The sequence below is a fragment of the Amblyomma americanum genome, chromosome 11 (assembly GCF_052857255.1).
Source record: "Amblyomma americanum isolate KBUSLIRL-KWMA chromosome 11, ASM5285725v1, whole genome shotgun sequence".
Classification (NCBI taxonomy): Eukaryota; Metazoa; Arthropoda; class Arachnida; order Ixodida; family Ixodidae; genus Amblyomma; species Amblyomma americanum.
In genome coordinates this window covers 71,632,648-71,776,826 of record NC_135507.1, presented here as the reverse complement: position 1 = coordinate 71,776,826, position 144,179 = coordinate 71,632,648, and the positions used below count along the sequence as shown (strand labels likewise).

Sequence of the window (144,179 nt, the reverse complement as noted above, 5' to 3'; positions counted from 1 at the left end):
ATATATAAGCAGATCACCCGACGGCAGTCTTGTATTTTTTCTTCTTCACATAATACAAGGTTTCACTAAAATCAATATATAAGCAGATCACCCGACTGCAGTCTTGTATTTTTTCTTCTTCACATAATACAAGGTTTCACTATAATCAATATATAAGCAGATCACCCGACGGCAGTCTTGTATTTTTTCTTCTTCACATAGCACAAGGTTTCACTATAACAATCAATATATAAGCAGATCACCTGACAGCAGTCTTGTATTTTTTCTTCACATAATACAAGGTTTCACTATAACAATCAATATATAAGCAGATCACCCGACAGCAGTCCTGTATTTTTTCTTCTTCACATAACACAAGGTTTCACTATAACAATCAAAATATAAGCAGATCACCCGACGGCAGTCTTGTATTTTTTCTTCTTCACACAATACAAAGTTTCACTATAGCAATCAATATATAAGCAGATCACCCGACGGCAGTCTTGCATTTTTCTTCTTCACTTAATACAAGGTTTCACGATAACAATCAATATATAAGCAGATCACCCGACGGCAGTCTTGCATTTTTTCTTCTTCACTTAATACAAGGTTTCACTATAACAATCAATATATAAGCAGATCACCCGACTGCAGTCTTGTATTTTTTCTTCTTCACATAACACAAGGTTTCACGATAACAATCAATATATAAGCAGGTCACCCGACGGCAGTCTTGTATTTTTTCTTCTTCACATAACACAAGGTTTCACTATAGCAATCAATATATAAGCAGATCACCCGATGGCAGTCTTGTATTTTTTCTTCTTCACATAGCACAAGGTTTCACTATAACAATCAATATATAAGCAGATCACCCGACAGCAGTCTTGTATTTTTTCTTCACATAATACAAGGTTTCACTATAACAATCAATATATAAGCAGATCACCCGACAGCAGTCCTGTATTTTTTCTTCTTCACATAACACAAGGTTTCACGATAACAATCAATATATAAGCAGGTCACCCGACTGCAGTCTTGTATTTTTTCTTCTTCACTTAATACAAGGTTTCACTATAACAATCAATATATAAGCAGATCACCCGACTGCAGTCCTGTATTTTTTCTTCTTCACATAACACAAGGTTTCACGATAACAATCAATATATAAGCAGGTCACCCGACGGCAGTCTTGTATTTTTTCTTCTTCACATAATACAAGGTTTCACTATAACAATCAATATATAAGCAGGTCACCCGACGGCAGTCTTGTATTTTTTCTTCTTCACTTAATACAAGGTTTCACTATAACAATCAATATATAAGCAGGTCACCCGACGGCAGTCTTGTATTTTTTCTTCTTCACATAACACAAGGTTTCACTATAACAATCAATATATAAGCAGGTCACCCGACGGCAGTCTTGTATTTTTTCTTCTTCACTTAATACAAGGTTTCACTATAACAATCAATATATAAGCAGGTCACCCGACGGCAGTCTTGTATTTTTTCTTCTTCACTTAATACAAGGTTTCACTATAACAATCCATATATAAGCAGATCACCCGACGGCAGTCTTGTATTTTTTCTTCTTCACATAACACAAGGTTTCGCTATAACAATCAATATATAAGCAGATCACCCGACGGCAGTCTTGTATTTTTTCTTCTTCACATAACACAAGGTTTCACTATAACAATCAATATATAAGCAGATCACCCGACTGCAGTCTTGTATTTTTTCTTCTTCACATAACACAAGGTTTCACGATAACAATCAATATATAAGCAGATCACCCGACGGCAGTCTTGTATTTTTTCTTCTTCACTTAATACAAGGTTTCACTATAACAATCAATATATAAGCACATCACCCGACTGCAGTCTTGTATTTTTTCTTCTTCACATAACACAAGGTTTCACGATAACAATCAATATATAAGCAGATCACCCGACGGCAGTCTTGTATTTTTTCTTCTTCACATAGCACAAGGTTTCACTATAACAATCCATATATAAGCAGGTCACCCGACGGCAGTCTTGTATTTTTTCTTCTTCACATAACACAAGGTTTCGCTATAACAATCAATATATAAGCAGATCGCCCGACGGCAGTCTTGTATTTTTTCTTCTTCACATAACACAAGGTTTCACTATAGCAATCAATATATAAGCAGATCACCCGACGGCAGTCTTGTATTTTTTCTTCTTCACATAGCACAAGGTTTCACTATAACAATCAATATATAAGCAGATCACCCGACAGCAGTCTTGTATTTTTTCTTCTTCACTTAATACAAGGTTTCACTATAACAATCAATATATAAGCAGATCACCCGACAGCAGTCCTGTATTTTTTCTTCTTCACATAACACAAGGTTTCACTATAACAATCAAAATATAAGCAGATCACCCGACGGCAGTCTTGTATTTTTTCTTCTATTCACGTTTTTGCTATCGTCCGAACTGTTCCTTATTGGTTTTCTATGCCAGTCTCAGCTGTTCGATGCGATCGCTGGAAACACTTTAAAAGAAAAATTCTGCTACATATCTGAATAATGGGTCATTACCTTGAATATTTCTACAGCAGTGCCTTACGATTTTCCAATTTTCAAAATTTTGGCCGAGAATGCTGAACTTGACTTACACAACTGCCAGCTGACCAATCTTCCTTAGCCGATGTGAGACATTAACAAGCAGGTATCACCGCTGCGATGGCTCAGTAGTTGCAGCTTACATCAGTAGATACACTAGACCACGTGACACACAAGACACACAAGGTTTCCGTTTAGCCATGCCGAGCGAAGTGCGCGCCTCAATGGCCTGTTTTCGATGTTTTGTAGACAGTTCATGTACATAGAACATTGCACCGCTATTATAAATACCGTGCTGAGGAAAACAAATTCCTCAACGGCATAGGGGTATCGGGTCTGACTCGCAAACCTATAGGATCATGGGTTCGATTCCCAACTAATTATCGCAATTTTTGTTCCGGTGTAATTAATTTGCTTGACATCCTTATATGTCATAATGACCGTTCAGTCATAGAGCAACCTAGATTTCACAATTTCATTGAAGTCATATATTTTTGTTCCTCATCTCAATACGTGATGCCACCAGTTTTGCGATTAATACGGATTTTACTCGACATCCCAACGCCAACTACCGCGGTTTCTCCGCTGTCGCGTAAAAACGCGCTTCTTTCGCTATGGGCTGTATCTCACGTTGAATCTATCGGTGTCAATAGCAGGCAGTTACTTATTTATTGCTTGGTTAAATGTGACCTCACCGATGTGTTAGCTTCCGGTGCCTCCGTGATGTTGTGCCCATCATTTCTCAACATCGGCTGACTGAAGCGGCGTCTCTGAATCTTCGCTGCGACAATCGACAGCCAGCGGCGTTTGCGCAATAGGCGTTGGCGGCGTAGATTACTGAATGCCCCAGATCTCTATAGAAGCGATAAAAACTGCCAACTGTTTCCGGCCGATGCGCAAGCACTGACAGAGTATCGCAGCTTCACCCGCTCGGCGTGAGTTTAGTAATTGCAATGTAGTAATAATTCGTAATAAAGAGACAAACTTCGAAATAGCTGTCTCACATATATCTCGGTGGACACCCGAACCGCGCCGTAATGGAAGGGGCAAAAGAGGGAGTGAACGAAGAAAGGAAGGAAGAGGTGCCGCAGTGGAGGTCTCCGCAATGATTTCGGCCACCTGGGCGCCTATTACCGCCTCCATCGAAACGCGGCCGCCGCGGCCGGGTTCGAACCCGGGAACTCCGGCTCAAGAGCCGAACGCGCTAACCACTGAGCCACCAAGGCGGGTTTTGGGGTGGGCCAAATTCCGAATTTTGGTGGTTCTCGAATTTTAAACTTTGGCGGTGCCCTATGATTGGCCCAATGGTGGTGGCGTGGTGTTGATGACCCCACGACCCTCTCAATCGCATTCATAGGTAGCGGGGAGTCCCCATACCCTAGACTGGTGCAGTGGTGCAGCGGTTAAGTGACGTGCCACTGCCCCTGCAGGTGGCTGCTTCCAAGACAGCCTCCGGTGTGGTTTGTGCGACCTATTTTGATCTTGCCGAGCTCCCGCAAGGCTCATGCGCAGCGGCACGTTGCAACTGCATTGAATATGGCAACGACGGGCAGTTTGCTCGCCCTCCGATTGGCAGGTTGATTTGACGTAACAAGCTCACGTGACCTTATAATTTTGGCGGTGCTTTTTAAGTGGTTTGTTGGGGTAGCGTAGCCCTGATGACGTAAAGAGAATGGACCAATCGGGGAATTTCTTTACGGAGAAAGCGTAAAAATTCGTTTAAAAAAAGGGTAGTGGAAAGGTAGTAAGTGCAGCTGTTCCTAATTCTGACTTCGCTTTACTACTTTTTTACGAACCATTCACTACCCTCTTCAAGGTATTGTTAGAAACCGTAGCCCTTGCAAATTTTTACTAACTATGGTGGCTTGTTACTAACTAGTTAGTAACCGTTCCTTTCCCCCTAAAGTAGAGCCATAAAATATAACTAACACATACTGTTGTGTGCATAAATTGGTTTTGCGATTAGACATTTATGCAGGGCGTGCGATTAAGTAGACCGAGCTGTTTCTAGAATCTCTTCTTCTTAATTAACGCTGCTATATTAGCTCAACGGGTAAGAGACAAAGTGACTGAGAGTCAGATTTACGGAGCATACAAGAATGAGAAAGATTTACCTGCGCACGCGCAGTGCACGTGTGACCCTTTATGTTGTGTGCTTTTCTTGCATTCTGGATCTTTGTGTGTGCCCGGTCAGGTTGTTTGATGCCATCACCTCACATAGCTTGTGCATGTAATGCGCAGTAAGCCTAAATCAAAGCGAGTGATCTACGGCCAGCGCGCTCTGACTAGTTTCGGGAATTCGTCAAACTGATTACGAAGCTTTTTTATTTATTCAGCATGCACAAATGTCAACAAGCCACGCCAGCACATCGTGCGAAGAACCTAGAAACATATACGAAAAGTTTCTACCTATTTTCTTAGCATACTACTATCTTTTTGTTTGCGACTTTAGTGCTCTTCACTGGCTTCTTGAGGCAGTACTGGCTAGTAGTTATTTATTAGTGGATTCTCCGACCTTTTTCTTAAGAGAGTAATATATGCTTCCCATTAGTAACTACAGCTAGTGACTAGGTAGCAGCCATTACTAACCTAACCGCTACTAACTACTGGTAGCACTAAAAGGGTAGTAACATATGTAAACCAGTTACTACCCCAAACTTGGTAGTACTACTACCTTTTTTCTGGAAGTGAACTGCATGACGACAGTGTAAGTGCTATCGCATTAAACGGTGAATACTCCGCATGGTTTGAATCAGGCGTGTGCACCGTCATGGTCATCCCATCTACGTACAGCACAGGCATAATGCCTCTATCATTAAGCAACAATTAGCCCAGCCCCGCGCCAGCTCTGACCGCCCTATCGCCGCTTACTTGCTAATATGTTTTGGGAGCATCTTGAATTTTGGAACTAGGTAGAACCCCATTTACACCCCGTTTACGTGAACCGCGTTTACGTCAACCCGACAGTGGCGGATCGAGTCAGGCGTCGGGCTGAGAAAGGTTGCCCCAACTCGACAGCTGCCCGTATACGTAAACTCGATACCAGCGAGTTAGCCCTTGAGTAAAACGGCTCCTTTCAACTGCTGCTCCTGCTCTTTCTTGCAGAACATCATTTCCTTACGCAAGAGAGGGGATCAAGTTGAATCTGCAGAGGAGGTCCGTGAGTCAACCCAACTTTGTCGTCGGGTTGACTGGGCCCGACCCCTCGAATCCTAGAGCCAACTCGATGGCGTTTACATGAATCCGCTAAGCTGTTTTCTGCCCGAAAAGCGAACTCGGCTCAGTCCTATTGCAACCCGACCGGTTGCAACATCACTGTTGCAACCCGTGGCTTCGGTCACGTTCTCGTTTAAAGGCTGAAGTCATTCCGCTCAAAAAATCATCTGAACCAGCTAGCCCGACGGAAAGCAGCTCTTAATCTCATCCACCACTTGACTCTCAGCCGCACCCTACTACGTTTGGCATCCTTTTAAATCGACTGCGTCACCATAAGGTGACTGTTATCTGCTCTCCGCGTTCCGCGCCCTGCCCCGACCTTCTCGCCGCTTCTAGGGTGTGCGTGTGTGTTTTGATTGCGTGCGAGTGTGCGTGGGGTCGGGGGGGGGGGGGTAAATTCAACCCACATGTGCTCGAGACAATGCTGTCACAGCACATTACACGCCTGCTAACAGCTGCCGTCGATTCAGATGTTCTAGGTAGTGTAAATCAAAAGAAGATCAGTTAAGTTTATATAAAGCAGACCACTGTGTACAACTAAACACGTCAGGTTTTCCCCACAGGTACCCGATGTCCCCGGTTCGCAGGCTTTATCCGTACCTAACGGTTAATAAAGATTAACACGCAGCACTTTTAAAATTACAGCTGTGTCCGGGAGTCGTACGTAATGCGCGTGAATAAGAAAAAAATTGATGGCTATTTAGCATTGCTAAGCACGAAATATTGCGCGAAAGCAGGTTTTTGCAAGTAGACACCACCGCCACGTGCAAGTAGACACCACCGCCAATTTTTGTCTATTCATAGTGTGTAGACAAGTCTACTAAATTTGTATGGCCATAAATCTATAGACTGTCTATCGGATTTGTATTGCCTATAGACTATTCTCTTGGATTGGTCTATAGACAGCCTATAAACTTCATATACAGAAGTCTATCGACAATCTATAGACTGTCTAAATCAATTTTTGCAATGGTGGTGTCCTGTAGTCAAAGCCGCGCAAAACAAGCCTCTTTAATCAAACTATATCACAACTGGGGGCTCTAACTAAATGTTCTGCGTATTTTTGATTTAATGAAAAGAGGGTATACAATCACTAGCAATATGAGACGGAACAAATTTTAATCAATCATTTTTTGATTACCCTATCACTGTGTGTGACAAGCATAGCGATTTCTGTTTTCAAAACCAATTTTCCTGTTGGCGCATAACACTCAGAACTGATTACCACATTTTGTCGAGAAATAACGAGAAAAAATGCACAACGTTCAGTTGGGCGAGTTGGTATATATGCATATTTTGTAAAACAGCGCGAACAACGTCGGACAAGAACAAGAAGGACATGGGACGAGCGCTGACTCTCAACTAAGGTTTTATTAGAAACACCTGGTGCTTATAAAGGGAGAAACATACATAGAGTACATCACATGATACGCTAAAAGCGATAAAAATGAGGCAGAGAAGCACGCGACGCTTATGACAAAGAGATAGCTTTTCTTGGTGGCCTTCGAGCGTCGCGTGCTTCTCTGCCTCATGTTTTATCGCTTTTAGCGTATCATGTGATGTACTCTGCGTATGTATCTCCCTTTATAAGCACCAGGTGTTGCTAATAAAACCTTAGTTGAGAGTCAGCGCTCGTCCCGTGTCCTTGTTCTTGTCCGACGTTGTCCGCGCTGTTTTACAAAAGGAGAAAAACTTGCAATTGTGTGCAATAAGTTCGTTCCCTTTTATGCTGCTCACGACTGTACATGATGAGCTCTATTGGTTCGAGCCAATATTGCGCTGCAGAGGCGGAACTCATCCGTGTACAAAATTAGTTCCACGGTTTGCCTTTTTCACGTTCATTTCCGCGGCGGAATCCTGTCTTTTGTTTTCCTGATATCGCCGCCATTGTGACGAGAGCTCGCATATTACACCTGTGTTTCACGCTACCGGCCAGCCGAATGAATAAGGGTTTAAAAAAACGAAAATTTATCACCAGCGCGTGTAAACAGGACTACGCTGGACAAAGGTCGGCAGTGACATTTGGCCCATATTTGTCTCTGTTAGCCTCCAATCACCGATAGAAGCTGCAGACGGCACATTCATTTCCGGCCCGGGCATTGCACACCGAATGAACATCGGACTATACGAATTAAAGAGCAAAATAATGAATTACTAAAAACAAACTTAGCTAACAACGCTTTCTATATTTGTTCGCAGTAAGCGTTTATTTCATGGCCAGATATAGCATATATATTCGAGCTCAGTTATAACGGCCGCAGATATAACGAACGATCGCTTATTACAAACGAGTAGTGCGCTACTGTAAAATATGCATTAGGGCAATGGCGATTCCTCTCATGTTAAGGCGAACAACTGCGGCTGTATCATTCTTTTATAAAGAACGAATAGGCCGCGTAAATTCACCCCCGAAGTCGAAAAATACGCGCTTCCCGCTTAAAGCGGAGACCTAAGAGCACCTCTCAGAGCCCCCGCAACACCACCCTGTAAAGCATGTCGACCCATGGAAGAACGAAAAAGGCGGCATTGAAATTGTAGGCAACCGCCGTCCAAGCGCGCGCCGATTTCCTATAATTTAGTTCAGTCATTGTATGCGTGTACGTCTACTGGGTGGTGCGTCCCAAAAGGAAGCCACGTTGGGCGCGAGACAGTGGCCGCGTCGAAAGCTAAGCTATGCTGTGCATGGTGGTGGATCAATTAACGGCAGTGATTGACCTAGCATTTCTTGTGTTGTACGCGAAAGAATGCCGAATACAGATTGATTAATTGGTTAAATGATTGATTGGAAGATGCTGAATACAGATTGATTGATTGATTGATTGATTCATTTGTTCAATGATTGTTTGATTGATTTATTGATTGATTGATTGGTTGGTTGGTTGGTTGGTTGGTTGACCGATTGATCGATTGATTGGTTGACCAATTGATTGATTCACTGATTAATTTGAAAACCTTGAATGCATTGCTGGCCACATAGGTCATGTGGTATGCGTCGCCTGCCCGTCGACTTCACCTTTTGTGCTGATACCACGTGCAGGCAGAGCAAAGTAGCTGACAATGCAGCTGATACGTTCTTTGCGCACGCGCGCTGCGCTGCTTTCGTCGCTGCTTGGGGCGAGACACGATAGATGACGCTGTCGGAGGATGCACATGACCATTCATATGTTCATTTGTATCATCTAGTTGTTCATGCATAGCTGGATGTGACATCAGATAACCACGTTCGTGCGGAACAACATCGCGGAGCGGATTGCGTACCGAGGAAGCCGTTGTACCAAAAGCACGAGCGCTCCCTTACCTCTAGAATTCTAATTAATACGGCCCAACTTCCACCAGCCCCCGTGCACGATTCAACCACGATCAGTTTTATTGCATCCTTAAAGCATATATATGGCAGCAGGAATCTCAGCGAAGAGAACACGACTGCCTCGGAGAGCGTGGAAAACGCAGCGGTAGTGTCTGCTTCGAAGAAATGGACGCGCATAACGCGGTTTTTAAGGAATAAACGCTACTTTAGGCGAACTTAGCATTTCTGGCTGCAATAATGTGAGTCCACTTAATACGAACATCGAATACAAGGAACGCTTTCCGCGTGATCTGCAGGTTCGTTCTAAGTGGGCTCGACTGTACTGTCTTTGTCGAAAGTGGTCTGCTTCTGAGCCCTGCAGCAGTTCGGCTCGCGTTGCATATTCAGGGACCCTGATCTCACGAGGGCAGGAGGAACTTAAGTCCTCAACTCTCCCAAGACTGCAAAGTGTGCTAAAGAGCCCCGCTACTGGAATTGGAAACAAACTCCTTGGGCTGTAAATTTTTTGCAAAGACTGTGATTAGGCGCATACAGAAAGTACAGACTGTAGGGTGCCAAACTCTCGGGAAGAAATCTAGAAGAGTGCGGTGAGGTGGTAGTTGGTACGACATTATGAGAACAATGAAAAACTGCGCAAAAAAGGACGGGACAGGAGAGAAGAACCACACGGGACAAGCGCAGACTATCAACCGGTTTATTGCACCAACGCCTCCTCCCTTCAACAACAAAGCGCTTGAATCAACTTGAACCAACCACAAAAATGATGGCTTTTGTCTCTGTGGTTGGTGCGCATGCACTTTGTTGTCGAAGGAAGGAGGCGTAGGTGCAATAAACCAGTTGTTAGTCTTCGCTTGTCGCGTGTGGTTCTTCTCTCCTGTCAAGTCCTTTTTGCGCAGTTATTAATTGTTCTCATAATGTCGGGAGGAAACAAACGAAAACAGGACACACGATCACTCACAAGTTGCGCCAGAAAAATATTTCCACTTCACCAAATGCTGCAACAATTCGCCCCATGGTGCACACTCAAAGTTTTGATAGACATGTCGATACGCTGCCTCTGAGAGCAAACTTGGTCGCACTGCACATGTTTATTCAAACAACCCATCCCCCAGACAGCTTGTTCATTGTGAGTCCGTTATTCTCTGTCTATCTGAATGCATACACATGCCCATGCCTAAGTGTATGTATAGCGTATGAACATGCGTATGTAAATAGGCGTCTACGTGTAGCGCGTGTGCTTGTATATGTGCCAGTGTGTGCGCGTGTGTCCGCAGTGTGGCCGTGTATACACACGCGTGCGCTATTAAGACAGAACGAAGGACAGTCTCCAGCTAGAAACGAATAGGGGAGAGTGCGTAGCGTATCCGCATCACCGAAACGTGGAGGAATAGCTGTGGTGCCCAGCCTCACAGTGCGGCTCTTTTTGTAGCGATAACTACACTACGGTAACGTTTCGAGCCTTCAGCGTGGCGGCGCCGCCACCCTGTGGCTGCGCCGCCACGCTGTCACGTGGTGCGGAGCAGCTGCCGGCAGCGTGGCGCCGTGGCCGATCACGTGGTTGGTCACGTGACCAAGTTTTCACTCGGCCAGCTGCAGCTATTCCTTCACTCCAGGTTTAACCAGAGCTAAACCACCACTAATTTTTTTTGTGTTATAGGCAGCGGTGCTCATACGGTACTATAGAGCAACCTCGTTTAAACAGACCCTGTTAGTATCCAAGATTTACGTCCTTTGTGGAACAATTCTGTAGATTACAAATGCTACTGCCATAACAAACTTCGATGTAGTTATGAGAGAGGGTGTTAGCACGGGCATAGGTTACAAACCTATAGTTTCCTAAAGGCCACAACTAGTACACTGAATTTGTAGGTCTCAAGAAGAAGCTACAGAAGCTTTGACTTTTATGATGTGCAGTTATGAGAGAGGGTATGAAAACCAGCATAGCTTACGAACCCTAATTATCTAAAACTTTGACTAAGACGTATGACTAATTGCTTGACACCTCAACCTCACCAGTTGAGGTTGAGGTCCCCTGAGACGCCCTCACCTCACTTTTCCTGAGGCTACTGCCGACCTAATTAAACCTTAAATTGTAAGGTTGAGGTCGGCTGCTCTACTTAAGAAAACAAACAAGAACAAAACAAAAAGCGATTAAGGTTTTCAGCCAAAAACAATTATGAGAATCCTGTAAGACAAAAAAGCCAAAATGATGATCGTATTATTTAAAAAGGTGTGAACAGACACTATCGATGCGCAAACAGTAGGGGAAGCTTATAATCTGGGAGGAACCCTCGGAGAGCTTATGGACTGCGGGCAGGGGTGTCCCATACGCGGTTACCGCCAGTACATCGGTGACTACTTTATATGTGTCAAGACTTGGCAACCTGCTTCGTGTATACTTGTTCATATTGGAAGCCTCTCACTCATTCACAGGCGAGCCGGCAATTGACAAACACAGCCTTTCTACACCATCTACCAGAAATTGGGACGAGGGGGGAGGTATTCACGATACTCTTTTCAGGCTAGAAAATAGTCACCGTATATAAAGAAACTGGCCGTCGATGTACTTTCAAATGCTATGGCTACGCAGACGCATATCAGTATATTTCGATTCTCTAGCTCTATCCAGCGTAGCGAAATGACTCAGCGTAAATAACAAATTTGTCCCAGAGCAAACGCTCTTTTCAGTCTTCTGTATGATGCCTTCGAAAACATTTAACAAGCTGCGACTGTAGTACACCAAGAGAGGCCTGTTGTATTTGTCTGTGTAGCAGCGATCGGCTTCTTTTGTTAAAGCGAAATCATTACATGGCTCAGTTTCAAGGTCAAATCCGCAAAAAGTGTTCGCAAAAAACGGCACCATGTGACGTCACGAACCGACGAGTCAAGCGACGAAGATGATGGCATCACATAATTAATGCTAATTCACGAAATTAGGTGCTGCTAAGAATAATTAGTATAATTAGTGCTGACATCATATGTGTGACGTCATACCATGTCTCGTGACAACGATGTAATGTGACGTCAAACGTATAGTCACGTGACGACGATGTAATATAACGTCACACCCAGTCACGTGACAACGATGTAATTTCACGTCATTCCAGGCCCCCGCCCACTCTCCTCCCACCCCTATTTCAGGATCAATACGAATCCCACATTATTACACATGCGCGCATGACGCATTACAAAGAGTGCCCGCAACCCGGTCCACATTAATGACATTCGGACTGTCCAGCAGGTAAACGCGCCAGACATCATGTATGACATACTGCAAAGATCATGCAGTGACACATGCCGTTGACCCTCTAGATGATGGCGAGGATGATTATGATGCTAATAGTGTATCTTTATGAGCCCTGGGAAGTGTGATATACCGTTACCAAATTAAAAGTTACCAGTATAAGATTAAATGTTGCACATTACCCAACAACCAAAGACGATTATTGCGCGGGAAAACAGGAATACCTGTAGCTTATAATTGAGGATGGTGATTTTGATGTTCCTGGGGGGTGAATACCCTCCCCCGTTTCTGCCACTTCCCTCCAGGTGGCAATGGTAATGGTTTCGAAATCCTGGGAATTCTCCGATGACTCGGTGACCCCGCGGCATTTTGAAAGAAAGGGTAGATTACGTCTTCGAACACTGTGCCGAATATTAAAATCACACGGGTCAGAACAACTGGCCTAGAGTGGGCAGTGTGAACCACCGTCTCTGTCAAGAGCACCACGCCTCGCCGCTTAAATATCGCCACAGCTAAATCTTTTTCCGCCCGCCGCTCGCCCCTGAAAAAAAAAAAACAATGCCTAAATATTCTTACTCCTGGACAAAATTGTGGGCACGATTTCGTCAACCAGTCTGAGACAAGCTGCATTAAGCCAATCACTTGTTTTCCTTCAAAACTGAACTAATAAATGGTACGCCTGCATCCTCGACGTTTTTTACCGAGCATTCTGCGATGCCGTTTAAGGTGAACGATGGGTCTCTGCAAAATAGTTAAAGGAAAGATAACGGGCAGTGCCTGGTCGTCCGCAAGGCAGGCCGCCAGCCTAATTGGTCCCATACGAGAAAAGAAAAAAAAACAGAGATTGATTGCAAACGTACAAAAATCGCACACTAAAAACAGAAGCGAAAAACAGCGCGCCGCATTAAACGTCATATTAGACGTTTTGAAATTGTGACTCAGCAACACAGCGCCAGCACGTAATCAGCTCTGTTCACACATCTTCATTAAAAAAGAAAGGAAAAGGAATCAGCTACCACATCACAATACATTTATTATAGTTTTGCATTTTTTCACCGCTGTAGCACCGCTATGCTGGCACGTTCGCCCCTTGCTGCGGTGTTTCGGCATAAGTGAAGTTCCGAGAAGGAACCAGGAACCAGAGACCAAAGAGAGGTTATTCGGAAGGATATAAAAGTGAAATTATATTTGCATCTGCTTGCATTACGAAACGGAAATATGCAGAAGTAGTGTGAGATTCGAAAGGGGAAGAAACCGGTCAAAAGCTTCGACGGAGTTATACACGTTTTTATGGCTTCGTGTTTTTTTAATCAAATCAGCAGGTGTCCTTGTTAGGAACCGCCTGAATCACATTCTCTCGCCTGTGCCGACTGCAACAGTTTCTGTTAAGTTTGCTTGTAATGTACAGCAGGATCCCCTTTACTCGAGTGCAAGGCAAGAGCCATGACGTCAGCGCCGGCAACGAGAATGAACACGAAGCAGTCTTGCTTGGGGCCATGCGCGCTGAGAATTTATTGCATACTTAGAGGGACACTGAGGAGAAATCGAAGTCGGCTTGTATCGATAGAATACCAGCTCCCGATCACAGAAACACCACTCTTACTGAAAACAAAGGTCTTGTAAGGTAGAAAATAGCAAGAACCAAAATGCAGGTACCGCCGCCACAGGCTAATCTCGCAAGTACAAGCGCGATGACGTCATAAGACAAGAGACGCCACCTTGGAGGAGTTTTCCTTACTCCATGGAGCCACGAATCTCTGAGGCTGACAAAGGAAGGTTGCGCGGTTCAATATTGAAGTAAGTTTCGCTTTGAAACCGATAGTGCACTTTTATCACACAAGGAAGACAGACAAAAGACAACCTGAATGTTGGAAGCAAAGGAACTTGCATTGGGGCTAGTTGGTTCATGATTGAAGTTCTGAAAGGCGCAAAAGACACACACATCCCCCTTTTTTCCTGTGTGTGTGTGTGTGTGTGTGTGTGTGTGTGTGTGTGTGTGTGTGTGTGTGTGTGTGTGTGTGTGTGTGTGTGTGTGTGTGTGTGTGTGTGTGTGTGTGTGTGTGTGTGTGTGTGTGTGTGTGTGTGTGTGTGTGTGTGTGTGTGTGTGTGTGTGTGTGTGTGTGTGTGTCTTTTGCGCCTTTCAGAACTTCGAAGCAAAGGAAACCGATGCTTGGTGGCGCCACAGGCGGCCAGGAGAGTTTCGGTTTGTTATGGCGCTTCGCATCTGAGCTTTGCGTGCCCCGTGGTTTTGTTTTTGACGCGCCTCGATTTACAAGCGCCAAACACCAAAGGAACTCCAAGTGCCGCTTTAAGTGCTGGTTAACCTTTGAAGGAGCCTGTTAAGGCTCGTCAATGATCGCCACGGTCGATGAAAAACTATGATGGCACGGTGGTCGGTGATCGTACAAGGCAGTTAGCAGTATAAAGAGCACTTGTGCTCTTCGAACGCTCGCCCGGCGAAACGTTCCCCGCTGCGCCAGTCAACGTCGAACTACTTAACGGAAATCGTTTATTAAGGACAGGAGACAAGATACAAGGCAGCTAAGACAAAGAGATTTGGAACCTGCCGAGACCATGACTCCGCTCTCCTCCAACTCGTTTGTTCGCGGCTCCATTCAAGAGCTTCGGCAATAGGGCGGAGCTGTTCTCTTCGAGCTCGTTCACAGTACGCATCTGAAGGTACATGCAAGTGGACAAGAGAGCCCCATCCAGTGTACCCGTACCTCCGGAAACACACGGAACCATTTGAAGCATCGTGCGTAGGTTTTAGTTTCAAGCCGCCAACTTTAAACACGAGTGCCCTTGAGCACCCATCTGCTTTTGAGCAAAAAAAAAATTAACCTGGCCCTTGCAACCGTGGGAAACCTCCTCGACGCCACCTGCTGCACTGTGCAACAGCGGCGTTCAAGGGATCACAATCCATTGGCCCCAAAGCCTCGGCCAGCCTCCGATGGGCGCGACGCGGCGACCTTGTCCTCGCTCCTCGCGACTCCGCGCACTGGGGTTAAGTTATTTAATTAGCAACGGTTGCTCACTGAGGAAGGGGGAAACGACTTGCCGGTGCCTAACCTAACCGTACTCCCTCAAAAGCATCGCACGCTCTGTGGGGCTGAGGTCGCTGAAATGCAGGCCGGAGTTTTTGCGAGAACTTCGTTGTCGGGTTCGGGAACGGGTTCTATCGTAACGCCGGCCAGACGTCGGTGCAAACGTAAACGAAGCGACGGTAGCGACCCCCGATAGATGCCTTCAACGTGCAGCGGCGGTAGCTTTCATTTCGGCTGCTGCTAAATCGTACCGCTAGCCGACAGAAATCACGGAGTCTGCGTTTACGTCACTTTTCATGTCACTCTGTCCTATGACGTCATAAGAGGACGCCGTGGCGTCATAAGAGAGCGCCGAGTTTGAATCGGAGGGCAGGAAAAACTTTTTCAACATCGAATCGGTTTGGTTTTGGTTTATGGGGGTTTAACGTCCCAAAACGACTCAGGCTATGAGAGACGCCATAGTAAAGGCCTGGCTCCGGAAATTTCGACCACCTGGGGTTCTTTAACGTGCACTAACATCGCACAGCACACGGGCCTCTAGAATTTTGCCTCAATCGAAATTCGACCGCCACGGCCGGGATCGAACCCGCGTCTTTTGGGCCAGCAGCCGAGCGCCATAACCACTCAGTCACCGCGGCGGCTTTTCAACTTCGAATCCAAATTTCTTTGAAATAAATGCATCTTTCGCTCCTGGACAAGCGGCAATAAAGCCATGAAATGCCGAACTATCAGATTTTGATAAAAAAAATGATAGAGTTCTCCTCACTGTACCTTTAATTGTTGGAATAAACTTATTTATTTGCGGCATCAAACAAAGCTACCTCGGGTCAACGTTAGTTATGTGGTTTGCGCGCTCTCGGGAGTTTGAGCCGACCGGCAAGCAGCTACGGGTGCTACGCCAGCGGAAGAAAGGGGAGGGAGGGTGGCGTGCAGTGACAGAAGCACTCCTTCCGGGAAGACCAGAGGGGTGCGTCCTCCTGTCGGCTCGGGCTGAACGGACATTAAAGCGCAGCACCGAAAGAAAAGAGCGGACTGCGCATCCGGTTGTCCAAACAGGGGAAACCGAACACCAAGCGTCATTGCGTGAACACTGTGGTGGTGCGCTGCCAACTCCGCTTCGGAAGCGGCACTCGCTGAAGTAAGACGCGGCAACTGCGAAAAGTCTCGACCTCAAAATTTCGACCTCACTGAAAGACGACCTCACTCATCCTCAAACTCACTCGTGAGGTTGAGGTCTGATTTGCTGACCTCACTCAAAATTTCGAGCCGTCGCCGAGCTCACATGTCGACGTGAGAGTGAGGTCATTTTGAGGTGGAAGTCGTCCTCATGAGGTTGCCCACCTCTGGACACAATTCCAGTCTCCGTTATTCCCCTACGATTCAGTTGTGACGGCGCAACCTTGTGTGCAAAATAATGTCCCAGGTCTAGGACACGCTCGAAGGCCTTGCCACTTGTTGCCTTCCCAGTGGCAATCACTGCGTCTCCTTCGTGGTCTTCCTCATCCAGCTCGAAGTCAGTGGCGGGAATTCTTTCTGCCCCTGAGACTCATTCGGTGCTGATAATTCATCCTGCATCTGTGGAGAACGTGTGCCTGAGCACCTCTTTCACCGGAAACAAAATGAGAGGCGCTGACCACTTACAAAAATATATATTAGGCAGTGCATAGACTGTCCATAAACTTTTGTCTATAAAGTCTATAGTATTTATACAGACAAATCCTTAGCACTAGTCTATAGGCAATACAAATCCTATAGACAGTCTATAGACGGTGTATAGATTGATGGCCATGCCCTTTTAGTAGACTTTTGTCTATAGACAGCCTATATACTATAAACAGACAAAAAGTAATATCCATAGGCAGTTAATGGAGTCTATCAGAAGTCTATAGATAGTCCATAGACTGCATTTGTAAGGGACTGATGCGTGCGGGTGATTTCCAGCACACATGCCTCATCACTGAAAGGTAGGAAAAACTCTCAACGAGACCCTTAATGAGCTTCGTATATTTCTCAGCCGGTCACTTGCTGTTTCGATCTCGTTGCATTGCGTTTTCCTTTAGTCAAAAGCAGAGGTGGGCATTTCACCTCAAAAATCTCGACCCCACCTCAACCTCAAAAACAATTTGCCGACCTCAGTCAACCTCATTAGTTGAGGTTGAGGTCTCCTTAGACACCCTCACCTCACTTTTCCTGAGGCCACTGCTGCCCTCACTCAACCTCATCTCAACTTCATATTGTGAGGTTGAGGTCGGCTGCTCGACCTTCGAAAACAAACGAAAAAGAAAACAAAAAAGCGATTAAGATGTTTTTCAGTCAAACAATTCTGAGAATCCTGTGAGACAGGAAAGCCAAAGTGTGATGGTATTATTTAATACGGCGTGTGCAGACACTATTGTTGTGCACGCAATAGGATAAGCATATAAACTGGGATGAACCCTCAGAGAGTATATGGCCTGTGGACAGGGGTGCCCCATACGCGGTTACCACCAGTACGTCGGTGAGTACTTTATATGTGTAAATATTTGGCAACCTGCTTCGTGTATACTTGTTCGTATTGGAAGCTTCTCGCTCATTCACGCACGAACCGGCAATTGACGAACACAGCCTTTCAACACCATCTACCAGAAATTGGGAGGAGGGGGGAGGTATTCACGACACTCTTTTCAGGCTTGAGAGTAGTTACCGAATATAAAGAAACTGGTTGTCCATGTACTTTCCAATGCGATGGTTATGCAGTCGCATATCAGTATATTTCGATTTTCTAGCTCTATTCGGCATAGCGAGAATGCTATTTTCAGTCCTCTGCATGTTGCCTTCGAAAAAACTTAACAAGCTGCGACTGTAGTGCCCCAACAGAGGCACGTTGTATTTATGTCTGTGTAGAAGCGAGCGGCTTCTTTTATTAATGCGAAAGTGTTAGATGGCTCACTTTCAAGGTCATATCCGCAAAAAAGTGTTCGCAAGAAACGGCGCCGTGCCATGTCACGAGCCGACGAGTCACGCGACGAAGATGACGTCACACAATTATCGCTAATTAATAGAAATAGGAAACGCTAAGACTAGTATAATTAGTGGCGACATCCTGTGATTGTGACATCATACCAGGTCACGTGACAGCGATATAATGTGCCATCAAACATAGTCACGCGACGACGCTGTAATTTGACATCACACCTACTCACGTGACAACGATGTAATTTCTCGCCATACCAGGCGCCCAGGCGCCCATCCACCCCCATTTCAAGATCCATATGGTTCCCGCATTATTACACATGCGCGCATGACGCATTACAAAAAGTGCACACAACCCGGTCCACATTAATGACATTCGTGTTGTCCAGCAGGTAAACGCGCCAGTTCTCATGTGTGACATTCTACAAAGATCATGCAACAACACATGCCTTTTACTCTCGAGATGATGGCGATGATGATGATGCTAACAGTGTATTCCTATGAGCCCGGGGACGTCCGATATACCGCTACCAAATTAAAAGCCACAGTGCCAGAACATTGATTAAATGTTGTACATTACTCAGCAACCGAAGACGATTATTGTGCGGGAAAACAGGAATACCAGTAGCTAATAGTTAAGGATGATGATATTGATGTTCCTGGGAGGTCAAGACCCTCCCCCGTTTCCGCCACTTCCCTCCAGGTGGCGATGGCAATGGTTTCGAAATCCTGGGAATTCTCCGATGACTTGGTGAACCCGCGGCATTTTGAAAGAAAGGGCTAGATTACGTCTTCGAACACTGTGCCGACTATTAAAATCACACGGGTCAAAACAACTGGCCAAGAGTGGGCAGCGTGAACCGCTCCCTCTGTCAAGTGCACCGTGGCTCTCCACTTAAATTTCCCCGCCGCGAATCTTTTTCCTCCCCCCCCCCCCCCCGAGTGAAAAAACCCGCCTAAGTACTCATACGCCTCAACAGAATTCCGCGTACCTTTTCGTGAACCAGTCTGAGACAAGCTGCTTTAAGCCAATCACTTGTTTTTCTTCAAATCTGAACTAATCAATGGGACGCCAGAATCCTCGACGTTTTTTACCCACGAGCACCGAGCGAGCATTCTGCGAAGCCGTTTAAGGTGAACGATGGGTCTCTGCAAAATAGTTAAAGGAAAGATAACGGGTAGTGCCTGGTCGTCTGCCAGGCAGGCCGCCAACCTAACTGATCCCATAAGAGAAAAGAAAAAAAATAGAATGATTTGAAACATACAAACAAAAATCGCACACTAAAAACAGAAGCGAACAACAGTGTGCCGCATTAAATATCATATTGGAAGGTTTGAAACAGCGACTCAGCAGCACAGCGCGAGCATGTAATTTGTTCCATTCCCTCACATTCATTAAAAAAAAGGAAAAGGAATCAGCTAACACATCACCATACATTCATTATAGTTTTGCATTTTTTCGCCGCTGCAACACAGCTACGCTGGTGCGTTCGCCTCGTGTTGCGGTGTTTCGGCATAATAAGTGAATTTCCGAGAAGGAACAAGAAACCGGAGACCAAAAGAGAGGTTATTCGGAAGGATAAAAAAGTGAAATTATATTTGTATCGGCTTGCATTACGGAACGGAAATATACAGAATTAGTTTGAGATTCGAAAGAGGAAGTCACCGATCAAAAGCTTCGACGGTGTTGTACAGGTTTTTCTGGCTTCGTGCTGTTTTGATCAAAGCAGCAAGTGTCCTTGTTAGGAACCACCTGAATCACATTCTCTCGCCTGTGCCGAGTACTCCAGTTTCTATTAAGTCAGCTTCTAATGTACAGCAGGATCCCCTTAATTCGGCTGCAAGGCAAGAGCCGTGACGTCATCGCCGGCAACGAGCATGAGCAAGAAGCAGTCTTGCTTGGGGCCATCCGCGCTGCGACGAATTTATCGCGTGCTTGTTGGACTGAACTTGTTTGCGGCATCAATCAAAGCTACCACGGGTCAACGTGAGTTACGTGCTTTGCGCGCTCCCGGGAGTTTGAGCCGACCGGCAGGCAGCCGGGTGCTACGCCAGCGGGGCAAGGGGGAGGGACAGTCGTGTGATGTGACAGTAACACTCCTTCCGGGAAGACCAGAGGGGTGGCTCTTCCTGTAGGCTCGGACTGAACGGACATTTTGGCGCAGCACCGGAAGCTAATAGGGAACTGTGGCATCCGGTTGTCCAAACAGGAGAAGCCGAACACCAAGCGTCATTGCATGAACACTGCAATGGTGATGCGCTGCAACTCCGCTTCGGAAGCGGCACTCGTGGTAGTTAGACGTGGCAACTGCAAAAAGTCTCGACCTCGAGATTTCGACCTCACTGAATGACGACCTCACTCAACCTCAAACTCACAAGTGGAGCTGAGGTATGATTTGTTGACCTCACTCACAAAATTTATAGCCGTCGCCGACCTCACCTCAACCTCACCTCACGACGTGAGGTTGAGGTCATTTTTAGGTTGAGGTCGACCTCATGAGGTCGAAACCTCATGAGGTTCCCCACCTCTGGTCGTAGGTTCCTCGACGATGTAAACCGAGCGAAACTTATCCTTTATCAGCGGAATTTATGATCAAAGGAAAGGCACAGACTTGACGAAGGCCTACAACAGGTTACGCCTAGTGGTTCAAGGAAAGGAAGAAAGCTCGCGTCTCATACCTGTTTACGCATTGTTTGTCGGCTGCTTGTCCAGCGTCGCCTTTAGAATACCCAGCGCGTGTAAGGAAAGAAATCGCTAAACTGGGGGCTGTCTAAATGTTCGCTTTGGAGAGAAGAAAAGCTGTTGAAATAACTGTCCTTTTCTCTGCAGACTACTCACTGTTTCGCATGCAACTGCCGGATCATTTTTTTTTTTCAAAATCGATGTCCTTCGTTTTAGCTCACGCTCTCGCAGAAAGAGTCTGGTAGACTCCACAGGTCCTCGTAGTGAAGTCTTTTATTTCTTTGCTCCTTGTGCTTAGTGCTAGATTTGGCTTGTTCCGACAGTATAAGTGCCGGTTTCGTGTCACTATAAACCAGTTTTTAAAGCTACACGTGTGCTGTCTGTTATCGTTATTTTCGTAAAGTCAGAGCCTTTCTTTCAATCACGAACGAGCTTCAACTCAGCCAGCTTCCTGTGCTGCATCATAATGTAACTTCCGTCTGCAGCATTACAGCCCACCCGCGATAGTGTTTGCTACGAAACATGGAGTCACGTGACCACACATGACCAAGTTTGATAACAAGTTACACTCGGTGAGTTTCTTTACGAGGCGCATGTAAGACCGGCGACATGCAATACGACTACAACAGGAGACAACAGACGCCGCAAATCCCCGAGAAGGCGCCCCCCACCCTCCTCTTCCCCAAATAGTTATCGCTGTGAAACTCGTTAAACACGATGTGGCCGAGTTTGAGTAGATACCAGGCCTGTATACATGCAGCTCTGAGGGCACAAACGCCAGCTCTGGTGACAACTTGGGCAGCGCTCTGGAGTATTTGGGGAGGTCTAAAAACTCTACTGCAGAAAACCGCTTGCTGTAGGAAAAATATTATCTTTCCACGTATCACGTTCACCGGTTCACCCCGCCCCCTTCCATATCACTTCAAAAAGTGTGACTGCAACGCGCGGATGCGTGAAACGCCTATTATTGAGGAAAGCTAATGACATGCTGGACAGAGAACTTAGTGATAGCTGATGATTATGGATTTTTATGGCACAAGCGTTCCTATGGCCAGCGCCATTGCACAAGGTTGTTTCTTCTACTCAAGGTGGGGTCAAAGACCCATTTCCCAACCATTTAACCTTGATTAAGCCGATCACTAGGCCAGGGGAAGCTTCCACCCATTGTATCACCGGTGGGTGCCCAGCGGCACTGGGGATCGAACCCCGCACCTCCCGCATGCGAGGAGGATGCCCAACGACTTGGCCATCGTTTCGGTACTGAACTCAGTGATAGCGTAGTATAGATGCGCTAAAAGCGAAGTTGACTGGGGCGAGCTGTGCCTTTTTACCAAAGCAGAGGCGAAAAAGCATTTTCCGAACAGTATGCAATATAGTGAGAAGTGCAAGATTAACCTTCATGCATAGGAATCAATAAACCATTGTTGACTGTTTGCACTGTTCTACCGTATCGCTCTGTGTCGCCCCGTAGCGCTAAAAAAACCTTTTACGTCAATATGAACGACCAAGTCCAGCAAGATGTCGTACTAAAAATTCTCAAGATTCCGCTACACGTGGCAAGAAATTCAATTCGTTGGCTTTTGGAAGGCCTCCAAACATCAACGTTTCAGTTCTGCGCGGTACTTCGTGAAATACGAGCTGTTATCACTTCGGCGCTCGCGCGATTTGTGACCACAATGATATTTGCGCGGCATTGTTCCGTGTATGTCGATGGCTCTAGGTCGTCGCACTCACGGCGCACTTGAACGGGATGTCAGATATGTGTTGCAACGCCCCGGGACACGCGATCGAGTCACATAATACGAGGAGGAACTTCGCCCGTCGTTTCCTCTCAACTGTCAGAGCCGATAACAATATGACGCTCCCTTTGTCAAAGAGAGTTTGAACTTTGAACGCCGCTATGTTCCGCGTTTCTAGCAGGAAAGTGGCTCTTGTCAGGTGACGATAGAAGCAGAGTTTCGTGTTATGACCTTCGATTGCACTGCTTTTCCATTACGCGGAAAGGAAAACTGAAGTGTTGCCATTTCTCCTTAATGTAGAAACAATGATACCCGAGCACACGAAGGAAGACTATAAGGAGTGGAAACTCCGCCGTCTGCGGCGACCAGAAAAAGTCACAAGCCAGCGGCGCCACTATCATGCTGGCGGCACCTGGCGGCCTGGAAAGAAACTACTGAAATACAACGTCACGGCGTGCCATAGAGTTTCTTACTATTAACTAGAGGGAAAGCTGGCGCCCGCCTATGGGAGTTTGCATGGAGCTTCCTCGAAGCCACCTGTACCACCATGGGCGCTCTAAGCATCATGGGGCGGAGAGCTACCGACTGCAGAACTACAAATCGCTACTATGGCTTTTGCACACTACTTTTACGCCGAAGTCGTCTGCGCGCCGTGGATACGGAATGGGACATCTCTGTAACGCCACTCTATGTCCCTGAAAAAAACCTAATGTCCTGCACCAAGTAGCTCATCGCCCCATGATGCTTTGCGCGCCCATGGAGGTACAGGTGCAGTGCCGCCAGCTTGCCCTCTAGTTAATAGTAAGAAACTCTATGCAGCGTGCCCGCTGAAGCAAACACCCGTTTCGTCTGCTTGTCTGCTTTGAGCGCGCGCCGCCGGAGCCGCCTGCCAGGGCGCTGCATTATTTATTTATTTTTTTCTGATGCTTCTACGAGGCGCCGCAAGGCGCCGCCACTGCATGCGCCCCCGTCGGCGCATACAATTGTGACTTATCTGGTCGCCTGCGCTCGCTCGCGCTGACGGGAGTTTCACCTCCTGTATAGTCTCGCTCCGTGCCAGAGCACAATTGTCTACAAAGCGAGACGAAAAAAATAACGAATCGTGACGGTAAAGCAAAACATAATTGAAAACGTAAATGAAAATTGCTTTTGCACACAGCGGTGTAGAGTCATGTCGAAATTGGACGAAAGCTTTCAATCTTCAGGTGTGTTATCCTAGTCGCCCTTATAACAAAAAAATAGCCTCAAAGTTTGAAGTGTTTCGCGGGCGACGAGAACTAGTCGTATCGAAAGAAACGAAAGCAGAATCGAGACGGGTGGCCAGAGATGTTTGAAGGGCGCAGATAAAAGGTTGTTCGCCTATATGCATACGATGTACCTGTGCCCAGAATCGTGATCAGGCAAGCTTTATTAGATAAGGCCGGAACACTGGCTGATGAAAGATGCCTTTGTACTACCACCACTATTTTCATTTCATCAGCTGCTAGTGGATATACCTTCATCAATAGGACTGAAAGGCGCTGAGCGCGGCTGTTAAAAAAGCAGGATCTGCTGAGCGAGTTTTTGCATGAGAAATCAGGCAATATGTCGCAGTAAACGGAAAGGCGCATCGACCGGGCACCTCGCCATTGTAATGCATAAAATCACAATGTTCAGAAAGGTCATCAATGAGGAATTTAAACTTGTTTGCGTTGTTTTTCGCAAGTGTAGTTTGGTTTGGTTTATGGGGGTTTGCCTTCTCCAATCGACTCAGGCTATGAGGGACGCTGTAGAGAGGGGCTCCGGAAATTTCGACTACCTGGAGTTTTTTAACGTGCAATAACATGTTGCACAGTACACGGGCCTCTAGAATTTCGCCTCCATCGAAATTCGACCGCCACGGCCGGGATCGAACCAGCGTCTTTCGGGTCAGCAGCCGATCGCCATACCCACTGAGCCACCCTGGCGGCGCAGGTGTAGAGTTTTCAAAATACAGGATAAGAGACAATTAGATAACGCACTCATGGTTTTACTCCCTAGACTGTCTACACCACGCTAACAAAGGTTGCAGTAGTCACTACGCCTTCATTTCAGCGCTTTCAATTTTTGCCGTTCAAAAAAATACATCGTGACTTCGATGACTGAAAAGGTTACCCTGCTCCATACATCGACATTATTGCCACGACAGCAGCTGCGTAAGGCGCTTTTACTGAGGCAAACGGCGTGGTCGTCGACATCGAGGCACCGTGTGTGTGACGTAAAAGTAGTCCGCCTCTGTTACGTTTCGGCTACGACGCGCGGTATAGCCGGCGCGGATGCAACGGACGCCGGGGCTTTGTTCAAAGCGGCGGTCATTTGGACCCGTTCAGTGCTGCCGTAACGCCTCCCGCCAAGCGCGTCCAGGCAGGTTTCAATGCCACGTGTCGTCGTGTGTGCGTGTGTGTGTGTGCATGTTGGTGCCCACGCTTGTCAAAGCGCGGCAGCCGGGGAGAGGAGCTCCCCAACTGGGAGGCGAGGAGGTCTGACCGGCGCCGGCCCGGCGGACGCGCACGTCACGTCTGAACATGTCTGAGCGTCGCCGTATCGGGCGCCTCATCCCAAGCCGTTCCTTCTTGCCCTCGACTCCGTGGGTATAAAAGCAGCTGCTCCGGACGCCAAAGAGAGACTTCGATTAACGTGGTCGCCCTGACCGGCTGCTCTTTTGCGATGCCAGAATAAACAAGTTGTTCTGTTGCCAGTCGACTCATCCTTTGCCAGGACCTTCGGATGTTTCCAGCTGTGCCCCAAGCCGCCAGGCCAACGCTACCCTTGGGGCTTGCAACCCATTTGCAACACCTCCAATACCGGGGTCATGCTCTTCGAAGCAGGCCGTAGGCCCTTGTTCTCTGTCCAGCGACGTGGCGCCAACATGTGTGCCGTCTTCTGACTTCACATAGAATCCATATTCAGTAGTAGTGGCCCATCGCATCACTAAGATAGCATCATCCCCGGAACAGCCAATGATGGTTGTGGAAGGCTATGTGCGGAGTGCATCGATTAAGGAATGATAAGAGGTGGCCTCTATTATGACCCCCACTTTTCCCTGACATGCATACATATCTTTTTTATCTGTGGGGAAATTCAGAGCAGAATGTGAACTCCAACTATCCACATACCCTGCTTGAATTCAAGAAAAACATCGCAATCGCGAGTTTAGTTAGTTTAGTTTATTGGTGTTTAACGTCCCAAAGCGGCTCAGGCTATGAGGGACGCCGTAGTGATGGGCTCCGGAAATTTCGACCGCGTGGGGTTCTTTAACGTACACCGACATCGGACAGTATACACGGGCCTCTAGAATTTCGCCTCCCCCGAAATTCGACCACCGCGGCCGGGATCGAACTCGCGTCTTTCGGGTCAGCAGCCAAGCGCCATAACCACTAAGATCCGGAGCATTACTATTGAACAGCTACAAAAAGTATCAGCCAACACGTTGCTACTTGCCCAAGAGTGCAAGGATGTGAACAGCAAATATTGTCAAAATCTTTCACAGTGCGTAAGTGAAGCGAAACAATCTGCTTGCACGCATTTTTTGTCACACTGTCCGCCCAGGCTAGTTTTCCTTTGACTGGCCTGTGGCTTGAGATAACTGAAATCCCATGCAGGTGATGAAGTGTCCCGAAGATTACTGTCCAGGCGGGCTTAAATGCAAGGGTACATATGGAACGTGTGCGGGACTCTAGAAAACGCAGTGTCCGGGCACACGAAGGCTTCCTGATACACTTGTTGGTTCATTTTAACGTAGAAGAGTTGTTTTTTACCGCTGCGTTACAGCGCAGAGTAAGACAACCGGCAATGCATTGCTCGGTGTCGTCCGGTAGCGCTAAAAATAGCTATATCTGCTCATGCGGTCCCAGTGAGCCACACAATGGGCGGCTTCAAGGATGAGAGATCCCGATTGAAGGTACGGCTACCCTACCACCTCCTCCTGCCGAGAGAAAACAGTCTTAATTTCGGACTAATTATGCTCTAAACACTTTTATGCTCTAAACAAATGCAAAGTGTAACAAAGCAGTTCACGATCCTGTTGACCCTCAGTCGTTGGCAGAATAAACAGATTTGTCATGAGCGTGCGTGTCCGTATTTCTGCGAGCCTACCCACTGAGCGCAATTCACAGCAACCTGTATCAATAGATTTGTATACCGTGTTTTCAGGACTATAATCGACCGACTATTCACGTTCAGAAGCTGAAATTTCACGTTGTGCGGACTATCTATGGGTGCGGACTATATAAGATTTACTTTTTTAACATTGTGTGGCAAAGTAAAATAAGCCAAGCGCGGCAGTCGAAGTGAAAAATACGCGGCCCTACTGCGCCTGTAACATATTACCTCGCTATATCACATAACCAAATCATCCTCCAGTTTGCAATCAGCTTCGATATGCAAGCGAATGCTGCTAGAGGTGGCCGCTTTTCTATCAGAGCTTGGATTTGTGAGCATAATTGCAACATCTGAATGAATAACGCCGGGAGCGGAGAAGTAACGCCCCGTATATGGCTGTCGTAGAAGGTATGCGAGAAGCTAATCAACGGCTTCATGAAAGCCGAAACTGCTGCAACAGGGGTGTCGGATTCTGACGGCGATGACGCGGCTGGCGAGGCTTTGAGGAATCTGATTTATTTCACTTATTTTATTCCGACGTCCCCGTGGAAAGTGATCTTGACGGGTTTTAGGCCTCGATCTATGCGGTCTTTGAAAGTCCCCGAATTTTACTGCTTGACGAGATTAAATTTTTGCTTATACCCATTCTGTATACTGCTTGCTGACAATCTAAAAAAGCCTATATTCAGCTAAATTCGTCCGTTGGGACGAATTTTCGCCGGCTGCAGACTATCTAAGCAAGAACTATTTACTTTAGCCGAAATTAGCCCCTGCGCACTACACATCGGGTGCGGATGATAGTCCGGAAAATACGGTATGTAAAAAATGCCCATACAGAGATCTCGCAATTAAAGATGTCAAGCTATTTTCTCTAGCAGCGCACAAGAAAGCACTTCAACGTCTATTTCTTCTCAACGCCCGGCGCAGGGCCCCAAGTGGAAATGGCATTCTCATACTGAGCCCAAGATGGCAGTCTCAATTTGAAATCCAAGAGTGGTCGTGTCCGAGATTTCGGTGATCATTAAAGGCAGACTGATAACAAAGTGAAGTTGGCGTGTAATGATGCAGTGCCGCATTTTTAGAACAAAGACGGAAGTTTCAACTAAAAAGAAACTTTTATGCGCTACAAAACACACAAAAAAAAACGGAATACAGTTGCTGCCATTAAGGCCGATTTCTGAAGAAAGCTGCGCTGCATCAATGCAGTTTTTGTTGCGGATCTCAAAAGCTATGCTACATAGCTATTCACTTCGTGACGATGATCACGGACTCTATTTCTGTGTGTACTTTACGATTCTGAATCGAGCGCGGTGAAAATTTTTAAGGGTAGTTTCATAAGCAAAGCAGAAACGCGTCTTTTGCTTCCAGGTGAACTTCATCATATCCAGATAAAGCCCCATAATCGATTTTTAGGAATAACGAGCATTGCGCGGAGTTGTCATCGAAGTCTCTTAGTGTTCCAGGTGGTCACTATTAATGCGGATTCCTTCACAGGGCCCTGCATGTTTCATGCCACTGCCTCGTTTTAGGCATTAAAATAATCCGTTATTTGGCTTACCTTTTTTCTTGGATACGCCCGTTTTCAACACAGAAACACTAGCTTCATCTACCAAATTATCATATACATAAAATTTGTACCGCGGAAGTTCGGAAAAAAGAGTAAAAATGATAAACAGCCGTGTATATTATAACAAGTATTAGTATTGCTTTACATACCGGGCATGGTTTTCACTGTTCTCTGCGTGATCTCCTCTGTAGGCGAAGTTAGGAGACCGCCTTAGAGATGCGGTCGGGAAAGTGCAGTCGAGGTATATACGGCACAAAACACGCTAACGCTTTAGTTTTTCATCACTGGCCTGCCCTCAGCCATTTCGAGAATAAAGTTTCAATCCAGTCCAAACAAGTGCGGAGGAGAGCACGACCAAAGAGTCGGCGCATTGAGAGTTACGAAGTTCCAAGATCTTTGGACGCATATTATTGTGCGAACCACAGATTACAATAGCAGCAAAAACCAGTAGTGTACCTTGAGCAAATTTACGCACCCTTTTACTACCTGGATTCAAAAGGAGTTTCTTCAAATTGCTAAGAGAAGTGCATGCCACCAAGAGGTTCTTTAAAGAATATTCATGTAGAAAGAATATCTCGAAAGTAGAATGGCAGCAACGTGCAATATTCGAGTTAAGCTAGCGTATTCGGGCAAATAGTCATTCATACATACGCGCTATGTAACGAGACCTGAAGATGCTTCCAGTCAGCAATGGAGGGCTCCGTCAGATTTGCTTGGGCGCAGTTGGGCTCGACTGCTTATTGAGCGCTGGCGGCGTTCCAGATTCGTCCCTGAGCACGTTTACTAAAGATTACCTCGTCAGCTGCGTTGTGTTGACGATAAGAAAGCTCGACAGGAAATCCAGAAAAAAAGGTCTTTGCGGATGTATCGTTAACGACGTCGTTGACTCCACGAAACCAGAGGCGAGTAGGGTCGCGTCGCTTGCTTAAGCGAACGTCGCATAAAACGTATGTGTTGCAAGCAAATGATTGAACGACTGAACTAATAAATGAAGGAAAAAGGGTAAGAGTAATGTGAGAAATGATGGAACGAATAAACGAAGAAAAAAAGAAACGGATGGAGTTCCTCCCATATCCAGATCTGTCATTCCGTCAGCTGAATAAGCGAAATCATGAGAACTGCGCACACGACAACGTTATGAATGGCTGTTGACCGTCTGGCAGTTGTTCTGTCGGCACTACGATTCACGATACTGATAAGAGGTCTTTAACGTGCACTGACAGCGTGTGCTGTGCGATGTCAGTGCACGTTAAAGATCCCCAGGTGGTCGAAATTATTCCGGAGCCCTCCACTACGGCACCTATTCTTCCTTTCTTCTTTCACTCCCTCCTTTATCCCTTCCCTAACGGCGCGGTTCAGGTGTCCAACAATATATGAGACAGATACTGCGCCATTTACTTTCCCCCCAAAACCAATTATTATTATTATAAGAGGTCTGCCAGAGTAATGATCTTCAGCGGTGCGCGACTTGTGCTGTGTTCGGTTTAGTGGCGCATAAGCAGCTAAGCCTATCGTGCTCCACACTCAGATGCGCAAGGTGTGTTAGAGTTCCTCGGCAGCACAACTTAAATGCGATTGCATGCTGATTTACAGCGTATAATGCTCCAAAACCACGAACAATGTTAAACTGCGCGACACGCTTTGTCAGCAGTCCATGACGCAGCTTCTTCTTGGAGACTCTGGAGCTGACGTGGCTGCTAGGAAAGTCTCTAACAACGTGACTTCATGAACTGCGTTGCTACGATGTTATACACGTCATGTCCTGAAATCTATCCTCTACATGTGAACGAAAGGAATGCAAATTCCACAAGTTACGAACTCTGTAACATTGCAGTTCAGGAGACCAAGCTGCCGGGCTAGTTGGTGATGCATGTTGTAAACTAGGAAGCGCAAAATACCGTACGACGGACAGAGTAAGGGACACAAAAAACATTGATCCATTAGTCCGGTTAACTGTTGCACTGTCGCTGCACCAAAGCTTAGAAAAAATCTCTTCACCGCTTCAATATGTACAAAGTACATTTTGCATAAAATTGGCCATTCGGAGTTCACCATTAGCGCCTTGAATGTGCAGAACTTCGGGACACTGGTTATGTGTGCTGCGATGACGCTGATAAAGGGCCGTTCACTGTTTAAAAAAAAAACACTTCTAAGCTCATGGTTTTATACAGAAACGAGCAATCTGCACCCAAAACGTATGCGAAGACACAGCGCATCGTTAGACGCTACTAGGCTCCCTTCATTTTCGCTCCCTCAGTAATACACCGGCAAATGGCTCTATATCTTTTTTCTTCTTACAACTGGGATTCCGCTTCATTCAGCAACGTTTTTCAGTTGTTTACTGTTTTTTTTTCGAAACGAAACAATTCTATTCCCATCTTACAGGTACAGATGGAGCGGTTGCAGAAAAAAGCCGCCCCTAGACTTCTCGACATACGTTGCCAAGATATATCTTATAAACTACACCTGTGAAAATCTTGTTAGTACCGCTGGTTTCCAGAGTGGCGCTTTTTAGCTATTTCAGTTTGTGTGCTGCATTATATATTCTTTATATTACGGCCTAATGCATAAGCTGTGCACTTGTGTCTGTCTCTGTGGTTAGGCGTAGGCACCGGTCTCTCGTTACAGAGTATAACGTGAATGAAACACGATAAAAGCAGGAAGGTGGGAATAGTAAACGAACAAATGGAAAATCAAATGAAGGAGAAAAGTAAACAAATGCATGAAAAAGAAAAAAAATCCAGATGTCTGAGATTTTTCTCTTTTGTATTTCCGTAGCAAGAATGCACTGCAAGCGGCTCCTCTACACTTATACTTGCGAACTGAATCACTAGAGCTGCTCGTTTGATAGACAGCAGTTAAGGCCGATCGGCGGCAGATAAGGAGCGGCTTCTTAAGACACTAATATTTTTAATGCTCTAAAGGGTGCACCAAAAGTGGCCGAAGGTATAGAAAATTTCGACAGCTGTGAACCAAGATGAAGATGATTATGGGATAGGAGCTTAGGACTAATCCAACCAAAGAACAGTATTATCTCCCCTTTCACTGCGTTTCATGACGAGATAGACGACTTTATAATTACGCCTTAAGCATTTACGATCGCGTGAGTATGACAGAAATCCGCAGATCAGAAATGAAAGTTTGGTTTATGAAGGCTTAACGAACGTCCCAAAGCGACTCAGGATATCAGGGACGCAGTGGCGCAGGGCTGTGGATAATTTCGACCACCTGGGGTTCATTAACGTGCACTGACATCTGACAGCACACAGGCCTCTAGCATTTCCCCTCCATTTAAATTCGACCTCCGCGGCCGGGATCGAACCCGCATCTTTCGGGTCAGCAGCCGAGCGCCATGACTACTATATTTAACAGCGAATAGTTTATGTACCTTACGTGTCTTCTTTGTTTATTAAATATGCTTTATACTAACCCACCCCTTATATAACACCCCCAATCCCGGGGGCCTTTAAGATAATAAAGTGAAGTGAACCACCGCGGCGGCTCAAGAAATGAAAGTTTTTCTACATAAGCTGCCCACCTAAGCAAAAAAGTAAGGTTCATGAGGTAATGACCCTGTATGCTACCTTGAAGCGGCTTGCTTGTGCTATTAGCTAGGCGACAACTCTAGCCACACCTGTAACATAACAGAGAATGTTTACGACATTTCAACCAATGAGAAAGCACGGAATTGTGCTACATAGAAGACAACGATGAGCGGGCTGTGCCGCGGGACGCAGCGCTCTCGCTAGGCCAACTGCGAACAGACAAACAAAGAGACAAGGAACGATTTTTCTCGGGGTTGGTACCCATCGGATTAGTGCCTACGCCAAAAAAAAAGGGGGGGGGGGGCGCTTGTTTCTGCTCCAAGAGATACCCGCGTCTTGTGCCTGGTTTCTTCGAACTGGACTACGTCCACACAGTGTCCAAAACAGCGGACTAGTGAGCTTTTGATGAAGTGCACCCCGCATGTATGTGGTTGGGCGTAATTAAGAAACCTAGTTTTGGATCTCCAGTTCGTGTTTATCCGTCAACTCGGTCTTCTGTCTTCGTGCAAATTACAGAGTGAATGCTTGGTATGAAATTATGCACCTCACGCTGGAGAACGCTCGCACCTTCTTCTGGCTGCCCTGGAATACCGAGGCTACAGCGAAAAGACCGCTTGCAAAAGTGGCGACGTTCCACACCGACGTCGGCACCTCGCAGAGTCCCACTTCATTCTGCTTGTATGCTCTCGAAGGTTGTTCTTTTTTTTTTAGGCGGGGGGGGGGGGCACTGTCCGCGTAACTGTGAGAATGCGACATTGCACCCATCGCACGGACAAGGCACAGTTTCGCACGTTGCTGGGAGGTGCAACTATAAGGGCCCTCCTGGGAAAACAAGAAAGTACACAGCGCGCACGCAAGCAATTCCTGGGCCCCACGCATGTACCTTTCTTCTCCAACATTTCGGCGGGAATCAGAGCGTTTCACACATCTTTGTTCTCGCGCGCGCGTAGTACACACAAGCGCGCATCATAGCCGACCCCCCCCCCCCCCCCTCCCCCTCTCCGCCTCTCGTGCCCTCGAAAGGCGTAAATTGCGCTCGCGATGAACGGGAACACGGGCTTTTTGTCCGTCCTCCGCGCCGCTGCGGCCGCCATTTTTGACGCTACACAGGTGAACTGCGCTTGTGTACCGGATTTTTTCGTGTATAGCCGCAGTTCCACTTTTACTAAGCGCGCAAACGGGACACTGCGGAGGGCAGTTTGAACATTGTGGTTTGTGCTTTATGCTGTCGCTCAAAGCCTATCTTTTTCTATTCCTAATGTTGTCGTATGTGTCAAAACCATACAGTGCGTTACTTGTTCATAGCACACAAGTTTATCGGTTCATACTTCCCGGGCAAACAATTACCTCTAAAAATCCGCTCAACTCTTAGGCATATTCTGTTTCAACATAGAGTCTATCAAGCTCGACTGATATTCGTGGGTTAAGTAATCATGCCTGGCTGCTCGTTAAGTAACAAAAATTGGTGAATAAACGTCTATAAGTGCGCTTACTTCAACTGGTTCAAAAACATGAACTGTTGTTGTTCATGTTCCGTTTCTTATCTTGTGCTGCAAAGGAAACCCAACAGTTATTCACATGCCTCCCACACATTCTGCCTGCATATCCTGTTGCTTAATAATAATAATAATAATGATGATGATAATAATAATAATAATAATAATAATAATAATAATAATATTTGGTCTTTGGCGAAAGGAAATGGCGCAGTATCTGCTTCATATATCGGCGGACACTTGACCCGCGCCGTAAGAGAAGGGAGGGAGGAGGGAGTGAAAGAAGAGAGGAAAAAAGAGGTGTCATGGCGGAGGGCTCCGGTAATTTCGACCACCTGGGGATCTTTAACGTGCACTGACATCCACAGCACACGGGCGCCTTAGCGTTTTGCCTCCATAAAAACGCAGCCGCCGTGGTCGGGTTCGAACCCGGAAACTCCAGATCAGTAGCCGAGCGCCCTAACCACTGACTCACCGCGGCGGGGTCCTGTTGCTTCCAGAAATAACAAAAAAAAAACAGTTCAAGTCAGCTCGGCGGTGCCCCGTCGTCGTCCGTGTCATAAGTCGCGCTTTGTTGTATCCCAAAGTGACTCAGGCTATGAGGGACGCCGTAGTGAAGGGCTCCGGACATTTCGACCACCTGGGGTTCTCTAACGTGCACTGACATCGTACAGTACACGGGCCTCTAGAATTTCGCCTTCATCGAAATTCGACCGCCGCGGCCGGGATCGAACCCGCGTCTTTCGGGTCAGCAGCCGAGCGCCATAAACCACTGAGCCGCCACGGCGACCAATTAGAACATCATATAGACAAAATTTGGACTCTGTAACGTTCATGACACCGCATAATATCCTGCGTTTTCACGAGGTATACAAACAGAAAATAGATCTGTGTACATAGTTTCTGAAGTAGAAAGCAACTACAGTAGATTTGCTGTTAATTATTTGAATAGAAACATTGGTCGCAGTTTGCGTAGGGACGTTGATTGTTGTAGACAAACTACGCACAAAATATGCTAAACAGACACTTAGCTACCGAATCATGAAATTATGCAACAATTACCCGATATCCTCGAGATCACTAGAACATGTGGAAACATGCGAACTTTCAAACGCACAGTACAATCCGTTTTTTCACTTAAAAAAATAAACATATGGTGACTAACGCAGATATGTAGTTGCAACGGTATTGTGTTGGAATTTCTTTATTTGTGTACAAAGTATTTTTGTACGATGACCATAGTTGTACCCAGCTGTATAGGCAGCGGCTGCATGTACTCTGTGCCCGCTCCTGTTGCGCTCAGGGCCTGGTCAGGAGAATAATTTGTCATTTTGTCCTGCCACAGAGGCAGTACCATGTATTGTCAATGCAATAAATAAATAAATAAATAAATAAATAAATAAATAAATAAATAAATATTGAATATGACATTTTAGAGTAGAATTATTGCCCCATGTAGGCAGTGCTTGTGCGCAATCATGTTCGAAATATAAAGTGCACAGTCACTAGAACCATTCTACTGGACAGGGCGATGTCGCCCCATGGTTTCTTCGCTCAGTTGAGCGTGACTTGCGGAATTTAGAAGATCCAAGAGGGAGTTTAATACATAGAAAATTAAAACACAGAGTGCAGTGTCTTAAGTGACACTGAAACTGTCAGCGTGGCTGATAGGGCTATAGTTGGTAATTCAGTACTGCTAGGAATACAACGCAGTGAGACTTAAGACACGGGCGAAGAGAATTAAGTAGGGACAGCACAGCTCTGACTTCAACTGGCTCAATGAGTGGTGCTGTTACTGTTGACTTTGTTATCTTGTGTTGCATAGCAAGCCCAGCAGTTGTTCACGTGCCCCTCAACCCATTCCGCCTGCATATGCTGCTGCTTCCAGAAAAAAAAAAACAATTTAGGTCAGTGCGGTGATGCCCCGTCTTTTCTTCGTCCGTGTGAAGAGTTATGATTTCGTTGTATTCTTAGCTGCGCTGAAGCTGTACTGATTCATCATTACTTTTTTTTTCATTAGTGCCGCTGACCAGCGATGTAGGAGTTGTGATAAAACTAAGAAAAGAAGGCGGGAAAGCAAAAATAGGAGGATCTGGGCTGGTGTAGAATAAAAAAATTCTCGAATTTGGTTCCCACTTTCTAACTTCGTGCTGATTATCGCATGCCCTGAGCGTGGGCCGACCGTGTTGTCGTGAAAAAATCAACTAAACTCATTTTATTCACGGTGTTGTCGTATGCGTGAAACAGTCCAGTGCTTTACTTGTTCACAGCATACAAGTTTCTCGAGTCATACTCCTGAGGCACACAAACACCTCTAAAAATCCGCTCAACTCTTACGCCCATTACGTTTAAACATAGCCTATCAAGCTCGACTGATATTCGTGGGGTAAGTAATTATGCTAGGTTGCTCGTTAAGTTGCAAAAATTGCTGAATAAACATTTATTAGTGGCAGAGCCAATGTTTAAATCGAGGTATGAAATTAAGAATACAACACACGCGATTATCACAACCGTCTAAAGCGAGATTTGGCGACAGCTGTGTTGACGTGTTGTCCCTCATCAGCGCTGACGTTTACACTCGCATGAACTGACCCCATTTTAAAAGATGTCAGTAATTTGCAGGCGCACACTGGATGTGTGCTAGATTTCAGATGTCTATAGAAAAACTACCTGCCTTTCTCGACATTAACAGAATACTAGTTTTCTTCGAATCAAAGCTTTGGTTTTTAACATGCGCTCAGAATTTCATAGGAAATGAGTTAGCAAAATCAGCGAAATCGAGGTAAAATACCATCAGCTCTAAAATAGCAAAACAAAGGTGCTCATGTAACAGCTGAAAAATTTATTTTGCCCGTACCAATCTCCATATGGCTGGGGAGGAGGAGGGGGGTGGCTTCGGTGAAAGTTTCCTCCCGCCCCCTACTTTGCTTTTATCCAAGCTTCAACAAGTGCACCTTTAAAAAAGTGCACGATGGCAAGAGTGAGACTGCGTCACCTCAAGAGCCTAAGGGGGCAGAAAGGCTCCGGGCATCGATGGCTGCTCCGTGTACTCGAATTGTAGCCGTTGCAGCTTGTGATGCCGCGGGTTCGAGCGCACATGCGGAAAAACTGAAGAAATCTAAGTACGTTAATTCCGGAATCTGTCAGGAGAAATACTGCAAACGCCCCCCCCCCCCCCCCCTGTTCCCATGCTACGCTGAACTTACGTGATCAACATGCAATCGTGATCGGATTATACTAGAGAAACTACGGCACCTCGTGCTACTCTGCGCGCGCCGCACGAAGTCTGGGAAGAAAAAAGGCACCGGGCAGGGCTCGCGGTAATTTACACACGGCCAAACGAGGCAAACGCGGCCGACATTCCGAGCCGAAGAGTGCATTACCAGCGGTAGTGCACACAGGCAGTATAGAATGAACGTTACGCCGAATACCTTTCCGGTTCGATTCCTTCCACGAGGGGAAGACACAATTTATGCAAACACTTTGCATTTTAAGGACAGGCGAAAGGGAATAGTGGTAGCAGTTTTTATTTATTTACCTACATGAGAAGTAAAGGAGTGTTCTCCTTTTAGCAGATTTAAAGAAACCATTTGTAATGGCGGTAGAAATTTGTAATGGCGCTTGTAGAGAACACCAGCTTGTAAAGTGAAGGTGTGGAGCCCGCGACGAAAAACAGGCGGGATGCGAGCGTCGACGCCTTCGGGGTAATCGAGGAGCGGCGCGAACTCCGAGTCCGCGCGCTGAAGCTGTGTTATTTGGGTGGTATCAATGAAGAGATGAATGGGTGGTACTAATGAAGAGATGGAACGAGATGAAGAGGAAACGAATCACCCAGGAAACAGACGAACAGCGCGCCGAACGACTGGCTAAACGCCGCTGTGAATATGCCGCTCCGAGACAGGCACGTTTAAAGTCCGGTGTCCCGACCGCTTGCAGCAGCGACAGCAGCCGGAGGAGAGACCTGAGTACTGCTTCACTGAAGACGGCCCGTGATGAACGATGGAATGCGACCAAGAGACTTCAGCGGCAGGCTCAAGAAACCGAAGAACAACGTGCCGATAGCCTAGAGAATAGGCGTAAGACTGACGCGACCCCTTATATCCTTTGATAGCCTCGGTGTTGAAATCAAACATGGACCTACAGGTCATACTGGACGTTTATGCCTGTGCTTCATACGTTGTGGCATATGTGAACAAGGCCAACCGGGGAGTTTCACACTTGCTTTCGCTTCGCATATCCTGGCATAGCCGAGCTAAGCCACTGCCATTTTTTGTTGCGAACCGACCCCAGGAAAAGCAGGGAAGGTGGTGAAAGGGCGAAAAGAAAAAAGCTTGAAAAATATAACTGGCGTAAAGACGTGCCACTCGTGTGACGCTCCTCCCGGTCATTTTTGCTCACAGCGCACCAAAGACGGGACGAAAGACGAAGGTATGACACGAACAAGCGCTGACTATCTCTTCACTACATTCGTCTTTCATCCGGTCTTTGTTGCGCTGTGGGCAAAAATGAACACGTACCAACTCACCCAGATTTCTGCTTTACTCAATGTTCCTGTCGGTTAAAAAATACGTCTTCTTGGGCGAGTTAGTCACAATTCATCTTAGGTACTAGGCGCGAACAGAGACAGACACAAGGAAGGATACGCGACAAAGCTGTCTTAGACGCAAGGACCACAATCAGATCAAGATCGATATGCAAGTGCGCTGGTTAAAAATTTCTTTTCAGTCTTATTCAAAGATACGGATGAATCACTGACGCACATGCTTCCTTTCTCTCTGCTCTGCCTCGCAAGTCATGTTTGGTGCAAAAATATAAAGCCTCAAAAAGCTTTCAAAATCTGAAAATAGTGGCTGTATAGAATAGTCCAATCGAACAGGTTAGAAAAAAAAGCAACCAGCTGATGCAAACACTTGAATTAATCATTTCAACTTCTTCGCTCTCTGCAGGTTCATTTCATTTCATTTATTTTTTCCCTTAAAGGCCCGAAGGCATTACATAAGGGGGGAGCAAAATCAAGGTCAAAATAGAAAGAATAAATTGAGAAAAGAGAATAACAAAACAAAAAAGAGTAACAGTTAAATGATCTTGTCACGCGCATAAAATGCAAAGTAAAATTCACGGGTTTCAAACACAAGAATATATATATATATATATATATATATATATATATATATATATATATATATATATATATATATATATATATATATATATATATATATATATATATATATATATATATATATATATATATATATGTATGAAACACTCAATTAATACAAAAGAAAAATATAGTGAAAACGTTATCACACAGAAAAAAAGTAAAAATAAGGAAAAATAATCAGCTGCTCAAAGTGCCGAATTGAATATGGCAGGAACCTTTTGCCCTCATGAAGAATGGTCGTTTAGTTTACCCTGAAATGATTTGCGGTTAGTGCATGATGCGATGGTATTTGGCAGGCCATTCCATAGTGCTATCGCGTCCGGAAAAAATGATGACTTTAGAGCTAAGGTGCGACAGTTGATACGTGCGATGCTATGGTCCTGGCTTAGGCGTTCACTGCTCGTTGTCTCCGCTTGAGGATTCACGTCGACTAATTCACCAAATAGTTCACCGCCACCTTCTCCATCGCATTTTCCCCCTGCCCCAGCTGGAGCTCCCCCGCCTCCCTTCCCGTCGCGGGAAGAGAAGTACCCTGAGGTGCTCTCGCCCCCAGGTTCGCCGACTGCGCCTCGGCCAGGCCCACTTCTACAAAAGCCTCCCCGGCTCCAGCACGTCCCTCGCCTCGTCCAGCAAACCCTCAACGTCCGCCATTGAGGCCATCTGGAAGTGGGAGCCCCGGGTGCGCAGGGTATGCAAATGTGCCATCTAAACCTTCATCGCGGCTTGCATCTCCTTGGCGGCCTGGATCTCCTTCGCTGCCTGCATCGCCTCCCCGTCCTGGATCGCCCCAGCGTCCTGTCCAGAGGCCTCAAGGCCAGCCAAGTATACCGCCGAGCCAGTTTCAGAAACCATATGTATACAGACCACTGAGATGAAATCGTCGCGCACTGCCATTTCCACACGAAATTTTACACATTTTATGTTTGCTTTCACATTCTAATAAAAGCGCCTGAGAGCTTCTGAAAAGCTGTTTCGGGGTATATTGATTCCCGGTCCATTCCATGTTATTCTCAACGCACCTTGAAAATTTGTCAATACAAGCGCAGTACTGTTCCGGCAATCTGCAGCTGCACGTTCGCCGTAAAGGAGGCTAATCCATTATCCACATTCCGCAGATTTTTTCCTCATCGACGCTCGAGGGAGACGCCTGCAGCAATTATATTCTACGTGGTTGAGTAATAAAAAAGGAGATTCCGGTCAAGGTAGGCTATAACGCAGACGCGCTCTCTCGCTAACCAGATCCGTGCTGTAACTTTAGCTAGAACATAGAATTCTGCCGATTACTGCAACTTGCTAGCTTTTTAGGCAGGCTGAATCGAGCGAAGTACCTATATCCTGGCGAAGTGCATGCTGTTATGGGCCGGGTAGCAGCATTCCACCGCTGCCACCAGTTGCTATAAGTCGGGTAGCATGGCCGGTTGTTTTGGTGCAGGGTAGCGTTGTTTGGCTGGAGAAGGGATGAGGAAGGATTGGAAGCTTGACATTTGGGGCAACGGAGACACAAACAGGTTTACTGGCACTTAGGAAAGCTTATTTACATGTTTTACGAGGAAAACAGAGAGAGCAAACAGTCAAGAATTAAGAGTCCATAGCGTCGAGCGACTGGATCAGCCTTGTCGTCTGGGCCCTCTCGCCTAGGCCCACAGCCATCGTTCGTACTCAAGACGCTCGTTAAATACACTCAGGCACCACACGAGACACAGATCGGAAGTGTCGCCGCACATAGCCCGCAGAGCCCTGTGGGAATGGGCGAGGAGGATACGGAGGTCCGCTGCCACTTCATCCGAAGCTGTCAGTCACTGTTAATTCCGGGAAGGTGCCGTTGACCGCTTTCCCCTTCGACTGTACACCGTCGGTCACGCCTCGCGAGAAACTGCAAAGGGAAGGTCATCTTTTTTTTTCGCAGGGGTCCTCGTCTGGTTAATGTTCTGTCAAAGCTGCCTCTTCCACGTGGTCATCCCGGTCGATGAATCTTCGCATTAATCGCTGCCGGTCGATGAATCTTCGCTTTAATCGCCGGTGTGGATCCCGTTCATAGCAATGCCGAAACTGGCGCCTAAGCATTACTCTGCAAAAAGTAACACAGAATAAAAATTATCAGGAATCAAAGAAGAGCCTCAGTCCGCTAGCCAACGTTTCGGCAAGAGGACTTGTCTTCGTTGTCATACACATAATAAATATCGAGAGAGCCCCGAGACGCAGCCGAACTCACACTGCGTAAACTGACATCCTAAACCACTCATGGCCGCTAGGGTTAAATGGGGTCGCTAACATGCATAAGCACATATTAACTGAGGTTCTTAAGAGATTAAGGAGTGTTATCAAAGGCGCACATAGATGAAGTCGCTCAGAAAAAGGTACAAATTCTCAATGATAACCTGATGTGGTGCTTTGAAGGAACACTGAAAACAACTAAATCCAATTATTGTTCTGTTCAGAAATTTGATCACTGGCTCTTTCTACGAGATATGCTAGCGTTTCTCTGGCAGCAAAGAAACGCATCTATGGTTCAGAAAATTAAATTTAAAAATGGCTGGGGTTCAACGTGGCATGAACGTAGTTATACGAGCGAAAGCTATATTAAGCATGGTCTCCGCTATCTCAAATCAAATGTCAAGGCCATGGTTCAAGGTCGAAATATTAAGGTCAGGTGCCCACTTTCTTAAATCAAATGTCAAGGTGAATGGTCGAGGTCAAGTAGCCAATGGCCATAGTGATATCATCACGTGGTCATACTACCATTGCTTGGGCCATACCACCACGCAGTTAAGCCGGTTTGACCTTGAGGCATTGAAGGTCATTGTCTGATCCACATCGAAATCGGAACTTGCACCCCGATGAGTAGAGCTCTCACTCTAAAGACTTTCCCCGCCCTCGCATTAGTTCCCTAAGTTGACAGCGAAAAGGAGTGGTTGCAGCCGTTCTGATGTGAACAATACTGCAACATAGCCCCTGAGATCCATGCTAAAATCTGTTGTCGGTGTCCGAAGTTTACTTTCAAAATAGGCCTATGATGCCGACGCCTGTATTTTTGTTTTTTATATATATTTCTTAAAAAAGTAAATTTATGGTGAGAGTGATCCCTTTCTCGTTAGAATGCCGTACTCCGCACTAAGGACGAGGGTATGCAGTGAGTACGTGAAAACGGGGTTGGTAGCTCGCACAGTACGGAGACAAGGGAAGTGACTAAAATCATTATCACCGTCGGTTGCCCTTTCTGCCTTCTTTCCATCTTCGGGCAAACCATACGGTCGCGGTGTCACTGTAGTTGGCAAGGCCGCTTACATCGTCAGCAACGCAATGCGTGAAACTGCAGGCCTGAACTGCAATGGTGGATGCGGTACTCACCTGACGTGTTGGCGCTGTTGGCCCACCCTCTGGATTGAGAAGACGTGCAAATGGGGGTACAACGTCGGCACGACAAGTCAGGGCCGAGGTAGCGCTTCGTTTCAATGCCGAAGCCGGGAGGCATGCAAGATTGAGCTGCATGCAGCTCAAGTCGAAGTGCACTCGACTTGCCCGGTGTCCAACAGTGGCGCCCACACAAAGTCTGCATACGATTGCCTCTGCGCGGCATCACGAGGATACTTGTGCAAAGCCACTTTGGTAGCCGTCCTGCTGAAGTCCAGGATGCAGGAAGCCGCGGCGATGACGATTAGCTTCTCTCGGAGCCACTGAAACCTCCTAACACGCTGCACGGTGAAAACAGCATACCCTGCACTTTCAGCAGTTGGCATTTGTTGTTGTTGTTAGCCTATCAAAAGATGGCACATTCAACGGAAAGAGCAAAATGAAAACAGCGCTACGCAACTGGCAGGCGCACCACTACACTGTGCCACTGGTGGGTGAGTGTCGTGCATGGTTCCCGTCCGCGTAACGAGTCGTACCAGGCTGAAAAAGGCAAACGGGTAGAGCGTAGAGGCATGGTGTTGGCCCTTGGTATTGGTAGACGATGCTCGACTCGAACGGAAGAGCGCCAAGGCAACCCGCCATGCCGCCAAGCACAACACTTGTCAACACATCGCTTAGTACATCGCAATTCTGCGCAGTGGCGACACTATTTACTTTTTCTCGCCAGCTTCCTATATACGTCACGGCCTTCCTGCGCTGGCGATGGGTCTTGTTTATAAGAACGAGCATTATTGCGTAACATTTAGAATTGGAATAAAATATATTATATTCCCCACATGAATGCATACTTGCCTGCGACTACCTTTGCGTAAAGAGGAAGCATACAACAGACTTTTGCACAGCCTTGGATTTTGGTGTATCTACCTCTTAAGAAATCCCAAAGACGGCGCGTGGAATTCAATATGTACTGCATAACAGTGGTGCTACTTGACCACCCCAGATGAAAATTCGCTTATCATGTATCCAGCGACCCGTGCTAACACAAAGCTCAGTCAGAGGCCCGTTTAGCTGAAACCCCTGGTATATTGCCAAATGAAATAAAACCGTCGCGCACTCTGTTTTCTGGCAGCGGGCGCTTTTCGGGACGCAAGACTTGTGGGCATTTCACGACGGAGAAAACTTCGTTCCCGCGCATTGCCGCCGAAGCGGCGACGCTCGCCAGCGCCATCTCTAGCTCGCAGTAAGCAAGCCATGGGTCACATGAAAAGGGCTCGCGCTGTGATTGGCGCGTTCTCCATGGGGAGGGGTTCCGTCGTCCCCGATTGACGGAAACCTACGGCCCAGCGCGAGGGTTTCTAGGGGCCCTACCAGCGCATGCCCACCGGCTCTGGGTTCCTGATCTCGGGGAGTAACCGGTCCAAAAAACACACCCCTCGGTCAGTTGCCGGTGCGACGGAGCAAGGGAAAAACCGGTTGTGAGAATGTGTCCATACACGCAATATCCGGCAAAATTGCCTCACTACGCGACATGCCAGCATGCGTACGCATCATCTGCTACACATTTTTACAGCGATAGCTCTACACGATGCAAGTCGATCTCCGCGATGTGCACGTGTGACCTTGCGAGCAACAACGATTGGCCCGGGCCACCCCCGAAATTTGACCTTGGCCGATTTGGACCAACCCAACAAATTAAACCTCCTCAAAATCTCCCCAAAAGAGCCCATCGGGACATTCGGAATCTCTCCCCCTTTCTCTCTCTCCCTCTGTTCACCATCCCACGTGTAGGGTAGCATACCGGGCGCTGCCTAGTTAACTCCCTGCCTTTCCGTTCGTCTTTCTCTCTCTCTCCAGGAGGTGCTCATTTTACCCAAACACATCCAAAACGTCCCCACAACTAGCAGTGTCCACTAAATGGGGTAGCGGAGAAAAAAAAGCGTACGTGGAATAAGTAATATCACCAAGACCTGATGCAGATGAATGGTGCATCAGAAAAAAAACAAGCATTACGGCACAAGCAGCTAAGATCCCACTCAAAATCTTCTGCGATGTACATTAGTCGCGGTGACATGCACATGTAAGACGGCGCTTGTTATGTCGTGAACATTCCTTAGATGGTAGGCAGACTAAGAAAAAGTAAAAATAAAAATGCCTTGACGAGGAGCTGTTCGGTCATGCTCAGTTGTGCTGCTTATATAGTGCCTATGCTACCTCTCCTGTCTCTCTTCCTTTACTCCCCGTTTGTCTAATTGGTTTTTGGAGAACTTTTCTGACTTCAGGGTAAACACCTCGATCACGCTGTGAGCAAAGGTGGGAGTGAAAAAAGAATGAGGTGCAGTAGTGATTGATTCCCAAATCAGTGGTGGTCCACCCATATCAAGTTCTGGAGCAATTTATGGAGCAAAAGAAAATTCAATTTGGATCACCTTTTCTGTATCAGAACAATAATTGTGGAGCAACCCAGGAGCAGAACGAACTTTATGAAGGAGTCACCCAGAAGAGTTTTTTACTAACGGGATCAGGTTCAGCCATATGTAGCTAGGAGGAAAAAAACAGATGATGTTCACAAAAAAACAGAGACAAATATTTTATTAATGCTGGCAGTGCCCTGCACGTAATTTCAGCCAAGCGAGCTTCACTAAAAGTCTAAAGGACACGTTCAGTGGAACCATTATTTTTTATGTTGACACTGTCTCAATGCTTCTTGTAATCAATTTTTTTTACAGGTTCATCAAGCTCGCAAAGTGAATCAGCAGTGCCGGAATTTCCTCGTTCCAATGAAGCTTGACCTCGTTGGAATTGCTCTAAGCTTTTGTTCTTCAACCCAGAAGATATTTCTTCGGCCCTCTTCAGGGTTTACCAACATGATGCACGAACATGGAGGAAGAAAAACTATGGAAACGCCCTCGCTATCCGAGCTGCACGCCAAAAAAATGTTCTGGAAGTCACGCGCTTTCGCAAGGACTACTGCGAGTCTTTGGCTGATGGCGCAGCCAATAGTAACACTAGGCACCGCGGAGTCATCTGCTGCAATGCCTGCTGCGCATGCGCAAGCGCGCCGAGACGGCAGCCAAGGGGAGACGCCTTAAAGAAAATGTGACTTAACCGCCTCTCCAAAGTTCATTCTTCCTACATGTACGCGAATGAACCGGCTGTTAAATTCTACCACGAGCCATCCCACTATAGCGCCCTGGGTTTTAGTAGGTTGGCAACTGAAAGCCTGAACGGTTACAAAAATAGTAGCTTTCCCGCGACCACGTCTTCTTTTGGCGCACCTAAGGCGCAATATTGATCAATTTGCAGCTTTTGGAACAGACTGGTGTAGCAAGATGTAAATGTATCAGAATGGAGCAAATGGTGCAGCTGGAGCACCACTGCCGGATAATTTCGACCACCAAAGGACCTTTAATGTGCGCTGACACCGCACAACTCATGTACTCCCTTTGCTTTTCGCATCCATCGAAACATGGCTGTCACAGCCAGGTTCGAACCTTCTTGGGGTAGTGCAGATTGGACTCTATCGTTGTGTGACCTACCTGCCCTTGCTAGTCGTCGCCACATTGCTAGTGTGTTTCTTAAGCTTTTATTCTGAGCCGATGCCGCTTATACACCAAAAATCATCCGTAAATGGCTTACCGGTCAACGCTGGCATCTAGGGGGCAATATTGACGTTATGTGCCTGTACTGTGGCAGTACATGTCGTGCTGACCTGTACCACCTACTTTGGCATTTTTCAGAGTTCTACAAGGGACGCGTCGACCTCGTCGCAAAGCATGGTTTTCCCACTGAAGGTGAGGAATTTCGTGCATTGACCAGAGCCGAAGTGAATGGCATCTCGGAAGAGAGCGGCAAATATGTTAAGATAAGTGGCCTCTACAAACAGTGTAAAAAGTGTTTAGACCACCCATGCCACCCCTTCCTATATCAATGGACCCTTACTTTTCCATTTCTTAACTCAATTCCCCAACAAACGGCCTTGAGCCTCTCTTTCCATATAAGCAGCTCATCCATTCATTCTGATTGAGGTACAACAGGAACCCTACATCTGCGCACCCCCACTACGCATCTAGCTCTGCACTGGCCATCAGCAGCAGGCATCAACCTCAAGCCCAAACAACTAATCCTCTACATCCTTATTCCACCGGACGGCCAGCGACTGCAACGATGTTCCCCGAGAACTTGCTGCTATCACCTGGCCATCTATGCTTCTTGACTGAAGTACACATGCAGTTTCACAGTGAAAATCTTTACTTTGTATAACTTGCTCAAAAATTATCTCGTTTTTTATTTGTGCCCCCTTCATCCCTTATGTAATACCCTCAAACGATGGTCTTTAAGTTATTAGAAGTGAAAATCCACTATGTAGTGATGACACATCATCTGTGATATTTATATAGACAATATGTGCCCTTAAGACAGCAGTTTCCAACACCAGTCTTGAAACAACATTTAATTTCCATTTTCCCGAGATGTGCTTGGCACGGCTCAATCTGCACTGCTCTCAGCAACAGCCGTGTCGTCATCGCACTCCTCCTGCCCTTCTTCTTGGGACCCGTTGCCAGACACGGCAGCCGCTGCTGCTGCAGCTAGCCGCTTGCGCTCTGCCCATGCCGCCTTTACCCATGGCTTCTTCACTTTCTTCCGGATGTAGTTAGGCCTGGGACGTTTGGGACGAGTGCTTGGAAGAAGTTCCACAGTGTTGATAACATTCTGTTCATCCACCAACAGTGGCCAAAGAAAGAATGAGATAAAGCGACCGCACAACAGATCGTATTTTCTTCGAGTGTCTCGCAGCTGTTCACACCGGCGGCAGGCATGCTGGTCCAAGCCCGGTGCCGACTCTCGGCTGGCAAAGGAGCAGAGCTCATCCTCTGAAAGAGCTCTCGACTGGCAATCAGTGCAGCGAACGCTCTCAATGTTTACTGCGTCAAAGGCTTCGGAGAGTTCCAGAAAGGCGGAGCCATCACGTAGATAAATGCAAGAGTTTGCGTACTCTCCGTCAAGAAAACGGTCCACGAGTCGTCCAAATGTTGCCACGGTTGTCTGCGAAAAGACAAGGGTGACCGCAAATTTTTACAATTTGACATAAAGCTCACCAACTTAATGATAAAGAGGTTAAAATCAAACACGACAACAAAACAACGCAAAGAAAAAGGAAACCACTCAGCACCCACTTGCTTTCGACGGAAGTGACATTCCACTGACTGTAGAAGAGAAGTAAAACTTGTGCATAAGTTAACCAATATGCATTTATTTCTTTGGTAGGCCAATGTTGCCTATGAACCATATGTTCTTGTATTCAATGAGCAGTAACTGCAGAGAGAACAACCACACATTTTCCTTTCCTGCTACTATTAACTAGCTTTTCACTTCAACATTGCCTACAAGGCAGGCTTACTTCATTGTGATGCAACCTGCCGCCATACGCATTGTTAGAGTGTGCTGCTAAACCTTGTTAGTTTTGACTAGCATATTTCAAATCACTTAAAATATTCTCAAGGTAACACTTAAGGGGAGACGCGGGTCGAAAAGTCGCGGTTTTCTAAAAAAAAATCACTTTTTCGTTTTAAGCTGCATTGTCATCTTTGGTGTATAAGCTTTTATTTCTGTAAATATCAAGCCGAAATTCGCACGAGAAGTTACCAAAAAATGCGCCTAAGTGAGCGGCGGTAACTCTATAATCCACCGAAAGTTTAGAAAGTCCGCGCCGTTTGCATCGTTCTCACGCAATCCAGCCTCACCGCCCGCCATTTGCAATCATCGGGGCGTGCAGCGTCAGCCCTTTCCTCCAAGGTTCAATGGCTGTCAGTCTCGTATGTTCACGGAGAATAAAAGAAAAACGAGAAAGAAGACGAGACTGTCGCGTGTTTTGAATTGCGCGCCATGCAGCGCGGCGCCGCCATTGGACGGCGGTGCTCCTTTTGTGCAGTAAAGCCGAACCACCGCTGCTGCGTGTTCTCGAAAGCCGCACAGTTTCCCGTGTTCTTTCCGCGTTTTCGTGATGACTAGCCCGAAAAAGTGCAGTTCCGACGCCCGGAAGTATCGAACTCGGCACAAGTACCGAGGGAAACGGCGTAAGACTGTTAAAAAAACGACAGCCGGGAATGACGCCCGCGACGCTCCGGCGTCGGTTAGGCCTACCGCCGACACCGGTCACCGCGACAGTTGTGAAATCGACGCTGCTATGGATTTCGTCAGTGCATCGCAGAAAAAGATGGGATTCTTCAAAAGTGACTCAAGGTCGGTCGGTGCCCCTGCTGCTAGCACGGTGTTGTGCGAGATCGGCGCATTGACGGCACTGGTGGCAGGATCGGCATGCCCTACTTGCCGCGAACGGAAACTCGCCGTCCGAGAAGCAGCTGAGAAGCGCAAAGGGCTTTCGTCGTACTTAGAGCTACGCTGCGAAAATCCCGACTGCCCAGAGTCTGTGCTTTCATTCACGCACACGTCGAAGCGGATCATTTCGGCCGGTGAGTGCGGTGACCCCGGGGCGAACACTCGCTACGACAGCGGGAGCTCGCGCGACGGCTTCGCCGTAAACGTGAAGGCTGTTTTGGCAGCGCGTGCTATAGGTGCTGGATATGACCAGCTTTCGCGATTTTGCGCAATCATCGGCCTTCGAAAACCACTGCATCACAAGACATTCCATGCTATTTCCAAGAAGCTCCATGGTGCTGCAATGGAAGCTGTTCGCCAAAACTTGGAACAGGCACGAAAGGTGACAAAGGACGCCGTTGGCGGCGGCGATGTGCCGGTCATGTTTGACGGCACGTGGCAAAAAAGGGGCCATAAAAGCCACAACGGAGTGGGCACAGCTGTGTCCCTGGACACAGGCCTTTGCTTGGACTTTGAAGTGCTTTCAAATTACTGTCTTGCTTGCAGTATCCACAAGCCCATGGGTGATGATGATGAGGTATGGCAAGCCTTTCATCGCCCTGTATGCGAAAAGAACACTGAATGTTCATCTCATGCAATGGAACCTGAGGCAGCAGTGCGCATATGGCAGAGGACTTTGTCATATGAGACCCCACTGCGGTTCACAACTTTCTTGAGCGACGGTGACAGCAAAGCCTATACTGCCGTCTGTGGGGCTGAGGTGTACGGTGACACTGTCATCGAAAAAGAAGAGTGCACTAACCACGTTGCAAAACGCCTAGGCACTGCTCTGCGAAAAATGACAACACCACTGCCACGAGGTCAAAAGCTATCTGTCACAGCCATCCAGAAACTGCAGACATATTATCAAATAGCCATAACAAATAACAAAGGCAGCGTGCGCAGCATGTACACTGCTATATGGGCCTCCTATTTTCATTGTTGCTCCAGTGATGGGGCCAGCAGCCACAAATTTTGCCCTGCTGAACCAGATTCCTGGTGCAAACATAGGCGTGCTGAAGCACTGGGGGAGCCTACACCACGCCATACCCCTTTGTTGACAAAAGCTCAGGGCTTGGCAATTATGCCTATATATAAGCGCCTTACTGATGAGAAGCTCCTGGCTCGGTGCCTTCATGGCAAGACGCAAAACGCAGCGGAGTCGCTCAATAGTAAAATATGGCTGCTGTGTCCAAAAACAAAATTTGCTTCTCGGACATCTGTGGAGACAGCCACGGCTATTGCCGTGCTGTGGTACAACAAAGGCCATGCCGGCTTTGAAGAAGTCCTTCAAGAGATTGGGGTACTTCCCCCAGAAGAGTTGGTTGCACGCAGCGACCATTCTGATTGCATGCGGATAAAGAAGATGAACTTGAAGCGAACCGCAGAAGCAAGGGCGCACCGTCGGAGCGCAGTGAAAAGGGCTCGCACCGAGGAGACCAACCGTAGGAGCCGGGAAGGGCCAAGCTACAGCGCAGGAGCCTTCTAGAAACTGTGTGTGCTTTCTGTAAAGCTGCTCTTGGGTGTGACCAAGATTCATCGGAAAACAATCGCATTTTGAAGAATAGAATGTTTTGAAACTTTCAAACCTGTTTTTCTCATTTTGAAATTTTTTTATATTTTCGTGTCTTCCGGGAAGCCTTTTGTACTCTTAGAATTGGTGTATACTAACGAAATTTGGCATACATATTCTTGAAGGTATGTAGAATGCCGATATCTACTTGAAATTTCATTATCGGTCGTCAGTAATTACAATATAACGAAGCTATGTTTCAGGGAACTGAAGAAAGCAATGGTTGAAGTGTCAATTTTTTTGTCTAACTTCCAATAACTGAACACGTTTTTTGACTAGATATTGGCACTCTGTGATCTACAAAGAGCTAAATAAGCTATAGCACAATACCTTTTGTGAAAGTTTAGTGCATAAAAAAGTGCCCATAAAATCGTTATAATTTGTCATTAAGTATAATATAACTTTAGAACTGTAGCAGCTACATAAAAACTAATTGCATATTTGAAATCTGCATAAAAAACTGTCTAGTTGGCTGAATTTTGAAGTCTCTGGTACAAATAATAAAAAAAAAGTTGTTTCGAGGAGCCTCTCCCCTTAAGCAACAAGGCACATTTGCATCCAAATACACATAAGTAGTTTGGGTGTTTTAGTAAACACTTTCTAAAGTTTACAGTCAGGGTGCTTGGAAAAACAATTTTTTCAGAGAAAATCTAAGCCGTGACGAACAATAGTGGCTTCGAAAATTATGCTAAACTGGAAGCTAAGCAGCTAAATTTTAACATTTTAATTAGTAGAGCTTCAAGGTCTGCTTATTGTCTTTGCAGCCACAAAGATGATAATTATCAGCCATATCACTTTGTAAAACAAAGAAAATATCATTCTCTAAAACCCTCAACCCCAAGGAAACCTTACGCTTTTTTCTGCACAAAACTGCAACACACAACATAAGGTGCGCATGCATCCACTGGTGACAGGTTGCAATGTGAACTGCGCCCAATTCGAATCACCTGCATTATTAGGTACACAGCGTCGTGCGCTTTCTTTTCTTTAGTCACATGGTACACGTGAATGGATTCATCATCGCAGCCACCACAGCAGTCATTTTCAAAAGCATTACATTTATGTAACCATGAAGCACTCTCCAAAAAAGCATTTGCCAACATAATACTGCACTTCCCTTGTTATGAATTTGCAAAGGCCTACAATCTGCAACAACTACCCTTGGCAACAGATTAAAGCACCCAGTGCCGAAACACACCCTCTCTTCCTACACAGCGAAACACAGTTTTACGTTACAGCTAATACTTTGCACTTCAAATAAAGTACATAGTGGTAATACCAGTGATTTATGGCATATTTCTGACATAACTGCAGTTTCAGCATTACAGAATCACAACAGAAATATTTTTTGATCACAGCAAATTTTTTTAGGCACCTGCGGTTAAGAGATGCATTCATAGATGGCACGAGTTTTACCAGCAATGAAACAAGGCAACCACGCAACTGACAAAGTTGTAGATGCTCCTGCCCTGCAGCATTATCTTCACTGCCAAGAAGAGTTATCACGGAGCATAAAGAGACAGAATGCTGGGGATATATGCGGTGTGTAGAGATGAACAGCCTTCACAAAGCAAATAGCCACGATTCAATTCCAAGCCGGTTCTGTTTGTCTCTCCCTCCTCACTTCCAGAATGGCTGAGTTATTGAAACGCCCTACGGCTGAGCTCGATTCCGTGCTGCAACCATGTTGCTATGCATGTTGTCAAACCAAGACACCCTCAAGCTCTGCACAAGTAGACAACTGTATCTGTGCATCCTCTTTTTATCCCTGCTTCCATTTGCTGCAGTGGAGGAGAGGTGCCTACCCTTGGTTAACCTCCTTGCTGTTCCTCCTCCGCTCTCTCTCTCACCATTAATACCAGTTATTAACGTTTTCACCACCCCGCACAAGGCAGCAGGCTGAGGTATATATGTTAGAGCAAAGCGGCAGTATCCACCTCATTTGGCGGAAGCAAGGGAGCCAGGTGGCTACTCCCCACGTGGAACTCTGTGGGCACGACCACCATGCCCGTGCGGAAGAAGGCCTCAAACTCAGGAACGGTGCCAACTTTCTCAACCTCGAGGTCTCCCGGTGGTCTTTCGAGCCCATAAATGTCGTGAAGAACTGCAAGAGAGAGAGGTGTAAATTTTGATCCAGATGCACCCATGTATGGCACGCATATCGATAAACAATCACACATTCTCCTTTACTGTCAACATTCACGTGCCAGAGTCGCTGAATCTTTGACACACGGCTGCCAGTACAGACTAAAGTGTGCAGTACGATAAGCGGATGGTCATGAGCAGGTGCAATTAGCACCATGATGCTCGCCACATAATGAGAGCACAGCAGCCGCGATGACGCAAGAATGCTAGAACCACAAGAGAGTATTAAATCTCAACTCTAGACCCCTTTCACACACCTGCCACTTAACTCCCTGAGTGATTCACTGATACATTCACTGCTTCACTCATCCATTTGTCGATCCCTGTATGCATATCTATTCACATATTTATCTGCTTAAGTGCTCATTTACTTAGCTGGACAACACTGCCAGCTGCCTTTTGGCAACCGAGGCAGGGGAGTTCAAGAGAGATATTTGTATGTTGCCTTAGATTGCACACCTCTAAATGGGAGCAAGAGACAAAATGACAACGTAAGGCTATGTGCACCGGAACTACGCTTTACATGGTCTCGGTGCAACACCTACTCGATGCCTGCTGCACCATATGTGAACACAACCCGCGAATATGACACAGCTCTTGCCTTGCTCACACAACAGACCTGCGCTGACTGTCTCCAGCTTACGGAACATCCAAGCTACCTCTGCAGCTACCTGACATCAGCTTCAGCAGCATCTGCTGCTGATCAGCATAAAGCAATGAAAATGAGCACTCATGCAGATGTCATCAGTTCCTGAGAACGATTTGGAGTGCTTAGTACACTGCAGCCTTGTCCCCCAGCATGGTGCCTTACCAAGGGGCTTTCCATTTGTGTTCATGGAAATGCTCAGAACCATGTCAGGCAGCAGAAGAGGCACAAGGCATGAGAGCTGGAAACCTGCTCAATGGCTTAGTTTCCTCGCTTCCAATGAAACTTAAATGCTCGTGCAAGTGTGTGCAAGTTTGGAGTGACTTTCAAAGCAGCAAATATGCCAGTTCCAAGCAACCACTAGCATTTTTGGCGAACGTAGCAAAACACACCAGAGTGCAACATGGATCTGCAAGCATCACTGAAGCGACTAAACAATATTACAGTCAAATGTCAATTATTCGGACTCAAAATGGATCAGATTATTTTTTTTCAATTGTAACTATAATTAAATCCAAAGATGGCCCAATAACAATGAGAGAATGATACTCTCCATTGTCTCAGCACCTGCTCCACTCCAGAGAAGCATCTGCTCAAATTCTGGAACCTATTTGAGTATATTTGACCACTCAACACTGAGGAAAGCTGATGAATCTGCAGTGGCCTTCGCTCGTCATGACCCTGTCTTCCGAGCCACTCAGCTGCCTTTTCCTCACAGCCACCAAAGTTCGCAAGGTTTCTTCCTCGAAAGTTGCATGCAAAGAAAACTGGACGGACGCTCATGACCGACCTCAACTTCAACACGAGAACTACATATCTCAAGCTAGGAAGTCTCAAAACAAGGCAACGACTTACATCAGGCAGCAATAGACAGCAAGCCCCACTGTACGCTTTTTGTCAAAGATTCTCAGGCCAGAACAGGTACCACACACATGTAAAGGTCGTTTGAATTAATAAATTTTTTTTTGTGGCAACATAACTACTACAGCACAAAACTGTCGGCTCCAATAAACCTCGTAATTTGGCTTATCCCAGTCAACGAGATTTCACTGAAAAAGGCAATATCCATGCACTGAGCAATTAAATGACTGTAGGCAAGTTGCCTGAAATGAGCAAGATCACAGCATCACCACAAGCAAGTGAACATATTTTGAGCATATCCAAGATGTGGCAAAAGAAAATTTGTCCAATATACTTAACAAGGGAACTGCAGGCATGGCGACCACTTATGGAGGCTTAGTCCTGCAAAAATCCTTATTAGCTACTTTTCGTAATCTCTGCTGCTATCTGGTAAGTACGATCAAAGTCCCATTGTTTCTCTACACTTCGGGAGCTCTGAAACAGGTGAACGTCGGTGCATGCACGCCTTTCAGCCATGGTAAAAAAAAAGAGCAAGCAGATGCAGCTGCATTTCAACAGGCTGTAAAGCATTTTTTGAACACTTGGTAGCACTCATGGTAGGGCAACTCACATACGTAAGCATACATTTGAACATATAGGGGCTCTAAATCTCCCTATGTGCCCCGGAAATTTAAAAATTTTCCCTACATTCAAATTTTCTACACAGTGCCAAAAGCTCGAAATGCTGCACAAGATATTTCAATCATGTGCAGGAACCCAAACTATCATTTGTAATCATTTGAAAAAAAAAAAACCGTGACACAGTTTGCACTTCCGGAGCCATGTTTTCAAAGGTTTCATCTCATTTGGCCTTGACGTCATCATGAGGAAAGCAATGGGAGGTAAGAAAGCAAACCACAAGGCATAGGCATGGCCAATGTGGCCAGAGCACCTCTGCATCAGTGCTCGTCTGTGTCGTGTCTTCCTCGTGGTCCCTGTCAAAGTGCGCGCTGTTCCATTTTAAAATGACTTACCAACTCGCCCAAGCATCCGTTTTAACCTCTGCTTGCCACTCTAGTGCCATTGCATTCAATCCGGTCGACACCGATTCCTCGAATAACCACCGCACAGTTTCTTTACCAAAACGGGATTAGCAACGACATAGCTTGTCAGGCACGTCAAGCACGCCATGCTCCATCAATTGTCAACATTGACCCCAGTTTGCCATGTGGCAGTATGGGCATCAGGCGATTCATTCAAGCAAGTGGCCCCATGAGACTGTTCCGGCCAAGACCAATGTGACATGAACCCTAATGGCCAATGTCATTTGGAGCCATGACCTACATGGCATACACCAAATAAAATCAAAATGAAATAAGTTGCCAGAAACTCATACAGTGGGATTACGACAACAATCTAGAACTGAGACTGCTCTAATAGCCCCACTCCTATTGGTTGCAGCCAGTTGTAGACACGACAGGAGTGGTGCTTTTAGAGTGGTTTCGTAACATAACCCAAGGTCTGTGGAAACTTGTTTCCCCCTCCATTTCGATGTGGCCCATCTTCATCGTCGGCGGTCGGGACAGCACCGGTTGGGCGAGAGGAGGAGTCTCCCTCATGGGGGAAAGAAAACGGTGACGGGAGCGCCACCTCGTAGGTTACACGGAATTCTGCGGGACCGGAGAGAGTCTCTTCGGGAACCGGCCAGCGTCACGAGCGGTTAGAGCCGCACGCTCTCATCACCTTCCGCGGCAGGCGCATGGGGATCCGTTCTGCCTTGCCGCTGGACTTCTGGTTTGAGGCAGTGAAGCGGACGCAGCAAACGCGCACTCTGGTCGCCTTCCCCAGCAAATGCTAGGGAATGGCTTTGCCCCAAGAATGCAGCACACATGGGAAAACCCGGCCGCCACTGTCGGCGCATGTAAATGTCCGCTGCCGATACTTCGTAAGTCGCACCCCTGCCCCAGCCGGTAAGTTGGAAGTCCTTCTTACGTAGCCTTCTATTTTCGAGGAATCTCGTTGATGTTTTGTAGATAGCTGGCCCGCTCTGTGTATTAATTGCAAGTGTAATAAGTAGCATATGAGTGTTCACGCTGTGTCCTCCCCTTCCTTTGTTCCCCTCGAGCACGAACCCCTCCGCTGTTAGCGAGCGGGAACGCTGTTCCCGCAGAGTGGGAGTGCGGGCGGGCGGAAGGCTTTGTCCCCCAGGAAATTTCCACAATGGCGCCCAACATGTGGTACGCTCTTGGGACGAGGGACGACAGTCAGTTCGGTTCGTGGAATTCCCGCCCGGATTTGGAACAGCGTTAGGCCTGACCCGAATTCGGAGTTGCAAGAAAAACTAAGATGCTTTCTTGACAGCCAGATGAGCATAATAGCAGCATGGGAGAATTTCCGCGCATGCTACGCTTTTGATTAGTACTTCATCGGTACACCTTTGAAAGGGGAACCTATGAGGTCTGCACATGGCAAGCGAGACCGAGACGTCCACGGAGAACAGCAAGCCAGAAGCGAGTGAATGTGGAAGCCTGAAGGGTGGACCGATTTTTCTTGTACATAGTTGTAAATAGTTGTAAATATTCTCTGTTTTGTCTCTTTGGCTCTGGGAGCCGGGCGCCGTAATCAGCTGATTTGGATTGCAGTCGTGATTACAGGAAAAGCACCGGGACGCGGCGACACCGCAAGAAGCAATAGGCGCCGTTCGCGTTAGTGTCAGCTTGGCAGAAACGTTGTGTTCTAGCTATTGTCCTCGGCCCTTTGTTGGCACCTGCAAGTGTCAGAGCAAGTAGGCCTAAGGCTCTTCAGGAGCAGCCTGTCGCTTTTGGGAGGACATAGTCGTACCGTGGCACAAGCACGGGCAAACGGGTTTGCTTGTTTTATATTTAACCTCGCTAGAGCCGAGAGGTCTTGCTCAACTACAGAAAGCCGACTTTGTTCGAACGAACTTGGTATTTTTTACGGCTGCGAAGCGAATTGATAATTTCGCGGAACCAGAGACGCTAATGCAGCTCAAGTGAGCTTAACATCACCATGCCGGAAAGCGAACCGCGAATGTGCTTCGATCAAAGAGAGCCAGCTATGTTCAAATGAACCAAGCATTTGGGCGGTGCCGGATAGGATTGTTTGGCACTTGCATTGCTCCGTATTTTACCAAATGGTGAGTTTGCCCGGTTTCCATTGTTTTTGATTCAAACTTTTGGAGATCCTAGGAGCAATATGCAGAGTTCAAGAGAAGCTGCCCCGGCCTGCTGTCCATTGTATGGGTCCCTGCCTGCTGCCTTGCGGCCGTGAGTCATCGAGCTGCGGAGTCTCCGGCAAGCAGTTTGCAGCAGAACAACACCCTCCCGGCACGCTGATTTTGGATGCCTGTTTTGTCACAGGACAAGGACAGGTGCCCGGTGACATTGCTGCTCGTCGGATGGCCCCGGCACCCCGCCTGTACGAGCTGTCTTGCAGTCATCCCCGCAACGCTCGTGGCCCCTTCGTCGATGGCATCCATGGACGGGTTCACCTGTAGGCCGACATTTAAGGAGGGAGGGAAGTGGAAACCTGTTTCCCCCCTCCATTTCGGCGCGGCCCATCTTTGTCAGCGGTCCGGACAGCACCGGTTGGGCGAGGAGGGAAGTCTCCCTCATGGGGGAAAGGAATGGCGACGGGAGCGCCACCCCGTAGGTTACACGGAAATCTGCGGGACCGGAGAGAGTCTCTTCGGGAACCGGCCAGCGTCACGAGCGGTTAGAGCTGCACGCTCTCGTCACCTTTCGCGGCAGGCGCATGGGGATCCGTTGTGCCTTGCCGCTGGACTTCTGTTTCGAGGCAGTGAAGCGAGCGCAGCAAACGCGCGCTCTGGTCGCCTTCCCCAGCAAATGCTAGGGAATGGCTTTGCCCCAAGAATGCGGCGCGCATGGGAAAACCCGGCCGCCATTGTCGGCGCATGCAAATGTCCGCCGCCGATACTTCGGAAGTCGCGCCCCTGCACCAGCCGGTAAGTTGGAAGTCCTTCTTATTTAGCCTTCTATTTCCGAGGAATGCCTCGTTGATGTTTTGTGGATAGCTGGCTCGCTCTGTGTATTAATTGCAAAAGTAATATGACTGTTCACGCTGTGTCGTCCCCTCCCTTTGTTTCCGTCGAGCACGAACCCCTCCGCGGTTAGCGAGCGGGAACGCTGCATCCGCAGAGTGGGAGTGCGGGGGCGCGGAAGGCTTTGTCCCCCCGGATATTTCCATAGGTCTCGGAAGGATATCTGGCAAGTCAAACAGTAACTTGAAACCATTCTCGAAACTACAATAACTACAATGGACCCATACAGAAAATAAAGTGAGTAACACTCATTTTAAGTTACAGACAGGCAATTCACAGGCCAAAGCCTATTATTAATGCCATCGCATTCACTGTTTCAGTGCTTTTCATTGGACTACGATATGGCATTATACTTACCACTGCTATCCACCCACTAATCTATATCCTATTTACTTTGAATGGCTCACTAATCTCCTTTCATTCCCATTATTGCACCCACCAATTCCCAGTAAACCACAATTCACTCGTTAATCCCCACTTATCACCATCCACCCACTAATCTCCATTCATTCCCATTATTGCACTCACCAATCCCCCCTAATCCACAATGCACTCGTTAATCTCCACTTAACACCATCCACCCACTAACCCACCCTAATCCATTATCAGAGGCGGACCAACTTATATATTCTATCCCATTTGCTTTTTAAGAATGTGGTTAAGAAGGGCCCCCAGATTTTCATACCAGTCACCATTACACAAAGGGGGGGGTCGTGGGGACACTCAGTATCTCAAGTCTTTTTGTAGCGATAGCTACATTACGGTAGTATTTCGAGCCTTCAGTATGGCGGTACCACCACCCAGTGGCTGCACCACCAGCCTGTGGTTGCGCTGCCACCCTGTCGTGTGGTTGGTCACGTGCTGCGGAGCAGCTGCCGGCGGCGCGACACCGTGGCTGATCACGTGACCAGCCATGTGGTGCGGAGCAGCTTCTGCTGCTGGAAGCGCGGCATGCCGGTGGAACCGAGCTGCAACAGCTGTGAGCATGCGCCGTGTCAAGTGGGACGAAGATGAAGGAACACCCAGTTTAACGGAGCAGTGAAGCACTGACTTTGCAATTCAAATGAGCACGTTCCACCCGGTCAGCTGTAGCTATCGCGTCACTCCAGGTTTAACCAGAGCTAAACCACTGCCAATTTTTTTTTCAACCCCCAATCATCCCCAATATGGCAACAGATGGAATCAACAATCCAGATTATCTACGACCGCTCTGCCTCCATCCCTATAATATTCATCCTCATCGGCCCACCAGGAATGAAAATTCCATAGTGCAGGCCTCTCATAAACCTTATTATTATAGCTCTTTCTCTTCATTAGCAATGCCTGCCCAGAAAGAAAACACACGAGTAATTACTAGTAGACTTGCGATAATTCAAATTCGGATAGTTCGTACTTCCGGTTAATTCAAACAAATTTAAAAATTTTGTTTGGATGCCTATATTTTCAATGCATTTTAAAGCCACTTAATTCATACCGCAATTTCTCTTAAATTCGGTTAATTCAAACTTTTTTAAGGTTTATGGTTTATGGGGGTTTAACGTCCCAAAGCAACTCAGGCTACGAGGGACGCCGCAATGGAGAGCTTGAGAAATTTTGACCACCTGGGGTTCTTTAAAGTGCACTGACATCGCACAGTACACGGGCCTCTAGAATTCTCCCTCCATCGAAATTTAACTGGAGTGGCCAAGATCGAATCCATTCAAACTTTCAAACCATTCAAATTTAGTCTTGCTCCGGTGGTCTCGGCACGTGAAATAGCAGCGACTGAGGTAGAATGAGTCAGGTTTGAAGCACCGTGTGAACTGAAAATCTGGCACCTCCAACGGGGTGGCTCTGACGCAAGGGGGGGTTGTATAGGTCGGAGGTGCCCCTTAGCGACAAAGTTTCGAATTTTGAGCTCGTGAGGCAGAAAAGCCGGCTGCCGCAGCTCCGTCACATCGCTCCATCAACGCGTAGAACCGGCATCCCCCTCCCCGAGGGCAGCTGCTGATAAGTGGCAACAGCCCGATAACACTGTCGTGTTCTGCTATTAAAGGCGAAGCTTAAGCGTCGTCCAATTTCTTCCTTCTTCTGGAAGACACCTCGCTGTTCTGGCACAAATGCGCATTCCCCTCACTTCCTCTGTCCGCGTGGTCCTGTGCATTGATAATTCGCGCTTGTTGCAAGCTGCTCGCTGTGTGGTGAAGCCTCCTTACATGGACACCGATAACTGTGAGGAGGCTCCATTGCTACTGTGTCGCACCTGTGAAGAAGACTGTGGGAAGCCTAACTGTTTTGAAGCAGTTGTGCTTTGATATTCTCAACAGCGGGCATGCACTACAACATGACAGTATGGCAAAAAACCACCATTGCACTGTTGCACACTTTTTCACTTAAAGTGCGAAACAGTTTCAGGAAGTTTTTTTTTTGTCACTAATCAACTTTTTGACCTTTGGATGATTCGGACCTTTCTTTCGTCCCAAGAAGTTTTTATTTTTTCTCTAATGCGAAACCAACCCATTACTGATAACACTTTGATCATGCTTGAGTAAACCAACCTATCACTGCTTTCCACTCATATTTTATGTTGTGCTAAAGCAGTTAGCTACATTTGCATAGAGAAAAATACTCAAAATATTTGTATACATAGATATTGATACCGCAAATAACATTCAGTCTTGCATCACACTAAGGTGCACTTATGGTAATTCAAACTTACTGATAAGTTAAAAAAAATCGCTAGTTTGTTGAAGTTTGTATTAATGAGAGTCTACTGTATTTGCCCTTCTCATGCAGTAATTCTCCTTTTTAACAGCCCTTCCAATGGCCGCAGCACTATAGTACCACTGTTTATCTTTTTATTTTATTTTGTACAATGCAAAGTAATTCTTTATCTGTTAACTATTTTTGGACTGATAATTAGATTAAGTTTGTTACAATTAGTGGCACAGGCCAGGACACGACTTTTTCAGTCTTATTTAGAAGCCCCACCATAGTATCAAGCAGTCAAGCGGGCAAGCTGCTTAGAGCGTGGCCATACGCACCATTGGTCGCGGCCTGCCACTCCTGACGCTCATAGCCGTTCAGGTTGGGCATGAAGGGCCGCTGCTGTGGCTGCGCGTATTGGGCAATCTCCTTGTTCAAGGCCTTGGCTTGGGCAAGCGCACAGTTGGGGGGGCGGCCATTCTCGAACAGGTAGCGCATCCGCTGGTACAACCGCATGCAGGCTTCTCGGTCCAGGGTCTGGCCCTCGCCCTGCAGCGCATTTTCACAATATAATACCTGGCACCACTCCTAACCTCAGTGTGCCTTGTGTTTCAGGAACACTTTGGACGACAACTACTATGTTTCAGCCGGGAAACTTTTGCTATAACAGCTAGCACTGTAAAGATCAGGCATGGACTGTACAGAAGGTACATTTATCTTCGACACTACTTTCAATACATTTTGTGTACCGTTATTAGGTATCGCTTGATAGAAACAAAAGCATTAAACTATTAGCATCGAAAATAAATTTTCAGGATATCATATATTTTAGCCATACTAGATACTCAAAAATAAAATGTGCCGCAGATTTTGAAATCACCAAGTTGGACACAGGGCCAGCGGTGCTCACTCAGCTGGTAGCATTCTGAGAAAAGGAATGAAGTGCAATTAGAAAGAGAGAATGCCAATGCCGTCAACCCAGCCAGTCTTATTTCATCCTACATTCGTTGTATGGCAGGTAGATGATGTATACCATACGCTTCTGCACACTCGGTGACGGAGGGACTAGGAGACATGCTCTGTGTTGTGACAGAAACAGCACCCCTCATTCTTATTTCAGGTTGCAGCTGTTGCTAACAAAAAAAGACATCTTGAGCCACCATGGTCAGGAGTTTACAGAAGATTTGTTGTTAACTTTGTCAGCACAATAAAAGTGCACAGATGGGTCAGTGGGGTCATCGGTGCTGGCAGCATCAAATCCATCAGATGGAGCATTCCTTTCTTTAGAAGAAGCAGGTGCTACAACAAGCCATAGTTCTCAAGAGGCACGAGTGAAACTTGGGTTTCTTGGCCATGACTCTCAAGTCGACCTGGCTATTTGCATCACTCTCATTCTTTGATAAAAGCACCTTCATAAAGAACAACATGGCAATGAGCTTGTCTGCTCCTGTAGAGAGGCTCTTTTCATTTTCACTGCACGGCCGCATCATGGGGCTTTCTTAAACTGGCAGTGCGAGAAAATGCTGTTACTTAAAACTGTTATGTAAAAATAGCATCTAAATAACGATTAGCAAGACCTATTGTGCCTAATAAAAACGTTCAATCAATTTATTTTTGTCTTTTTCCTTCCAGCTTTCAACAAAGGGTGTTCAACTTCAAAAGTCTGTTGAACACAGTGCTGGGGAAATAACTTTGGTTCTCAGCACCTTTAAGCACAGGGCAAAGGCAGAGGCAACTCAGTAAATACTGCAGTAACAAACGAAAACAATGATTGTCGATTTCCATAGCCAAATGTGAATTAGATGCACTAGCAATACGTGGTCAATGTTTTGCATTACAGTCGAGCCCACATATAATGGCCCCACTTAAGATGAACTTTCTCTTATAACGAACGAGACCTGTGCGACCGTCAAAATATACATTGTTTCAAAGGCACAAAATTACGTATAACGAACGTCATTAAGCCCTGCTGATCGGTTACAGCGAACGGACGGCATAAACCCGGCACCACAATGAGAGATAACCTGCCTCCGACCCCTTTGCGCGCTCGGCGCGCGGCATGTTTTCCCGAGCCTCATCGCAGGCCAACTGCCCGCCCCAACATCGCCTTCCCGCCCCTCCTCGCAACTCCATTGTATTCAGCGGTAGAGACGATGAAAGCGGCCTGGACGGCGGTGACGGCCACTGGCGAGCGGAGCTGCTTCCGCAAGGCCAGCATAGTCGACACAGTGTCTGATGCTGAGCCTGATATGCTTCGGAAGATGACCAGCCCGGCGGCGATTTGTGGCAGTGCGCCGTCGACTCTGACATGAGGGGGTCATGACTTTGGTTGGAATGATTTTATTTCTGTCGATGACGACGCCGACACCGCAGAACCGTGCACGGATGAGGGCATCGTTTCTGAAGTGTCAGATGAGGATGAAATTTCGGAGCCAGCGCCGATAAGCACGCCTGTAGCAGTGTGCTACATATAGAGCCTCAGACAACTTGTCTACGCCAAGGGCCTCGGCGATAGCATGCTTCTGCTGAAAAATAAACTAGAAACCTCTCTCATCAGATCTGCACTGCAAAAACAGACGTCCGTGATGGACTTTTTCGTAAAGAAAAAAAAATTGTGTTTTGAAAAGCAACTGTTTTTAAACCTGCGGTGCACTTACTACGAACTTCGGGATATAACGAATGGACACCGCATGACGCTCATGTTCGTTATAAGCGGGCTCGACTGTATCATGATTATGCTCTGTTATGCAATATGAGATTGATGTGGGAGTAAAGTTTCATAGCAGCCACCGCGGTGGCTCAGTGGTTATGGTGGTCGGCTGCTGACCCGAAAGACGCGGTCAAATTTCGACGGAGGTGAAATTCTAGAGGCCTGTGTACTGTGCTATGTCAGTGCACATTAAAGAATCCCAGGTGGTTGAAACTTCCAGAGTCCTTCACTATGGCGTCTCGTTAAACCACCACAAACTGTCAAATGCAAAACTTTCAAAAAACAGTGTGCTATGTTGAACAGACTAACTAAAGATTCCAGAAATCATAGAACTTAAAGTTCTCCACTTACCTAATCATAATGCCAGCTTTATTAATACTAGTGAATACAGTGATGTGTCGAAGTATTGAAGATACAGCATCAATTATCTATATCGAAAATCAATTTCACTTTTGTATCTTGTATCACTATTAGAAATGCAATTTTTCAGGGTGTTGGGTATCAGTATCGTATATAGTTTTGTGAAGTGTCATGCCCAACCCTGGTAAAAATCATAATCAGAAGCCAATTCAGGTGAAATCCAGCAAACCTTCATAGAAAACCTCAATATTTTTCGGGGCCATAAAAATATTGACAGGATAGAAATTCATTGACACTATTACGGTATTTGCTCTTTATGATATATTGCAGTAGTGAATATGAGAGTGACATCACATATGCGTGACTCCAGGGCACTCTTTTTAGTTTTTCACTCAGTCGTTTTTCGCCTAGGTCTCCTCTCCAGTCCGCTGCTCTAGAAGCACAGCACCGCCAATGATCCTTCCTTCCGGCAGCGTGTTTCACAGCAGCTGCTGCAGGTGGATCCTTCTAGATTCCTCTGCTCTTGCCTTACACTCATCCTCTTTCCGTGGTAACCACGTTCCGGATGGTTACTGTAGCAGGCCTTCCTACATTCACTATATATCCTTCTTTACTCACCGTACCCTCCTCCTCCTTCTAGGGTAACTACCCTTCAGTTGGTTCCTAAGGCACCAGGTTGCGCTTTGTCACTCTCTCGCCATACCCACTTCCTTCTATGGCCATCATCCTCTGGTTGGGGATTCCTCCGCTCTCCCGATACCCTCCTCCTACCAGGGTAGCAACCCTCTGGATGGTTCCTGCCGTAACCACCCATCAGTCAACAGTTTCACAGCTCATGTCATTTTCCTCCTTGAGCGATAAGCACCCTCTGTGAGGTTTCCATGGCAACGTACCCACCAGTTACGCCGACGATTATGACATCATACTGCTACTACTACTACTACTACGGTGTGAAAGCCAAAAATGAGTGCTTAACAGCTATTGATACACATTGAAGATGGGAAAAGTACCCATTGTATTGGACACGTGTAGCGATTGTATCAGCGCAGATGCATATCAGTGAGGTGCAGTATGCACAGCGCGCTAGCTGATACCTTTATAAGCTGTGCCCTCAATAAACGTACATTTCATTTTTGCACAGACAAAGTTGCTTTAAGCGCCGTCCCACATGCCCAATACTTGCCCACTGATACTTGCTGATATTTGATACTGCCCAGGTAGAGAGCTGCGCAATGTTCAGAAAATACGCATGCAGACAAGCACAGGAACCACTTCTAATGTGACCACTTCCCAAATGTGCTTGGTACAGGGTTGGAGTGGATATCTTTCTTATGTGAGAAAATCGCGTGTGGTTGCCTATGGTGCCTTTTCCTATTTTCCCGAGGTCGACAACCTGGAAGACACAACTGTGGAAGCCACGATTGCAGCCCTTAGCGCCATGTTTGCCAGGTATGGTGTATCAGTGGAAGCCTGCACAGATAACGGACCCCAGTTCTTGAGCCATGAATTTGGCGCATTTGCCAAAACGTACAACTTCTATCATATAGCCTTGAGCACCTGTTATCTGCACTTGAACGACAGATCCTGAAAATACCCTCGAGGCACGGGAGGATTTCTGGCCTGGTCTTCTAGCATATCTCTACACCACTTGAAGATGGGAATTCTCCAGGTGAGCTTCTACAGAGGAGGCGACTTTATTCTCATCTTCCCGGCTTTGGAAGGGTGTCCGGGACAAAAGCGAGGAAACATCAAGCCAGGGCTGGAAAGCCTTCGGCAGTACTACACAGAGGCGCAAAGGTGCGGCTTCAGAATGCTGCGGGTTGGTCACGGAACGCGACGATCATAGCTGAAAGCGCTCCACGATCTACTTGGTACAAACCCAAGATTGTCGTGTGCTGCGGTCAAACTGCCAGCATCTACCTAGGAAGGAGGAGTGATATAGCAGTGACAGCGATGACAATGATGAGGAGAGTCTTAAGGGTTCCCACTCCCGCACACAGCAGCGTACGACCCCCGTGGAACTAACTGCGCAAGCGTGTAGAGTAACTTCACGAAACTGCGAGGGATTGACGCTACCAGTAAGTGGCCGCGATCCTCCGCCGAGCATCCCATCGCAGCCCCCTGTGAGAAGGTCAACTCGTAGCACCCAGCCCCCAAAGAGTTAAGTTATGACAAACACAAGCACCAAGTGCCCAAGCTATGACTGATAGGTATATTTATCTATGTGTTTAATTTTGTTCGTTCCTGAGGGAGGACATATCGGACACGTGTAGTGATTGTATCAGCAGGGATTCGCATCAGTGATGCGCAGTATGTACAGCGCGCTAGCTCGTGCCTTCATAAGTTGTGCCCTCAATAAGCATGTGTTCCATTCTTGCTCGGACCATGTTGCTGTAAGCGTCGCCCCGCCTGCCTGATACCGCAATACTTTCAGTGTACTGTTTCTGTACTGCCAGCCTTGAAGGCTTTCATCAGCAGGCTTCATTTTCATCAAGTGTATTCCACTAAACAACTCAAACAAAAATCAGTGCAGCACCGAATATAGCCAGATAAGCTACACTGCCGAGAGAAAGGAGTATGTGTAAATTTGACTACAGCAGCAGCCACTAATATGTCTGCCACTGTTTGAACGATGCTGCTAACTGTGGGGTTGGAGTGCCAGGCAGGCAAAGGAGGCAGAGAAGTCGGAGGAAGCCACCTCTCTCCTGTATGCTCCCTCCCATCCGTCGACTCTGAAACGAACTTAGCCCTCGCTTCGCGTCCGCACTCCCAGGAATCGTAGGATATCGGCGCCATAATTTCGCAAATAACCCACACTGCTAGTCCTGTGTCAAGGCTATGCCTTGAAGTTTTGCACCACCCCTGCACCCAGACTGTTGGAACGCCTCTTGATGTGTCACTACAGAAGCAAAAGCTGTGGCGACTGCTGCATTCACCAGAAGGTAGTGCTTGTGGCACATGAACACAGCATATTGTGTTTCTACGATGCTCAATGCAATTGTAGGTAGATGTTTTTCTTGTGGCCATTCACGTCGTATCATTATTTTTGTTATCATAGTTATTATCGTTATGGTTTGACCAAATTTTTGGCAACATCGCATCAGCTATAAATGTTTGGTGGGGTGCATTTGCTACATTAAGGTCAACTGCCGCAGCGCTTCCGTAACATGTACACAAACTTCCATGAAAGCCGAGTTCGATATTCGAGAAGCTTTGCAATATCGAGAGATTCCCTACTAGGAGGGTCAACTATACATCCAGGTTTAATTGCACTACATTGCCTATGTGCTGTCATCAGTCTTCTGTCCCTGTATAAAAGAGCCTGCGAATAGCTGCACACCCCACAAAAGATGGCTTCAACAGCGTTGAGTGCAGACTTGTTCCTTTGTACCAGACATTCTGAATTTCATACTGCTGTTCAGGACAGAATGGACTGCAATCTTTTGCATCAAGTGTTCCTAGTTAATGGCCTGTAAAAAAAAATCCAGCCAATTTTTGTTTTTTCACTTGCTCTGAAGTTATGAAATGCCCCTGCTCACATGCAAAGCAATCTTATGGGCTAGCAGGTTGAAGTGAAAATGACGATGATGACACGTTTTAAGGCGATAGCCTTTAATGGCTCACAGTCGCAGTGACCGTCCGTCCGTTACATCTCCTCATATGTCACGTGACCTTGTGATGTCACGTGACCTTAAGGGCATGTGATCTGTAATTTGGGTCAAAATTTCAAATCAGTGCAATGAGTCGCAAACAGCTTTAACCTTTCCGTGACAGCTTTCACCTTCCACTTAGATACCTAAGTGCCTCCAACGAATTTATGTTAGGTGTGGAACAACAACAGCGAAAGTTCACTGTAAAAAGACTAGATGGGCTAAACAAGTGATCTCCCCGCTCTGCGAGCGGCCTTGTCGCTGTTGTGTGTTGTGTAGCATTGGCAGTGGCCAGCTCTGGACTAACTCATGGCATGAGGGCATTCAGTTCCGTTTTACACGATAGCATATACAGCTCATTTGGTCAAAAAGCCATCAGTGCAGTAGTAGTTGGCACCGCAGGTAGGAAAAAATCGGGGGCTGCGTAAAAATATCGTATCATGGTAATTTGCAGTTCTAGAGGCTGACGATTAATTCATGTGTGATAGGCGATGAAGAGTTAATAAATCATTTTAACTGATTAACTAAAGAAATAAAAAATGAATAAAAATGGCTCAAAGGTGTCAAAATTCTACGAATGAAAAGCCAATGCTTGAGGATGCTAAATAAGAAAATTTAGAGTGTAAGTGATCAATAAATTATTTGAAACAATTGAAAAATAAAAATACATTCAAAGATGTCAAAATGCTCAGAATTGAAAGCCTAAACCACTACGCTTTTGTGTCAATCATACCCTTAATTAAGGCGGAGGATAATTGTCTTTTCCAATTTTTTCTTCAAGTCTTTGTGTAGTGCTCCCGACTTTTTATTTTTATACATCTCAGTTTTTAGAAAACACGTTATTGATTATTAATGCAGAGAAGAAAAGTTCCGACCACCACTTACGTATAATAGGAATGCTTGCCTGCTACGGATTCATCCAGTCCTTATATTCTAGCACAGGGGATCTCAGATCTCTTGTCAGCATAGATGGGGGTCTGAGGACACACGAGACTGCCTGAATATAAGCACTGAATTAATTTATCAAACCAGTGAGCATGGTAGCACGTCCTCCGCAATTTTCTCACAGACATATTTTGCCAGCAGCACTAAAGCAAATTTTTTACTGCGGAATTTCTAGCCTCATGCACATATTCTACGCATTCAGTAAAAAGTCTGATGTGCAAGTTAACTAGGTGTGAAATTACGAAACCACAGAAAGTGCCAATTAACAATTCATCACAACTCAGAGCTCACCTTGTGTGTGGTAAAGGAAGTAGCTTGGCCCACTTAATTCCTAAGCTCTCACTCCCCTTCTATGATGAGCAAAACTCACTAGATATTTCTTTGCTAGAAATGCACACAGAGCAACTCCATGCCACGCTGTCCTCGTTACAAACTTGCAATCAGTGTGCCCCTTAATCTCGCACCCTTATTTTGTAAAGCACAGTGAGACTTCACCATGCCAACTGCCCAGCCATATATAATGATCGCACTAGAAACTTTCACGTTCTTTCACCTTCCCCACAGAGTGACAGATTACAACAATTCAATCCGGATAAGTTTCTGCAGTCATCATTGTTGAATGGTTCAATGTGACCTTTTTCTTGTACTCAGATTTACCATCTCCACTTCATTTACAAATACCGCCACCCTCTTGAAACCTTGACAGAGCACTTTGCGCAGAACATAAAGACAGCTCCATGCAAGGAACAACCAGGACAAACCTTGCACAGCTTCAGCGCAACCTCCCTCTGTGTTGAAGTGGTGATCATGCGGCAGACACGCCGATACACCTCATACCGCCGGTCCAGCGCCGTAGTCTGGCTACGGCGGTCCCTGGCCACCTTCTCACCGGATGCCACGTAATACTTCTGCAAGTCAGCCGCTGTCACTTGATCCTTCTCCATCAGCTGCTTGAGCCACTTGTAGCGCGCCGAAACCGAATTGGGTGTCCGCCAGGGCATATCTCTGGAGACCTGCACATACGTGTATCACGCTGACTGCAGCAGTGCAAGGATGGCATGGCCAGATAACAGGCCGGCACCTTGGTAGTTAGTAATCAAAGAGTGATTATTTTAGCTTATGCTAGAAAAAACTTGACCACGTGCGTGTAGGCAAGCCCAAATCTAAAAGCCCCACTTACAACAAATGCTTCTCTAGTTCCACTGAAACTAATGTGACCATTAGGATCCACATATGGGCTATGCTACCGACCGTCAATTATAGCGACACTTGTAGACATGGGACTTGGTTCGAGAAAGCAGACAGGAACCACAAATGTGTGGAAGATAGAGGAGCATTGAAAGTTTAACCAGAGAGTCAGAACCTCTTTGGGCGACAATTTCAACCTTATAAACTTGTCAAAAACATGGGTCGCAGAACAGAAAGATGCCAACAAGACCTGCCACTTGTGTGCAACGCCACCATAGCCTGCTTCGATGGCAACGTATGGCTTGCCTGCAGATGGGAGCAACCTTGTGGCAAGCAAGGAATGAGCGCAATGATTGCACATGGGAAACGCTAGCTGTGCTTCGTCCGCCCAAATACAGGCCTGCAATTTTATGACAGAAGAGACCGTAACACATCACAACCAAACAATGGCAAAACCATGTGAACCCCACTTACTTTCTCACACAATGGCCCAGACATGCAAATAGGACTGCCAATCCAAGAGTCACCCATAAATTTGCCCCTGTAGGCAGAACAAGGTGGGAGACGTTCTTCAAAATAGCTGCCACCTGAAATTATTCGTCCATTCTGAGGTGCAGCTATCACAACGGAGATGCTAGATGCTCTCAGCTCTCTGGGTGGTGGCTGAATCACAAGGTGGGACCCATATTACCGGCTTCGGGAAAGCTGACGTAAGGGCTTCTCCTAAACTGGCTCCTTTCTCCATCAACTCCTTAGTGCTTGAAAACCATTTTGTGATCACAGTGACACTGGTGCAGTGCTTATAGATGACTCCTTCTTATAAATGGTTTTGTATAACACATATGTACCTTACCATAGAATGAATACAATATTTTTGGGAAGGTCGCAGCTGCGGCTCAGCGGTTTTCGTGCTGGGCAGCTGACCTGAAAGGTGCAGGTTCGATTCCAGCCACGGCGGCGCATTTCGATGAAGGAAGAATGCTAGAGGCCTTTGTCCTGTGCGATGCAAGTGCATGTTAAACAACCCCAGGTGGTCAAATTACGTGGAGCCCTCCACTACGATGTCCCTCATAGCCTTAGTAACTTTGTGACGCTAATCCCCACAAACCAAATACATCATCTTACGCCAGCTGAGCATGAGACCCCTTGGCTTAGCCCGACCCAGAGAGCAAGATAGGCAGGAGTGCCGACTCCGCAAATAAGAGGAGATCACTTTTGCTACATCTGAGAAAGCTTGGTGGGGAAACCTCGAGATGGTGGTGGGACTTGGGCTTTGCAGTCAGGGGAAAAGTTTTCAGGGCAGCACACTCCCCCTGTCCCCCTCATCGGACTTGCAACGTATATGGATGTCTCTGCCTGATGCTCCTAGCATGACAGTCACGTACGTGGTGCCCTGTGTATCTGCCGCCGACGCATGGTTATTATAAATGACAAATTAAACTTCTGCGTAGTTGGTAGAGTCAACTTCAATGACGTAAAGAACAAACGCTCATAAGGAAATTCCAAAAAATAATCTTTGTAACTCCTTTAAGCAGCACCTCACACATGTTTGCAGACCCCAAAGGTGAAATCAGGCTGAAAAGCTGCCACTGTATGCAGTCACCTGCAAGTTTTTGTATTCAGACTTCTGCCAACACTGAGCCACGGCGGCCATGCTCCTTCTAAGTACGGCGGTGTGGGGAAAAAGTATGTGGTACTCTGAAAATTTTCACACTGCAGCTGTACAGAACTACCACTGCGCCGTGCCGCGCCACCGCTACGGTCATTCCGGGGTCCATGATAGAGACACTTCATTCCCTTTATTCCACAAGCATGCGCATGCATCGTAGCATGCGTTTCAGTTGCCTGCTTCATGTCGCTGCAATAGCTGTGCTTACATGAAGGCAACAGAATGCGACAGCAGCTCACGGGCAATGTGATGTGCCAGCATTTACATGAAGCACATTATCTTTGGCGCGATGGTGGCAGCACACAGTGTCACACGTTGAAGGCAAAGCAGTGCTGCTGGCAAAGCCTGTTTCCATTTCTTTTTACACTTCCTGCCTGCCTTGTCAGCTGCTGTGGCATTGAACTCCCGATTCTATCATGTACTTAAATGCAACATTGCATGCGTACATCGTGCTGCTTTGTCGGTGCTGACGAACTTTCATGTCCCTTTCTTCACTATGGCTTGCATGCAGCGTCAGTGGCGTCACCACCAGACAAGGTTAGCTTACTGCTAAGAATGTCTGCACGCAACAGCAGTAGCCGCAAGTTCGACAGTCAAAAACTGGGCTGTTATATAAGGTGAGAACATACAACTAGTGCCCACAGACTGACAAAGAAAATGCATTTTAAAATGCCCAAAGTCTTTGCGGGCTAAGCGTGCTCTTTGAAAAAATACGACTGTGTAGCGCATCTTGTGGATGGATCCGGAGCTGCCATCGAAAGCACCATTTTATCACTCGTTTGCTCTCCCAGAGTTCCCGGACATCGCACAGTACTCACATAATGTGCATTTTTAGGAACTTTATGCAACTCAACTTAGAAGCAGCAGCACCACCGGCAGAGCGGCTGTTCACTGCCAAGCGAACAACTATCCTTCTTTATATCCTAGTACAGCCAACAACAAAACATTTCATTGCCTACTCTCCATGTACGCAGCACCAGCATTCAAATAATGCTACACAGTAAGCGGTTCTCACATTTGTCGCGCCGTCTGTGTGCCGGCCTCCTTGTAGGTCTGTCATCTGCGTGCCCCTTGAGCTACGTTCACAGGCCTGGTACACGCAGATGACAGTCTCAAAATTACAAGGGCAGTGCACAGACAACTTGACATCATGTGAGACAAGCTTGCTTCTTACTTCGTTGAACACGCATATTGAAGAGGGGGCCCCACTTTACGTAACATCAGCAAGAGATTAAGCTCAAAAAAGAGAACTACCATATTTACACGATTGCAAGTCAACTCAAATGTAAGCCAAACCCCAAAATCACATTTCCGAAAAATAAAAAAACTTCCGAGGTTGTTTAAGCTTGGCCTTGAATAGTTGAATGCGATAGCATTATCTAGCGGCTGCCATTTATCGCCAGCCGCTATCGGCTGCTGCGTGCGGGCATGCCTGTGGGCACATTCCAAAACGAAAATGTTTGTCACTGGACTACTCGTCCGCACTTGCGCCATTGTTTTCACTAGCGCTGCCGTTGTGATCGCTGATGCAGTCCCACAGCGCGCCGTTCTAACGTCGTCGTGCAGCAAAATCCCGCACTTCTCAAACTGCCATATCATGGCATCGCGTGGACCCGTTGTGAACGTCGAACATGCGGCCCGGTGTGCAGCTGTTCGTTTCTTCATCGTAAAGAATGATAGCCATCTTGAATGTAGCCATGAATGAGCGCCAGTCGCTTGCCGGAACTGGAGCACAAATGATGACTGACGAAGCCCTCCATCATAAACTTGTGAAACGTAGTGGCAGTAGTCAAATGTGTCAGAGCCAAAGAGAAACTATGCGTGAATGGCATCAGCTCTTCCGTCGGCTTTGAACACTCCCCGGCGCCGCTGCCGTTCCGAGTGGAGGTGCCGCCTCGATTGAAACAGCGGCCCTTCCATCAACTATCAACGCTCCCTTGAGCGTCGAGCGCGCATAAAAAACCTTGTTGGGCGCTTGAGCTTCCCTTAGAACGCAATTGCGTCATTGGGGCATCGCCATTTATCAGCAACCGTAGTCAGCAGCTACATGTGAGGTGCAAGTTTGCTGCTTATCAATAGCAGTCATCGGCCGCCACCCGCGGGTGCGGGGAGGAGATGCAAGTTCTGCGCGTTGACATAGCAGCTGCTGAAAGCCAGCACCAAGAGCGATGAGATGGAGCCACGCAGCAGAAATGCAACCACGCTGTAGCATGTCTCATATCTCGCTAAACTCGCCTTTACTTATAGTGCAATGTTTTCGTTTTGACTGTAAGTCAACCCCCCCCAGCGTAGGATTTTCAAATTTAAAAAAAAGAGGACGACTTACAATCGTGTAAATATGGCAATATACACACACATAAAACCATATAAGCTCCTGGAGGGGAAGCAGAAATGAGTTTGATTAACACTTCTAAACAACAATCATTGCACCTTCTAGGCAGAATTAGCAAGCCCTAGTATTGAGCCTCTCACCGCTAATATAATCCCATTTTGGTGTTTGCGGTTCAACTCTTTTGCTTGCATTGTATTTGACACTGATGATACATCAGCCGATCCACCAATGCAAAATCAGTTGTGTATGCTCAACAATAAGCCTGATTCCCCTTGTGCATTTCCCGGCTAGCACAGTCTACTGCTACTACAGTCGAACCCGGATATATCGAACCCGCATATTTCGAATTATTGGCTATATCGAACACACAGATTACCCCCTTGAAAATACTATGTAAAAGTATAGGACAATTGCGTAGTATATCGAATTCCATTTTCGTTGGACATTCGATATATCGAACGGCGCGCTGCGCCGCGCCCCTGGAAGGTGCGCTTTTCCCAAAGACATTCGTGTCCGGTCCTGAGAGGTAAACTTTTCCGCAGAGTCAGTCAGCAGGCTCCTCCTCTGCGCATGCGCGGCCGTCGCCTAGCGACGGAGACGGAGAGCCTTTCCCCCGTTCTTGCGCCCCACCGGCGCGAGCTCTCTCGCTCCTCCTCTACCGCCGGCGTGTGCATTGGGCAAGGGCATTGGAGCTCATCGAAGAGAGCGCGCGGCATGGAGACGCGGCAACGTTTCCAAGCCACGCTTCCTGGGAAAAGGGAGAGAGAGAGAGTGAAGGGTCGGCACGGTCGCTCGTGGGCCAGGGGAGACGAGAGAGCCAGAGAGGGCTCAAAAAACGAACATAGCGCCTTCGACGGCCGATCTTTTTCCCCGCTCTCTTCTTTCTTTTCCCTTTGTCGTTCCTTCGCAGCCCCGTTGACTGTCGCTCGAACAGGCTTCGCTCGGACTGCTCCATCTGCACATCGTGCGTGTTGTTGTGCGTACCTCTGTTTCAACGTGCCGTGTGTGATTGCAGTCATCTGGTGAGCTATGGCATCTGCGGACATAAAAAAGAGGAAGAATCTGGACTTTGCAAGAAAGCTTGAAGTAATCCGGCGTGTCGAGAATGGAGAAAAGAAGTCCTCCGTGGCAGACGCATTCGGCATTCCGCGGAGTACTTTAAGTACGTACGTTGTTAAAGAACAAGCAGGACATCAAGCTTAAAGCAGGTGAGGAAAGTCGCTCGGGAGCGTGTCGTGTGCGCCCTGCTGCTTTTGACAAAGTGAAGAAGGCACTCTACACGTGGTTTCTTGAAATCCGAGCGAAAAATATTCCCGTGGATGGCCCGACCTTAATCGAAAAGGCCAAATGGTTTGCTACGGCTCTTGGCGAAGAGAACTTTTGCGGTGGCACTGGATGGCTGCAACGGTTTAAAAACCGCCACGACATTGTAGGAAAGGCCATTTCAGGCGAAAGTGGGGCTGTCAGCAGCCAGGAGATGCAGCAGTGGCTTTCTGAGGAGTGGCCGAAGATCACTGAGAAGTTTTCGCCTGCAGAAATCTTTAATGCAGACGAAACTGGTCTCTTTTGGCAAATGTTGCCGAATAAGACACTCGCTCTTCGTGGAACCACATGCCACGGTGGTAAAATGAGCAAAGTGCGTGTGTCGGTGCTGCTTGCAGCCAACATGGACGGCTCGTGCAAGCTACGGCCATTCGTGATCGGGAAGAGCAAGTCACCGCGCTGCTTCAAGAACTGTAAACAGCTTCCCGTCCGCTACGGCTGTAATAGGAAGGCCTGGATGACACGTCAACTTTTTGTTGAATGGCTGCAGGCTTGGGACGCTGAGTTGGGCAAGTTGGGCCGCCGAGTTTGCCTTCTGGTAGACAACTGTTCGGCCCATCAAACAACTTGCAAGCTGCAGCACATCGAATTGAAGTTTCTCCCGCCGAACACCACAGCGAGACTGCAGCCCCTCGACCAGGGTATCATAAAGGCATTCAAGGTAGGCTATCGGAAGCGACTTATTCAACAGCTCCTCATAAACCTCCGCATGGGAACCGATCTCAAGATTGACCTGCTTGGCGCGATCCAGATGATTACCGGCGCTTGGGGCGACGTGAAGCAGGCCACAGTAGCCAACTGTTTTGGCAAGGCAGGCCTTGAAGTGGCTAGAGATGAATGTCCGGAAGCTTTAGATGACGATGAGTGCTTGGAGGACGCGTTCCGCGACTTGTCCAATTTTTCCGGCACCGTCCCGCCCGAAGTTACTGTTGATGACTTCATTAACGCTGACAGCAAAGTTCAAGCGGTAGCCGACCTCGCTGATGAGGACATTGTGGCCGGAATAGCTGGCGTTCAAGACAGTGATTCCAGCGACAACGAGGGCAACTGTGTTTTTGAAGAAACGCGTCCGTGCACAGCCACTGAACTGGCGTCAGCGTTCAGCCTGATTCGGCGCTGTTGCGGCGAAATGGAAGGCACTGGGCTCTCGCACCTAGACAGTCTCGAGAAGATTGAAACTAGTGTTTTAAACTTCATTTCCCAGAGGAAAAAGCAGCCCAAAATTAGTGATTTTTTTTCCGTGAAATAAAGCGCTTTCATATTGTGTGCACATGCTATGTGATTCGCGGCTGTTCCAATTGGTAAGCCACAATTTTTTATGATCGCGAGTGCTTTTTTGGCCTATATCTGTATATCGAATTTTCGCTATATCGAACTATTTTCCGATCCCCGTCGAATTCGATATATCCGGGTTCGACTGTATATATGGGAGCATAGACAGGAACACTAGCTATTTCTAGAGCCACCAGAGGCTTTGCTAGAGTACCGCACTCCTCCTCTCCATGTCTCCTGATCTGAAGGGTATATGTGGCAGCCGGTGCCAAGTGTGTCCAGTACAGAAATCATCTTTGTGGTGCTAAGTTCATGTGCCCTCGTAACGTAATTATTTCAGGAGATAATTTAAAATGCTGTCCAGTAGTCATTGCTCAAAAAGGCGATATCATGAACCAACACAAGCAACAGGAAACGAGAATGCAGCAACTGGTGCACTTATGCAGGCTCTAGAGGACAGTCCAGTGCTGTTGGAAGGGTGCTGCTCAAAGCAATTGACCTGCTATGGCTTGTTTCACTCTATCTGGAAGCACTTCATGGGCTGTAGTAGCCAACCTTCTAGGCCCTGGTGGCCCGAGACATACGAGCACGACACTCTGGAAATTTTAGGAGTGACTCTAGCCATTTTACAAGGACGATAATGAGCAGAGGAAGGCATGCGCAAAGCCATGCTGATGAGCAAAGGGGTGTGGAAAGAAAGTACAGCGCAAAGGTGAGCCCCAGTCACGTGCTGGGCGTTTGTGTAGCAAAATTGCGCCTGCTGAGTGCATGCACTGCAACGTGTAAGCGTCGATGTTCCCGTCTACCTCACTCCATGGCATGGCCGGAGCACACAGCACAAGTTAAAGAAAAACACATTCGGGGCAAGTGTTCTCCACCAGATTTAGACACTGCGTTTTTGAGAGGGCAGACAGTTCCCGACTTGCAGTTAGGATTCATGTGCAAGGTTTGAATAATCCTTTCTGCTCCTGCTGCTTTTCTCGCTCTACTGTGCACCTGCAGCGTCCTACCCCTGCCCCAGCATCACTCACCGCAGACCAGCATCCCTGTCCGTGCTTGTCCACCAGCTCCACCAGGGTCTGGTCCTCCCAGGGAGTGTATGGGCCCGAGAGGATTTCGTATGCAAAAAAGTTCAGGTAGTGCTCCCGGCACTGATCGTTTGTCCGGCCCGGCATCAGAGTGGCCACCTGGGGGCAGAATTACAACACCCAGATGGGCACAGACAGTTCTGTCCACTGTGATGGTAGAACAAGCTTCCACCTCCCCATCACACTGGGGTCACGTAATGTAGCCAACTATTTTTCTAACTCCGACGTAAGGCGAGGAAAGGAGAGGAGATGGAGTGTAAAAATACAGCAAACTCCCGTTAAGACCAAGTTCTGGATATAAAACCTAAGAATATTAGGTTGGTTTCTCATGGGCTCAGTGCAAAAAAAAAATAAATTCGCTTAAGGCTAAATGCTTCGCAATTTGGTTAAAACAAACTTACGCAGCGACATCGAATGAAACGGCACTCGTGGAGTGCCTGCAAGGCACTCTCAAAGCAAGAATTGATAAAAAAATAAAATAGCTTGCCCGCACAAACACTCAAAGGCATGGGGAAGCTCTGTTGCGGTGATGTGTTCATATATAGGGGAACCATTTCTGCTGTGGGGATGTGTGGGGTAGCAATGTGCAAGATCTCGTCTTTACGCATTCGTCGACTACAGCGTGTTGCCTCTGCCAAACGAAAAGGCATCTACGTGCGGAGTGCACCCGCTAGCTTACATTAGGCTTATCGGGATTCAAAGCTGACTAAAACATGCCAAAGAGATTATGATAGAAATAACATCTTGCCTCATATTGTAACAATGGGCGCTGCGGTATTGAAGAAACAAGGATTTATAATTTTATTTTGCACTAAAAATTATATAAAACAAGCTGTGGCACCATACCCAGCTGTGAAATTTCGTGATTAGCATATCCCAACACATGACCACATTTTGGTAAGCTATCACCGATTCTTATTACACACGTAGTATCTCTTATTGCGACCAAAGCAGAAATCCAGGTCAGAAAATCTGTCCGTTCGTCTGTCTCAAGCCTTAGTTGGCATGCGGCAAGTTGGAGAGAGGGAAATCTCCTCATTTTTAGAGTATAGGGGAGTAGGAGGAAACCAAATAAACCAAACCTCAGACAGCAGGTTTACTGTAGCGCCAAAAAAAAAAAAGCTGAGTGGTTATTAAAGTTGAGTTTCCTCTAAACAGTTGGATAGGAGCCCAATTTTAGCTAGCACGGTGTTGCAGCCGGGGATGCTCCATGCCGTAACCAAAAAATCCCTTACATAAATCTAAACATCCCAATTTGGAGCAATTTTTTCCTGCAGGAGAGTGCATGTGTGTTGTATTTTATGGCGCATAAGCAGCTGTGGCTATCACGCACAAAACACAGGGTTAGTAAGATCTCGCTGCTGGGCTGGCGGACGAGTACTTCATAAAAAAAATTTAAATTTGCTGATGAGGAAATTTCCCTCTTTTACAAATCTAAGTACTCGTGGTAAGTCCACTATTGCATTCTCTCCTAAAAGCAAGCTGAGGTGGAAAGGAACATGTTTGTAGTAAAATATTGTGAAATGCTTTTTTCATATTTTTTTTTAGTTTCCTCCATGAAAATAAAGTATGGTTTACTGTGACCACTTTGCCACATCCATCTAGAAAGAGGATTTTCTTGTTTCATGAGTATGAATATATGTGTTAGATGCCTATGTCCAATGCGAAGGCGACACACGATAACTTCAATAAGGTGTTCTTGTTGTTGGCACTACTTCCATTCACCAAGGATCGGCTTCACCAGCTGCAGTTTGTTGTTGGTTTCATCATTCTATGTAGACTGCCAGTTCAGAAAGTCCCCACATTTCTGCCCGAAATATCCTATAAAATTCTTTTCGACAATTCCTGCTGTTCGTTGCTTTAGTTTAAAGAGCAGGAAGTTGTAAAACATCGCTCATTGCAAGCGAGTTATTTTCTTGAGTGTGCTCAGCCGTGTACTTCATGCAAGGACCGCAAGAGATAAGTTAGTCACCATCATCGCGCGAGGCTGTACATGTTAAAGGAAAAGGTAGGGAAGAATCTGATGAGAAAGCAGAATGCATGCAATGAGAGGTCAAATGAAAAGCAGGATCAAAAGAAAACCAGGATGAAAATTACGTTCAATGAGAACGTATTTTTCGATGGAAACAAGAAAAAAGCACGTAGTAAATAAACCTGCATCTCACACGTGACTTTTATACCTCAGGCAAACGTCAGCTCAATGTGACTACTGCAACTGCACTGAAATTGGCATATCTGTTGCATAGATCGACAATTAAACTTCCGGCAAAACTGGAAGAACATAGAGTGGGGGTGAAGTTTCGCATGTAAGTTGGCTAACGGAAGCTCAAGCCGCCAACATGCAAATAAGCTGACTGGCACAGAGTATGGCACGTTGCTACACAGTAGCATGCAGTGAGGAAAGCATCCCCGGAGACACCCTGAGGCCAAAGACAAATGAAAGACATGATCAAAGGAGAGCATGAGAGAAAATGCGGGATGGAACCGTGCCTTCTTTATTGCTTCTTTCAGTTCTAATAATTCTCGGAAGAAAGCCTAACATCATCAGTAACACAATGTCGTACATCAAAAGCAGTTTTTATCTAACAACGGAGGACCAATAGTGCAAATGCACCATAGGCAATGCGGCGGAAATGTGGGGCTCAGTGCCACAGTCGTGTGGGACTTACCCAGAAATGTTTTTTGCGGCTCGTACGGGAAAAAAGACACGTGGGAAACAGCGCAGTATCGGTAGTGGCAATCATTGTATTCTGAGAAGCCACGGTGTTAGCCATATGAGCAAAGGCTTTCTATGGCTTCTAGACTGTGGCTTTGGCTCTCACTTCTGAGCTAAAACTACTATGAATCCCACCCACCACATAGCAATAGCGAAAACACTACTTTACACAGTCTCAACCAAGAATCTTGTGTGAAGCCTTGGAAGTAACTCGGATAAGCTTGGGTTAGTTTGGAGGAGCGTTGCCCAGCTGTAGACAACGGGAGGGTGACCTTGGCTAAATATAGCATAGCAAAAGCCCATGCAGGAAATAAAACAAATACTGCCACGAATGGGTTTCAAACCCCCATCGCGCGAACAGAGCAGCTTTGCTGGCCACTGAGCGAGGGCACCACGATATTGCCGCAGCTGATCAAGCCTTGTGTTGAACTGCAACACAATCTTAAGCTGTGTATTGCTTATGGCATCATCTTCCTCAACTTCTATCTGCAGCATATATTGATGAGAGCAGCTTAACCTGATTCTAATATCGTCGCCAGATGTGCAAACAACCAAGCAAAGCACAAAGACGCCCAAGCTAAACACATGGTTTCCCACACCTACTCAATTTAACTACGTTAAAATCCTACCACTTCTTAGTACAATGTCCATCTTAGTTTCCATACCCAAAGTTGTTATGGCACTGTCATGTATGGCTTGTCCAAGAAAGTTTTAGTAGACCATAAGTTGCTGCTCCATCCAAGAAATTCAAAACACTGCGGTGCCATTAATTTACAACAGCTAAAGCACATGGTAGACAATGCCATGGCAGCATTATTTTCCACTGAAGGTCACACTGGAGAGAGTGTTAAATATAAAATATCGACACACACTTCTGAAATTTTGAAAACACTGTGCACTTAAAACCAATAATCAATATTTTATCAAGACGTGGCCACAAGGTAGACTACACTGATATTGGTGGGTTTCGCAGCAAGATGGTATTTTATGTGATTTTCAATGACAAATTAAAATTATATATACTTTCCTTGATATTGAAGTGCTCAATGCTTAAAATATGAAGCACAATAACAAGTTTTGGTCAGTAATCAGCCCCTTAACAAGCGCAATGCAACAGCGTCAGATTTCACATCTGTCGTAGCTTCTGTTGCAATGTGTGTACGCCTTTGCGTCAGTTTCTTTGCAACTGTCGGAACATCAACCACCATACTTGGACAGCTAGCTGCAGAGGCAAATATCTACTATGCTGTGACAGTGCCAACATTTGCATAGACCACACTGTTTTCTGATTTTTTGATTTCGATTCTCTATCTAGGTTACTGCCTAGAACCTATGTTTCTCACAACCCAGTGGTCAGATTGTGACGTCGTCACAAGGTCACATGACCTCTCTCGACCAACCATAAATTTAATTTCCCCCGCCACAGTAAGAAGGCTGCGATGACGTCGCAAGCTATCATGACATTTCTCGACCAATCAGGGCAGGTCATGCTGGCGTCGCAAAGGCACATGACTTCGTGTGACTGATCAGCAAATTCTGTGACAGCAGACGTTGGTGTGGCTTTGGTTTGATGACAACTCTAATGCTCTCGCATTAAACAAAAGCGCAACAAATAAGTCCTGCCTTGCTCCAACTTTCACATCCATACAGCTGGATGGCCACAAGGAGCATCATATCTTCTTCCGGTGCCCAGCGGCCGTGCAGTGTCTTCGGATCCAGAGAGCGCTGGTAGTGTCTCATGAGCTGTTTTTTGGTGCGCCAATTCATTATGTGCGCCACCTGCAGAAAGTCGGAAGCACAAATCAATTGGAGTGAAGAAAAAGTATCTCCGTGCCAAGGTTCACTGAGTACACACAACAGACTGACATTTAAATGCAGTGCACGTGACAACCACATACAAAGACTACAAAAGCTACCGCAAACCATTAAATTCAATGAAAATCATCACGGCACAACAGGCTGCACACTTCAGAGATGGAAGGAATTTATTATATGAATATTTCCACAACAATCCACTCAACAGTTTGAAGCACCTTTGGAACACCTATGCAGTTTTCATATTCACCAACGATCTAAGCTCTCAATCCTTAGCTGCTCCAATAAAACTTTCAGGATTAATGTGAGTCACTCTTTCTGCCACTTCAAACAAGATACCATTGCCCAATGTTTATTGCAACAGTGAAAAATGCTGCTGATTTTGCATTACAATGAACATACTGTCAGCCAATTGCTGTAATACTGAAAGACATATGACATGCACAGTGGATATCAAAGAAGAAGTTTACAGGAAGATGCGTATAAGAGTTCAAAGTACAGTTTAGAGCGTATTTGCCCAATTTTTTTTATTCAAGCTGATTTTCATAAGCTAAGTCAAACTTCTAGCCTGAATTTTAATTTTACTGACTGATTTTACATTCTACTCATAAAGGTTCAGCTCTGCAGCTCAGCTAGAGCTTCCATTTATGCAATTTATTATGACAGTGTCTGTAGTAAGATAAAACTTAAAAATGGAGCAGAACCACGTTCGGCAGTGCCCTATACTACTCTGCTACACAATCATAACGGTAAATCAGCTGTTCAATGTTTAACTTCATTAAACATGCCAGGTATCAACATTCTTGAGCTTATCATTCTTTTCTTGTGATTAACTTCTTTTTTAGGCAACAATGAAAAGAAGCTTTACCAATGAACTACTTCTTTTGCTGTGGAGGAATTCTGTGCGGCAGTCCTGATTGTGGGCGGAGCTTCACTGCAGACTTAAGCTGCATCTGACTAAAGAGTATTTTCTTAAAGCATTCCTACTGAAAATTAAATGCACCGTCAAACGCTATAGCTGAGGCCCACTTTCCAGGATTATCCAACACTGCTCAACCATCTAGTGTGCCGAGCAACTCTCATGCCACACAACAGGCATGACAAAAGTTGCTTTAAGCCCTGTATTAAAGCTAGGAGCAGCTGTTCATGTCTTATATGCCCTCCAAAAGCGCAAAAAATCTGTCATTGGAAAAACGCAGAGATAAGCTCTTCAGCTTTTGCGAATATTCAGGAAGCAAAAACTGGAGGAGACATTCAAGGTCTGCCTTAAGAGCATGACATGATAACTTACTTAATGGGTTTAATGCCCATGTATGCAGATTTATAGTCATTTTCTACTTTACATTCATAGATCCCAAGGAGTCCTCATACGGCTTTTTGCACAGTGGTGCATAATTTAAGCAATGTAGGCCTTGCAATGACAAGTACTGCCACCGGTGGGACTTGTGCAACCTAGTTTGCTCTTCCCGAGCAAGCTCTCACCACTAATTGTTAACTGCAACTCACCACGGTAGACAGGTTGTGATGATGCTACAAAGTCATGTGGCTCACCTCGGTAGCTTCTCTACAGAATTTTCATGCATTTTTCACTATGATCAAAGATGCTGACACCGACAACGAACGCCGACGCCAATGCCTGCTTTTCTGCGACATAGGCTCCTTAACGCTATTGCGTTATTATGCTAGTGTTTTATTTCACATGTCTGTACTAACTGCTGCTGGTGTGCATACACTGTGGCATTATCCCTCCTGGGACAAATATTTCTGATATATCGGTTAAATATCTGGTTCTTCAAAATTCGGAATGGTGGTAACTCATGAGGCTGTTTTTGTGAGCAAAAAAGTGCTTCAAACGGAATGCCACGCAACAAGTGAGAAAGAAGGGCAAGACTGGCACAGAACGCATGCAAGTTATGCTCCAGATATTGCATGAAAAGATTGAAAAACATCACCTCAAACAGCACACAAGAAGGAACTGGCTCTGTTGAGTAAATCGAAAGTGCTGTAGAACAGTGGCTTTGTGGCACTGCGACAGAACTTGTGACTAATGCAGAGCAGCTCACATGCTCAAGGCATGCTCATGTGAGGTTTTTCGTTCACAGAGAAGGGGCTTCATACATTGATTGTTATTTCCGTTGAACGAAGTGCACTGCAGTAAATATGGACTGACGCAAAGATTTCGCCGAATGCATTGTTAATTTTTTTTTGAGGACTCCCTTTTGTGGTCAAAGTAACCCAAAAAAAGCGAAAAGAAATTTCTGTGCAATATTTCAGCAGGAGCAGACGAGAAATACACAGCGGAACCTCAATACCTCACAGGATCACGAGCAACATTCATATTTCGACTGGTACAAGAAAAAAAAAATCCGTATGCTGAATCACTGGAAATGCATACAGCAAATCTATTTGTGCATAATGTATGATTGGCAACTGCAACATTGCCAGTGCATGGGCAATGGCGCTATTTGCGGTCACCCCCCTAAGGGCGCAGAGAGTGTTCAAGGCACCCAATGTTCTGTACATTGTACCCAAAAGACTTCAGCCAGCAAACTTCATGAATTCGTATCTACCGAAATTTGTACTAGTCACGATAGTATGTATCATCGAAATTCTACTGCAGAGGAAGAAAAAAATGTACACTCGGCGACATCATCCATAACTATAATTCTACCAAACAGTTAAGATCCATGGTGGTGCACTTGGCAGCCTGGCGCATTGCTCTTTCCACGGCAGCTTCACTCCAGTGCTGGTAGAGCTGGTGCCATCTGTAGCAGCCTCTTGTAGCAAGACAAGCCTAGCAAATTTGTTGTAATATTAATTTTTTTTCTGCCTTGACTTCTTAACGTTGAAAGTTGGCAACTGTGTTAGGAATGTGCCTCAAATAACAAATATGGCTATATTCAACTGCTTGCAAGGAGACGGTGAGTGTTTCTGATCTGTAGCTTCTGCTTCATTCCCAGAAAAAGTTGTCAGTGAGTATAAGAACTGCGAAGACCAAAAGTTACTACACACGAGACAAGATTCGCAGGCGCTCTCTTCGGGTAAAAGATACCCAGCCGCTTCAGCTCGCAATGCAGCCAGTACTGAGACAGCTGCCTCAGTGCTTCCGTAAAAACAGACCAAAGCCATAAGTACCTACTCACAAGGCTGGAGATCCGGCACTCAAAAGGAATGAGAGCTGAGAGTTTGTGCCACCATACTGCCTAGCCTAGCCAAACCTCCTCTGTTTCAATGCCTGCCACATTGTCATAGCATCTGCGTTCGTTTACTCGCAGCATCGTGGCGCCACTAACGCATAGAACAGATGCGGTGTAGCACAGTTTGCTCAATAGCTGGGGTGCTCAGCTAACAGCTGAGCCAAAGTACAGTATGAACCTGGCCGCAGCGGATGCGTTTTGATGGAGGCGAAACGCAGAAGGCGCCCGTATGTAGTGCACTGCACATTAAAGGTCTGAAGTAATCTCCCGTCCTTCACTACAGCACCTCTTTCTTCTTTCACCCCTTCCTTCTTCTCTTCCCTCCCAGCACGGTTGAGGTGTCCACAGGGAAGGCAGACAGTTACCACGCCTTTGATTTAAAAAAAAAAGGCTAGCAAATCGGGGTGCCTAAGGAAGGGTAGAAAAAGAAGGTATGATTTGGCAAAACCAGCTTCTCTGGCGGCCGCCTAGTTAGAGGAGGCATCGGCTTAGGCATTGACCCTGAACTGCGAAACACCAAGAGTTGCCATACTGATTGTGTAGTTGCACCACGCAAGCAATAGAAACCAGTACATGCCTCGAACCAGTTAACGCTTTCCCTGTCGCTGTAGCGGCTGACCAGCATCTTCAGCTGTTCGTCCTCCTCAGCGGAGAAGGGGCCGGAGTTGATGCGCACTGCGTGGTGCCTGAAGTAGTGCACCGCGCACTGGAATGCACTGCGCCCAGTATTCAACTCCTCTGCCACCTGTGAGACACACACAATGAGCTTTCACAGTTCACACTCTGTCAGAGTGAGGAGAAAGCTCTACACCACAACCCAATGCACTGGGGTACAGCAGTGCAACAAAAAACACTGAGAGCTAATTCAGTTGCTGCATGCATTGTTTTGTTTATGGGGGTTTTAATGTCCAAAATCGACTAAGGCTATGAGACACACCATAGTGAAGGACTCCAAAAATTTAGACCACCTGAGGTTCTTTCATGCGCACCGACATTGCACAGTACATGGGTCCTTAGAATTCTGCATACAATGAAATTCAAATCGCCACTACCGGGATCAAGAATGCGTTTTTGGTGTGTTGTTGTTTAGAGCCAATGACAATCTGCTGAACTCGCCTTGAGGTCTCAACCCTGCTGTGCGGCCTAAGAAAGAAGGAACAGTCAGAATGCACGCTTTAACATAGGATGTAGTTAGCCAAAATTGACTAAAATTTAATTGGGATTTTTTTAAATGGCTGAGAGGACACAGAATTTTCCTTTACACGGTAGTGAAAAGTCGGTAATCAGCACCCACTACTTGCATTCAGTATAAATTATTAGCTGGCCACAAGGCGCATTGACTAGTAGAGGGCCCGCAAGAAATTTCGTCCGCCTTCGGCGAAATTGTGCCACACAGGGCATTTTTATGATCCACCCTCACAATAACAAAGCGAGCACAAAGAATTGAACCTGCGAAACTCATGCCGACATTATCCAAAACACCCCATCCTCTGAGCCATCATGTTGCTAGCAGTGACTCCAACAATTGCCTCTAAACGACTTTCAAGGAGAGCTGGCAAGATCATGAGAATTCATCTCCCCCTGACCTCGCCAGCGGCAGATGCACACCTATACACACCTGATCCCAGCAGTGCTCATCATACTTGGCGGCCAGTCGACATAGTTGGTCCTCTTCTGACTGAGTCCAGGGGCCCTGGGTGAGGCGTACGTCCAAGAGGTGACGCCAGCGCATTTCGCAGTCAACTGCAGTACGGTTACGATGCATGTCCACAGCCGCAATGCGCACCCAATCCACGGGCCGTGTCGACACCTCCAGCAGCTCCACCAGGCTCAGGTTGCGCATCTCGTACACCTGCACTCGTTGCATCAAGCACAAATACACTCGGGCTTGGCTGCGAGGCAGGGGCAGGTTCACGTAAACTTAGCAACTTTTTTTTCTGCAGTGTTCATTGCCTCAGGTTATAAAAAGAAAATGGTTATATAAATATTATAGGTAGGATTAGATCTCTCTTGTCGATACATATAAAAATTATGCTATAACACGTTTCTATAAAACACATTTTTCTGCTTAAACCTTAATTATTGTCATTTAGTTTTGAGAACAGCATGTTTTTCAAACCTACACTACATTCACTTCCTCCAAACGAAGTACGTCTGACACATCTACAATAAACGAAATGAATCTACTACCAGAAACTTTTTCTGTATATCTCACATAATAAAAATAATTGATCAATACAAATACAGTCTCAAAGTGAAATCTAAATCTGAGGTACACAGAAACCAATCTAATCCTCAAACTATCACACTACTGCACCGTAAAACAATGCATTATCCAAGAGGATATCCAGACGAATGGGTTAGGCCTACGAACTGTCTCAGTTCCGGCAAACAACAGCTGTGCTATATGCTAACTTCAGTGTTAAATAATTACATAATGAATGACATAAATATATATGCTCTCTGTTAATGCAAAATTCAATTTATCTTATTGTGTAAATAGTCTGTGTATATTACCTCTCCCCCTATCCTCTCTTCCTTTCCCCTGACCTTTTTCCTTTCATTTCTCCATTCTGCCTACTATCCATTACTTCCGCTGCCCCAGCTCAGGTGCTTCACCACCGATGGCAGATGCCGGGGCTAGCAAAAATCTTTTCCTTCCTCTTTATTATTATTTTAATAACATCACTTACTGCTACTATTGTTCGATGTATGATATGTACTGTAAATTTTTTTGCTTGTCTTTCTCCATTGTCTTCGCACTAGTTTGTATGCCAGTCCTGCAATGTGTGCTATCTCATGTAGTCTTGATTTATATTATATACCCGCTGCTGTTATAACGACTAGGTCAGCAGTCAGCCAAGCTGCCAAAGGGCAGCTTTTTGCTTGCAGCCCTTTTATGTACCAGTGCATACATAAAAAAAAGATTTCATTTGATTTGAATGAAACAAGCGGCATATGGTTATACAAATCAATAAGCTTTCATGCATCTGCATCTAAACAAGTCTATGATACGTAGACCACTGGTGTGGTCCCTGCATCCAAGGATCTAGAGATGTGAATGGCCCTTCGCGACCATGGTTAAGTTTCTTCAGCGGTTCCATGTTCTTTGAGCCAAAATAAAAGATTATACACTTGTTCTATCCTGCACAAGTGGCAACAGTAAGCAAGAGCAAGCTGAAACGCTGCCTGTTATTCAAATACAGTCAGGCCCACATATAATGGCCGCAGTTATACGAGAGGGGTGCTGCCGCCAAAATATTCATCAGGGCAATGACACTGCATCTCAGATAAACAGTCGTGGCCACACCACACAGTCTGAGCGAACACTAGGAGCACCATTAACTTGCCCGTTTCCCTCCCGCAGTCGTAAAACACACGCTTCCCTCAAGCCCAGAAGGTAAAGAGTGTCCATCCCCACCCCCAAGAAAGAAAAGACTCTGTAATCACCATTTGGAAGTTAACGGTGATGTAACTTAGCCCCTGAAATGCGCAGCATGACCTGACGTCACTGCAGCTTATTATTGGCGAAAACAACCAGCAGCTTGATAGCTGTGTTTCAGTTTTGTCCTTTTCTATGTTACTAAAGCTCCTCTTTGTCACTGAGACACTAGATCGCAACAATAGAGGCAAAATTAATTTTGCCCTCTGTGTTCGTTTACACCTGCCGGGCAGACCAGGAGGGGCACTGCCATCACAAGAAATTACTCCTGGAAATGCACTCCCGGCCATTGGTGAAAATAAATGGTTTTGACGTGTTGCTACATAGTGCAGCTCCAATTTGATTGTGGCAATATGTTTCCTTCACTTATTAAAAAGAATGAGTGACTATTCCATAAGCAGCACACCTCTGAGTTACTGCAGGCACAACAGATCTCTACAACTGCTTCGATCTGCTGGTTAAGGCCATCGGGGAAGCACTCCCATGGATCAAATGCCCATGTGAGTGATATAAAGGGAAGGGGCCAATTCGCACTGCAGCTATTCATGCCTTGCAACCAGCTGCAGCACCGGCTGATCGAACTCAACAAAAGTTCCCAGCCACATTGCTCCGACAGATTGTATGCCCCTGCATTAGTTCTACATTTTACATTCGTTCATCAAGTTGTGTCCCATCACTAAAGAACCACTGGTGAGCTGTTTTACACACCACATGTGCTACTGAAGTCTGCTTATAGTAATTTCAGGAAAGTGTGGTGAATCATGAAAACGATAATGATAGGCGTAATGTTAAAGAGACAGGAAAAGAGAACAGTGGGTTTGGGAACAAGAGTGGGTTAGCGATACCCTAGTTGAAATCAAGAAGAGAAAATGGGCATGGGCAGGGCCTGTAATACAGACAACACATATTTGTTAGCCCCTTAGGGTAACAATGCGCTGGCCATGGAAGATAAGCGTAGTGCGGGTGACAAAGAGCCTGGTGGGTGGATATGTGGTTAGGAAAAAGAAACACATTAAATGGAGAGATATGGGAGAGGCCTTAGCCCTGGAGTGGGCATAGTCAGGTTGCTGCTGCTGATGACGATGAATTGGAGGTTAGTGGGAGAGCCCTTTATCCTGCAGCAGACACAGTTGCTGATGATTATTACTAAGTGAAGGCACTGAAAGTAACAGTTTGAACACCATTATTCCCAGATACTGAGTGAGCAAAGAAATGATGGCCTACAGGAGCATCGCAGGTCCTTACCCTCACACCTTGTAATAAATTATGACTTTTTAATGCGATAGTGTTATAAGCCTCATTGTAAAAAATGCAGAGAATTCGCTGACTGTCTGGAAAGAGGTGATGTCACCAGGCCAAAGCATTCCCATTGGCAAATGAAAGCTGGGGGCAAGATGTCACTTCCAATAAATGCATCTGCAACTGTGGGTGTTATCACATTGCGAACACATAGTTCACTTAGGTGTCTCTGTGAATTTTTCTCGTCAAGCCATATCCACATCAAAACCAATCGAGAAATAGCAAGTCTTATACATACACCTACTGGTTAAAAATTCAGACGATACAAATTGCGCTGATATGAATCTCAAGGGGTCGCGAAAAAATTCATATGCACAAGCATGAAAAATGCCTTCACACAGATCAGTTTACAGCTGCCGGAATTTATTCACCGCTGTATGGCCACAGCTCGCTACTCGTGGTGCGTACCGCATGACGTTCGTGACGTCGGCAATGTGCGGGCCGCACGAACCGCCGATCGATCACTGCATGCGGTGCGTGCTGCACGATTAAAGATAGCGACGTCGGCAATGTGTGGGCTGCAGACTGCCGCTCAATGCATGGTCCTGGTGCATGGTGCGCGATTAGCGATCGCGACATCTGCGATGTGCGGGCCACAGACTGCCGTCATTGCATGCTTACGGTGCATGCTACGGGATTAGTGACCACGACGTCTGCGATGTGCGGGCTGTGCGCACCGACGATCACTGCTTGTGATGCGTGCTGCGTGATTAGCGATCGCGAAGTCGGCGATGTGCAGACCACATGGACTGCCGATCACTGCTTGCGGTTCATGCTGCGCGATTTGATCGCGACGTCAGCGATCAGTGCAATTCGTGCTCGAGCGTGCAGAAAGAAAGGGTTCTGCACATTGCACACAATGCACTCAGGCCGGGAAATTTTACAAATTTGTATCATTGCGAAATTCACATCAACCGTGTTCATGTCACCAATTAAGATCCTACTGTATTTCGCAATTGGTTACTGGTATATATACAGCTGAACCTCGTTATAACGAAGCAAAGGAGTCTGGCAATTACATTCATTATAGCCATATATGTTCATTATAGTGTGTGTAGAAGGAGCTCCAAGGGGAAATTCCATCATAGCTTCATTATATCCATTATCTTGTTATAAGCAGTTTCGTTATACGAGGTTCTACCGTACACTGAACTACCACATCCTCACAAAACAAAAATTACGAGGGCATTTTTGCAGTAATTTAATGTAAATAGCTGGATTCGGCTCTTACAGGTGTTAAGCAGCTCAATTCGACCATTTTATTCTGAATATTTCGCTTCAGCCGACCTTTCCTTCCTCCACAAAGGAAGGAATTCATGAGCACAGCCTTCTACTGCTTTTGATAATTTTGCAACCTGAGAAGTAATCTAACTAGGAGGCAGATTTAACTTCAGCCACTCATGAAGCACCTAACCGATTTCATACAAACCGAGCTAGGTTCGCAAAGTGAGCCTCTCATCCTTGCAGCCTGCTCAGCAGTATGCATGCCTGTTTTGCTATTCCTTTTATTCATGAAATTAAAAAATAATGAACCAAATAATATTCTTCTGATGTTGCCTGAAGAATATTCGTAAGTATGTAATCCAGGGCTTTGCAGCTTGAATGTTTTTTTTTGCATACTTCTTGAATGTTTCTGGCAGGCATGCAGGCCTCCTCCCATCCTAAAATAGGCACACCCATCTTAAGCGTGCGCTTTGGCAGTGCACCAAATGCTTTAAAACATGAGTCCTCAATAATTTAGCCCCAGGAAGCGACCCCCCTATCTGCCCAGGCTTGTGTATCATGCTGCCTATAATGCACGCAAAAAGGAGAAAGCATGACACACAGCTCTCCTCTTCCTTTTCCCCCTGCACACAAAAAAAACAGAAATTCAGGTAATAATGACTGGCTCTATACTGTGCTGTAAGCATTTATGGTATGATTAATGCTAAAATAAAGTGATTAAAGCTAAGGTAGCGTTCGACCCAGGCATCGATTCTTTGCTCGGGAAGCCCAAAAGCAACCCAAGCAGCACAAAGGTTGCGCAGAGCCCAGCTCACCTAAACTCTGCCACTCTAGGCGCAGCACCAACGATGAACCTCTCCTTGGGCAGTATGTTTCACAGCAGCTGCCATGATGGACTGTGCTATATTCCTCTGCTCTTGAAACAATGTCCCTCGTCCTTTCACTGTTACCAGCCTCCAGATAGCTCCTGTGACAACCAACCTCCCATTACACTTTCCTATGAGCTCGCCATACCCTCTTCCTTCCATGCTAACCCTCCCCTTTCCAAGGAAACTATTCTTCGCATGGCTACCGCCCACCAGTTGCACCTTCTTTCAATCTTGCCATATACTCTTCCTTCCACAGTAACCACCGTCCAATTGGGGATTCCTCCACTCTTATGATACCCTCCGCTTTCCACAGTAACTGTTCTCCGGATGATTCTGGTGGCAACACTCCCACCAATTACAGCAACTGCTACGACTGCTACTGCTACTATTACGTGAAACACAGGAACAAGCACTTAACAGCTGTAGCTATAAAAATTCAAATCGGAGAGAGTGCGACAGTACAAGATTATAGGCTGGGTAGCCACCTAGAAAGTGAAAAATAACATATAGAAAATAAAAAGCAAAAGAATGAAAGAAGCAAGGATGAAAGGGAGGCAGAGAGGATACAAGAGAGTGGCCACAGATGACGCTGCCTGCTGACTTCCCTACCCGTGAGCACTTCAAGAAATGCTGCAAGAGACAAAATTCCATTTATTTCCAGAAGGCTGGCTCCAGCAGCATTTGTTTGCACTGGGCATGAGATATGAGATAAATGGATTTTCTTCTTTAAGATTGCGTCTGGGGCGCTCAGGCAGAACCACTGTAAAGCGGCTAGTTTTGGATCTTGCAACTTTTCTTTTAGGGCTAATATAAAAAGCTTCATAAACAGTAGCGTGCTACTACCATTTCGGCCAGCTTTCAAATTCACTTACTTTTAAAGCAAATATTTAAAAAGTTTGCAAGTCTAAACCAATGAACCAGCATTGCAGAACAACAAATGCTGCAGACTAGTCCACACGACCGTCAACAGCACTGCATTGTTTACACTTGCCTAGGGCACTTCCTTCTTTGTTAAAATCTTCGTTACGCTGAGATGACACGTGTAGTATATGCCTATATCCCTTTCAGGCACCAATTAAATGTGCTGAAAGGAAAATCTTTTTTTTTGTATAAATCATGACCAAAAAGAAATGAAGTACAAAAAATTATGCAAAAATTTTCCCATTTGAACGTATTTTCTGCTCAAACATCAAAACTGCAACATTTGCTTGCCTTTTTTAACTGATTGTTACATATGACAGCTAGAGAAAAATTCAGCATTTCCAGCATAGAAAGTGGCTTTTAGATGTGCAGCCTTTACGTTCACGACGTTGTGTAATTAACGAGTTCAAAAGTTGGGACCAATGTTTGCTTCCATCATAGCCAGCGCTTAAAGTATGGCTCAATCGAACGGGTCTTGAGTGATCTGAGCGCAGGTGGAGAGGAAGAGAAGAGAGAAAGCACCTTGCAGCCTGTTTTACCCACCATTTTTACAAAAAAGAGAAATCATTTTTAAAGGTTGTTGTTCACTCAATTTATGTCAGACTTCAAGCAAACTATCCCCATGCTCTACCAGTGTGCTGATTGTTTCGCAGCCTTGGAGCTGAGCGGCTAGCTCTGAAATGACTCTTGGCATGCGCGCATAGGTTTCCCTTTTTCATCCCTTTTACGTACTGCTGCCACTTCATACTGTTCTCCGTCTTGGGTTTTATAAAACATTGTAATGACTCCTGAAAACTTGAGCAAAATTTTCAAAACAATACAGAAAAAATGTTCTGACCATCAAGAATGAAAGCATAAAAAATGGTTTCTTGCTTCAGGTTCAGCAGCCTACATTCTAGCATGGGAACTCCCAGATCCCTTTTCAATACTGGTGGGGGTCTAAGACCGTCCAAGACACCCATGACCTTAGGCACTGATCATAGCGCACTGTTTTTTAGCACCGGCTTAGCGTAGTGGCGGTTTTTTGTGACCATCTGTGAGCCTTCATTGCTCGTTCAGCCGCGCTTCTTTGGAGGTGCTTAACCATTCGCTATTTTTATGAACAACACTTCAGCACCCGAGTAGTCCACCATTCCCCCGTAGAAGCAGTTTTCAACACCTGTAAGCAAGGCCATTTCGTACCACACTTGCCCCAAGAAAATGGCGCATAGTGGGCAGAAAACTCTGCTTTGATCTTTTCTAGGCGTCATGTCCACGTTTGTGAATGCGCCGCTTTTTCTTGGTCAGGGAAAGTGAAAATTGGCATGAAGTTTACACATTACCATATTGACACATTCCTAAAGGTAAACTGCATCATTCACAACCATTTGAAATGATAGGATGCCAAAATAAAAGCAATTTACTCGCCCTGCTAAAGAATGTCGTGATGACCATCTTTTCTTATTAACAAACATATTCAAAATGGTAAGGGTGCAGAATTCTAAGGTTGCGTCCACATATGTGGACACAGCACCTGAAGATATGCATACTATAATGATGCTCTATAAGGCACTTGCTGTAGTGGAAACACCTCAAGAATGAATCGGCAATGCATCTCAAAAGAGGCCCTTTGGCCAATGGCACCGATTGATTAACACGACCTCCTGGTTAATTCATAGCCATATCGCCTACCGAGCTAGCATGACAGGGGATTCAAACGGTGTGATTTGGAACTGACCCCAAGTTAACCATGACGTTGAAAGAATCGGTCAACGTCACTGGCTCGACGGCCTTCTTTGAGGGGCATTTACCGCATCGTTATCGAGTTATATCTGATTGTAGCTACTAAGCAACCATCGCACGATCCTCCCGCCTTAAAATTCTCAATCAATGCATTGGGCACTGACTGCGTATGCAGTGAACATCAAAAGAAAATCTAAATTTGTGACAGAATGACTGAAAACTGAACCTGGCAACATTTAAAGCTAGAACTTTATCCAGTGAGGCTAGCCTAGCAGTGCTGTCCAAGAAACTAGCAGGTATTATTGGGATTCCACCGGGCTTAGTGAGGCGTATACAATACCAAGCGGCGGGCATATATACGGTGCTATCGTGGATCAGCAGACAGATGAGAACTAGGTGTGGGATTCCTCATCAATCAGGACATAGCTGGCAATTTGAATTTCTAAAGTATTAAAGAAGGGTGGCAAGATATTGTAATTATGCTTAATAAGAGGTACAAGCTAAAGGTTGTGTAGGCCTATGCACGTACATCCAGCCAAGGTGGCCAGATTGTTGAAAGCTTCTATGAAGACATGAAATCGGCAATTAACAAAGTAAAATCACAGTATATTGTACCAATGGGCGACTTCAATGTGAAGGTAGGCAAGAAGCAGGTTGGAAACGAAGCAGTAAGCAACTATGGCATAGGCAACAGGCATAGGAGGGCTAAGAGAGTTCTCAGAAAAGAGTCAATTATGGATCATGAATACCTTAATGAGAGGACTGAAAGCAGACATGAAAAAGCCCAAATGGTCAGGCTAAAAATGAAATAGACTTCATACTATGTGCTCACCCTAGCATCCCCAGTCAACCACGAAGAACCGTGGTACGTCCGATTAAGATATGAATCTCCAGCGCGAGGTGAGGATGTCCGTAGAGCATCCCTGCGGACGTCCATATCCGGATATAAGCATTGAAGATTCAGAGTATGTATGATGGACACTTGTTATCGAATGCCTGGCAGATATCCGCAGACGGACACCGTACGGGTATCCGTGAATATCCCTTTAGGAATTTGAGCTTACATCACATATGTATTTCGTTTTCCTCAGACAATAAATTTAAAAAATATTTTATTTTGCAAATGACAAAACTCAGCCAATCAAATTTCCATACCAGCAGTTAGTTTAATATTGTGTTCATACGAAAGAACCTGGATATAATTGCATGACTTTCTGGCACCAGTGCTCAATAATTAATGCCCTTTTCTTCTCCAGCATTCCGCCGATATAAACGAGGCATGCAGCGATGCAGCCTTCCATCAAAGCTAAAACTCCTTCCAGGGGCCGCAGCAGAACGATAGCGGCAATAGGCCTAAAGGTTGATCCAATCCGTCAATCAGCAGTTCCGGCATGGTCTTTGTTGTCTTTGCGTCGTTTTTCGTTGCGATGTGCTTCCCTCAGTCTTTATTTTTGCTACACAGTGCAGTCTGTTTGTTGTGTGGTTGCTTGGCCGCGCTGGAAATGTGATGTGTCAGCTATACACTCGACAACGCATTCTCCTGTGCCTGAATCTCTCGTGAAATCAAACTGATCCCTTGTTGAGACGCCGACGCTTTGTTGCTTCGCATGAAAGAAGTGGCCTCGTGTTATCACTTGCGAGGTAAGTAACTGTGCTCGAAAATTGCTTTGAGGATGTTGCTGTGGGACGAGTGAAGCGCTGCAACACAATTACACTCTGTTGCACAACTTGTTTGTGCTGGAGTGTAAGTTACAATTACGATGTGGTAGCCGCCGCAAACGTGTTTGCCCGCATTCGCGAGCCTACCACGAAGCTCCAGAAGCCAGAGCGTCGAGCCTGTCTCTTGCCCTTCAACTGCAATAAGACAAGCGCGGAAAGAATAATATTTATTACTGCCTTTGCGGTGCAGATTTGGCCAGAGTGTGGAGTGTACTGGTGCCTAAATAACGCCATATCATGAAAAGCTCAGTTAAGTTGAAAATAATGTAAAAGTTGTCTACCTATACAGTTTATCGACGTGTTTCAATGTTAGGCTTGTCGAATGGATGTTTCCAAACATCTACAGCACGGTACTTTGCAACTGCACAGTACTTCGCAATGTGCAGTAGCATTGTTTAGGAGAGCTGAAGTGTGCTGTGAAATTTGCAAACATCAATCACGCATTCTTGTCTTATCGCTGCGCACCGAGTGCAGTCAGTTCATACATTGTATTGGTACAGCTTTGTCAAACATGTTCATGCCCACAGGGTTCAATGCTGATAGAGGTAGCAGTACCATATATGGAACACCTAGAGCTACATGTCCCTGGATTGTGAGCAGACCTTTCTCCCTTACTCTGGCAGAGCTGTGGATCATCAAATATACTGTTAGTGCTGGATGCTTGGTTTATCAGTTAACCTTGTGGGCAGGGTAGTGTGAACAAAGAACATGTTTTGCTACGTCATGGGTATCTAACGTTATGTTAACAAAGTACGGTACAAGTTGCTTTCTCATATTTTATTTCCTTGGCCATGCAGTGTAGATGTGCCTGACCTATGACCTATACAAATCCTGCAGTGTAAAGCAGCAGCCTGCAGGTAAGTTTGAACTCCATTGCAAGTTTCCTCCCCTCATGCAATCGACACTTTCTTTTTCTTTGCTCTGTGCAGTGTAATTGTACAGTGATAAAATATTTCAGGATCATTAGGGGAAATGAATGCTATTTTAGTAATATATAGGGAAACATAAGCGTGGTATTATCTTTTCTAATGCAACTGGTTGGAAAAAAATTGCCTGCTCGTGTTTTTCCACCCCTTTTCAGACCTTTACAACCGGAAGGTAACATACCTCTGCAAGCTGCAGTTGGCACTGTGGCATTGTAGACTACTACCACGATTTTGTTTTGTGTGCTATATGCATTGTAAATGCTTCTGTACCTCTTATCACGTCACTGAGTTGCATTAGTATGTTGCGGCAAGGCTGGGTTAAAATTATGAAATTCTCTTGGTATTGTCTTTCACTTAACTTTTCACTTGCAGTATCCCGCACTTAAAAAATTGGCTGAACCTTTTAGTAGCAGTATTGTGTTTGTGTTTTCATTTGTTTTTCAGAGCATCCCTTTACCAAGTTCAACCATGAAAGTACTGTCTGCTCACAGTAACTCTTCCTATAGCATGAATCTTCTGCGGCAATGACCAGCTTGAATAATTCTTCTTGAAGATTGAAAGCAGATTTAATGTCATTAATAAAATTGCCTTCAAACTGATATTTTGCTTAGTGGCCATTTCCTCATAGAGGCATGCATATCTGGCAAATGATGGACATATGCTGATTGTAGCCAGTAATATGTCTGGCAGTTCCCATGGACTTGTACAAAAGCACACAGAATGCCCGAAATCAAAGCCTGTGGGAACTGCCACATATATTACTGGCTGCAATCACCAAGGACTGCTTTATGAAAGCTCAGAAGGCATGAAATGCGAACTGCCTCATTAAAAACGCGGGGGATATCTGGATCGGATGTCAGTGGGAGATTGTTCCAGTTACATATGTGCCTCCGGTGGACTTCCGTGGAAGATCCGTCAGAGAGAAGGATCTTCCACGGATATTCATATCTCCAAAACGGGACGTATATCATATGTCCGTTGGATGTACTGTGGTTGATTGGGTCGTGCAGGATGTGGAGGTCTTCAGAAAGATGCAATGTAGCCAACCCAGAATGGTAAGGTCTCGTATTAGCTTAGACTTGAAGAGGAATGGAAGAAATTAATGAAGTGGAAGCCCATTAACTAGTTAGTGGTAAAAGGAAAAGTAGAGGAATTCAGAATGTTGCTGCAGAACAGATATTCAGTTTTGACCGAGCAGGACGATCTTAACATTCAAACCATGAATGATAATCTCACAGCTACCATCGCAGTGTGCAGTAGATGTAGGCTGTAGGATGGTTCCACGCAATACCGGCAAGCGATCTCAGGAAACTAAAGAGCTGATTAAGGACCGTCAGAGCATAAAAGCATCTAAGCCTACAGACAGAAAAGAACTGGCAGAGATAAAAAAGTTTATAGTTATGTGCAAGGTAGCCAACATAAAGAAGTTCAAAATAGAGAGAATTGAGCATGCTCTAAAGAATGGACATGGCCTAAAAGCGGTGAAAAGGAAACTATGCATAGGTAAAAACCAGATGTATGCATTTAGAGACAAAGATGGCAATGCCATTAGCAATATGAATAAGAAGGAGTAACCAAACAGTTCTACAAAAATCTATAGAGTAGCTAATGAGATTAGTATGTTAATGAGACAGGCAGTAGCAGTTAGCAATGGGAAATCCCACCATTAACGAAACAGGAAGTGAAGAAAGCCTTAGGAGCAATGCAAAGGGGAAAAGCAGCTGGTGAGGATCAGGCAACAGCAGATCTGTTGAAGGACAGAGGGGAGATTATGCTGAAAAACTAGACGACTGTATACGCAACACCTTATGACCTCAACCGTACCAGAACCTTCGAAAAACACAAGCATAATCTTAATTCATAAGAAACGAAACAACAAGGACTTAAAAAAAATTGAGCGATCAGCTTACTGTCCATTGCCTACAAGGTATTTACTAAGGTATTTACGAGGCCCAGATTGGGAACAGTTGGGGATAAGAGTTAATGGAGAATACTTAAGTAATTTGCTATTCGCTGATGACCCTGCCTTGCTGAGTCACCCAGGAGATGAACTGCAAAGCACGATCAAGGAGTTAGACGGGCAGAGCAGTATGGCGGGTCTAAAAATTAACATGTAGAGGACCAATATAATGTTCAACAGTCAACCAAGGGAACAACAGTTCACAATTGGCAGTGAGGTGCTGGAAGTGATAAAGCAAAGTCTGCTTAGGGCAGGTAGTGACCACTGAACCGGATCATGAGAAAGAAATAACTAGAAGAATAAGAATTGCGTGGAGCAGATAAGGCAGGTTCTCTCAGATCATGAATGGCAGTTTACCAATATTTCACAAGAGAAAAGTATACAACAGGTGTATCTCACCAGTACTCAACTACGGGGCAGAAACGTAGAGGCTAGAAGAGGGTTCTGCTCAAGTTAAGGACACTGCAGCGAGCTATGAAAAGAAAATTGATAGGTGCAATGGTAAGAGAGTGGAGGCAGGCACAGTGTGTGAGGAACAAATGCGTGTTAATGGCATCCTAGTCAAAATCAATAAAAAAAATGGGCTCGGGCAGAGCGTGTAATGCGAAGGCAAGATAAACGCTGGTCCTTAAGGGTAACGGAGTGGATTACAAGAGAAGACAAGCGTAGCAGGTGGCAGCAGAAATTTACGTGGTCACCCAAGTTTACGGGGACATTGTAGCTGCAGTTGGCAAAGGACAGGGTTAATTTGATAGACATGGGAGAGGCCTTTGCCATGTAGTGGGCATAGTCAGGCTGATGATGAAGCTATAGTTTGGCAGTGGCGGTGGCGAGCGACGGACACGCACTTACACGGCTTGCATGCCTCTGTACATTTTCCAGGTCCTTTCCTGCTTTGACTGTCTGGCTGTTCGCCCAGGAATCTACTTCCGCCTGTGTAGACTGTGCAAATTGGTTAAAAGAGAGAATCTACTTCCGCCTGCGTAGACTGTGCAAATTGGTTAAAAGAGTGGATTCTTTTTGACACCTGTACGCATCGGCCGTCATCAAGTTGTTCCAGCAACAGTGTGCTGCTCCTGACATAGACGACAGCTGGACACGGCCCCCGCTATCGGCAGTTTGGCAGTGGCAGTGGCGAGCGACGGACACGCACTTACATGGCTTGCACGCCTCTGTACATTTTCCAGGTTGGTGCATTCTTTCTTGTTAATTTAGCCACCGTGGGCCTATTCTAACGCCACTTCTGCTGCCAAAACGTGTTGTAATGCGGTTGTTTCATGTGACTGTTTTTGATGGGGGACATGGACGAAGTCTGCATTGCTTGCAGCAAAAAAAAGTGATGCGTCTGATGACCTCTCATGATATGCAAAGAATGTCAGTACCCTTATCATGTACAAGGCTGTTCCTGGATTCCTGAGTCAGGTAAAGCATTGAGTGCTCGTTCGCGTAGAGCATTCTTCTGTCTAACATATAAAACGGGAGCTGCTCATGGCGGAAAAATGCTCCCCACTGTCGACGCTCCTCCTTTCGACATGGCTGCTGCTTTTCTTCAGCTCAACCAAAAACTGGATAGTCTAATGCCATTGAAAGATAAGGGAGATAACATTGAACAATCCGTCCTGACAATGTCCGACCATTCTGATGAGATCATGAAGCGTCTTGATAACCAAGAAAAAGAAATCGCGCACCTACGGAAAAGAATGGCACAGGTTGAAAATATGCGATGTGAAGAACAACTTTGTCAGCTTAATACCGACTTGGATGAGCTGGAATTCTGAAGCAGGAAAAAGAATATAGAAATTCATGGCATTCCTAAAACCGAGCATGAGGACCTCCTAGCCAAAGTGAACGAAGTGGCTAAAGAAATTAATATTGCAGAACTTAGTGAGAGTGACATTGAGGCATGTCACCGGCTTCCTGCAAAAATGGATGATACCAGCCATTATTGTGCGGTTTCAACGACAAGCCCAAAGAGACCAATGGCTTCAAAAAGAAAATGTCTGGTGGAGAAAGGCAAAAACATGTACTTGTGTGAAAACCTGACTCGAAGAACGAAACGGCTGCTTCTGCAAACGAAAGATTGGGCTAAGAAAAACAATTTCCGGTTTGTTTGGTGCTCAAACGGGAAGGTGCTTGTTCGCCAAAGGGAAGGTGATTCTGTACACATCATTCGAGATTAGAGTGACCTTGTTGATCCTGTGCCGTGAATAGGTACCATTTGTGAATGTTGCATGCAATGACATAGTACCATGATGGCACCGGACGCGTACCCTCTCTCTCCCGTGCGAAATCAGTAGCAGCGTTTCTTTGGACTTGAAAAGCCCGTCAATAGGTAAATGTTTTCATCTGAACGCTCGGTCAGTCAGGAACTAGCGAGATGACTTCTGTATTTTATTAAGTAGCTTTGGCTTCCCTTTCGATGTAATGATATCGGAGACCTGGCTGACCGACAGCGATACCTTTAAATTGCCTTCATTTACAACATTTTCTTTGAATCGAAAAACTTCTCGTGGAGGTGGTGTATGCATACTTGTTAATGCCCACTTTCAGTGTGAAATTTTAAACGATTTGTGTTTCCTGTTTGATGGCGTTGAAATCTTTTCAGTTAAATCAGGAAACATTGTAATGTCTGTGGTGTACAGGCCACCGTCTGGTGATATGGGTATGTTTCTTGAAATAATGGAATGTTATTTAGGCATTGTAATTACGAATAAATATGATGTAATCATTGGAGGCAATTTTAACATAGATATGTCATGTTCAACGAGCAGCAGTGCGGATTTTGATGTCTTACTTAGATGTTATAGCTTTACAAATATGATAACCAAAGCAACCCGTACAACTCCCTATTCCCAAACATGCATAGATCTATTTTTAACAAATATTGATTCTCCACTTACTCACTCAGGAGTTACATGCTGTGACATAAGTGATCATATGGGCATATATTTGTTTTGCCAGAAGGAGGTTCCGAAGCGTGACCCTCGTGAGAAAGTTATGTGTCAGTATATAACAGAAGAAGCTTTAGATAGATTTTGAGCACATATTCTAAGCGTGGACTGGTCCGTTATATACAAAGAGGCTAGTGCGGAGAGCGCTTATGACTTATTTCTAGACCACTTTATTCATGCTTACAACATATACTTTGTTTCAAAATTAAAGAGGCGACCAAAAACAATAAGAAAGCCATGGATATCACGCGAACTCTATACGCGTATTAAAGAAAAGCACAAACTGTATCAGCTATTTATTCACACCAAAGATCTCCTTATTCTTGACCGCTTAAAGAAGTATAGAAATAAATAAACTGACATACGAGTGGCAAAATTGAAGTATTACGAGAACTACTTCGCAGATACAGCTAATCGCCCTGATAAACTCTGGCGTAAAATCCGTTCACTTGACTCTGACGTTTCACAGGCTAGTAATCCCGATAAAATTACTAACAACGGCATAGAATACACAGGTAACCGTCTCGCAGAAGAGTTTAATAAGCATTTTACTCCTGCGTTGAACCCCTCTGCTGATATATCTCGCATATTCATTGACAGGCACCCACCTTCTTTGTTCCTTGAACCTGTCTCTACCAGAGAAATTTTGTCAACTTTTAGTGACCTAAAAAACAGTACCTCGTGTGATGCGGATAATATCCAGATTCGTCCAGCTAAATATGTCATCGACATCATCGCTGCGCCATTAGAGTACATATACAACCGATGCATAGAAACTTCCACCTTCCCTGCAAGAATGCAGATTGCTAGAGTAGCAGTCATATACAAAAAAGGAAACAAAAACAGTTTTGGAAACTATCGACCAATTAGTATTTTGCCCGTCTTCTCTAAAGCGTTCGAGAAACTGATTCTTAAACGAGTTGAAAGCTTTTTTAAATAAACACGCCATAATTACAGACTGCCAGTACGGCTTCAGAAAAAACCGGTCAACCGAACTTGCTCTTCTGCACCAGACGGAATATATACTGAGGAATTTTGAAAATAGGAACCTGGTCTTGAGAATTTTCTTAGATTACAGCAAAGCATTTGACTGCATAAACCATAGCACCTTGTTGAAAAAACTTGAATGTTATAGAATTAGAGGTACAGCGTTATTCTTACTTAAATCTTACTTGTCCAATAGAAAACAGTAAATCCAAATAAATGAATACAAGTCAACTTTTTGAACAGTCACCTGCGGAGTGCCCCAAGGAAGTATTTATGGACCATTGCTTTTCAACCTGTATATTAACGACATCATTAGTGTGGATGACAACGCTCGCTTTAAAATTTATGCTGATGATACCAGTTTATTTTTATCCGATGGTTCTGGTAGTAAGTTACTTGAAAATGCAAACATACTCCTGGAAAAAATAAAGACATGGTCTGATAACAATCTTCTTTCAGTTAATGCAACAAAATCTAAGGCAATACTTTCTCAACCAAAAAACAAAAAGTGCAGCGAATTCGGTGAACTACGTTATTACCGAGACCAGATTGAGTTAGTAAAGTCATTTAAATCGCTTGGCGTAATATTCACTGAAGATATGCTATGGGACGATCACATAAATCATATAGCATTAAAGACATCTCGAGCCATAGGATTTATGACACATTTTAAATGTTGTCTCCCACAAAAGGTAAAACTTCTATTGTATCATGCATTATTTCACTCACATCTAAACTACTGTTCATTAGTATGGGGTATTGCTACACGAACGAGTCTGAAAAAACTTGCCGTTCTTGAAAACAGGGCCCTCAGAATTGTTCATAACCTGCCACATAGATGCTCAACTAAACACTTATTTTCCAGGCACAAGATTATTAATGTTTTCAACTTGTATGCTTATAAACCATTGCGCACCTGTAAAATAGAACAAAGAAGATGCATAACAAATATATCTGACTTAGCCCCGATTCAGTTATTTCAGTGCACATACCCACGCCGTCGCAAACCACACTGTGTAGTACCTGTAGTGAGAACAAACTATGGACGCCAAAATGGTAACATTTCAACTTCCTTCACTTCTGAATAGATTAATCGCTGCAAATATTGATATAGAAAACATTAGCAGCTCTGACCTCCTCGACTACTTTATTTTTGAAACCACATTTTTCTAGTATTCATACTTTGAACATTGCTCTTCTTACAATCTTTATAACAGTGCTCTATGTTTCTTTTTTGTTGCTTTTATTGTTATTGCTTTAACCCTTATTGATTTTCTACACACATTGGTGATTGTGTATTTTTTTTTTGTGAACTGCCGTCGCATTGGTGATTGTGTGAAGTGCCGTCGCATGCCACTGCCCACTTGCTGTACGGGGGTGGGGACCTTGTCAAGCGTTAACCGCTTTTATCCCCATCCCCTCTAACACTGCATGGTGATAAAAATAAACTATTATTATTATTATTATTATTATAATATTGCGCGTGCAATGAAAACACGTAGGAACAGGAATATTCAACAGAGCACAGAGGCTGCCTAAATGGCCATCTGGCCTTAGTGAATACGCATCTGCCTTCCTTCACAGAACCGCTTTCTCGTCGAAGAGCTTCAGTCATCGCCGCACCACAGGGTTTCCCACTCTCCCCACATGTGGCCCAAGTGGTCGGAGACTTTCCTCCCATGGGCAAACAGCACCCAAGCGTGGCCGGACGCACCTCCTTGTCCAGCTGGCTCTTGCGCTCGCTCAGCTCAGCGTGCTGCTCGGGGTCTTCGATTGTCAGCAGTCGTTCAGCCAGTGCCTCCGAGTGACTCTGCAGCGCCTCCACGTTTTCCTGCAGCAGATTGCTCTGGACTGCGTCCACCTGGGCCCAGACACATGAAAAACAGCGGCAACTGCGCTGTAACCATGAGCGAGGCAGGCATGTGCAGGAGTCGAACTCTGCACTTTTGATCAGCATGGCAGTGCAAATGCCCTCCCTTTTTTTTTTGCAGCAGCAGAGCAAGTAGTCTATGTTACACTTTCCAAGCAAAGAGGTTCACCAGGCCAGAGGAGTGGAACTCATCACAGTTCCTGTTTTGCTCCTATGACAACGACAGGCACTTATTCGCAGTTTTTATAGCTCGTAAGATTGCTTCAAGTGACTGATGTATGACATTGCGCAAATAGTTATTTTGGAGTGAGCACTCCACTTCTTGCATGCAAAGCTAAACTTCATATGGCGCTGAGAAAATGGCCTTCAAAGAAGAGCAGATGCTTGACATGCACCGACTCGCCGGGCTTCGCTACCGCGTTGCGAAGCCGGTGGCACTGGCTCGCTCGGCAGGCGCACCTAATCACGTGACTCGTCAGTGGCTCGCCACACTGCACTGGCTTCGCCTCACAGCTGAGCCTACCCACGTGACTCACATTCACCTAAATATAAGCACAGGCACTGCTTGGTGTTCCACACAGCCACGAAAGAGCCACGGGGGGGGGGGGGGGGGGTCCAGCAGTGCGACTGTATTGAAGACAACAGGTAGAGTCAGACCGCCTGGCAAATTCTCAGTGCCGAGAAGTGTGTCTAACCATGCTCAACCGAGCTCTCGCTCCTTACAACCAGGTTCAGTCAGCCAACTTGAACCTCAGCCATTCTTTAAATATCTTTTAAGTAGAGAGAAGATGGGTGCTTAGACAATGGTTCTACAAGAGGACTTGTCTTCATCTGGGTGAAGACGAGTAAACATTGACAAATCCCCCTGAGGCTCCCCTCTCCTTTGTTCACTTCGTGTTGTCTAGAATGTATCTACCTGCCCTCTCTCTACCATCGACTTCAGGTTGCATCGGCACTCATTCTGAGAGCGAATTCCACAGCAATTCAGGCCGCATGCATGGCATCTTCTCAAGCACTATCTTTAATGCAGAAATGTACGCATTTAATGCCCCTAATAACTAACCCCGACGTCTGTCACATTCACAGTTCGAGCTCAAAAGTTTCCCTGATCAAAGCGCGCCTTACAGAAGGACACTAATGAGAGGCGTCGCCATTTAATCTCCACGTGCTGAATCCTTCATTGAATCTTTATTGATATTGAGTACAAAGGAAAATGCTCCTGCTCCCTTCACCTAATCATTGAGTAAAGTACAGGATTGTCCTCTTCAGAACTACCATTCTCAAGTCGAGCTGCTTGGTATTGCCACTCCTCCAAGGCAAAAAAATAGGGGAAAAGCAGCTGGTGAGGATAAGGTAACAGATCTGTTGAAAGATGGAAGAGAGATTTTTGCTAGAAAAACTAGCCATCCTGTATACAATGCCTTATGACTGAGCGTACCAGAACCGTGGAAGAATGCTAACATTATCTTAATTCATAAGAAAGGAGAGGCCAAGGGCTTGAGCTGCTTCTAGTCTATTTGTGTCTTATCATGGTGGTGAGAATGAGTCCAGAATGAAGACACATAAAGAGGGACTAAACGTTTCTCTCTCCACAGAAATGGAGCACAAACATGGCTATACTCCCTTTCACCTAAAGAACTCCATTCTTAAGGAGAGTAAATAGAATACTCCATACAGAATTATATAAAAAAATACCTAGGATTCATAATCACATCCGATTTAAAATAGAATGACCACATAACGTATACGCTAAATAAAGCTACGAGGCAACTTCGATATTTAGGGAGAACCCTAGGTAAATCCCCAACAGAAATCAAACTACTAGTACACAAATCTTTCATCAGACCAGTTTTAGAATATGCGGCAGTTGCTCGGGACCCGCACACCAAAATCAATATCACCAAACTTGAGAATGTCCAGCGTAAATGTCGCAGGTTCATATACAATTGTTATAGCTGGAAAACATCCCTGACAGCCCTTTTGCAAAACAGCTAATTTAGAAACCCTGCAGGCAAGACGATGCCAAGAAAGATTAAAACTGTTCTATTAGACCTACCGTAACCAACTTGGAATAAACAGAAATGCACATTTTCATTCAGTTACCCAGCGACAAATCTATTCTTTTCATTCAAAGAAGGTGAGCGAATTTTTTGTGCAAACCAAATGTGTTCAAAGCCTCATTTTTTTCCTGCAACTATATATCCATACTTAGAACGACCTAACTGCAAATGTGGTTGAGTGGTCTGAACTTTCAGTGCCCGAGGAGAACTACAGTCTAGTGCACACCGCCGGTGATGTTGCAAGAGCGCGCGACTATTTTTGTGTCAGTGGCATGATACGCCTCACCAGCCTTCAACGGTAAAGGATGAAATTTCTACGGTAGACGCTGACACAGTTTAAGAAGCGTATACGACTGGGCAAGTTGGTCAGACATGCTTAAGAGAATATTGGCGCAGCATCAAGGGACTAGGACAGCAGGAGAGCACACTTGTGTATGTGGGTGCTTGTATGTGTGTGCACTCTCCTCCTGTCCTAGTCCCTTGATGCTGTGCCATTATTCTTTTAAGCTGACGCAGCTAATGTTAAGCTGATAAGATAAGCATGCAGCATCTTCTACAAATAGAAAGTGCGGCTTGAGTGCAAGATCGCTACCGAGTTTTCTTCTTTCTCTGGGAAGTACCATCAACTTAGATAAAACTTGCACTGTGAGCTGGTACAAGCTCTCACCAGGAGTGTCACAGGCATATTTGCTGCTATTTTCTTTGGCAACCTCCATAGTCATGACATGTGAACAAGAAATTCAAAGCAAGCGCAGCGATAACATTGCAGCCCATTCACCGCGGCCTCAGTGATACTAAAAGATTAACCAGATTTTTCACACTACCTCCCTGGACAAAGCAGCAGATGCAAAAGTTGTGCCACATGGCAGACCATAACACCACTGTTGATGCTAACTGGATAACATGTGACCACAAGAAATAAATTTTCCACAGTGCCCCCTTCACAGCTTACCCCAGTGCAAAGGCCCAAGCTCGCCTTATCCGTGTCCTCGTTACCCAGCCCCAGAATGCAACAGAATTCGGTAACGACATACAAAAATGATGCAACTGACTTGAGAAGAGGTCCCACATATAGCTGTAACAGTAGACACTACACTCGGATATACAACTCAAGAAAGAAGTGGCTTTTCCCCATCAAAGGGCCCCTTTCCACCCAATGGCATCAGCCGATTCTCATGAACATTTATCGCACACTCTGTGCGGCTAAGGTTGCTGAAGTGAAGGCCGAATAGGATCCCTAACAAGGCAGGAGCAAACAAACTAATGCTTGATAAAAACTGCCCGCTATGCCCGACCGGTGGTAGCTTTCATTTCGTCTGTTGCTAGACTCCCCACTCATCGCCACCCAGCACGGAGTCATCATTTATGTCATTTGTCAGTGATTACATCATCAGAGAGGCCCAAGTTTGATCTGAGCGGCAGGAGAAACTTTTCAAACTTCAAACCCAAACCTCACAGTAATAAATCCATCTTTCACTGCCAAAGAAGCGACAACCAAGCTACAAAATGCCAAACTATCCGCTTTCACTGACAGCAAAAATTTGATAGGGTTTTCCTAAGGATCTCGTTAAATCTGACAAATTCCAAATGCCAATCTACATCGCCTTACAATGTGCAGAGCAATTTTCGTGCCATGCATAATCAAGGTATGGCAGTTCAGGTATCGAGCCAACCTGAATATACCATATACTTGCAGAGGATCAAACACATAAGCCACACTTCATCTTGAAGTGGAGAGTCTCATGAATGCATAGAACTGGCCTTCCTTCACCCTTACTCTGCATTAAAACCAAAAAGCTGCACAGGATTATGGAAAAATCCGGTAATTCTTGAGCCAACTGGCAGCTCCCGTGCAAAGCTGAGAGCACTCAAAGCTGGCACGGGTGTCATACCAAGGAACGGTCCTCGTCGGCGGACCACGGCATGACTCGTGATATGTACGGGTCCAGCTCCTTGTTGGCCCGCTTGGTGAGCTCGTCTGCATTGGGGGGTGCTGGCACGCCGTTCACGTCCCGAAAATACGGAGAGTGGAAGACCAAGGAATGGTACCACTTATTGCGCACCTTGGGCTTTCTGCGGCGCACTGCCCGCTGCGTCAGCAGCACGGGCAGGTTATTCTGCAGCTTCCTGCGCAGAGTAGCACCACAAGTTGCCATGTGCTTAGGCCAGTCTCAACAAAACTGGGAACTGGTACAGTACACACACTAATAAACACAGCAGACTACAATCGTTCCCAGCACTAGTTGTTGATCAATACAATCTCGCACCGACACTCGCTTGCCGTCCTAGTTAACCAAGTGGGTGGAGCGAGTACTCCATACTGGTGGTAGTCCCAAGCTCTAGTCCTAGATCAGGGTGAATTTTTGATCAATAGCGAAGTTTTTAAAAAGTTTCATTTTCATTTCTAGCGCAAAGGTTGCACTCCGGTAGATGCTAATAAGTAATTACTCCAAGAAATGAGAACTGTAATGGGAACTGCAACTGCAACTTCCTAGGAAGAGAAAGCACAGACCTTATTATTTTATCATGCTGGACAGAATCTGGACACTGAAAGCATAATGAAGTTGGCTTGCATTAACAGATTACCACGGTTTAATGCCAATTAGGCGAAATTTCTTTTAGCACGTAGCTTTCAAGAGCAATGAAAGGTCGCAAAGTGAAATACAGTTGTCACCACAGGCCGTTCTCGGTAGGAAACTGCAAAGACATAAAGATACTTTTTTCTTTTACGCCTAGATACCCGAGGTTAGGCTGCACCAGCATTAACTTCCAAAATGCGATCACAGGTTCCTAAAAGCATTCCATTTCTAAATGCCGTTTTCTTATCCATAAATGCATGTTTTGTTCCCAGACAAACATCAACATGCATAGCCAAAGAGTAAAAGACTCACAATAAAAATTCGATGGGTTGTTCTCAGTGTCCCTTTAAAGCTAAGACCACTACTTTGGGACAGGAAAATTCCACATGCCAAGGTCTAAACACGTGCTCTGCAGCATGCACTTGTGTCGACTGCAATAAACGCTGTCGACAGACATGTCTAAGTGCAACAAATCCAACCCGTATCAAATGAGCCGCTTTGCAAAACACAAGCAGTGGTTGCTGAACACCTTTCAGTCTTGGGAAGGACACTTGCTAGCAAAAGACCCACAAAATCAAGACTGTTCAGCTCCAAATAACACCAGCGCTCAAAGGGTTTCAACAGTCGCTGTTGGTGATGTCACAAAAAAACACTTACAATGCTGAAAGTATGCATACAATGCTATTTTTTAACCACCAATGATAGCAGTGAGGTGAATTGCTCATTAGTATCACAAAGACTAGGAGAATGTTCTTGACAACAGAACCATATTTATTATCTAGGCTGACATCTTTTTAAAACACGATTTTTAAAATCTTTTGTATTCATAAAATCTGACAACGCATAATAACAAAAATGAAACATGCAGGTGGCGGCCCAACGAAATGCCAACAGAACACGGCACTATGACCATTACTATCTATAGCCAATGTCTATAAAAGCATACAAGATACACACAAGCACTGGTTACTTTTGACCACGTTTTTTTGTGGTGGTATGGGCATGTTCCGCAACAGTGCAAGTTTTTCACATGTGGTTTTTCACCGACTTCATTGCACCAAGCAGACAGTGTCATAATAGTGCCTCCTTCAAGCGAAAAGTTGTGCTTGCTATAGAGCAGTTCTGAAGCCTGCAAGCTGGTCGGGAATTTGGTGTGGACAACAAGAATGATCCCAGTTGGAGAGGGCAGCATGATGTACATTTTGCGTACACCACAATGAGGAAGGCTTTCATGGGCCCGAAGAAAGGCCACCATCCCAAAATAAAATCAGCACTGGCAGAGTTTGTGAAATCGTAAGGTTCAGATGCACTTCCAGTGACCAGCGAGGTCATCATCATCAGCCTGACTACACTCACTACAGGGCAAAGGCCTCTCCCAGGTCTCTCCAATTAACCCTGTCTTTTGCCAGCTGCACCTAGCATATGCCTGCATACTTCCCAATCTCATCCGCCCATATAACCTTCTGCTATGCCCTGTTACACTTTTTTTCTCTCGGAATCCACTCCGTTACCCTTAAGGAAAAGCGGTTATCTTGCCTTCGCATTACATGTCCTGCCCAAGCCCATTTCTTGCTCTTGATTTCGACTAGGATATCAATAACGCGCGTTTATTTCCTCAACCACTCTGCCCGCTTCAGGTCTTTTAACATTACATCTATTGTTTTTCTTTCCATGGCTTGCCGCGTTGTCCTTAACTTAAGCTGAACCCTTTTCATCAGCCTCCACGTCTCTGCCCCATAGGTGAGTACCGGTAAGATACCGCTGTTGTACACGTTTCTCTTGAGGGATATTGGTAACCTGCTATTCATGATCTGAGAGAACCTGCCATATGCGCTTCACCCCATTCTTATCCTTCTTGTTATTTCCCTCTGATGATCCGGATCAGCTATCAATGCCTGCCCAAAGTAGACTTATTCCTTTACCACTTCCAGCATCTTGCTGCCAATTTTTAACTGCTGTTCCCTTGCTAGACTGTTGAACATTACTTTGTTTTCCTGCATGTTAATTTTTAGACCCACTGTTCTGCTTAGTTTGTCTAACTCATTGATCATGATTTGCAGTTCATCTCCCGAGTGAGTCAGCAAGGTAATGTCATCAGCGAATCGCAGATTTTTTAGGTAGTCTCCATTAACTCTTATCCCCAACTGTTCCCAATTCAGGCCCCGGAATACCTCCTGTAAACCGGCGGTGAATAGCATTAATTGGCAAAATCGTGTCTCCTTGCCTGAATCCCTTCCTTATTGGAATTTTATTGCTGACTTTAAGGAGGACTATGATAGCTGTGCAGTTCCTATATATATCTTCAAGTATTTTGACATAAGGCTCATCTACACCGATTCCGCAATGCCTGTATGACTGCTGAGGTTTCCACTGTGTCAAATGCTTTCTCGTAATCAATGAAGGCTGTATATAGGGGTTGATTATATTGTTATGAGGGGGCAAGCGAAGGAACGAGATGACTTGATGACCGATGAAAATATGATTTAATGGCTCAGAGCCTAACGCGAGCGCTCCGTCCCCACACCACTGCCCTCTTCTTCGTCTTTGTAACATTACCCGGGCCCTCTCAGCTATCGTCCCGATCAATTGCTTCAATTCTTACAGTTGAGGTGACGATGAGCATGGCCAGAAAGGATAGAAGAAGATGAAAGGCTTGCCGCCAAAATAAAGGAGATGATATGATGAACGGTTGCCCCTGGAGCTTCAAGTCCAGCGGTCGGTCACCCACAGTCAAAGGTCAAGGGTTAAGGAATCGCCAGTTAGCTTAGGCGGGGGCGGCATCTTGGTTCAGGTCGTCATTGGGTCATATTACGTCTGGTCCTGGTCGTCGTGCCTTGTGGTCGGGGCTGAGGATGAGGTGGGGGAAAACGGCTCGTCGGTTCTGGTCAGGTCGAGCTGGGGTTGAACAGGGTGGCGGAGTCCAGGTCCCCTCGGCCGCGGCGATGCTCCAGGGACCAGGATGACGATGGGAAACCCGCAACTCACACCAAATGTTACGAGGTGGCAAGCGAACGGACAGGACTTGATGACAGAAGAAAATACAATTTAATGGCTCAGGGACTAGCGCGAGCACTCCGTCCCGCACCACTGCCCTCTTCTTCGTCTTCGTAACAATATTCTACGCATTTCTCTATCACCTGATTGAAAGTGTGAATATGATCTAATGTTGAATATCTTTTACGAAAGCCTGCCTGATCATTTGGTTGATTAAAGTCAGAGGTTGCCCTGACTCTACTAGCGATTACCTTAGTAACTACCTTGTAGGCAGTGGACAGTAAGCTGATCAGTGTAATTTTTCAACTCCTTGGCATCTCCTTTCTAATGAATTAAGATTATTATTGCGTTTTGCAAGCTTCAGGTACGGTTGAGGTCATAAGGCATTACAGGGTGGCTAGTTTTTCTAGCAATATCTCCCATCCGTCCTTCAACACATCTGCTGTTACCTGATCCTCAGCATCTGCTTTCCCCTTTGTATTGCTCCTAAGGCTTTCTTTACTTCCTCTTTCTTTACTGGTGGGATGATGCATTGCTGTGCGCTACTGTCTCTATCATTAATGTTCTGATTACATTGACCACTGTATAGATTTGTGTAGAACTCTTTGGCTACTTTAACTATCTTATCCATATTGCTAATGACGTCCTCGTCTCTTAATGCATACATCTGGTTTTTACCTGTGCGTAGTTTCATCTTCACCGCGTTTAGGCTACCTCCATTGTTTAGAGCATGCTGCGCTTATTTGTAAACTTCAACAGCTCTGCTAATTCTATTCTGTCTGTAGGCTGACGCTCTCATGCTTTGACGTTCCTCGATCAAATCTTTCGTCTCTTGAGATAGCTTGCCGGTATGCTCTTGAACCATCCTACCGCCTACTTCTATAAAGCACTCCATAATGATAGCTGTCAGATTATTGTTCATTGTATAAACATTAAGATAGTGTTCCTTAGTTAAAGCTGAATATCTGTTCTGCAGCGATATCATGAATTCCTCTATCTTCCCTCTTAACGCTAGCTCGCTAAAGGACTGCCTCTTGACTAGCTTCTTCCGTTCCCTCTTCAAGTCGGAACTAATTCGAGACCTTGCTATTCTGCGGATGCTACAACGTACCTTTCCGAGGACGCCCACATCCTGAACGATGGCCCGTTGAGTGCAGAGTATTAAGTCAATCTCATTTTGTCTCACCATTAGGGCTCTTCCAGGTCCACTTCATGTTCTCTCATTTGCAGAAGAAGGTACTCATGATCCCTAAATTATTTCTGTCTGCAAACTCTACTAATCGCTCTCCCCTGCTATTCCTAGAACCTATCACATAGTCGCCTACCACCTTGTCGCCAGCCTGCTTCTTGCCCACCTTTGCACCACAGAGGTGCTAGAACCCAAAGCAAGAGAGCTGGCAAGAGAGCGATGCAAGAGAGAGAGGCGATCCGTGGGACCAGCGAAACAAGCAAGCGGATTCCAAAAGGCCGCACCAAGTGTGCGTCGCTAGGAGTTGTAGCTAGCTGGGTCACTTCAGCCTGGGATGACATCCCGGAAACCTTGGTTGCGCGCTTGTTCTGAAAGTGCAGCATTTCCAATGCACCTGTGTGAACAGGACAGTATTATGAAGATCAGCAATGACGAGAATGTGTCAGTGGGAGCAGGTTCGTGGTAATAAATGGCGTTTGCATGCTGTCCTTCCTGTCGTCCTCATTTCTTATTGGCCGGCTTACATTCAAGGAAAGCTTTTTTTTTACTTAGCCTTAAATTTTCAGGTGTCGGCTTCGAATGCAGGTCTGCCTAGATTTGAGTAAATACATTACTCATCGTCCTAAAACTGCACATCGAGTGTTACGCTGCCAAAAGGAGACAGACACCCACCAACTGGTGAGCGTATTCAACACAAAACTCTTGTGCACACCTAAAAATTGGAAGTGGTTTAGCTTTGGTTAAACCTGGAGTGACGTGATAGCTACAGCTGGCCGAGTGGAACTCGGTCACGTGACCAACCATGTGATGAAACACGTGATCAGCCACAGCGCCATGCCACTGGCAGCTGCTCCGCAACACGTGACAGCGTGGCGGCACAGCCACAGGGTGGGTGCGCCACCACAGGGATGCGCGCCGCCACGCTGAAGGCTTGAGACGCTACCGTAATGCAGCTGTTGCTATAATAAGGCCTTACCTGTTCTTCTCAAGGGCTTCCGTGAGCTCCCGAATGCACTTCTGTACAAGCTCTTGATAACGTTTCGCCTTCGAGCACTCCTGCAGGCTAGGAGCTTGTGCACAACTTGTGCCTGAGCAAAGAAGAAAAAGCATACATTTTTTTTAAAGTCCGCAAAAACAAATTAAAGCCAATGTAGAAACCCTCACACATAACTGTTTTCAGCTGCAGTCACACATCACACGGGAACCGAACCTCGATCCTCCTGAGCCAGGCTCAAGGCACATATTGAACATAGTTTCACACACAGTCTTCGGTCGCAAAGTGATGCAATGCGGTCTGCCGTCGATTTGCAGCATCTGAATAGTTATTACAGTGCTATCTGTCCTGTAGTAGCTAGGATACAACTTTTAAATCAATAGTTGATAACACTGGCCACGGATCGCGGCATCCTGTATTATTCGACAAGTAAACAAAATCAGCTTTGACAAGCATCCTGAGGCTTTATTCTCCCTTGTTCACTTTGTGTGTGTTAAGAAACCATCAGCCTGCCCCATCTCTGCCATGACGTTTTGTAATTTTAATTTGCAGTTTTTTTTATTTTGCACTTAAATTAACGTCTCTTTTCTTTGCCAGCAGAAGCAATGAATGCTTTCACGAGGGTCACAGCAGTCTAGCCGTACATTCACAAATCTCAAACACGTACATACAATTTCTCATACCTTTTTCTTAGAAGAACCAGTGCATAAAGAACATCGGACAAGAAACAAGGAGGCTGACATGGACAGAAGCGCTGAACTTTCAACTTTATTTCAGAAGAATTATTTCAACGTATTTATACAGTAACCTATCTGAGGCCCCCCAACAAGTTTTGCTCTCATACTTTTTTACTTTTCATGGTTTATTGATGCGAAAGCATTATATGCCATCACCATCATCAGCCTGACTATGCCCACTGCAGGGCAAAGGTCTCTCCCATGTCTCTCCAATTAACCCTGTCCTTTGCCAGCTGCAGCCACTGTACCCCACAAACTTCTTAACCTCATCCACTCACATCGGATGTCAGTGTACAATGTCACTACACATTGTAAGCAAACATGTAGTCATGACAGATGAAATGCAACATAATATGACGTGAAATGTCTCATGACTCACAGTCATTCTACAACATATCATGACTCAGCACTTTACAAGTAACATGAAAGGTGTATAGAGTTTGTACAAAGTATGCATAGTCATGACTCGTAGTAATTCTGCAAAGTAGCATGAGTCAGCACTTAAACTGCTTTCGCATTCGCACATATAAGCAGTCTTTTTTTCGTGCGTATGTGTTTTGCACAAACCAGCTGTGCGGTATGTATGTAGCTATGCGATACATATAGTATCAAAATCGTCCTGTAAACTCTTTTCCTGTGCTTTAACCAGTGTCGATCTTTTACATCTAAATCGGACATCAAGTACTTATCTATGGTTAAGAGCAATCAGTGTTTATTTGTTTATCTGATTCCTCAAGGGTCTCATGTTGAGACATTACGTATGCGAGTGGGTGTTACAAGGCAAAAAAAAAATTCAGTAAAAATCAAGATGAAATGTTTTCGATGAGCCGCTAGAATGTTAGTGGGTCGATGCCGCTGGCAACTTTGGTGGGAAGGCCATTCCAGTCTCATGCTACGTGCAATAAGAATGACTGCTGAACAGTTCTGGTGTGGGCTTGTGGGGGATACAATGCATTACAGAGGCTGGAGCGGGCGACGTGGTGGGCTCTTTTTATGTACTAGTCATCAGAAAGCACAGAATGGAAAAATTTATAAAACGGGCTATGACGCGCTATGCTATGACATGAGGCTAGACAGGGTAAGTAGATTTTAGTATTTAGTTGAGTTGAGTTTATGGCGCATAAGCGACTAAGGCTATCATGCACCAAGCTCAAGGTATAAGAAATTGTTTTCTGTAGATTTTTACAAAGGTATAAAAAATATGGCGGTGTAGAATGCCTAAATGTTTATACCCTTCTGCCCGGTATTGAGAGCAAAACAAGATATTAAAGGTTTCAAAGGAGGCTGGATACCCTCATCAGCCATCCTTGGCTAGGCAAGGACTGGAGGCCCCCAACCAATCAGAATAAAAAACCTCAGCCCTTTTCTCTAGAATGTGAAAGTGGCTGAGGTCCATCAGGCAAGGTACTGGGTCATGTTTTACATATTTTCAAGCACACCAGATTCTGTTAAAAATCTAAAAACACAGGACATGTCCACAATTGCATTTTCACCTAAAAGCAGTGATGGATGAAAAGGGATGCATTGCTTATAAAATGGAGAGAAGCACTTTTTCCATACCTTTTCCAGTTTCGAACATGAAATTAAAATGTGACTGACTGTAAGTTCATCACCACATGTACAAACTGGTTTGTCTTCTTTTGTTAGCAGGAAGTTGTGAGTAATGTTTGTGTGGCCTATATGGAGGCGGCAGATAATGACTTCGTTAAAATGTTTCTGATGCACACGACTTCCATTCACCGAGCACTGGTTTTATTAAGTGTAGCTTGTTTTTTACTTTGCTGTCCCAAGAGGACTGCCAAATTTTCCTTGCCTTACACTGTAGTAATTTCATGCAATCTTTGTAGGGCACATTTGCATTCATTATTTGCTTGCCACAAGCTTGAGCATCACACAAATCTGCTCTTTCATTGCCCTTTATGCTGATGTGACTTGGTACCCAGCAGAGTCTTATGTTTTGTCCTTGAGCTAGTGCTGTTGTAATGTTGTGTATGAGGTCGTCAAATAGCGGGGTTATTGCATTTCTAGAATAAACGGCTGTGAGCACAATTAGTGAGTCTGTGTAAATAATACTGTTGGCGAAGTTCTCATTTACTATTTTTTCTATGGCTACACAGATAGCGTAACATTCCGCAGTGAAGATTGAAGCCCACTGTGGAAGTCTTACTATCTTATTCCAATTCCCGTGTACCGCGGCACTTCCAACGTAAACGTCTGTTTTTGAACCGTCTGTTTAAAAAGCTACGTAAGTACTGTATTTTTGTTCAAGGATGAGGAATTTTTGTATGATATGTTCTTGTGGAATTTGTTTTTTACGGAAGTCTGTCACAGTGAGATCACAGATTTCCGGAAAGTTGTACCAAGGCGGAAGTGGACCTTGTCTTCGAGAAATGCTTCGCAATATGTCTAGTACGCCAAGGTTCTGGCATACGTCTTCGAATCATAAGAGCAGAGGACAGGTAGCTTGCGGTTTATTGTTAAAAAGTACTCTAGATGGGCACACCGTAGCGATGGGGTAACAAATATGTGCAGTGAACGAATTTTTAAAATGTACGAGCATGTGTGCATGACTCTTCTATCTGTGACAGCTCGTTGGTTTCAACATAAAGACTGCTTATAGGTGACGTCCTGGAAGCACCAGTTGAAAGGCGTAAACCTGAATTGTGCACTGTGTTGAATTGTTTCAAATACGATGGCCTTGCTGAACCGTATACTATACTGCCATAGTCTAAGCAGGATCGTACCACAGAGCGGTAGATTTTTAGGAAGCTTGCGTTGTCAGAACCCCAGTGTTCATGTGAAAGGACTTTGAGTATATTCAGTGATCGGGAAGTTTTCTTTTTTAATGAATATATGAGGCAGGAAAGTGAGTTTTTGTTAAATGTTATACCTAAAAATTTGTGCTCATTTTTTACGGGCAACTCAGTATCGTTCAGATGTAGGGTCAGATCTGCCTGCAATCCTCATTTTAATGAGACAATCCTCGTTTTAATGAGAACAGAATTGCCACTGATTTCTGTGGGGAAAACCAGAAACCATTTTTATCCGCCCATGCCGTTAGTTCATTTATTGTCAATTGTATTTGTCTTTCACATGTCGATACATTGGAGGATGTACAAGCTATTTGAAGGTCGTCTACATAGACCGAGTATGTAACGGACCTTGGGATTATTTTCGTAAAAGAGTTCATTTTCACAACGAAGAAATTTGTGCTTAAAATGCACCCCTGAGGTACTCCGTTTTCCTGAATGAAATTTCTCGAAAGAGTTGTATCCAGGAGGACATGAAATGAACGGTTAGATAAGAAGTCTTTTAGGCAGTACAACATTCTTCCTCGGATGCCAAGCTCGGCAAGGTCTTCAGGAATCCCGAACCGTCAGGCTGCATCGTATACCCTTTCTAAATCGAAAAATACAGCGAGACAGTGTTGCTCATGAATGAAAGCTTCTCAAACAGTATTTTCAAGACGGACTAGGTGACCTGTTGTGCAGCATCCCTTTTTAGAACCACACTGATGGGCATCAAGAAGTTCACAGGATTCAAGGAAAAACATTAATCTTGTATTAAGGACACTTTCAAAGGATTTTGAGAGGAAACTAGTCAGGGCTATGGGTCTGTAACTAATAGGGGAGGTCGGGGGTTTTTCAGGGTTAAGGAACGTTACAATAATAGCTTTTTTCCACGCTTCGGGTATTTTCTCTGATACCCATACTTTGTTAAAGAATCTTAAAAGTGCCTCTACAGCAGGCTTGGAAAGATGGGCAAGCATTTCATAGTGTATTTGGTCGGGTCCTGGAGCAGTTTTCTTACCAGCAGACAGTACAGTGTTGATTTCTTGGAGTGTAATAAGATTATTATATTTTTCATTAGTACCTCCACTTGTTGGGAGCCTTTGTTTTTCGGCTATATTTCTGTATTTAAGAAATGACTGTGTATAGTGTGCTGAACCGGAAACTACAGCAAAGTGCTCCCAAAGTATGTCTGCCTGTTCCTTTAAACTCGTTTGTGCGCCGGGTGTTGTGAGAAGAGGAATTGTGAAATGTGAGTAGCGGCCATTTAATTTTCGAACTTGCTCCCACAATTTTTTATGCGGTTGAGCTGTTTGCCATGATGTTTTCTTGGCCTTGCGCAGGACACGCCTCGCATGTGCTCTCGCCTTTTTGATAAAAATAAGGTTCTCATGAGTTGGGTATCTGCGAAAGACTCCTCAAGCTTTATTCAATTTTTTTGCCTCCTTGCATTCTCATGTGTACCAAATTTTGTGGTTCTGGCGCACCAGCCCTGTGGATTTAGGAATTGATACATGTGCAGCAGAAAGAATGCATGTTGTGAACATTTCATTTATCTCATCTATGCTGTGGTTTTCTAAAATTAAATCTTATAAACTTGCTTTTTTTTTATACAATGTCCAATCAGCTAAATGTAGTTTCCAACGCTGCGGTTTTGTTTGAATAATTGTTGGCGAGGATGACAGACCTATTATAACAGAGAGGTGATCGCTCCCATATGGATTGTCTAAAACACTCCAGTTAAATTCGCTAAAAACAGACGGTGAACTAAAAGACAAGTCTAAAACACTCATTCTTCCTGAGGATGGGGAACAGTATGTGGGGTTACCCGAGTTCAGCAAACAGACATTAGTGGATAGAATAAAATCCTCGATGAGCTGCCCTCTAGCGTCCGTTTTCTCGCTTCCCCCCAAAACGAGAATGTGCTTTAGAGTCGCCAACTACCAGGTATGGCTCTAGTAGCTGCGTTAAAAGGCCCTCTAAGTCAAGGAGTGTTATTTTCAGATGTGGCTCAATATATACAGAGCACTGTAATCATTTTCATCATCATCATCAGCCTTACTAGACCCACTGCAGGGCCAAGGCCTCTCCCATGTCTCTCCAATTAACCCTGTCCTTTGCCAGCTGCATCCACCCTTTGCCTGCAAACTTCTTAATCTCATCCGCCCACCTAACCTTCTGCCGCCCCCTGCTATGCTTACTTCCTCTTGGAATCCACTCCGTTACCCTTAAGGACCAGCAGTTATCTTGCCTTTCAATTACATGCCCTGCCCAAGCCCATTTCTTTCTCTCGATTCCGACTAGGATGTCATTAACCCGCGTTCATTTCCTCACCCACTCTGCCCGCTTCTGGTCTCTTAACGTTACACGAATCATTTTTCTTTCCATGGCTCGCTGCGTTGTCCTTAATTTAAGCTGAACTCTTTTCGTTAGCCTCCACGTTTCTGCCCCGTAGGTGAGTACTGGTAAGATAAAGCTGTTGTACACTTTTCTCTTGAGGGAAATTGGTAAACTGCCACTCATGATCTGTGAGAACTTGCCATATGCGCTCCACCCCATTCTTATCCTTCTAGTTATCTCCCTCTCATGATCCAGATCAGCTCTCACTACCTGCCCTAAGTAGACGTATTTCGTCACAATTTCTAGGCTGTCCCGGCTAGTGAGCTTAAACTAAAAACAAGACTTGAGGTCGTTACCAGAGTGGATGCTACAGCCTCAAGTCTTGTTTTTAGTTTAAGCTCACTAGCCGGGACACCGTTTTTTACTATAATTGCCATACCTCCTGACAGCCTGCTCGCCTGTTCTCGGTCACGACGGAAAACAGCATAATTCTTAAGAAAATTATTGTTTTGAGGCCCTAAATTTGTCTCTTGTAGACATAACCCAACAGGAGCGTGTGCTCCTTGGATGTCTTTTATATCACTGTAGTTATTCATAAGTCCTCCACAGTTCCATTGCATTATAAAAGCCATCTTAATTTTGTTTTCCTATGTAGTTAAAACTAGATTAAGTTATTTATGGCCCCTTGATTCGGGGTGTGTTTTTTTTTGACCGATCCAGAGCTCCGCCGACCACCCCATGTGGATGGCACGGGGCTGCCCTGGGTCCTGTCCATCGCCTCTGCAGAGGCGCTGGACGACGATGCAGAGGGCATGTGGACGTTAGAGCTGGACCTCGATCTGTGGGAGGAGGTCTTGGGGGCCGCGCACACGGGGGTCTGCGAGGCCTCTTTCTGGGTTGGCGGGGTAGTGTTACCTACTCCACCTGGGGGCACGGATGGCCCCACCACAGGCTCACTGCGAGTGACCTGGGCAGGTGCCGAAGCCTGTTGTGGTGCGCCACACCTACGCACCACATTGGGAAAGTTTGTTTTTGCTGTGAAGGAGAACGTGCTTGTTTGTGTGCATCGCCTTCTTGCTTCTTTGAACGAAATGTTTTCAGTAGTTTTGAGTGTGATTATTGCTTTTTCTTCCAGAGCAGAGACACCCTGGAGTATGCAGCATGGTCTCCCTCAGTTTGCGCAATGTGGGGCACCGTCGCAGTCATCAGAAGAGTGATCTTTTGAAGCACATTTTGCGCAAGTTTTACGACCGCGGGGACTCACAGAGCCATGGCCAAACCTTTCACAGTTAAAGCATCGTCGAGGGTTAGGAATGTAGGGTCTCAGATTTATTGTTAGATAACCTACTTCAATTGAGTCTGGGAGGGTACTATGTGCAAATGTGAAGACTATGTGCTTTGTTAGGATTTCTTTGCCCTCTTTCCTTGTTTTTATCCTGTGGTCATCAATGACATTTTGTTCAGCAAGCCCTTCTTTGATTTCTTGTTCAGCGAGGTGCAGAAAATCATTCTCTGAAATTACACCCCGGACTGCATTGAGGGATCGGTGGGCAGATATGGATACAGGGATGTCACCCATGGACACAATGTTGGAAAGTTTTGAGTGTTGGATGCTATCTCGGAGTTCCAGTAAGAGGTCTCCACCGGCCATTTTTTGCAACATTGTAGCCAAAGCCCAAGGCACCCATCAAACACTTTTCTACAATGAATGGGGAGATTATTCTAGCAGATTTGTCACTTTGCTCGCTATGAATTACATGAAACTTAAGAAAACTTTGTTTATTTTTTTTTTCATAAAATTTTGAGTTACCTCGGTCCACCCTCTCTTGTGAGGGCAATCAGTTGCCGAGAGAAAGTTAGCCAAATGATAAGTGTGTTTTTCGGCTACGGTGCCAGCCACCCACCATGGAGTTCAACTTGGGGACGGGACAGGAACTTGCAAAAGTCCTACCCACGGCAGCTGTACACCCAAACTATAACCCAATATGATGCAACTCAGGGTGGTTGGCCACACAAGGTTAATTCTCGCCGCCAGGAAAAAAGGAGAAACTAGGAGTAGGAGACAGGAGAGTTGTGAGAAAGGGGTGTGAAAGTGAAAGGTAGAGGGGAGGATAGGAAAAGGCGACTGCCGATTTCTCCTGGTCGGGTCGGGCAGGAGGTACCGTCTACAGGAAGCTGGGGCCGAAGTGGTGTGTTGCCTCCGCCGATGGGCCTTAAAGGTCCAAACGCTCGGCATAGGCTCAACCACCAGGATCCCCTTTTCCCCGGACACGGCGATGCCATGCACGGCGAGGCGCGGGTGCTCGGGTCTGTAGTGATGCACCGTTCACTATTATCCCCCTGCGGGGATGTCTCTGCGGATGCTCGGGAACCCGTGGTGTTGCCACTCACCAACGCCTCCAAGCTGCAGATGCCCACTGCGGGGATTTTGTATTTAGTGCTGAGATGCTGGAATCGTAAGAATAATTGGACAAAATGAATTGTGTTGTGTGGTTCTGACCTGACTCGAGGGCGTTAGTAAGGCTATTGTAGTGAGGGATGTCCATTGTTCTGCGTCGGCAGAGAGGAGCAAGGCACATGAGGGCAGTAGTGTTGTCGTCTTTCTCCACAACTGTATGCATTGTTCAGTATCACGCGCAAGCAGCTTCTCCCTTTCTCCCCTAGTCTAATCTCATTCCCGGCCAAATCCCACTCTTTTTGATGAAAGAAAAGCCACATACCTGGCCCACTTTGTTGGTGGACACTTGAATTGCACAGTGAGAAAAAAATTGGCACGGTTTTAAACATACCTAAACTGAGCAGTTGTTAAAAACCTTTTCAGCCCAGTTGGCTGACGGTGTGGCTTTGCTTGGTCGTCGGCTCAAGTGGCAAAAATTTTAGTTCCACTGCAGTATTAGTTCATGAAGACGAAAATGCGCAATGCACAGCACGAGAGTATATATTAGTTCGACGTGCAATGCATACGGCAAAAATGTGTTGCAGCTGGTTTGACCCAAGGCATGATCGGCTGCAGTGAAAGTATAGTGCTCTCATGCAGTGGCCAGCGAAGCTGATCTCTTTGCACCCCTGTGGGTTCGAATATGAACCACGGAATTATTTATGCATGATTTGGCCAAGGTAATCCTCAAGGCTAAGCTTCACACAAACTGGAGAGCCAGTAGACCTCGTGGAGTAGTGCTTTCACACCAAAAGATTTTGCATCTGAAGCTTTTAGCCAACATTACAGCGCTTCTTTTTAATGCTAAAGCAGTCATCAATCATCATGAGCCAGACTACAATTGCTGCAAGGCGAAGACCCCTTCCATATCTCTCGAATTAACCGTGCCCAGTGTAAGCTGTGGCCACCATATCTCCACAAACTACTTCATCTCATCCACCCACTACACTTTCTGCCGCTTCATGCTACACTTACTTTCTCTTGGAGTCCATTCCATTACTCTCAATGATCATCGGTTATCCTGCCTTCGCATTATATGCCCTGCCCTAGCTAATTTCTTCCTCTTGATTCCGACTAGGACGACATTAACCTGCACATGTTCCATGAACCACTCTACCCTCTCCCTCAGTTAAAGCCGAATATCTGTTCTAGAGTGATATCCTGAATTCCTTTACTTCACCTTTTACCACGAACTAATTAATGGGCTTCGCTTCACTAGTTTCTGCCATTCCCTCTTCAAATCTAAGCTAACTCGAGACCTTAACATTCTGTGGTCGCTACAAAGCACTTTTCCACGGAACTCCACATACTGCACGCTGCCAAGGTGAGTGCATAGTATGAAGTCTATTTTAGTTTTAGTCTCACCACCAAGGCTCTTGCACGTCCAATTTTTATACCCTCCTTTGTGGAAGGTATCACCTTACAGTGACAGTAAAAAAAAATGCAAGCTGATGCGGATGCGTTTTGTCAGGCAATAAAGCAGTTTTTGACCAATTCGTAGCAGTCATGGTAGGGAAACTCACACAGGTAAGCCTACAGTCTTTGAAAAAAAGTGACCAGGCACAGGTGGTTTGTTTCTTAGGCACGTAGAGAAGCACTTATGGCAGCTTTTAATCTATGCAACTGTGTAAAGTAAGGTGCACCCCTGTCCTCACATTCTGACACCTTTCGGTGTTTAGGCATGCTGTAAAACTGCTCCGTTGAGAAGCAAAAACCTGTTGCTCAGTTACTTTTGGAAAAGGGGGTACATCTGAACAAATAGGGTAATCTAATTTCCCTGTGCACCACTGGCCTGCGGGAAGCGCACACCTGTTGACTTACCCACGTGCTGGCTTTTAACAAATTCCTGAACTTCACACCATACGTCTCATTAACGCAAACCCAGCTTTATTTCTTGCCACAGCTCTCCACAGCCTCTATAAGGCTGCTCTCTGTCACCCCAAACCACCTCCACTGACAGACTTTATGCTACTGGTCTAGTTCATCCTATTCACACTCTCTTCATCCCGACCGACAAGAGGCTTGCATCTCCGGTGCAGTTCATGGCCGCTGACTTGTCGACCACGCTACTAGTCTCCCCATCGAGACGGCTGCTCTTCTACTCCCTCCCTACCAGAAGCTTCTAACTACAGTATACTTCCTTTTCCCTCCAATATGTTGCCAGAAATGGATCCTGGACGCCGACATGCTGCTGCCTGTCATTATAGTCCCGCCTTCCATGTCACGGAGTGGCCTACATTAATGCCTCTGACGCAGTTCCCCACGGCTCCGGTAGCCAGGTCCTCTCTGATCCTCTTCTCTCTGCCAGAGTCACTTGCACTAGCAGCCCCTTTCCAGCTTCCCCACTCCCCCCAGACACACTTAACTGAGGTCCCCTCTATGATTTATGCCACTCAATATTTTAGCACAGCAGCGTCAACGAGCTCGTGGCACAAAAAATCTGGCATCATTGGCCGTGAGCATAAAAATCCATAAAAAAATCAATAGAAAAGCAAGCTAGTAGGCTGCTGGGCCACCTATATCATGTAATCTTGAGGCACCATCACAACCTGCGTATGCATGGCAGGTGGCGGTAAAATTAATGACTGATCATGCGAGGTTGTTCCACCAGGGGGATGCCATCCCAGTGCAGGAGCATCGCTTAACTGCTGCACCACTGCACCAGGAGTGGTATGAGGAATCCCTGGGATCTTTGCATGTTTAGTGGAGAAAGAACAATTCTGCATATATGGGCATTAACTGATTAGCTATCGCGTCATACCCTTATGGCGGAGCATATCTGTCCCCTCCAATTTTTTTATCCTCTCACACCTATGTCAAGCAATGCTATCTACACTACCTCCCAGGCGGCCATCCATGACATGCAATATAAAACACTTCGCACTCATCCAACCACAGAGCTTGAGGTTGCACATCGTTGCTGCAGCCTTGACTGTCTTCCTCAGTCAAGGCTCCTGGAAAGTCGGGGACTGATGCCAATGAGCTGGCTAACCAGCTGCCCTGTGAAATTCTTATCCGGGCACCGTTGATCCCTTGGGCCAGGTCTTGGAGGGCAGATCGAGATCGACTGCCCCATCGCGCTGCTGTCACACTACAGTGCTGTCTGCTTTTATCGCGAACTATACCCTGAATTCCATCGTGGTCACTCCGTGCAGGTAGCTCACATCCTTCGAGAGATTCAGCTCAACACTCTTGTCACACCTGCATGGCTTTATCTGCAAAAACTTTTGGGGAATAAGTCTACTAAGGATAGGTAGCAGCCACTGACCCAAACCATGAAGGTGAAGTAACTAAGCAAGTAAGTATGGGGTGGAGAGAATTTAGCAGGCACTCTCCAGTCACGAATGGCACCTTAACAGTATATGTCGCAAAGAAAGCGTATGATATTTGCAAGTTGCAGGCCCCACCTATGTGGCCGACACTTGTAGGCTAACGAAAAGTTGTGAAACTGAGGACAGCTCAGCAAGCTATGAAAAAAAAAAAATGACAGGTGCAACATTAAGAGACAGGAAGAGAGCTCGATAATATAAAGTTGAAATCCGGAAGAAGAAATGCACATAGGCAGGGCATGTAATGCGAAGGCAAGATAACTGACGGTTAATTAAAGAGACACTGAGGACGACGCTACGAATTTTTTTTCGTTAGCAAATTCCGACAGTTTGGCACTTCTTGGACTGTGGCCACTTGTCCAGCAAAGCAAGGTGCATTTATTGCTCAGAGATTTGGATTTGAAGTTGAAAATCTTTTCCCCGATGCTACAATTCAAACTTGGGACTCTCTGATAACGACGTAGAGAGAAGAGTGATGTAAATCAGCGGAAATGGAAATGAGGATTCCATGATTGCTGGCAGTGAGCACGGTGCTCCCGTCTAGGAGCAACAAAAGCGAATACTGCCAGCCTGACTTTGAAGGCTCTATCAGCCGTCATCGCTTCATTTACATTTGCACCAGCATTATGATTCCATTCCTGATTCCGACAACAAAGTTCTCTCAAAAAACTGCGGCCTTCATTCAGCGACCTCAACCCCACACACCATGCCATGCTTTTGAGGGCTGAGGCAACCAGGCTGGCATGAAAATCCAAGCACCGATGAGTCGGCAGTGTCGCTGCTATCGCCGAGCCACCGTCAGGACTGATGGGTAGCGATTGGTAGATGCAAGCATATTGCAATTCTGTAATATTAGGCCTCATAAGGCTGGTTATGCAGCCCAGCATCTTGGAGCGTTGATGATGCGAACATGCTGCGTGGTGAGTTTGCTGACGTGGAGGCGCATTGTACATTGACTATGAAAAGCTTTTCCTTGTCGCAGTTGCGTGCCGTTGCACGAACTTCGTCCAAGGAGAACTTAGAGAGACATGTGGAGGTCCGCTAATGCTCCGCCTTTGTAAATCAAAACCATGCGGAAACCATTCAGGGACACAATACACATAGTCACAAAGCACCCCAAAACATACCAAAACTCAGCTCGCCGCCTGCTGCACTGCCAATAGCAGGTTTTCTTTCACTTCCAACATTCAGGTTGTCTTTTTTCCTGTCTTCCTTGAGTGATAAAAGTGCACTGGTGGTTTAAAAAGAAAACTTATATCCTTCAATATCAAACAAACACGTAACCTTCATGTACGTTTGTCAGCCTCAGAGATCTATGATTTCTTTTCTCCTATTTCATCATCATGCTTGTACTTGCGAGACCGGCCTCTGGCGGCGACACCTGTATTTCAGTTCTTGCTCTTTTCTGCCTTACAAGAGCTTTTTTTTCAGAGACAGCGGTGCTTTTGTGTTCAAAACCTGGCCCTGTATCGATACAAGCCAGCTACAGTTTCTAAGCGTCCCTTTAAGGTAACGGAGTGGATTCCAAGAGAAAGCAAGCTTAGCAGGGGGCTTTAGAGGGCCAGGTTCGCAGATAACATTAAGACGTTTGCATAGATAAGGTGGCCGTGGCTGGAACAGGACAGGATTAATTCGGCAGATACAGGACAGGCTTTTTATGCTATAGTGGATGTTGTTGGCTGCTGATAATGATGACAACTATGATTCTCGGTAATTGTATCTTAAAATCGCAACCCCCACACAAAAGTGCAGTGCAGGCATTGACACGATGCAGCTGTGAAAGCAGCCAAACCAGAGGCACAGCGCCAAAGTCAGCAAGATTAGGCTGTGAAGGCCGCTCCATTACCATAAAAATACACAAATAACAATGCACGTCTTCATTCAATCATAGAAATTGTCTTATAAGTGTTTTTAATAATATATTACTGAGCAGTGTAATAGTGCTGAATGTTATTTTTTTGTACCCAACTGAGATTTTAAATATTTTTAGGAAATCTAGTACAAACAGAGCTGAATGCAGGTCTGCTTTTTTTTAATTGGCAAAAGTTAAACTGCTACACCTAGTTGGTAGAGCATTTGCTCTGTGATTATATGTTTTAATTGCTACATATTAACTCTAATTAATCCAGGTCACTAACTAGCACAGTGGCTTTAAACTTGACCTAAATTTTCCACAGGTATATAAAACTGGGTGCTATAGGGCAGTTTGGTTTTAACTGCAGTAAACTTATTAACACAAATTAATTCAGGTCACTAACTAGCACAGTGCATTTGCACTCAATCTAAGCGGTCCAATGGTAATGACACGATGCTATAATGCAGTTTGGCTTTAATAGCAATTACCTCACTAACACTAATTAATGTGGGTCACTAACATGAACAGCGCGTTTGCACTTAGCCTAAGTTTTCCGATGGCATACGACTCGATGCTATTGCACAGTTTGGTTTTTGATGCTATTGCACAGTTTTAATGTAGGTCACTAACATGGACAGCACGTTTGCACTTAGCCTAAGTTTTCCGATGGCATACGACTCGATGCTATTGCACAGTTTGGTTTTAATTGTAATGAACTAATTATCACTAATCTGGTCGGCAACTAGCACAGTGCATTTACACGACCTAATCTTTCCAACGGTATATGACTTGATGCCATAGTGCAGTTTCATTTTAATTCAATTTAATTAATGCTAATTAATTCCTAACCACATAATTAAACAATAGTCCAAACTCATGGTCGATCACATGACATATACTGCCGTATATGCCTCCTAATGAGTTGTAGCGTTAAATAGCAGGGACGAAAGGAGAGAACACAAGCGCTGTCTTCCTTACACGGCACACTCAGCACTGATGTCTTCGCTTCTATCGTCCAAGTTATTTAGTGCTACAACTACCTCCTCTCTATGTAAACACTAATAAGCCCAGCTTTATGCCTTAAATCTTAGACAGCTGGACCGTAGCAAAGTCGACTAAGTCCCTTTTGACCTTGGCTGATATTGAAGGTCAAAGTACCGGCATGAGGCGTTTTATAAAGTGCCCCAGTGAGTACACCTAGGCTCTAACACCCCAGCAGGCTCGCGCCGAAAGAGGCCGATAGCTGTTCCATAAGGCTAAAACTGATCTTGTAACGCAAGTGACAGCAGTGCTGCTGCGACAGCAAAAGCGACTTTCATATCCAAAACTCAGCTGTCAATTGCGCGAATCCTTTCCAGCGTCCGAAGTGCGGCGGCGACTGTGCCATGCAAGGAAAAGCAAATCAGTGACTTCTTCCACCCGCCGCGGTGGCTCAGTGGTTAGTGCATTCGGCTACTGATCCGGAGTTCCCGGATTCGAAAACGACCGCGGCGGCTGCGTTTTTATGGAGGCAAAATTCTAAGGCACCCGTGCGCTGTGCGATGTGAGTGCACGTAAAAGATCCCCAGGTGGTCGAAATTATTCCGGAGCCCTCCACTACGGCACACCTCTTTCTTCCTTTCTTCTTTCACTCCCTCCTTTATCCCTTCCGGCGCGGTTCAGGTGTCCAACGATATATGAGGCAGATACTGCGCCATTTCCTTTCCCGAAAACCAATTATTATTATATTCTTCCACTCTAAAAAGTAGACATAACAAGCTTGTTACACAGGCAGAGTTAACCGCGGTTAACGCAAGCACGCTTATGCGTAACCGCGGTTGACGTTTGTTATAAACCGCGGTTACGCCGCTAACCGCGGTTGCGGCGAACCGAGCATGGCAACTTTAGCTAGCTCGCTAACCGACAAGATGCCGGCGTCCGTGGACGGTGTGCGAGTCGGCAGCGTCGGTAAGCTGTCTAGACGCGTCCGCGTGCGATAAACGCACGAGCTGGTCATCACCAACAACGGAGAGCCTAGCCAAGATATGGGAAAGTAATTTGCGTCACCTGCAAGGGACGGCACGCAACGCCAAGGCGTACGCGGCGATTACGGCCGAATTGAACGCCGGACTGCTACTTATCCTAACCAAGAACGCTGGCGTGCCGTGTAACAACGGCGAACCGCGATTTCAGGTAACCGCAGTTCAGTAAACGCGGTTACGTTAACCGCGGTTAACTATGCCTGTGTAACCAGGGGTCACACTTTCCGTTCTACAGTTTATTACACAAAGGTAAGCGCGTACATGTGCTTACATCCTCTTTCTACACGGTCTCCTCCCTAGGCGCGTCCATTGGGCCGACCCGCCGCTTGGGCTCAGTGTACGATGCTCGGCTACTTCGCCGGCGTACCAGAGTTCGAACGCGGCCGCCGATGGAGGCGACACACAAAGGCGCGCGTCTGGTTTCTGCGCGTGTCAGTGTACGTTATTGATCCCGTGTGGTCGAAATTATTCCGGAGCCTTGCACTAGAGCACCTTTCTCTCTCTCTCTCTCCTCTTTCACTTAATCTCATCGGGTAAGTTGCTGTATAAGCACTTTTAAACGTCAGTCCCTGTGGTATGTTCGATGACAGCCCAAATCGAGTTCGCACCCAGCGTCATTATAACCCCGCACCTCAGCACAGTCGCGGCAGAAAGCGATAGAGATGCGACACTGGCACAATGAACACAAAGACGTGTCGTTACCCCATTACTCAAACCGAAGAAGGCCAGCCCCCGAGACACCCTTCATGATTGCTAAATTTTCTTAGAAATGGCCCTGCAGCTCGACAGTGCTAGGCTGCAGGAACGCCGAATGCGCACATAACGACGAACAGTGCTAGGCGGCCGGAACGCCGAACGCGCGGCTAGCGACGACAGCTAGCGTACAATGCATACGCACCGAGAAGAGGTTCCTCATCGACATTTTCCTCAAAGTGGCTGCAGGAGTCCGCAGGCGCCTCATGATCGGCATTATCCTCGAATCCATACGTCTCGGACTCGTCGACGTCGTCGCTGTCAGACTCTTTTTCATAGTCTTCCATGTCAACCGGTACCACAGGCAAGTCCAACTGCGGCTCACTGCTCGGACCCGGGACCGCGTCCGCCGAAAACTCGTCCATCGTTAAACGTTGGCGTTCGCCTACTGCCGAGCCAATCGTCGCTAACTGGCCTGGTCTGGCTCCGCTGCGCGACTGCACTACACGGCTGCTTTCGCTGCGTTGGCTGCGTCGTCAGATCAGCCAGTTGAACGTTTAGCCGCCAGGCGCCGCCACCGAAACAGATTTGCTGGGGCGCGTCTATTTTTAGCAGGAACCGATAGGGACACCAGCTCCTTAGCGCATGAAACCTAGCGCCTTACGGCCCCTAGGCAGTGTTTCAGGAATCTCTACTGTCTTGCTACCTCATACGCATGCTGGACCAGTCCTTTTTGGACCGTCAGCACGCTGCTGGTGAGCAGGCTCTCCCACTGTTCCGCATTAAGCTCTTTTAGTTTATGGAATGAATAATTGTTTTTACACTTCCATGTAATATGGTATAAAGTGGGGGTGGCTCCACACCACTTGCATGTGTCCGCGTACTGGTTCGGAAACATTTTGTGGAGTATGTGTAAGTTATGAAAGCGTCCTGTTTTCAGTCTACGCCAACCGACTGCCTCATATTGCGTTAATAGCTGGTGTGGTGGAGGATACGCTATCCTCTGTCCTCTGTAGTGATTTAGGATTTCCGCGTACGATGGCTCCACCGTTGTGGTGGGCTCAGGGTCACTTGATGTATCTGCTCGGTTGGTAAGCTCGCGAGCTAGATCGTCGGCCCTCTGATTCCCAGTCACCCCGGTGTGCCCCGGCACCCAGAAAATTTTGTGCTGAATTTCTTTGTTCGGGAGTCCCGCCTGGAGGATGATGCGTAGCGCTCCCTTGCTGATCCTACCATTAGTGCAGTGCCTGCATGCTTCTTTGGAGTCAGTGATTATTGTGAGCGATTTATTTCTGCGGTATCCTTCAGCTACTGCTAGCGCAACAGCAGCTTCTTCCCCTTCGGATACTCTGCAGCCGCTCTGTGATATACTGGTGACTAGGTCCCCTTGATGGTTCACCACCACCGATACTACTCTGTGTTCCTTCGTGTTTCTGTTCCAGCGATGCAAAGCCGCATCTGTGTATAATACATTTGTTTTTTCAGCTAAGTGCTTTTCTACATACTCTGCTCGCAGCCCTTCTCCCTGCGTGCAGATTAGGGTCCATGTTGCGAGGGATTGGGCACACCATGAGTGTTTGGCGAATGTTATCAGGTATGCCCGTAACCCTATCTTCCACTTCTTCACTTAAGTAGCCCAGCCTTCGGAGGAGCGCTTGGCTGGTGGTAGACTGCTGGAGCCTGTACATTTGGGCCCCTAGTTTAGCTTCCTTTAGCTCGTCAAACGTATTGTGGATTCCCAGCTTGAGGAGCTTCTCGTTTGACGTATTTCTTGGTAGATTTAGGGCCGTCTTGAAAGCCTTCCTGATTAAAGTGTCTGCTTGTTCTTTTTCGTGCTGTGTCATCTTGTGGTAGGGGAGTGAGTATGTTATGCGGCTGACCACCAGGCTCTTGTCACCAGGATCGTGTCGCTCTCCTTCATACCAAATCTTCTCTGTGATACTCTGGTGATCATCCTGCTGACCTGTTGCATTGATTGTTGGAGAATGTTTAGGGTGTGGCTGCATTTCCCGTTGTTTTGGATCCACATTCCCAACACTGATCATGTTGCGTTCCGGGAGGACCTCCTCTTCAATTTTTATGTTGTATACTTGCCCACTGGTAGAATTTCCGACTTCTCGGTGGAGCATGCCGGGCCTCTCTCTCTGACGTAGTTCTCCACGCATCTGGCTGCCTGCTGCAGGAGATCTTGTTTTTGCCCTGGGGAGCCCTGGCTGATCCAGATCGTTATATCATCGGCGTACATAGCGTGCTGTATCCCCTCTATCTGCCTAGCCCAATCATGGCTATGTTGAAGAGGACCGGCGAGATCACTGAGCCTTGCGGGCTGCCTTTGGTGTTTCGAAGACCTTGCTGCGTAGGTCCCCAAGTCCAACCGTATAGTGCGGTTTGACAGGAAGGCCCTTACGTAGTCGTGTGCTCTTCCGCAGTTGGTGGTTAGCCCTTCCGTGATGGCGTCATGGCTGACGTTATCGAACGCGCCCTTGATGTCCAGTGCCATGATGATGTTCTCCCCTCTTATTGGGGCGGCTTCTGCGACTTCCTCCTTGATCTGTAAGAGGATGTCCGGCGTCGATAGATTTGTTCTGAAGCCGAACATACTGTGCGGGTACAGATCTTCATCTTCATCTTCCAGGTATTGTATTCTCTTTGTGATGACTCTCTCAAAAAGCTTTCCTGGTGACGACGTGAACGAGATAGGGCGCAAATTGTTTATCTCCAACTTCTTGCCTGGCTTGGGAAACATCACAACTTCTGCATGCTTGCATTCCCGTGGCAGTGTGCCTTCTGTCCACAGTGTATTGAGGTAGTCTGTGAGTTGCATCACTGCTTCATCGCTGAGGTTGTGAATTAGCGAGCTTCTGATTTTATCGGCTCCTGCTGCTGTGTTTCTGGTAACTGCCCTGATGGCCGCATAGACCTCTTCCTTGGTTATCGGCCTGTCGAGGTGCGGGTTCTCCTCCCCTTGATATTCTCCTTGGTATCCTTGCGGCTTGACTGTGCCATAGCACTTCTTGACCGCCTCCAGGATCTCTTCATCTGACTCTGCTGTTGTAGACCAGCCTCTGGATTGCTTTCCCACTTTCTGCTTTGGTCTTTGTTGGATCCATGAGGGCTTTGAGTATTCTCCACGTTCTGACCGTGCTAAGGGTGCCGTTCAGAGCTGCTAAACTGCTCCCCCCGCTGACTGGCCAGGTGTGCCGCATACTTCTCTGCCTTCTTGGTGACCTCTGCGATCTTGAGTCGTAGCTTCCTGTTAAGCTTCTTTTTTTCCATCTCTTTGTGAGCCCTCGCCTTGCTTCCCATAGCCTAAGCAGCCTCGGATCCACTTCCGGTTTGACTTCCGTTCTGTCTATCTATTGCGTGTTTTGTTCCTGCAACTCTTTCAGCTGCTTGCTCCATTCCTCTATTGAGGTGATTGCGCTTTGCATCTGCCCACAATCGCCCCTGAAAGCGTCCCAGTCTGTTATGTGGGCGGTTCCAAATTTTCTCTGCTTCAAGAGTGACCTTGATTACATAGTGGTCACTTCCCAGGTTCTCCAGCAAGTTCTCCCACTCGACCTGCCGCGCTCCTCTGAAAAAAGTCAGGTCTGGGCTAACGCTGTTCCCTAGTCGCGTTGGTTGGTTCTCATCTGTTAGTAGGGTGCAGTTTGCATTTTCCGCTGCCATAAAGATTAGTTGTCCTTTTTTCTCTCCTTTTTGGTAACCCCAGCCTGGGGTCTCTCGCTTTGAAGTCTCCCGCGATAAGCAGAGTGTCGGATTTAGCTAGTCTTCCCACCTCCATGAAAAGCTAATTGAAATTGCATCTCTTCTGTCTGGGTGGGCTATATAGGCTTACTATGAAAGTGCTTTTGGCTGTATGCTTCTTTTTGGGAATAACCTCCGGTATAACGTGCTGTATTCCCGTGCCCTCAATTTCGTCATGCTCTATGGGTACTAGGTGGTTGTTAATTAGAGTTGCCGTGCGTCCATTTTCCTGGCACTCATGTCCTTTTAAAACCGGAGTTAGTTTCTTGTAAGAGAATTAAATCAGGCGGTGGAGCCCTACGTGTATATGAATTGCTGCAGTAGTCCCTGCATGCGCCGGTAACCCCGACAGTTCCACTGCCATATATTTAGTTTGCTGTGGGCCCTGGAATAAGGGCATCACCCCTGGAAGACTCGGAACTTCAACATGAAGACTCCCGCTGAATCGACCAATTTTTGGCGCCAATAAAGTTTTTTTCTCTCTCTCTCTCTTCAGGAATCTCTAGGTCGCAGTGTTTACGTGCATTTGAGTTGTGTCAAAAAGTCCCCTGTCATCTAGCTTCTGTTGCGCGCGAGTTAAACGCGCGAACTTCGACCGTGCGACCAAATGGGCGGCCTGAGCTTTGTTCTCTCCCTCGCGCTGTGCTAGCTGTAGCTTCCAGCGTTTGTTAGTGCCGATTTGCAATGTCGTTGCGCGGGGCACGCGTCAGCGACATCCAACTGAAGCGATTGTGCAGGTCCCGTCTGCGGTGTTTCCCGTCGGTGGAGACGTGCAGACTCAATGTTGGTGGCTACGTACTACGTCGTCGCATCAGTCTGCAGATTTCGCGATTTTGTATATGGGGGCCAACGACCTGTCGAGGTCCAACGCGAGTCCGCAGTTTACCAGCGACAACATCAAGGTACGTGGTTGTACAATGCGCCAAACCTCGGCGAATTTATGTAATGAATTCTTATTTATAATTTTTCATCACAGGCCGTCGTCTTGCATCTGCTGCACGACGCCCCTGTGGTGCTTGTCTTCATGCAGGATCTTGCCATCTTGCCCCGACGGTTTGCCACGGCAGACGTTGAGGCGAGCGGTCGCTGGCTCGACCCCTGTCGCTTGTTCAACATCAAGTTGACGGCTACGAACGTACGTAAGTACCCGGCTCATGCTTGTCTTTCTGTACGCCTTTCGAATGAACAGCGCACGAAAAGGCAAGTAAAAGGAAGACCAGACGAACACAGCACTGGCTTGCAACAGCATTTGGGAATCAACGTTGTGCATAGCAAACAATTACAGTTGAGGAAGAGTAGTTTTTAAGGCCTCTTTCCGCGAACTAGAGTGCTCTCGGCAATGTTGGCCATGCCCAGCGCAACCGAACGTCTTTTGTTTGAACGACTGGTCGCCGCGCGATAGTTTTCCGTCATGAATTTTCCTGACCAGCCGGGTTTTCGTTGTTACAGTCTTCGCCTTCTTCTGCAGTCACCTGCTAGCACCACTTTCAGAATAAAAAAATGTGAAGTAATTTGCAAATTTGTTTTTGAAGAAAGGAAATGGCGCAGTAATTGTCTCAAGCATGTCGGTGGACACGGGTCCCGAACCAGCCGTAAGCGAAGGGAGCAAGGCGGGAGTGAAAGAGAGAAAGAGGTGCCGTAGTGGAGGCCCCCAGAAAAACTTTCGACCACCGGGGGTGGTGGTGTTGAAAATATTTTAATAAAATTGTTTAGGCGGTTGTCGCGGTGGTTGGAGCTCTCAGTCCGGAGCCCACTGGCGTAGGCTGCTGTCTGGGGGATCTTTAGCGTGCACTGACATGGACTGTGAAAAAAATATTAAAATTGCTTTTGAGGAAATGGAAGGGGTAGTAACTGTCTCACTTAATTCTCGGTGGACACACCAACCTCACTGTAAGAGAAGGAAGGGTAGAATGCATGGAAGAAAAGGAGAGAAAGAGGCATCGTGGAGGACGGCTTCAGAAATTTCGGCCACCTCGAGTACCCGACCGCTGCGGCCGCGTTTCGATGGAGGCGAAACGCAAAAGGCGCCCGTGTGCTGTGCGATGTCAGCGCACTTAAAAAAATTGGAGGACGCTTAAGCTTCGCCTTTAAGAGTGGAACGCGACAGTGTGTTGCAGCACTGCCAGGGAGTCCACGGAACGCCATCGCCCGTACAGTGAAATGGACGCGCGGAGCGGCAAACCACGCAGCGCAGAGCCCGAGGGGGAGGGAGCGCGCGCGTCAGCAGCAGCGCGCAGGAGGGGGAGCGCCAGCTTGCGTCTCTTGGCGCGGTGGGAGGACTAGCCGCCTCCCAGCAGCGCTCAACTCTAGTCGGGCGCAGCCTTCTGCAGCGCTCCCGCGCTAGCCTCGCAGCCGGGCCCAACTCTACTTGGGCAACGGAGGCATAATGCCGTCGCGCGTTGTCTGTTGGGGCAGTGCGGTACATTGCGAGAAGGGGAGGCGGAGGCTTAATAATAATAATAATAATTGGTTTTTGGAGAAAGGAAATGGCGCAGTATCTGTCTCATATATCGTTGGACACCTGAACCGCGCCTTAAGGGACGGACGGACGGATGGATGGATGGATGGATGGATGGATGGATGGATGGATGGATGGATGGATGGATGGATGGATGGACGGACGGACGGACGGACGGACGGACGGACGGACGGATGGATGGATGGATGGATGGATGGATGGATGGATGGATGGATGGATGGATGGATGGATGGATGGATGGATGGAATATGGATGGCAAAAACTTTATTGGCGACAAATTTAAAATGTTCGTGACCCTTATGGGTCACTTGGCGCCGTGCTCGATCCTCGGTCCAGTATGCCGCACTTGACAGCTGCCATCGTGGCCCTGCGTACGAGGAATCGTTGCGCTTCCTCGTCCTGGCTAGCCAGCAATTGCTCCCACTGCGTCACACTCGGGTGGTCTATTCGAGGCTCTAAGTCTGCCTTAGGCCAGGTCCACGTGACATGCTGTAGTGTAGGTTTACACTGGCACCATGGACATTCCTCTGCATATTGTGTAGGGAAAATCTTGTGTAGTTTGTGCAGGTGCGGGTAGGTACCGGTTTGTAGTCTGCGCCAGTCTACCGCCCCCTCTTTGGAGAGCCTTTTGTGTGGGGCTGGGTAGCGTTTCCGCTGAACCCTGTAATGATTGAGTATGTCTGTGTACCGTGGGTGTAACAGGGTCAAAGGTGCCCGTGGTGCAAAGTGTTGAGTCTGCTGGGTTGACGTACCCTCGAGCTAACTCGTATGCTGCAACATTGCCCCTCATCCCTCCTTGTCCCGGGACCCATACTATGTTATGTTTAGTGTTTATGTGTCTTCTCGTCGTGTGTAGAATATGATTGGCGATGCTGTCGATCCTGCCTCTTGTGTAGTTTCTGCATGCTTGTGTAGAGTCTGTTAGATATTCTGAGACAGTGACGCAGCCCCCCCCCCCCCCCCAAGGTGTCTTCACGGCACAACAGTGCGAGCCGCCCACTGTGTCTGACGGAAGGACGCCTCGGCCGCTTCCAAGAACAGTTGGGAAGCGCCCATTAGTTCCTCCGAGGGAGAGGGGTGTGGATGTGTGAGGGCCGGTTGCGCGGAGGAGACGATCGCGTTGCCAAGGTCAACAAAGCCAGACACTCAGCAACCCCGGAGAAGCGAGGCTCCCGATTCGACGCTCTCCGGCCAGTGTTTCTTTGCTCTGTAAGTAGTGGCAAATAAATCCCAGTTCGTTGTTTTTAAAGATATCGTTCTCCCGCTCCTTATTGAAAAACGAACATTTCTTTGGTGCCGAAACCCGGGAAGAAGAAAAGAGCAACGGCAACGTGAGAATAACGATTGCAACTTTAGTGGACGGCGCCGATGGAGCGACTCCAAACAAAGAGGAAGGTGACGCGCGCCGAACTGGACCGGCTCAACTAGGAGCTCGCGGGTTTATCGACGACGAAGGACCTGGGCCCCCAGCAACTAGATCGCATCGCGGAAATCTCAGATGAGTTGGATGTCCTTGCTGAAGAGATAAAGGAGCAAGATGCCCTTATTGAGCCGCATAGTCGTGACGAAGATCTAGCGGAGGAGTACAAAGGTGTTCGTCAGGGCCAAGCACTCATCACACGAATGCGGGCCCGACTTCGGCGTTACAGTAAAAGAAATTCTTCTCACGGAGCCACGAGCACTGGGAATACAGAGGCCCCCGCGACCGCATCATCTACTCACCGCTCCGAACAACTGAGACTGCCGAAGATCGAGCTCCAGAAATTCAGAAATTCAGCTTGACTGGCAACCATTCTGGGAAAAGTTCCGGTAAGCAGTCCACGAAAATAACAACCTGACAATCACCGAGAAGTTACTCTATTTGCGGACGGCGTTGACGGGGAAAGCGGCAGCAGCACTGACCAGCATACAGCCGACGGAGAATAACTACGACTACGCTGTAAGGACACTGGAAGAACGCTTTGGGCGACATGATGTGCTCGTGCAAGAACACCTTACACAGCTGTTGAGTATCACAAGGCCCACAGTATGGACAAGGATGTGCTCGACAGCTCGACTCTCCAAGGCATTCTACAGTCAGTTCGCTTGGAAGTAGACAGCAGGGAAAAGGTACACGGAAGAAGCACGCACGTTCCTCAGCAAACACCGACAGCTGAATGCTCCAGAGAACGACTTCCCGACAGTATCAGGGGCTCAGCGGCCAGCCTCCAGGTGGGTGCCAAATCTAGCAAGGAGAGGTGCCCTTTCTGCGCTTCCGATATACATGAGGCGGCAGAATGCAAAGCCCTTATCCCAATGGAGGCTAAGAAGAGAAAACTGAGAAACGAAGGGAGATGCTGCCGATGCTCAAAAAAGAGGAAGACGAGGGATTGGCTAAGTATTAGGCGGCTGGTCCTGTTTTCCTTTTCCTCCTGTGCCGTTGCATCTTTTTTCTTGTGTGGATAACGCACGCGGTGAGTTTATAAATCACAGGTAATGTCTACGCAGTCTCCCGGCCAGGGGAGGTCCCCTTGGTCGGCTTCCCTACCACCTCATGATATGCCTCTGGAAGCTGTTCAACGCTCCGGCGTCCGCAGCATTCCTGTGGCGCTGGTGCCAAAGGATGGTGGTTCTACCAAACTTAACAATCCATGGCCTTTTCGAGCTGCTCTCCAGGCGGCCACTTCCCTTTATGAGGCAATCACGGAGGTAAGGCAGTTTGGACGTGGCGGGATTCTCTGCCGTTCAACAGTACTGTCGTGCCTAAAGGGTCTTCTAAACTGGTCATCTTTTGGGTCTCTTTCGGTAAACAGTCTCATTCCGTCTCATCTGTCCTGTACAAAAGGTTTGGTTTGCGGTGTGGACTCTTGCTTGTCTCCAGTTTAGACCCTCGACCTTCTCTCTGCAGCGGGTGTTGTTGGTGTGTATCGCTGTAGCCGGGAGGTGAACAATGAGCGGGTGCCAACGGAAACGGTTATTACCACTTTTGCGGGTACTGCTTGCCCCTCAAAAATAAAAGCATGGCCCCTAATCTTCCGTGTACATACCCTTCCGTCTGAGCCACTGCAGTGCAGCAATTGCTGGCGATATGGCGATAGTGCTCGTGGCTGCAAGTCCACCTTGCGCTGTTGCAAATTCGGCAATAACCATAATAACGGAAACGGTTATTGCCACTTTTGCCGGTACTGCTTGCCCCTCAGAAATAAAAGCATGGCCCCTAATCTTCCGTGTAGATCCCCTTCCGTCTGAGCCACTGCAGTGCAGCAATTGCTGGCGATATGGCGATAGTGCTCGTGGCTGCAAGTCCACCTTGCGCTGTTGCAAATGCGGCAATAACCATAATAACGGAAACGGTTATTGCCACTTTTGCCGGTACTGCTTGCCCCTCAGAAATAAAAGCATGGCCCCTAATCTTCTGTGTAGATCCCCTTCCGTCTGAGCCACTGCAGTGCAGCAATTGCTGGCGATATGGCGATAGTGCTCGTGGCTGCAAGTCCACCTTGCGCTGTTTCAAATGCGGCAATAACCATGATAACGGAAACCGTTATTGCCACTTTTGCCGGTACTGATTGCCCCTCAGAAATAAAAGCATGGCCCCTAATCTTCTGTGTAGATCCCCTTCCGTCTGAGCCACTGCAGTGCAGCAATTGCTGGCGATATGGCGATAGTGCTCGTGGCTGCAAGTCCACCTTGCGCTGTTGCAAATGCGGCAATAACCATAATAACGGAAACGGTTATTGCCACTTTTGCCGGTACTGCTTGCCCCTCAGAAATAAAAGCATGGCCCCTAATCTTCCGTGTAGATCCCCTTCCGTCTGAGCCACTGCAGTGCAGCAATTGCTGGCGATATGGCGATAGTGCTCGTGGCTGCAAGTCCACCTTGCGCTGTTGCAAATGCGGCAATAACCTTAATAACGGAAACGGTTATTGCCACTTTTGCCGGTACTGCTTGCCCCTCAGAAATAAAAGCATGGCCCCTAATCTTCTGTGTAGATCCCCTTCCGTCTGAGCCACTGCAGTGCAGCAATTGCTGGCAATATGGCGATAGTGCTCGTGGCTGCAAGTCCACCTTGCGCTGTTGCAAATGCGGCAATAACCATAATAACAGAAACGGTTATTGCCACTTTTGCCGGTACTGCTTGCCCCTCAGAAATAAAAGCATGGCCCTTAATCTTTCGTGTAGGTCCCCTTCCGTCTGAGCCACTGCAGTGCAGCAATTGCTGACGATATGGCGATAGTGCTCGTGGTGCAAGTACACCTTGCGCTGTTGCAAATGCGGCAATAACCATCGAGCAAATTTATGCTCTGATCAAAACGAGAAGTGTTGCCTTTGTGGTGGATCTCACGCTGCAAATTCCATGGATTGTCCTTCTCGGTATCATGAATTGCAAATTCTAGACATCACCGACCGCAAACGCTGTTCGCGGCGCGAGGCAATATCAGAAATTAAATTGAGCTCACGCAATTGCCATAACCCGCACGGAAGCCCAGTACATTTTAACAGACTCTAAAACTGCAATTCTAAATTTTGGGCGAGGCCGAGTCCACGTCCCTGCTTTTGGCATACTGGGCTCGCCCGATGCACACCCACCCCGCCGTGTAGAGCTTATATGGGTGCCTGCGCACTCCGGGAATCCCGGAAACGAGGCCGCCAACCTTTTAGCCCGAGGTTCTTTAAACCTTGTGCAGGTGGCCTTGGATCGGGGATTCGCGAGGGAGCGAATGCACTCGTTCAGCGAGATGACGCAGGTTTACAGAGCCTCGCGCCAGCTCTACCCCCCGCCCCATCCCTTCCTAGATAACAAACACGCAACACTCTGGCGCAAACTACAGACACACACACTTGCCTCACCCCTGACCCTAGCCCACTATCACCCCTCCTTCCCCACTCCTGCCTGCACCTTGTGCCAAGAACCATTCGCCTCTTCCCTCCACATCCTCTCCCTCTGCCCGGCGGACCCTCCCCCGCGCGCCCTAGAGGACCTCAAGACCTGGGAGGACTGGGAGACCCTGCTGCGCTCGGAGTACCCGGCCGTGCAGACAATCGCCACCGGCCGGGCTGCCAGTGTTATGGACCTTAGGGACATAAACACTTGAGTGCAGTGGGGTCGTGCGGAGACCCAGGGGCGTGCCCCGACTTCCTCTCCAACAATAAAGTTTTTCTCTCTCTCTCTCTCTCTCACGGCTATGCAGGTGTGTCAGCCAGTTCAGGACTGACACTAGATTCGTCTATCTCTCAGGCAATAGTGACTGCGGTGGAAGCCTCTACGGCTAAGATGGTTGACAGGATAGTGTCCACTGTCACAGAGATGCATATCTAATGCTCTGGCAACACAGATTACCCAGGCCATGCAAAATGGAATGACTTCTGCAATGTCAGACATGCCTTCGTTAATGACCCAACACTCCTTGCCTGAGCAGTCTCAGCCCCCAAAACAAGTAACTGCTGTTTCTCCACTTCCTCGGTCCACTAATTCAGATAATGCTGAAATTATTCATGATGCAGAGATGGTGGATTCGGATACTCGAATCCTCAAACGTAGCGGATCCCCCGTGTCTAACCCTTCTTCTTCACATCCTCAGCCGAAATCAAAGAAACAACTAATTGGCTCTAAGCAGAAAAGAAACTATTTTAGGGCAGGCAGTTGCTGCTGCCCGGATTTCTCAACCACAGTGGTGTTAAGAGTTCTCCAGTGGAACTGTCGGTCACTTCTTTCAGCTTCAACAGACTTGCTGTACCTTATATCTCAACATAATCCAGACATAATTATTTTACAAGAAACTTGGCTTTCATCTGGAAAACAGTTCCATTTGCAAAATTATTCTTCATTTCGACAAGATCGTCAGTCAAGAGGAAGAGGCTTACTCATACTAGTTTCTTCTAATGGTGAATTCCAATCGCAGGCCCAGAGCGGTCTGCACGCTCTATGACAGAGCGCCTGAATCCGGCGCAGAGCGCGCGACCTGAAATTGCGATTGGAGTACACTTGCTCTGGCCATAGCATGCAGGCCAGAGCATGCATGTAGGGCGCCTCTAGCGCCGCTGAAAAAGAACGTCACACAAACTTCCGGCCGGATCCGCCGATTTCGGCGGAGCAGTCCGGACTGCTCCACGGAGAAATCTCGGCGCGGCAACCGCTCCCTGTCTACGATTGGAAGACGCGATCCGTGGGTCAGATCTGCGTTTGGAATACAGTTGCTCCGAAAAGAGCAGGAAACGTTGCTCCAGAAGTGCTCCAACTCTGCGATTGGAAGTCACCATAAATTTTCTCACAGGGCTAAGATTACTTTTCAGTCCTCTACTATAGACAGTGAGTAATTGGCTTTAGACTTTGAAAGTCCAGGGTGCTATCCGTTATCATTAGCAAATGTTTATTTTCCTTGTGGTGTGCAGGATACCAGGCTGCTAGATCTCCTGCTCCTTAATTGTCAGAAGTCAATTCTCTTGGCCGGGGACTTTAATTCTCATCATATGTCGTGGTGCTTTAGGACAGATTTCTGTGGTAAGCGTCTTTGGGATTGGGTTACTGATAACAACCTTTCGTGTATGAATTCAGGTTCGGCCACATTTCTCCGCGCACTAATTCGACCTGTGTTAGATTTAACTTTCAGCAGCCATAGCGTTCGTGTACTCTATTGGTCGACTGTGGATTGTGGAAAATCTAGCGATCACATACCTATCGTTTATGATGTTAATTGCCGCTTAACTCTGGCGTGCTCTCAGCAGAGGTCATATATACACTATGACCAGTTTCAGCCCTCTTTGCGCTCCACTCTTGCTTCAGCGGTTAATTCTGCTGAAGAACATGCAGCAAAAGGCATATGCTTGGCCATTTGGGAATGCCGAAATAATTCAGAATTTTTGGTACGTATATAAATAGGGAACACTTCAGCTAGATGGTGGAATGCAGATTGCTCGCGGGATTACAGACGCAGAAAGGCTGCATGGAAGAAGCTCCTACACAATCAGTGCCCAAAAAATTGCCATGATTATAAGTTCATTGCGGCTACTATTAAACGCACAGTCTCACAAGCGAAAGAAAATTATGAATCCGAGCATTTTGATTTCATATCAAAATCAGGAAATCGTCGCGCACTTTCGGTTTCTTAAGATCGCGGAAAAAGATTCCGGTTTCAGAAAATGCACCCTCATGTGTTCTGACCCCGCAAGAAGCAATAGAAGCAGTTGAGACAATTGCCAAAGGATTAGAGCAGCGTTTCGCCTCTGTACTTCCTTTGCGCTCCACGTTAGTGGTGTCAGTGGATCAGTTTCAGCATTTCCCCCCTATTACCCTTCCCGAGCTTTCCCCGATTGTGTTGAGGTTACCAACTGCTGCTCCTGGCCCTGATAGGGTAACATCAAAAATGTTAAGGATCCTCTTTGAGGAGTCCCCTACATCCTTATTGCAGTTGGTTAATTTTTCAATCAAACATGCATGGATTCCTCCTGAGTGGAAA

The 144,179-nt window shown here is 46.3% G+C and overlaps 2 protein-coding genes across 2 annotated transcripts; one reads left to right on the top strand and one right to left on the bottom strand.

Annotated features, from left to right (window-relative positions):
- Positions 1-46,416: 46,416 nt before the first annotated feature.
- Positions 46,417-131,011, bottom strand: LOC144111510 (uncharacterized). The gene is made up of 12 exons (XM_077644834.1): positions 130,722-131,011; positions 114,298-114,409; positions 108,452-108,686; positions 104,344-104,490; positions 86,228-86,461; positions 85,187-85,354; positions 81,221-81,376; positions 76,825-76,980; positions 68,771-69,022; positions 60,683-60,893; positions 51,885-52,051; positions 46,417-47,042 (listed from the first exon to the last, which is right to left on the bottom strand). The coding sequence occupies exons 1-12, from the start codon at positions 130,939-130,941 to the stop codon at positions 46,485-46,487; spliced, it is 2,616 nt and encodes an 871-aa protein (XP_077500960.1). The 5' UTR covers positions 130,942-131,011; the 3' UTR covers positions 46,417-46,484.
- Positions 47,510-50,466, top strand: LOC144110180 (uncharacterized). The gene has a single exon (XM_077643015.1). The coding sequence runs from the start codon at positions 48,001-48,003 to the stop codon at positions 49,861-49,863; it is 1,863 nt and encodes a 620-aa protein (XP_077499141.1). The 5' UTR covers positions 47,510-48,000; the 3' UTR covers positions 49,864-50,466.
- Positions 131,012-144,179: the final 13,168 nt, after the last annotated feature.

Coding starts and splice junctions, on each gene's coding strand:
- LOC144110180 (XM_077643015.1), top strand. CDS start 48,001: ATGACTAGCCCGAAAAAGTGCAGTTCCGACGCCCGGAAGTATCGAACT.
- LOC144111510 (XM_077644834.1), bottom strand. CDS start 130,941: ATGGACGAGTTTTCGGCGGACGCGGTCCCGGGTCCGAGCAGTGAGCCG. Junction 108,687..114,297: donor GAAGCCCTTGAGAAGAACAG/GTAAGGCCTTAT, acceptor TACTCTGCGCAG/GAAGCTGCAGAATAACCTGC. Junction 76,981..81,220: donor GATGTGAAAGTTGGAGCAAG/GCAGGACTTATT, acceptor TTCTGCCCCCAG/GTGGCCACTCTGATGCCGGG.